This window comes from Cebidichthys violaceus, unplaced genomic scaffold (genome assembly GCF_023349555.1).
Source record: "Cebidichthys violaceus isolate CVI_PGR_0920_01 unplaced genomic scaffold, fCebVio1.0.p SCAF_8, whole genome shotgun sequence".
NCBI classification, from domain to species: domain Eukaryota; kingdom Metazoa; phylum Chordata; class Actinopteri; order Perciformes; family Stichaeidae; genus Cebidichthys; species Cebidichthys violaceus.
In genome coordinates, this window is record NW_027176964.1 from 11767133 (window position 1) to 11896266 (window position 129134).

At 38.8% G+C, this 129134-nt stretch overlaps 8 protein-coding genes across 11 annotated transcripts in view; 6 read left to right on the forward strand and 2 right to left on the reverse strand.

The window, feature by feature from the left end:
• LOC137865946 (apolipoprotein D-like) overlaps nt 1-1466 on the reverse strand; it is a 5132-nt gene extending 3666 nt beyond the window's left edge. The window contains exon 1 of the mRNA XM_068701546.1: nt 1433-1466. Coding sequence (XP_068557647.1) covers nt 1433-1466 — 34 coding nt within the window. The remainder of the gene's footprint in view (nt 1-1432) is intronic.
• Nucleotides 1467-8438: 6972 nt separating this feature from the next.
• On the forward strand, nt 8439-9713 carry apoda.1 (apolipoprotein Da, duplicate 1). Its single transcript, XM_068701569.1, has 4 exons — nt 8439-8573; nt 8854-8975; nt 9091-9176; nt 9324-9713. The coding sequence occupies exons 1-4, from the start codon at nt 8457-8459 to the stop codon at nt 9557-9559; spliced, it is 561 nt and encodes a 186-aa protein (XP_068557670.1). The 5' UTR covers nt 8439-8456; the 3' UTR covers nt 9560-9713.
• A 1314-nt stretch (nt 9714-11027) lies between these two features.
• LOC137892764 (COP9 signalosome complex subunit 9) lies at nt 11028-16902 on the forward strand. Its single transcript, XM_068738129.1, has 3 exons — nt 11028-11233; nt 12404-12476; nt 16299-16902. The coding sequence occupies exons 1-3, from the start codon at nt 11135-11137 to the stop codon at nt 16334-16336; spliced, it is 210 nt and encodes a 69-aa protein (XP_068594230.1). The 5' UTR covers nt 11028-11134; the 3' UTR covers nt 16337-16902.
• Nucleotides 16903-24338: 7436 nt separating this feature from the next.
• Nucleotides 24339-26622, forward strand: and2 (actinodin2). The gene is made up of 4 exons (XM_068737861.1): nt 24339-24351; nt 24484-24638; nt 25102-25998; nt 26221-26622. The coding sequence occupies exons 1-4, from the start codon at nt 24339-24341 to the stop codon at nt 26620-26622; spliced, it is 1467 nt and encodes a 488-aa protein (XP_068593962.1).
• A 23438-nt stretch (nt 26623-50060) lies between these two features.
• Nucleotides 50061-88709, forward strand: ralyl (RALY RNA binding protein like). 2 transcript variants are annotated; one of them, XM_068701655.1, is made up of 9 exons: nt 50061-50208; nt 64827-65104; nt 82264-82339; nt 83067-83114; nt 83906-84096; nt 86097-86210; nt 86461-86618; nt 87217-87254; nt 87972-88709. In XM_068701655.1, exons 2-8 carry the CDS (start codon nt 64849-64851, stop codon nt 87247-87249), a joined length of 876 nt encoding a protein of 291 aa, XP_068557756.1. In that variant the 5' UTR covers nt 50061-50208; nt 64827-64848; the 3' UTR covers nt 87250-87254; nt 87972-88709. The 2 variants fall into 2 exon arrangements, with proteins under 2 accessions (XP_068557756.1, XP_068557755.1); XM_068701654.1 differs by having other exon boundaries at nt 64830-65104.
• Nucleotides 88710-92058: 3349 nt separating this feature from the next.
• On the forward strand, nt 92059-107247 carry lrrcc1 (leucine rich repeat and coiled-coil centrosomal protein 1). The gene is made up of 19 exons (XM_068701698.1): nt 92059-92373; nt 92927-93132; nt 93271-93336; nt 93450-93617; nt 95107-95276; nt 95855-96046; nt 96548-96747; nt 97504-97678; nt 98550-98698; nt 99456-99660; nt 99977-100116; nt 100808-101009; nt 101614-101799; nt 102771-102945; nt 103441-103604; nt 103891-104099; nt 104357-104494; nt 104918-105053; nt 106966-107247. Exons 1-19 carry the CDS (start codon nt 92330-92332, stop codon nt 107074-107076), a joined length of 3036 nt encoding a protein of 1011 aa, XP_068557799.1. The 5' UTR covers nt 92059-92329; the 3' UTR covers nt 107077-107247.
• Nucleotides 107248-107427: 180 nt separating this feature from the next.
• On the forward strand, nt 107428-115967 carry e2f5 (E2F transcription factor 5). The gene is made up of 9 exons (XM_068701978.1): nt 107428-107513; nt 107594-107731; nt 109092-109201; nt 109505-109663; nt 110053-110164; nt 111143-111470; nt 113847-113984; nt 114275-114313; nt 114866-115967. The coding sequence occupies exons 2-9, from the start codon at nt 107603-107605 to the stop codon at nt 114940-114942; spliced, it is 1092 nt and encodes a 363-aa protein (XP_068558079.1). The 5' UTR covers nt 107428-107513; nt 107594-107602; the 3' UTR covers nt 114943-115967.
• A 185-nt stretch (nt 115968-116152) lies between these two features.
• ackr4a (atypical chemokine receptor 4a) lies at nt 116153-121464 on the reverse strand. 3 transcript variants are annotated; one of them, XM_068701801.1, is made up of 2 exons: nt 121399-121464; nt 116153-119718 (listed from the first exon to the last, which is right to left on the reverse strand). In XM_068701801.1, exon 2 carries the CDS (start codon nt 119699-119701, stop codon nt 118589-118591), a length of 1113 nt encoding a protein of 370 aa, XP_068557902.1. In that variant the 5' UTR covers nt 119702-119718; nt 121399-121464; the 3' UTR covers nt 116153-118588. The 3 variants fall into 3 exon arrangements, with proteins under 3 accessions (XP_068557902.1, XP_068557903.1, XP_068557904.1); XM_068701802.1 differs by lacking the exon at nt 121399-121464 and adding an exon at nt 120744-120813; XM_068701803.1 differs by lacking the exon at nt 121399-121464 and adding an exon at nt 120521-120724.
• Nucleotides 121465-129134: the final 7670 nt, after the last annotated feature.

Consider the following 129134-nt stretch of genomic DNA (forward strand, 5'->3'; position numbering starts at 1 on the left):
AGTGCTGCCCTAGTCTCCTTACTGGATCCTGTCAACTGACTACGTGAACTCGGCCCTGGTGTATTCCTGCACTGACATCCTGAGGCTTTTCCACGTTGACTTCGCCTGGATCCTAACTTTATAATTGAAGGTATCTACAAGCTCATTGACTGAGATGCAAGAGAGGGCTGGTGTGGAGGAGAACTTCTGAATAAATAGTTCACTGGTGTTTTCGGAGATGTAACGCTTTGTCACAACCTCGGTTTGGACATTTGTGTGCAAGGAGATTGCACTCTCAAAGAAAACACAGAAATGATCAGAGAGTGGAACATCAGTCACAGCAACCTTGGAAATGTTTACACCCTTGGTGATGATTAGGTTCAGAGTGTGCCCTTTGTTGTGGGTGGGTCCTGTCACATGCTGAGTCAGATCATAGTTATCAAGGACACCACATAGTTCTATAGACCCTCTAGTATCATGATTACTAGACAAACATGAAAGTGGTGATTTTCTCATAAACCTCAACAAGAAAGTGAATAAATGTATTTCCCACCTGCTTTTATATTTAAATAACCAAAGTCAATATTAGCAGCAGTTATTTCCTTTCACTAGGAAGGGTATTAAAAGTAAGCATTCTGGTTTTTATCACCAACAACAAACAACATCGCTCCAATGTTACCAACATCAGTCTTCCAATCTCCAAACATAAGTGCTGTTTCAGATGAACACTTAAGTTACTGCATTTCCCTGCTTTTATTAACCTCAAGCTATCTGAGTGTTTACTAAAGCCCACACATGTGTGAGGAAAGATTAATTGGGCACAGGTGCATCTGGTTTTCTTGATGCTCCCACAGCAGCTCTCTGTATTCACTTTTAATCCCTGCCCTGCTCTTACAATGTGCTGCTAGGGCCTTGGAAACCACTTTGCAATGGAAATGGGTTGTGACTGAAGCAGTCTGTAGTGGTTTATCATCAGCAGATATGTAGAAAACAGAATCAGATAAAGAGCTGCAATGGGAAGATGGTCAGAACTGTATTATATTGTGATAAACAACTGCTTTCAGTTTAATTTGAATTGGTTTATCATCACTTTCAATGCATTATCTACATCCTGAGCTTTGTAATGAGTGGTCTCAACTATTGTGTGATAGTTTACATCTGTTGTCATACAGTGGTCTCCCAGCAAAAATGATGTAACCTTTTTAAGAAAAGGGTTTTTACAGCTTTGTCAAAAACACTCCTCTATTCTTCCAGTATCAGAGCATTCCTCTGATACTAAACAAAAGATGTACTCCAGATACATTGATCTTGGTTGCAACATAATCTGCAACTGAACTGTTTTGTTTCGGATGAATGGAAAGTAAGAAAAGGTCATTCAGCGGCTCCATCGATCGCCGGTGTTTTCCTTTACACTCGTAGTCATAAAAGAGTGGATGGTCACCTGAGAGATTACCTCTGACCCTCCAGTGTGACACATTCTCAGGCATTTTGACCAAAACCATGAAAATATTGGCAATTCTTATCTTTGTTAAAGGATAACCACATACTGTATCAGCTTAACCAAACAGTCACCTCAGTCAAAATAAAACTAACTTATTATGTTTCATGAAGCAAATGTTAAATAGATGAAGTGTGCTAAATGTAATGTAATAAATATCTAGCTAGTGTGTAATCAAGTGTAATGATAAAATATATATGCTTCTTATCTTCTTTAAAAATGTGTTCTATGAAGCATGACATGCTTAAATTGGCACTCTAAGCCTTTACAAAGAAACAAGCTTGTTTAATATGTGTACAACAGGGTGAGTCAGAGAGTCGTTGTGCATGTGTTCAGTAGTTAAATGTAATTATGAGCAGGTGTGTTGGTTCTAATTAGTTTTAGCTGATTATTTTGGTTGTTTCTATGGATCTTGTTTTCTAATAGCAAAATGTCTGTAATGTAAGTCCATTCAATTTAAATTTAAATTCAATTAAATCCAATTTATTTGCATAGCCCAAAATCCCTCAGCAGCAGAAGGAAACATTCCCACGGTTTATGTGTGTATTTGTGTGTTACGGCATACGTTACCGCAATTTCACTTCCACATGCGTAACTTTCAGTTTGTGTGTGTGTGTGTGTGTGTGTGTGTGTGTGTCTGTGTGTATGTACACAGGTGCCAGGAGCCCCAAACATGACCCATGTCATCATGTCAGTCATGTTTGTTCATGTTCCTCTGTAGCACGTTTATCCCACAAACACACATTTAATAATTCTACTGTGTGTTTTGGATCTGACATTAGTTTGATAAACACTGATTGATTGATTGATTGATTGATTGATTGATTGTACGTGACGTAAGTTAAATACTTCCTATTCCACTTCCAATGAGGCTTTTCTTATTGCAAACACTTGTGTCAAAGCAGGAAAAACACTGAGTAACTAACAACATTAACGAGGGCTTAGTTTAATTTATGTTGGCCAATAAGCCCGCATGAACAACAGATCACATTGGTGGTATAATTAATTACACCTGTTTGAAAAATCTGAATGTCTGCCCAGTGGAAGGTTCAGTGGTGGAATATAACTAAGTTTATTTACTCAAGTACTTTACATATTTCAGGCACTTGTACTTCACTTGAGTCTTTTCATATCATAGCAATTTATTGTTCTTCACTACATTTCAGAAGGAAATATTACACTTTTTACTTGGTTTACTTTTTACTTAAATTAGGATTTTTGACACAAAACATATGAAGAGCTTATCAAATGTGGCATTTTGTTATAAATTAAACTAGCCAAGAGCTTACACAAGTACAGGTTGATTCATTAATGAAGTCAATTGACAGAATAGCAAATATTTTGGTAATTTAAGTCATTATCTATGCAAAAACATTTCATGGTTCCAGCATCTCAAATGTGAGGACTTCAGGGGCCATTTTCAACATTTTTAATGCAGGACTTTTACTTGTACCATTTTCACAGTGTGGCATTAGTACTTTTATTTAATGATCTGAATCCTTTCTCCACCACTAAGAATGTCTTTAATAATTTGCTGTTTTTGTGCACATGCAGTACTAACAAGATCCTTTATATGAAAGTTCATTATACTAACAGTTATGTACTAGGGTTTGATGTATCCGGGTGCAGCTAACAAGTCATTCCTCTATGAAGTGTATTAGAAACTCCTGGCTCATTCAGCAGCGTATGCCCCGCCCACTACGTCCAAACTCAACTCGTAGCTTTACGTTTTGGTTTTGGTTTTGAAACCGTAGCTTTTGGTTTTGAAACCGTAGCTTTTCGTTTTGAAAGCAAAGGTTTTTGTTTTGCAACCAAAAATTATAGTTTCATAAGCAAAACTAACAAATAATTTATTCTCAGTTTATATATTTTCACTTACAAACTTGATTTTTGATTGCAGTGCGAGAAATTTGCTTTCAAAACATATTTTTTTGTTTGCGTAATAAAGACACAAATCTACCTTCATAGAGAAACAGATATTCAATTTAGTTCAGTTCATATCATTTTATAACAATTTTAATTGTTAAAATATAATTGATGTGTATTTTCTTTATTTGATTTGACAGTTGTTGACTACACAGAGACTAGGCTTCTTGAATATATATATATATGACACTAAATAGCGCAAGTTAGATATTATTGTAATGTTCCGGACCTTTGCCCGAGGAGATTTTCTCTATCTGGACCTTTTGGAATGTTAATTAAATGCCCCTGATCTATATTTTATGATAACAATGTATCAAGTGACATTGTGAAAGGAGTCTTTCATTTAGCAGTATGGTAGTAATCATCCTCCTCATCTTCCTCATCATGTCCTCCTGCAGGGAGCGGTACCAGCTGCGTGAGGCTCGGAGGATCTGGGACCTGGACCGGGTCCTGCTGGGGTACCAGACTTACCCTCAGGCACTGACCCTGGTGTTCGATGACCTGCCCGGCCCCGACCTGCTTTGCCACCTCACCATGGACCACTTCGCCGCCGCGGGGGAGGAGGAGGCCCCGCACGGAGGGGGCGGAGCCAGCAGCGGTGCCAAGGGCGAGGTCCAGTGGTGCGTCTTCGTCCCGGGAGCCGACAGCAGAGAGAGGCTGATCTCGCTCCTCGCCCGCCAGTGGGAGGCGCTGTGCAGCCGGGAGCTTCCTGTGGAGCTCACGGGCTGATCGGTGGACGGACGGACAGACGGACAGATGACTGTTCAGCACTTGGTTGGTCGTTGGCGGGTGATCGTATGACGGGGGGATGATTTACACACATGGATTCAGGGCTCGGCTGGCTCTTCAAAGGCCTCAATGTGCTTCAAACCAAGTAGTTTGTACAAAGTGTGACTCAGTCAAATTAGACTGATCGGACACTTGGTTTGAAGCATTCTGGGGCCCTTAAGTTGTACTTCGATTGAAAGGGATGTGGCTTCGCCCACACAGTGTCTGCTCTAAAAAAACATTTGGTCTCTACAGACACCAGACTGCCATTACAGACCTGTGACCTCACACTGAGCCGAAATGATGGGAGTTTCTGGCACAACTTCACTTTCTTGCAAAGTGTCTCACACGAAGAAGATTTACAGATTCGTTGGAGGACTGTTGTTGCACAGCAGGGGGCGCTGCAGACAGTCCATAGGAGTTATACTAGTTTTTAGTAAACATTACCTCAAAAGAACAGTTTGTCATTTCTGGCCAAATCCTCTTGTTCTCTGTCCTCTCCAGAGTCGTATTAGAAGCTGGACATCAGTTCCGTCTCTGTGTGACCTGCAGAAGTATAAGTGCAGGACGTGTTAGCCTAGCTTAGCACAAAGACTGGAGGCAGGGGGAAACTGCTAGCCTAGCTAGCCTAGCTTCATCAAAAGTGAAAAAAAAAAAATCCACCTTCCAAGAACTCCAAAGCTGTCTGATTTACATGTTGTTATTTATGTTAAGTTGCTCTTAAAACCAAAAATGATTTTTGTTTGCACATTTGGATTCTGGTTGAGGTGACAAGAGGATATCCAAAAATGTTCGACTGTTGTTTTAAGTAACACACACACACACACACACACACACACACACACAGCTGCTCGGCACAATCTGCTCTCTGAACATTTTATTCCTTGCACTTTGTAATTAATGAAGCAGTATTATTGAACTGTATACTGAAGCTTTTTATTAATATAAGTATGTTTCGGGACAGACGGATGTTTTCCATCCTGAAGCAGATTTTGTACTAAACACGCAAGTTCTGATGAAATTTCCAAAAAGAACTCTTGTCATGTCATATTAAGCATTATCATTAAGTGTTTTATTTTTTTATATATATTTTCTTGTTTTATTTCATTGTATGTTGTGTTTTTCGTACATTATTGTTGACAAATGGGAAGCCAGACAGTGTTGTCACACACACACACACACACACACACACACACACACACACACACACACACACACACACACACACACACACACACACACACCTCTCACCACTGTTGTTTACATCACATGTTTTTGTCGTGTTCACGGGGAATGCCACTGAATTAAAGTGAAAAATGAAAGAATGTAATGATCCTGTTAGGTGTTGCGACAGCAGTTTGATTCTTAAAAAGAATCAGGAGGGTTTAACCGCAGTCTGCACGCTGTCGAGCTGAAGCAGCAATTTAACCAGAAATTGACCGACAGGATACAAGTCGCTCCCTGTTTCCAACTAAAACTGATGCCATGAAGCAAACAAAAAAACTATTTTACGATGTAATACAAAATCTGGAAATCTTGTCTTACAACAAGTGTCAAAATTGTGAGTTGTCAGTGCAGTGCAAGATAAATAGTCCCAAACTTTAATAAAAGGAAGTGGCAGAAGAACAGTTAAAGCCCTGATTTAAAGAAACGAGACAGTTGCAGACAAACATGAAATACAATCCATTTTGAGTAACGGATCAATGATTTCACTTTGTATTAAAACTGACTGAGTGTCTGACTCCCTGTGTCTTGAACAACTTCTACTGAGTTCTACTTAGAGAAAGAACTATCTTTTAATGTGTTTCTCTGAACTGGAGGATTTTACCAACAGACTTTATCCTTTTGTTAAAATATATTTAGGCCAATTAAATTGAGGATTCACAATTCTCCACCACAAAATATCCCTGATAAGGTGGAGAGATCTTTGAAACTCCATTCAGACCTTACTGTTGTGATGTGAAACACTTTTTTTTATGGGTTTGTAATTCCCTAATATTTTGTAATTAAAATAAAGACATTTCCTGGAAAGACCTGTGTAATTTGATATTAATTATAGGAAAGTTTCAGTTACACTGACACTGTGACTCTATTTTAGAGGAAAGTCACCTTACTGCCGAGTGTTTTCCAGAGTAAACTTGTAGTAAATCCCGCAGTTTAAGATTGTAAAGTTTGTTTACAACTGACAATCATTTATCAGGTAAACGTCAAGTCAACTTTATAGAGCACTTCTACACAAAACACAATATATGGGATATTCTAAAAGGCTTGAAGGGAAAATAGCTCAATGAGGCAAGAAAAAGTATTTAACGTTGATTAATCATCTTTTCCCTCCTCATTCAGTGTCACACTGAATGGGGGGGGGGCTAAATGAGGTTTATAATCAATATTAACCTCATTTAGGGGTTAGCTGATATATATATATACATATATGTATATATATATATATATGTATATATATACATATATATATATACACATATATGTGTATATATATATAGTATATACATACATGTAGTTAGCTGATATATATATATATATATATAAATACACAGCTAACTACCCTTATATAAGTTCGTTTTTTTAAAAAAAATTTCTAATTTATACCATCCCCACCATATATATACATATATATATATATACATATATACATATATATATATATATATACATATATATATATATATATACATATATACATATATATATATATATATATACATATATATATATATATATATATATATACATATATATATATATGTATACATATATATATGTATATATATATCTATGTATACATATATATATGTATATACATATATATATGTATATATATATCTATGTATACATATATATATATAAGGTTGTTTTTTTCTAATTTATACCATCCCCCACCATCCAGTAACTCAAACATGAATTAAGAACCATTTAATATCCCAAAGGACCATGTGACAAACATGTAGAACCATCCAATAGATAAAGTGGTTCTTTAGTAGGTGATGGTTCTTCGTGGATCCACACTGCCTTTTAAAGAACCATTTAAGAGCCATTATTTTTCCGTGTGTGCTGACCAATGAGCCACTTTTCTGTTTTGTGCCTTGTGGTGGTGATGCTTTCCCCACCCAGATTACTGCCTAACCTGATGATGGTGCTTCATGTAAAGTGAGTGGATTGAACAGAAGCAATTCAAAATGTATGTCTGCACCACATTGCATGGTAATGTGTTACCCACCGAATAGTTGTCACATGTCACACTGAGCTACAGATGCCAACCAGTTGTTGGCACTAGATGGAAAAGTCAGAAGATCAATTCATCCTGTGGGTAACATGAATGTCTGAATCACATTTCATAGGAATCTATCAAGTAGTTATTATTAAGTAGTTATTGAAACATTTCACTTCAAAATACAAATGCGAGTCATTGTCTGGGGATGTTTAAAGTATGTAGAAAATGTCTTTGCAAACCATTCAACAGTAGGGTACGGAAGGACTGACATTACCATCTGTAGAGCCACGTCGCTAGCATAGTTAAAAAAATGTAATGTCCTGACTCATCACATCAGTGAGCTGTGACAAGAATGTGACAAAATATTATTGAATTAGACTGCATCTAATTTATCTCTTTGTCCAACCAGGACTAAGTGAGACATTTCATTTCTAAGGTTTGAAAATACATTAAATCTATTTTCATCCACATTAAAAATGACGTCTGAGTCACTTAAAGAAATCCTCAAATATTTTATTGGAAAAAAGAATTCACATTCCTTCCCACCTAAACCAGAAGAACATCCAGATTGTCTAATAACATTTCTACTGGTGTGTCACCCATGACTCCACTTTGCTAATAGTTTACTTCATGTCTGAAATAAAGCTGCTCTACACAAAGACACCCATTGACGACACAACGTCAGAGTGCTGCAAAACCTCACAGAGAGCAACGTCTCTAATTCAAACAACAGAATTTGTCCAAGGGAGAGAACATACTTCTGAACCGCCAGGACACAAAGGTAACAACATATATTGGTGATGTAAAATTATTATAACAGAATGGCAGATCACTCACTTATCACTTTTAAAAACTTCTTTGTGGGAAAAATGCTATTCATTAGCCTAAATTCATGTTGTATTTTCTTGTGTTTAAAGAAATTGTATAGAAAAATGTTCATCAAGTAAACTTTCACATTTAAAATACTTACTTTTTATATGACTTTATATTATCTATATTATTTTTTATGTTGTGAAATCCTTGTTGTCTTGCAGAAAACAAAGACCTGTCTCGACGATGAAGTTATTTTCCGTTGTGGTTTTTGCCTTCATCCTCCCGCTCATCAGGGCTCAGGTTCCCCATTGGGGTCCATGTCCAGAGCCAGCGGTTCAACCGGCCTTCAACCTAAAACAGGTACAAGCTACTTCGAAGAGAAAATGGTAAATAAATTGCCAGACTGATGCCCAGTGGTGTCCCATGGTGGTAGAAAACATGAAACTGTATTTTTCCGCATGAACCACTGCTAGTCAAGATTGTACTGAAGTACAGTAACTGAGTAAATGTAATTTAGTTACTTTCCATCAGTGGTAAAAATATTTTTACTGAATCCACTAAAGCATGTAGATTTATTCATACTCTCCGCTCACAGCGCTCTGCATTGTCTTTGAACTCGTGTGTGTCTTTGTCCTCACAGTTCATGGGAAGATGGTTTGAAATTGCCAAACTGCCGGCCCAGTTTGAGAAGGGCCGGTGCATTGAAACCAATTTCACTTTGAAGACAGACAACTCCATTCGAGTGGTCAGCTCTGAAATACTGTGAGTCCTATCTGCAATTTTCTTTGTGCAAATATGGAATCTAGAGGTAATATTTGCATGGTGTGTAAATCCTCCCTTATTCCAACATGAAATTTGACTGTGTGGAATAAAACAGAAAAGCAGAGCAGAGGAAAATCGAAGGGACTGGAGTCATAGAGGACATGAAGAATCCGGCTAAACTGGGAATAAGTTATTCCTACGGTGAGAGAGACATTTTACAGTCAGTTGATGATGTTAGTGGACTTCTTAACATGAACATGCCTCTTTTTCCTCTTTGTGTCAAATCAGGAGAAAACATTGTTGGTGACCTGCTTTTGATTTCCTGTCTTGTGCTCCTTACCATCACAGTGCTGCCCTATTCTCCTTACTGGATCCTGTCGACTGACTACGTAAACTCGGCCCTGGTGTATTCCTGCACTGACATCCTGAGGCTTTTCCATGTTGACTTCGCCTGGATCCTGGGCCGAACACGAACCCTGCCGGAGGCCACCGTCGAGAAAGCCATGGAGATCTTCGCAAAGAACAACATCGACGTGAGCAGGATGATTCCCAGCAGGCAGAAGGACTGTGACAAAACTCTCTGAGCAGCGATGGAAATGCAGCACAAGATGGTGCTGTTGTTGACAGGAGAGAAAATTATTTATTATCTGTTCCATAGAAATCTTTCACTAATATCAAGATGATTATGACGAGGGATGTAGTGGAGGTAACGCAGTTTGTTTATGTGTGGAACACAACTTTCCTGCCTTTTTAAGACAAAAATATTTACAGCACAAAATAACTGCATGCCTATATACTCTGCATTATAGTTGTTGGACGTGAGTGTTTTTAACATCGTAAGTGAAATAGTCATACCCACCTTTCTGTTCAACGCATCATCCCTGTTTGTAATATTATAGAATATATAATGTTCTGCATAGTTTAAGCCATTTAAGCTGTTACCTTTTTCATTATGAAATATGTTGATGAATCATGTTGGAATCAAATAATATTGAGTAAATGTGATCTGTTATACCACAAACTTGCACCATCTAATTAGAGTCAATAAAAGTCAGAGAAACTTACTTATCTTCTTTGATTCTGTGCAGCATCTTTTTATTCAAAACATTTTGTATGAACATCAGTGTGCAGGATTTATATAGCCCCTGATGCACACACACACACACACACACACACACACACACACACACACACACACACACACACACACACACAAACACACACACACATAGATACTGTATATCAGTCAGAAACAAAAACTGTTTTGAAAATACTTCACCTGTAAAACTATTTAAATGACAGCTTGATAGTAATTGTGTATAATATTTCTTATGTGGTGAAACATTATTTAATGTCTTGAGACATTGTTTTCCCTTCAACTGTACCGTGAAGAAGATTTAGAGTTAAAGGTTGCCAGTAATGTTTATGTCATGTATAAAACAAATGGTAGGCTACAGTACGAAACTGCAAGCAATATTGTAGTATTGTAGTGTGGTATGGAACTTTATGTCAATTCAAGTCAATTTATATTATAAAGCCTAATATCACAAATTGTCTATTTTAGGGCTTTACAATCTGTCCACACATGACACCCTCTTTTCTCAACCCTTGCATCAGTCAATGAAAAACTCCCCAAACAAACCTCTTTAACTGGGGAAAAGAATAATAGAACCCTCAGTAAAAACAATCCATGTGACAAAATTATACATGTAATGTGAACATATATGGAAAAAATGGATCCAGGACAATGTATGGGAGCAGTCATAATAAGGTAAAATAAAAACAAACTTGCTATTAAAGGTGCCAAGTATATATATTGTTAACCTCAAAACATGTTTTATTTATTTAATCATTATTTTGGCAGCTCAAATCACAAAAAGCAAAAAAAACCCAAAAACTTTAAATTAATTAACAAACTGGTTTCCTTGGTGACTTCTGGACTACATACATATTAAAAAGTGTGTGTATAAAATCATTGATTTTATTATAGCTCACCTGAAAACTGGCCGCGGAACGTTTGTGTCTTCATTCGACTTTAACGTCGGATTTATTTTGACCCGACACCGCATTAGCTTGGCTGTAGTGTGTAGACACTTTGGTGTAGCTTCTTTAGCTTACTATTTGATGAATATTTGGCGATAAGACCCCGTGGTTCATCGATGCCACTAAAGGATCAGTCAAACTCGACGGTCACCATGAAACCAGCAGTGGATGAGATGTTTCCTGAGGGCGCGGGACCGTACGTTGACCTAGATGAGGTGTGTTAGCTAACTAGCGGGCTAACTCATTAGCTTAGTAAACTACGTATACAGTTAGCGTTAGTTACGTAACGTTACACAGTTAGCGTTAGTTAGCTGTATCAACTAGACTGTGCCGTTATTAACCTGTTTACTGTCTTATGCGTTAATAGTTGAATGGCTGTTTAACGTTAACTGTTTAATGTTGCAAATAAATAAATAGCTAAAATAATAATAATTTCAACAATAATGTTAATGCTAATGTTAATGTAAACGCAGCATGACTTGTATATACATAATAGTTCTTTGTTTTCTATTTTCCGACTTTTTTACATACCTATGCTCTGTGCATTAAACATATTCTTACACATAACTTCTGCATATTCAATATTTATGTTCTTTGACTTTTGCAGTACTTTGGGTTCATTTCCTAGGGTTCCAACGCTTTGTCATTTGGTTGACTAATTGGTATATATATATATATATATATATATATATATATATATATATATATATATATATATGTATATATATATATATATATATATGTATATATATATATATATATATATATATACAAGTATATATTTATATGTATATATGTATTATATATATATATTATATATATTATATTATGTATATATAGTTATATTATGCACCTAACACCAAGGCAAATTTCTGCGTGTTCAGCTTTGTTGTTGTTGTTTTTAAGCTGTATGTGTATTTCTACCTTCATGTAAATGGTTCTGTGTGTAAATGCATTGAGAGCAACTTAAAGCTGGAGTCAAATACCTTTTAGGTGTGTACACATACTTGGCCAATAAAGCAGATTCTGTAGTATTTTGTAGTATCACACTGATCTACTTAATTTTACAATTTTCTGTTTTTCAAGTGATCAAGAGGAGCTAAATAAAATGGAAGAAAAACTAAATAAAGTTTGACAAAAAGCTGCTCCTTGGATTGTCAAGCTGTCTGCAAGTATTCAAAAGTAGGGTTTAGCATTATTTACTGTGTAAACCATCACCTAAGAGTACAACATATACTGTCTTTGCAGATTTATGTTTGACCACAACTAAAATATAATGCCAAATGTATCCAAACAAAATGTCAGTATTAGTAATTGGCTGTTTTCATAGCTGTCTCTCTTGGGCAGAATTTGTGCCTCTGAGCTGCATGTTTGTTCTCTGGCAGGCTGGGGGAAGCACAGGACTGCTGATGGACCTGGCGGCCAATGAAAAGGCAGTTCACTCAGACTTCTTCAATGGTAAACAAGTTCTTCATATACAACTAGCCGTTCTTTACCTTTTATCAACAGTAAAACCATCAATCTACTTGAGCCCCTCATCAAATATTCAGGAACTACAGATTTATTGTTGTTGTGCACTGAGTTAGTCCACGTTACCTGCAGGCATTGGCCTTACTGAAACAGTAATCCAATTATAATGAAAAATACACCCTTTTGATACCAGAGGTGTGTATATACTATATTCTTCAGAAAGAATTCAGAAAATTCAATACACACATGGTCTATGATTTGACTAAAAAAACAAATGTGTAAATATTTGATACACAGCAGTTCAAAGATACATTGAGTCACTTTCGCTAAGATTAGGTCACAATTCATCTAAGATTTGAAAGTATTTTATACATAATTATTATATAATAATATTATAATTCTACATGAAATAAAAGAATTGTGAGCCAATTGCCATAATGTGCGGCCACATCAATACTAAACAATGAATGATGATACATTGGGCTACTCCCCAAAGATGCATTTTTCGCTGAAATGCTGCAGACTGGGTGCGTGTCCAGCATTTCAACAATGCTTCAGGTGCCTGGAGATGACAAAGTTTATTACTCTAGTTATTGCCTTCATCTGGGAGGAGTTGGGGCCCAAGTAGAGCAGTTGGCGGTGCCGCTGGTCATATTATAGCACCACTGGATGTTGTGGGTACTGGAAACGCTCCGTTCTGTTGTCCTTTTCCTGCAACATTAGTACCTCAAAACTTTGGGCTTCAGGCTGCTCGGCAGATTGTATATTAAGAGTGTGATATTTTCGGTTTTTTTAAGGAAGTGAATGTCTTAAAGTAGTTGTTTGATTGGAGGGACTTTGCAGGAGAAGGGTGTGTCACACACAAATACACAAACCCCCACATAGAAACAAAAAAACAACACAGAGACTAGTTAGTTTGATAAAATGTTGTTGTAGTTTGGCAGCTCTGTAGATCTTTGATGAAATTCTCACCGAATGTGAATCTGGTGTTTGGATTTGACTGCATGCAGTCGCTGTTTTCTGAAGAAGTCTTTATGAACAGACAGAGCCTTACAAGCCTTTGGCTCTACTGATCCTCTCACAGGATTTTACAAATAGATCATGTTTCAGTGCAAATTAATTTAGCTGCTCAGGTAATCTGAAGTGAACAGAGGAGTAGTCAGTCATCTTCAAATAAGAAATAATCATAGCAGATTGAATCTATTAGTACATGATGCTATTTCACTCCTGGGCGTCAGAGCGCTGCTGGTTTCACAGCAGGAAATCACTTTACTGGCCCCAAAACATTCCTTTTACCCCCGCCCCCCTTTTACTAACTGTGTTTTATAATGTAGTGTGATCTCTTGTCCCGAGGCGCAGCTACATCAAACGTCCACAACTTCTTGCCATATGCGACACAGATTCCATGCAGACTTCTCAGCAGGAGCTCTGTGGATGTGCTTTGTATGAGGCTAATTTAGGGTGGCAGGCTTTATTCCCTTCTGATAGAGATGTGTACCACTTAACTGTCTCCAGGCATATTGAAAGCAGCTCCCAAATCCCCTGACCTACATTTATAAAGGGATTTTAAATGTTGAACAATCAGTGTCACACTGGCTCAGTTCTTTCATAGTCACAAAAGTGACAATTTGGGCTAATTTGTGTTATTTCCCACTGAAATATTCCGGCTACAGCGGTTTTGTGGAAACATAACTTCAGTGTGTTGCACTTGTTTAGGTCTAGTCCTCATGTCTGCTAGTGTAAGGGATTTTTTTACTTTCTAGGAAGGCTTACAGGAAACTATAGTATAATCGAACAGCTACCAAAAGTAAAACATGAATTATTTTTTTGGAAACGTTTGTGTATTATCAGATGCTACGCATGTTTAAAATACAGCATGAACACTACTGGCTCAAATTCATTCATCACTAAATACTCATTTTACATGCATGTTTTTTCAATAGTTTAAATTGGGTAGTATGATTTATTTCTTAAATTTTCTTCAATAAATCATACTACCCAATTTCATTTTATTCACTAGTCCTGTTCAGTTACTCAGTTGACCATCAAAATGCTTCAATGCAAACAGTGATATTTTGGGCAACCACATATATGACTTTCAGAAGAAACATATTATTCAGCAGTTACAACATGACAGAAGGATTTTTTTCACCTGAGCGTACCTGTCTTACATTGTAGGTAATGTGTTTTTTTTGTGAAGGCTTTAATTAGAGCCAAAATGTTGTTTTTCTGTCATGTGCTGTCTGATTTCTATGCTCCGAGTGTCTGATGACACCTTTTAAAACAGCCGTCTGTGCAACAGGAGGACTTGTGGACAACAAACGCGGTACAAATTCTTTTTGTGTAGTCTGCACAAAATGTACTGTAGACGGTACTTATACACCACAATAGAACACTGCTTAAAGTTTACATAAAAGTACACAGGGATCACTCAAGGTTTTCTAATTACATTTTTCTTTTTACTGAAACTAAGATTTAAAGAGATTAGCTGTAAATAGAGCACATTCCTCCCTTTGTTTTTCTCACTATGAAAACAGTTGATCAATCAGTCTATTGACAGAAAATTAACCAGCATTCATTTTTTTGAAAAAAGTTTAATAAACACAATGCTTTATTGTCTTATGTGACTGTAACTTAGGTGTATTTAGGTTATGGACTGCTGATCAAACAACATTATTTAAGACAAGAAATAACTTTGAGCTTTTCTGACATTTTACAGATCAAACAATTGAGGCATCCAGCGCTGCAAACTATGATTATTTTCATCAACAGTTAATCTGGTAATTATTTTCTCAAAGTTGATTCATTGTAGTGCCTAAAATGGTGAAAAATACTGGTAATAATTTCCTGAATTACTCTTTTTATTATCATATATGTTGAAAGATAGCATCAAATTCTCATGTTTGTGAATGTGTAACTAGCCAATTTTTGCTTTAAAAATGACTAAAATGAGGAATTGATCAACAAAATAGTTGCCGACTCATTTTCTGTTGATTGACTAAACGTTGCATCTCTAGAAAACCCACAAAAGAATATGAAAAGAGCCACATCTAAAAAGTCAATGACGACAATAGTTTCTGAAGTACTGATGAAAGCTTATTTTTCATTATTATTGTTTTACTATTGGATCATAGTTAAAGGGACAGTGTCTAGAATTTGGTGGCATCTAGTGGTGTTAATGCAGATAGCAGCCACCTGAATATGCCCGCGCTCACTCCTCCCTTTGTAAGACTGTGGTAATGGGAGCTGCTGAGTGCAAAATCGTGGTAACGCCGTTCGCTTCGCTCAGAGACCATCCATACCATAATAACGCTACTTTAGGAGCAACAGAAGTCGGACGGCGACTGGCAGTACTGCGGCTTCCCGCTCTGCGGCTCATGTTACTGCAGTTTCACAAACATGTCAGATAACCGTCTTCATGTAACGTACATATGTTTGGTTTCTCCGTTCTGGGGTTGTGTAGAAACACGGCGTGAAGAGGATGCTAGCTACGGATATTATATTCCATTTTTGTCAAGAGATCCCAGAAATCCTGCACACTGGCCCTTTAAATGAAGACTCCTGGCATAAACAGAGGATGTGGTACATATTCCCATGCATGTTCATACACTTCTGCTGCTGACCTCTGACCTCACAAACTGTCAGACCCACAGGAAGGCCGATCCATTTACTTTTATCACCCTGCACCCCTCCAACCCTCTCAACCTATAACGCTTTATGAGAAAATGTCTGGCTTGCAGACACATTTGAAATACAGCCAGTGTTTCATTGAGACTGTAGTTTAATCATTTTTTTTTTTTGTTTCCACAGATTTTGAGGATCTGTTTGATGATGATGACATCCAGTGACATAGACTTCGGAATTGATAGATGATATGCTTGCCACTCACCAATCTTTTTTGGGTGGAAAGCAAACCAACCATTTGTCTAATTACATACAATTTCCTGTCATAGTTGTCCTAGTTTCAGGCTTACATCCTTAAAAAGTCCATCACCAGCTCCAGATGTTGTGAAATTCTTAGGATCCCAAGGATTCTTCATATATGGTATGTTAAAATTATGAGCTTGTATCGTGCTCATGTCTTCAACTGCTTCTAAACTGGATTGCAGGTTTCAGTGCGCTGGAGAACACCTGTTAGGAGCGTAATTATACATGTGATGGGCAGAGGCTCCATATGCTGTCGCCCTTAAACATTCTGCAGATGGCATATGATGAATGATGGTCTGCTAAAATGGCTTTAATTATTTGAATGACAGTGTCTGATAGTCGCATATGTTCCGTTTGGTTTTATATCTGCAGTGTGTTCGGTTGTGTCATGAATTTGCACATAAGTGTACAGCAGTCTGTGCATCTACACTTTACATTTTTGTGATAAAAAATCAATAAATAGTGTTTTGTATATATGAAACCATAAGTGTGTGTGATTGTCTTCATTCTAAACAAATACATTTTTTTCAGTTCAATTATATTTGTATAGCTTAATATCACCAATCACAAATTTTCTTCCGAGGGCTTTACAATCTGCACAGCATGCGACATCCTCTGTCTTTGGACCCTCGCATTGGGGAAAAACGCCCCCCCCCCCCTTTCCAAGAAATGTTTTTAATGGTGGGGAAAAAGGGAAGAAACCTCAGGGAGAGCAACTAGGATCCCTCACTCAGGATCGACAGAAGTCCAATAGATGTAATGTGTACTGAATGAACAACATAATAAAATTACAACATAGTCAATCCATATCACAAAATTATACAAATAATGAGAGTATAGTAATAGCAGTAGTAACACTGAAAATAGCAGAAATATTAATAAAAAATGATTACGACTAATAACAGCTGTACTGGATATAATAGAAGGATCTTTGGATTGTGCACTGTTAATCGGACAAAGAAAGACATCTAGAGACATAACCATGGACAGATTAATGGATAATAGAAACAATATTAGTTTCAGCCTTTATTGAATGCTCCATAAATTTTGTTTTCTGAAATACTGATCTGAAGTCAATAAGGAACTTTGAACCTTTACCAAGTTGATAACTGATAAGGTCAGTTATAAGATTATTGAATTGTCCCGTTTTCATAAATCGTAAAACGTCTAGATGTACAGTATTGCAGTTTTTGCAGGAATATGAGGTGCAGAACGTATAAGTAGACCTGAGGATCATCGAGGATCAGCCAGCCCTCAGAGAGTCTGTGATTAACTCCAATACTGCAGCCACAAAACCAAATAAGATATGATAACTCATGGAGATGAACTTTATAAACAGAAAGCATACTTATATGACAGAGCCACGGCAGTTTTTGTATTAATATCTAAGTGCTGCTGCAGCTATGGGCCTATAGATTACATCACTACAGTCAAAAAGAAACAGTTGTGTACAGAATATGCGAGAGACCAACCTCAGTTTCAGTATGTTACTGTATAATGAGAGACTCCCTCAATATGAATAGTCTACCAATGAGAATGCTGATGTGAAGGTAAATAATATTTCTAGTTTTGGCCAACAGCATATTTGTCTTTTATTACTATTCAGCACAAAACTGATAAGAGGCTTCTGAAGAGGACAAAATGCAAACTGCAGGTTTTTAACAGCTCTGCTGTACAGAATCAGCAAAACAGAGAACTGTGCTGTCAGCATAGAAATGTCCAACAGTTATGGAGAAGTCAATGGTAAAAACTCTTGATTGTGCATATACTAGCAGTAGACTCAAAGTACTATCTGATGGAGTTTTGTAGAATGAACCACTTACAGGCTAGAGGATCGGAGACAATCAGCAAAAGTATCTGTAATAGCAGGAAATAATCAACTTTATTAGAAAGTTGTGACTTTCTGCAGAATTAAATGCCAATTGTGGAATGCTGTTAAGAATCTCAAATTCTGGATGTGCAGGACAAAGCTAAGATTAGACCGGATATGGTTATCAATCATTTATATAATTTATATGACATTAACAAGACTGAGAGTCTAAAGCCATGCTAGCAGCTCTGTGAGGCTGTATCAAGTCACAGCGGTGCGTTGAGCTAAGTGCTAACGCTACATGCTAACATGCTCACAATGACAATGCTAACATGGTATAATGTTTACCATGTTCACCATCTTACATTTGCTAATATTTGCTAATTGGCACGAGCCTTAAGTACAGCTGAGGCCAATACAAACAACATGGCAACAAGAAAGACAACAACAATGGAATATTATCTGCTCAGCGGTCAAGTCAATATTTGTGAACGTAAACATTCACTCAAAGCTGCAGTGTAAAGATTTAGCTTAAAGTTTGTTGCAAAATCATTAAAAAAAACATTTCTTCCTCTTCTAACATATCACAACTTTTTAATTATTAACAATCACAGTGTGAGGCCTTGCTGGTTTATTTGTTTGTGACATATAACTTGAACCACAACTGAAGTGCTAACGTAAAAGCATCTGACAGGGATCGCCATTTTAACAAGGGTCTGTGTTTTTAATGAGTTTTTCTTTCACAAGTAGCATGAGACGCTTTATGGGTCCTTAGACGACGACACCGTCAAAGATGGGTGGTGTCGCTGAATTCATATCATTAATACTTGAGTTAATCTATCGGGGCTATGGTGGTGCCTCGCAAGACAAGGTTGGGATCACTACAAAGATACTGTATGATTGTATATTTACATGTATTTGTTGTGTAGGTATAGAAAGGGAAGCTATATCTTCAAAGATTGCCTTTTGAGGTTGTTCCACTTCTTTTCAGCTAATGTTTTTGAAAGATGTTTTCCACAGGCTGGAGCCTTTACAGGCCACGTTGCACAATCCAAGCATCAGAAGCCTGTACCAAACAAACAGTGGTGTTGGCATGCTGGTCCTAATGGCTCTGCACATTTACAGCAGCAGCAGCAGCAGCTTCATTAGTGGCCCACTTCTCCTCAGGACTCCAACTTCCTCTGTGTTGTTAGGAAATAAACATGCATGTGCAAGGAACATTTTTTTTCAGGGACCGCATAAAAGAATACTTGTTTTCTCACTGACACTTCTATATTTTTGAAAAAGTGAAACTTAACATGTGTGTCTGGTATGGTCTGCCCGATGAGAATGAAATGAAATCTGACATTAAGTTTGGAAACATTATCAAAAAGACTTGTGCACCTTCTGCTTGGAGGTAGCATTGCACTACTGCATTTAAATGAGTCATGCACCTGTGATCCTGGACACACGTTTGTTAATACTGATGCAACAGAGTAGATATTTCAGAAATATTTGTTTTTATTCTTTGCAGTGAATTTCTTCAGGGAGCCTGTTCTTATAGTGATGAAGCACTGGAATAAAAATAGGGAGTTTATCAGACTGGAGTGGGGTAGGTTATTGTTATTTACTGCTTGTTATTTACCGCTAGATTCATAGTGTTTTATATCTTACATCAGGACTACCTTCTTGCTCTACTTTTTCCCTGAAAGTTTTATCAGCACCACCTTGATAGCCTCAAGCACTTCTTCATAAATATTCTCTCCTGTAACAGAGACCTCAAGCTGTCGGGATTTACCAGTTTCTAGTTTTTAAGTTCGCTCCCACGCAGCCGTTTATTTAAATTTCAAATCTCAAAATCGACTTTTGGCTTGTATATAATGCCCTCTTGCACGTTGACCCCGAATTCCAAACCTGTGAGGAAAGAAACACGGTGCTAAATGGCACCTTGTTAATCTTTCTTCACTGAAGGCAGTCGTGCTGCTCACCTCTCCTAATTACAGGACCCCTATTGGTCAAACGGATGGCAGCGCAGGAGCCAATCCCGGAGCGCCTACCAGCATGCCGGAGACATATGACATGCCTTTTTGTTTTTAATGATCAAGGGGGCTCCTTTAAAATGTTTCACTGCCTGTGTGTCCCATAGGTAAAGGCTTTCGACAGTTCAGGCAACCACAGTGCAGCAAGCCCCCCCCCTCAAGAAGCTTGATCCAGAGAGCCACTGGATCCAGAGGTGATCACAGGAGGCCAGAACTTCAGCACCTTTGCAGGTAAGGACTGATGTGAATGCTGCATATTGCTAAAGTTTATTTATGTGCAGTTCATAGAGTCAAAGCAACTGCCTGCAACTCCAACGGCATTGTTTTTGGATGAAAAGTCTTCAGATCTATGAATATGAAACTGCAGAAGAAAATCTCTCTTTTTGAACACAGTGGCTGTGATTCAACAGACAGAAGAACATTTCAAGCTTTTGGCTGTTCGACTGTTCAGTTCAGTCTTTTTATTTGATATTCTGACATTCATAAGTAAAGTCTATTTTCTCTCAGTAATCCCTGAAAAAAAGCTCTATTACAGCATGTCCCCAATTCTCTCCATTGTCTTGGAATCAGTCATTTACATAAAAGCTCTCTCTTTGTTCCGAGTGTCACTGTCTTTCATTTCTATGTTTGCTAAAAAAACAACAAGACAAAAAAGTCTAGTTGCATTGTAATATTACAGTAAAACGCCAGAAGTTCATACAAACACAGTTCTGTTCAAGCGTTATCAGTGAATATTATTTCTGTCTTTTTACCTCAGAAGCACATAAAAGAGAAAATGGCCCGTGCTGGACGACCATCGCTTTTCCTGATCCACACAGGATTCCTGTTAGCTATTGTTTTACTACCAGGTGAGACTTGATCTACAAACTTGATTTAAAATGTATCTATGACTTTATCTGATCATTGTCACAAAGATTTAGTTGGCAGACGGATGGAAATTTAACATTTATAACTGCACATGAGGGATGTAGTCACTTCACTGAAGACACTGAGGTCTTTTGGGGAATGACCTGAAGCACCATTGTAATTCACATTCTACAATACTTTAATCCTGAAATTTTACAATAACCATCTTTAAAATGTATTTTTTTAGGAAGAAAATAAAAGAACAATGAATGTTGTTGCATTTAGAGTTCCTCCACAATAATAATATTTGTGGCAGTGATACATTGAAACACCATTTAGACCAGTGGTTCCCAGCCTCAGCCATCTGCAACCCCCTTTTTACAGGTTACGCTTTTCATTTCAAGTCCAAGGCGTGATATTACCTTCTCAGATTGTTTCATTTGAAGAATTTTCAGAGGCCTGAGGAGGTACAAGTACTCAGTATTTTACAAAAAAAGTAAATATGTGTAAAATAAATCAGTTTTCTTTTCTTTTTAAAGCCTTTGTTGAATATATTTTTTTGCAGTGGTGGACTGTTGCACTTGCACTCCACTTGAGTACGTCCATATTATGTGACCTGCTGGTCAGAGAAGTAGAGGAGGAAAATAATGTGTTTTCACTCCACTATATTCATCTGATAGATTAGATAAAAAGTATGATGAGTTTCTAAAACATGACACACGGTACTTATAAACTACCCAACAGAATATAGTATAATGTAGGTAAAGTAAGCTCCACTTTGAATAAAATACTTCTTTCACATTAATGCATCAGAGACACTATATACTAATATATAATCTACAACAATATCATAGTTTGTATCTTTGCACAAAAATAGTTTTACTTTTGATACTTTAAGTACATTCTGCTGATAAGATGTCTGTACTTTAACTGAATTAGGATTTTGAATACTTTTACTTGTATTTTTACACCACTATATTGTTACGTTTACTTCAGTATAGGATTTAAGTACTTCTTCCTCATTTTGGGCACATGACCTGAGTGTTTCTTTAATCCTGTCTATGTCCCTGAGCATTGGCACATGAATCTGGGGCACAGATTTATAGAGACACCGTTTCCCTCATCTTTTTAATACTAAAATAACATGCCATGCTGATGTGCCAGGCAGCCTGTAAATCTTTCTAGAGTCATAAAAAGAAATGTATCCCTGCACCTTTGGGAGATTTTCCACATTAGTGACATAGAAGGACCGGAAGTTTCCGCCATAATCAGCTGACTTGGCTTGTTTTCTCATACTCGTAAACTTCTGAAGGAAACCCCTGGTGGAGCAGAAGACACTCCACATGTGAAAACAGAGATGTACAGAGACAGGTCCCCTCCCTCCCACCTTCCACTTCTACAGTGTAATTGGTTTTTGTGAGGGCCCACTCTTTGTAGTTTTACAGGTTAACTTTAAGGAGGCCCCCAGAAGTGGCACAAGCTCCACCGGTCTGGCTCAAAGCCTAACAGAGCGTGCACGTGGGGGTCTGCAGGAGGAGGGGTGTGTTTAATCTGCAGGAGGCTGCATGTGCTGGGGCGCCAGAGCCCCAGCACCTGCCGTGTTTCACCCAGGAGCTTATTAGCAGGTCAGCATTTTCCCTGATGTCGAGGGAAAGCTCAACATCTGGTCCCAGTCAGCTAACGTCCCTGCTGCTGCTAATGTGGCTGCTGCTCGTGTTTTACAGAGTTTCTGGGGGCCGTTCCAGTGGAGCAGCGCAGGCAGGAGGAAGGTAAGGACCTGTGACGTGGCATGTGGGACACATTTGCTGTTTGGAGTGCCTTTAAAACTTAAATAATGGCCAGTTATAAAGGATCATTAAACTAATCTTCCTTTCTTCTATTCAGCCAGTAAGCACAACATACATTTCATGCTTAGTGGTCACAATAAGTATAACGCACCCTCTCAATCCGGTGAAGTCCAAACTAGAGCTGAATCGAAAAAGGGTTTGCCAATATTTCCATCATTGATTCATTGTTTTAAAGTAATTCTTGTGGGAAAATGGCCCAAACTATAGCTGGTTCCAGCCTCTTACATTTATTTGCCTTATATGATAGTAAACTGAATATATTTGGGTTAGAAATTGCTGTTTATGCGAAAAAAGAAAATCATTTGGAAGAAGTCCTCTTTGACATCTGGGAGTCTGTGATGGACATTTTATTTTATTTTTTTAAATGTATTTATTGCAAGACAAGAGACAATACATAGACATAACAACAATAAGACGACAAGAACAATGAGATACAAGCCAACAAACATCATATAGTCAGTGTATGGAAGAACGGTGTGTGTGTGTGTGTGTGTGCCTGAGCCTTTTGAAATGAAAGAAAAAAACAAAAGAAAGTACATAAATGAGGGCAAATTACATATATTACAAAATATAACGTCCGCAAAAATTAATTAATTAAATAAATAAATAAATAAAGCTTTTAAAGTAAACAAAGTCAGGGGCAGTATCGCCCCGTCCACTGGATAATTAAAAATAATCACTAGATGCCACCCTAATCCAATCCAACAACTCTGCCAGAAGTACATTTGTGAATGTTTCTGTTGGCAGAGTCTCGACAGAGTACAGTTTTCACAGAGGCTGCACTTTGTGATGTTGTTGCTTCATATGAATTCTAAGTTGTTCCTGTGGAGATAAAATAACAGAGGCACCAAACAATATGATGTAGTAATATGATGTACGATGTACATTTATTTAAATCAAATATGAAGGAGCATCTTGTACATCTTATCCACAAACAAAACTCTTCCAGTTCCAAACTCAAAAGAAAAAGTACGACACAACAACCTTTTTAAACACTGATTTAAAACTGAACACAAACAAACTCAGCCCATAAATCTTTTACATCTTAAAAGAATAGTTTGATATTTTGGGAAATGAAGGATATTTGCTTCCTTTCTGAGAGTTTGATGAAAAGATCAATACCACTGACGAGGTATCAATATTCTCATCTAACTCCCGACAAGAAAGCAAATATGCATTTGTTTTCAAAATGTTGAACTATTCCTTTATGAAACTCATAGATATTTACTTATTATAAGATTTTGCTACTCATATGTATGTATTGCATAACATGACTTGACATGACATGAACAATAGCTCCAAACAAAATCCCCTATTCATACATTACAATACACATGAATAAAAGTATATTATTCATACATAAGTAAAACTCTCTTGTCTCTGCTTGTAAATAGGAAAAACAATGGAAGATCAATGTGAGTCTGGGGATATAAAAATACACATATTCTATACTCCACAAATGAAAACTGAATCTTTACACACCATTTGTAAATTCAGGCTCCAGCACACTTAATTTAGTTCACTCTTTCCCTCTCCTCTCCCCTCAGTGCCTGCAGTGTTTGATGATGTCAACATGGAGAACCTGAAGACGCTGGTTCGCAACAGAAGGAACGTCCCCCTCTTAGCTGTGCCCCAGTTCAAACGCCTGCCGGACTTCTGGGGATGGTACAAGTACTTCATGCAAAGCCAGAACCAGGAGGGAGTGAGTGGAGTTTGTTTCACATTCATTATTCAGCTTCTCCCAGTGAGCTTTACGAAACAGTGCTTGTTTTTCCTTACAACCAGTTTGCATTTTAAAGAGAGTTCTTCACTTATTTTTCAATGCCAGAAAAAGACAGATTTTAGAAGCTTTTAATAATGACAATATGAAAGTACTAATATGCCATGACTCTCTTAAAATACTCAATTACTCTGCAATGCAAGTCATGTTCCAGCATGTCTTCTCAGTCTCAGTGAGAGCTCTGTGGTTTATTAGTCAGGGTGTATGAATGAGTAACAAGTCTTTGAGTTGGAAAAGAGAATTTGTTTGAAAGTCATTCTATCTAGAGCTTTGCATACAGTCTTTTATTTAGATTTTTAGTTCAGTTTTACTCTCTATGGGGTGTAAATTGTATGGAATCAAAGCGGATTCATTACTTTTGTCCCCTTTTTAACCAATATTTCAGGTTGAGGATCTGGATCGTCTGTACATGGTCTACCTGCAAAACAAGCACAGGTCAGAGGAGGGCCCAACTTTCAACCACTACCTCAAGCACCTTAGCGAAATCTACAAGTCGTGCGCCGATTCTGATGATCCAGAGTGCATCTCCGAGTCCACCAGCAAGCCAAAAGCTGCGTTGGTGATGCCCGCCCCCATCAAGTCTGCTGCCGTCAGGATGTGCAACCCTTACCTCGACCCCTACTGCCTCTTCCCCTTCCTCCCCAATGCTGCTGCCCCGGAGCCTGAGCCAGCTCCAGCCAAGGCGCCAGCCCCCATCCTCACCCCCATGCTGCCCATGCCCCTGAAGAGCCCCACTGGCTTCTACTACTACGCCCCCGTCCTGGAGCCTTTCCTGAGCGCAGATCAGAGGTCTGAGCTGCTGAGGATCTGCAACCCTGAAGATGTGGAGTGTCTGCAGTATCATCTGAGGGCAGCTTATGGCTACCGCCCAGCCCCTGGCCCAGCCCCATCCTACGCTGCCCTTAAATGTGACCCCAGGGACCCCTACTGCATGCCCCCCCTTGTCCACAAAGCCCCCACTGGCTTCTATCACCTACTCTACCCCAGCTGTGACCCAGCGGTCGATCCCCTGTGTGTGACCAACGTCGCTGCTCCTGCCCCCCTTGCTGCAGAGGAGGCCCCTAAAGAGCAACACTGCAACCCACTCTTTGATGGAGGTTGCAACCCCCTGACCGCCACCAAGCTGTCTGGCCTCACCAAGCCCGTGCTCGAGTACGCTCCCCAGGACGAGCCCGCACCTCCTGCTGCTCCTCTGGCCTGCGACCCTCGCACTAACCCATTCTGCATACTGGCAGCCGCCGCTGCCCTGCGCAAGCCTGCTCCGCAGACCCCCGAGCGCCAGGTCTGAATTTGACCTGAATTTAGGAATCAATAGTTAGATGTTTTAGTGTTGGCTTAATTAATCTTGCTTGTTGAATGGTTCTTTTAATTGTCTATTCTTTTTCATTCGGTTTATTAAATGATTTAGTGAATTAAAAGGGTGTTGCATAATGCTTTCACTTGCTGTCTATGATCTGCTTTGCATCTGTTTTGAACTAAAAACACCAATCAATCAATCAACCAGGTCCGCTACAAGCTGGGCGTCCGTGGCAAGACCAAGGAGGGCTACGACTGCTATGTGCACTATGACAAAGACTGCACCCCGGTGAAGTCTGGCTCTGAGGCCAAGGCTGACATCAAGGCTCCAGCCAAGCCCTTCTGCCATCCTTTCGACCCCAACTGCGGCAAGTTTGCTGCACCCTCCGGGGTTGAGGCCCCGAAGCCAGCCAAGGATGGCATAATCCTGCCCGACCCCGACTGCGACCCCGAGCTTGACTACAACTGCCGCCTGCGTCGCGCCGAGCCCGGCGCTGTTGCTGATGAGCCCGCCGCCGCTGAGGAGAAAGCTGCTGACGAGCCCGCCAAGGAGGCCACCGTCGCACGGTTTGATGACTTCCTCAGGGGCGTCATGAGCCAGCACAAGTAGATTTCAGAAATAACAACAGATTCAACATCAGCTAGATAATCTACCTGGCAGAAATGGAGCTCACTCTGTAGTGCCTCATCTTTATGGATTTCATGGACCGCAACCTGTCACAACGTCATCAATATATCAGTTAGTTTTACAAAACTATAAAATCAATCAGCTTTTAAAAAGGTGTCTTAATTTTGGTCTGTTTTTATAAAAGGGTAACAATTCGAGAGGGCCAAGCAACATAGAACATGTGAAACTTGTGTATTAACACATGTATGTTTGTAGAAAAGAGTCGTATGTATAGATGTGTGATAGATTAGGGGTAGTTTGAATTTGTGTTAGTGGGCAAGAATTTCTCTCTGTTGTACATTCTCTGTTTCCATTTGAGTTACCCTATTTAATGTTTTTCACATTTTTCTGTAACTCTAAACCTCATAATGCTTCATCTGTTTCGTTTTTATAAGGTTTCTAAATAAAAAACGGTCTGAAAAACTTCAGAATTGTCTTTCTAGCGGTTAAACACTGAGGTTACAGACAGATAAAGGTAACAAACCTCATGATGATGGCAACAAACCACCACTGCTTAAATCTTATTCAACTAACAAACACCATGTAGCGAGCCTAATCTGCACACAGCATTTCATCACGTCAGTATCCAGATGTTTTAACTAACATGCAGCGCATAGTTGAGCCATCTGTCTCCTGTTTATGTCCCACCATTATAAAAATAGCTCTTTGTTGCTACATCTGCACATTTATATTCACACGTAATCTCGAAAATATGTGTTGTGCTTGATAACACCTCACATTGCAATTACAGATGCATTAATGCAGGTTTTTGAGGCAGTTTATTTTTTCATTTTTCAGCCTTAAGTTTACAGAATAATAGTAGAGATACAGACAGGAAAGAGAGGCAGATGACAAGCAAAGAGGCTCCCCGGTTATATGATACGAGTCTTAACCAAACGGTCACACAATGGTTTTCTACTCAATGTTTTATTTTACCTAGAATAACGTGTGACTAGAAGAGTTAGTAGAATCAAATCAAAAAAACATACTGCTATAGCCATACAGTCAGATGCAGTTTAGTTTTTTAATCATTGCTACAAATACTCCAGTAAATGGTGGCATTGTGGTGCTTCGAAAAATGTCTACAGACATGCTTGCTGCTTTGTGACACTGTACTAACGCAGCTAATTACTAAAGTTACCATGTTAACATGCTCATAATGACAATGCTAACATCCTGATGTTTAGGAGGCACAATAGTGCAGCTAAGGCTGATTGGAATAGCATTAGTTTTGTATTTGTATTATATTTCAGTCTGGATCAAAGTGGTTGATTGCTACTGCTAGCATGTCTAAAAACCCAGTAAACGGTAAGAAGACGAATTCAGTAAAAACTCGAGCATGATGAAATAATCTGTGTTGTATTGTCACTTCCCACCTGCGCCATGCCACACACACTCACACACACTTGTTTTTGCAAGTTTCGAGGACGTTCTATTCACTATCACCTTCTTTTAGCTAAAACTGCTAACCTAAATCAAAAGAAAGTGTTATCCGTAGAATAAATGGTATTCCAGATCTTTGTGTCCAGATTGAAGGTGAGTCCCAATAATGTGAGTGTGTGAAAGAAGTTTGTCCCCACAGCTTAGTCTCAAACACAATCATGCACAAAACTAGTGTCCGTTGTTTCGGTACGGAGGTTTATGAGCCAGAGGATAACGATTTGCATGTCACACATCAATGTAACAACGTGATGCATCATGCAATATTTGTCCCTGTCAGTACTGAATCTCAGTTTACTGATTATCACATAATGCAACCACAAACTCAGTCTTTGGTTGGTAAATAAGCATATTTTTAAAAGGTGAAGAACCTTGATTCAAGTAACATTATATAATGAACTGTTGTTTTTTCTCTCCTGCAGCTGAAACGTTGTATTATAGCAATGCACTGCAGCCGTGGGCTACAAGGACTGCAGCCTGCTTTTCAATAACCAACTTTTCAGCAGCTCCAGTGTACAGCACACCCCAAGGAGACCAACGCTGCTGCTGCTGTTTCTGACAGTTTTAAAGGCGGATAACACACAGCCGGGCCCAGTAATGACTACTTGAACACAACATGCCTTCAAGAAAACCCCATGGAGGTATGTTCCTAATTGCAGCTGCTGTCCTGTAAAGTTTGGACATGTGCCGAGTTCTCCTGTCGTACTGGAATTAAGACTGTCTGATGCAAAACACACTTACACACAATTTTATTCAAGTTCAGTTTTTATTATCAGCTGTATTCTGAGCACAGGAGGCTTTTATGACTCTGTGTGAGTCCTTCACTGTATAGAATATTAATGCTATAAATATAAAGTCTTTTAATTTGCTTTAGGGCAGTGGTGGGAAGTAACTAAGTACATTTACTCAAGAACTATACTTACAGGGACGGCTCCCCCCGAAATAAAAAATACACATTTTTCCTCTTACCTGTAGTGCTATTTCTCAGTCTAGATTGTTTTTGTGTGAGTTGCCTAGTTTTAGATATATCAGCCGCAGATATGTCTGCCTTCTCTCCAATATTAAGGGACCACATGACACTCAGCTTGTGGTGCTCAAAGCAGCAAAAAAATAGATTTGAAAAACTCAAGAGCAATGTATGATTTCCCATCATCGTTTGCATCCTCTAGCACACAGGTGTTAAACTCAAGGCCCGCGGGCCGAATCCGTTTTTAGAATCTGCCAGCAAAAAAAAAAGAAAGGAAAAGTTAGATTTGATAATGAAAATATCCCCATGGTCGACATTATGAGATAGAAAGTCGAAATTATGAAATAGAAAGTCATAATTATGAGATAGAAAGTCGAAATTATAAGATACTTAAACACAGTCATAGAAGCAGCTCTTCATAGGTTACCCTACATTTGACATAGAAATGGATTGTGAATACATTGAAGGCTACTTTAAACGTGGCTTTACAACAGATGAAATCTATGGGTAAATGGGTGCATTTTTGAAGCAGTGCATGCTTAAAGGTATGTGAGCAGGTGTGCTCCGAACAGATACAGACTTTTAAAAATGTCAGTTTGTGAAGAAACACAATCGCAGACCGAGTTCAGGAACTAGCAGGCAATCTGACAACACAGCTAGCTGAAGAGACGAGCAGGTACTTGTCTTTTTCATTAGCTGTTGATGAAAGCACAGACAACATGGATACAGCGCATCTATCAGTGTTCATAAGGGGTGTGAAGGCAGACCTGTTGGCCTTTTCCAAGAGTTGTCAGTGAGGTCAATGTAATAACTTGTGTTTGATGATATCTGTCTTTGTTATTTTCTTTAAAAGTTTGATCTTTGATAAAGTAATGTGGGTTTCTTAACCCTAAATTAAAAGGATTAATGTTATAATAACAGAAATGTGCTTCAATATATTTTTACATTTATATAACTGCATGAACAATATTGTTACACTTGAATAAACAATAATCAAATGCAGAGACAGTTATTTAACAATATATGTTCGGGAGTAGTTACATTTATACAGTTTTACGGTTACAACCGGCCCTTTGAGGGCAACGATGATGCTGATGTGGCCCAGGGTGAACATGAGTTTGACACCCCTGCTCTAGCACTTAGCATGCCTGAATGGGAAGCAAAATTTTGATAGGATGAATTAATAGAAAGTGATACTCAAATAGCAGTTTTTCAAATGGGCATATTTTCTCAATAATAAGGTGAAACAGTGAAAAAGGTGCAACCAGGTGAAACTTAAAGACCAGTCTCTATCATATCATAGCATACTTCAAGTCTTTTTAAAGAGCTTAGCCAAGAGCCATTTTCAGACCAGCACTGGATTTTAAGTGTAATGTTCCACACAGGCTTTCCCTAATTTATCAGCTCTCACTATTGGAATACCTCAGAATGGGCTGGTCAGTCGCCGTGGCAGAAAGTGTTCTGTTTGGCATTGCAACAAATGACAAATTTTCTCAGAAAACCCTGGCAATTCCATTCAAATTTATTCCAAATGGCAGATTTTATAAGTTACCTTATATTTTGCCAGTTCACATTTTTGATAACGTATATTGTTTGTATTTAAGTGATTTTGTTGTTGTCTTTTCACAAACCGACTCAGAGAATGTGACGAGGAGGGAGTCCACACAAGGTTATACTTAAAACCAACACAATTTACTGAACTACAGTCAACTGAAAATAAACAATGGAGTGTGTAGATCAGCAACATCAGTAATGGGAATAATACATTAATGTGTGGCATGTCTGCTGTGGAGGAGTTAAAGAAAAAGAAGTGTGCAAAAGAAGTGTTCTGCTACTTGACCTGTTTTAAATATTGTGCTTTAGCAATCATAAAAAACTGTAAATTAGATTTTTCTTTAAGAAAATAAAGGCGATAATTTCAGAAAATATTGCATTTTTCAAGAACATTTCCTAACCAAGTCTTATTTTTTTAATTTGCCTCAACCCAATAAAAGTATTCCTTTTACCAAGTGAAAATCCTTTTGGAAATAAGATATAATGCGGATATGTTTCACACTATTTACATGCAGCTTCCAGCAGGTGGGGCTGATCTCCTGGAGCTCCAGAAACTGAGGCTGTCAGTGCTTCTGTCTGTTCCTGCTGTCACAAATGTCTCAGTAAATGAATCTCCTTCACAGTCTGACTGTCAGCGCTATTTTAATTATAGTTTTTCTCAATGGCTTTGGCTCTTTTTTTGAAACAGTCAACTTTTCTAAACTGTAAGTGTAAATGTCACAACTGTTTCACTGGACCTCACACCTCTATATATTGCATGTCAGCAAACAACAGGTAAGTAAGTAACATTCATGCTTCAAAACCTATTGGGTCAGTAAACTGGACAATGGCACCAAAATGAACGTCATTGTGTGAGCTGGTCTTAATGTTTTTCCACCATGTCAACCCTGGAAATGTTTCGTATTATGTTCAAATCCCTGTTTTTTTCTTCTTTATTATTGAATGTCAATTTTGTCTAGTTGAATGAGATTGTGTATCGCACTCAGCTCTTTAGGCCGATTTGAATGGTAGTTTACTGGAAAAAGTCAATATTGGTCAATACTGTAGTTTACAGAAAAAAGGATATACATATTTGTATGTATACAAACCTGAGAATCAACTCGTCAGTTTTGATCAGCATACCATGAGCAAATGGTTGTTGTGCAAATTGTTTGCAAACGTGCCTAAGCATGAATTTCTGAGAAATTAAAATCTGAAATTCAAAAACTGTTCAGAGATTTGAGAAAATTTTTTTTCTCTTGTGAGAATTATAATTCTCACAAAAAAACTGTAACATTTGAAACATTTTAGCATGCAAAACCAACAAAATATGAATTAATTAATATTAACTACAGTAAGATACCTATCCAAAATCAGACTCTCTGACACAGGTAAAAAAAATTACAAAAATAAATCAAAACGATACTGAACAATTTATCAAAGATGAAAGTTTGATATCTTCAGGTGAGATATAGTAAAAGCTGCAGGAACTGTTGTTGTTCAAAATTGAATTTCATCAAAGGTCGTCCCAGGGGAGCAGAGATCAAACAGTGTGAAGAGGAGAAAGAGAAAATGTTTGGAATCAATTTCACGCCTCCCTGAAGAATAATTGCTGTGGATTTTAAACATTATGATATTAAGTTAAGCGCCTTTCAGTTTGTCTCAGTGGAACGCATTTAGTCTACTGGTTTTTTCACGGCTGCCTGTTTTGTGTTAATTACTAAAAAAACAGATGAATTTATCTGCTGTAAAATACCTTTTCTCACCTGCTCCAGTCAGTAATAGATGGATAGATGGATAAATGGATGGATAGATTTTATTTTCAGCTCTTACTTTCAGATCTGTACCTTTTAATAAACAAATTCACCTATATTCTCTTGACATCTTTTACCTGAATTATTAAGAACATAACCTACATGTATACATTATGCATGATGAAGAGTCCATGACCAGCTTATGATTTTTGGGTACATCAGTATGATTAAAAAAAAAGAGTTCCAGAAGAGTTTTTTATTGCAAACAAATATAGAGTTTATTTTCTGCACGAGTGACCATTTATATCCTGACTCTTTCTTTTATATAGAGGCATGACTGACAAAACTAATGGACACAACATGTATTAATAACTCACTGGGAAAATGGAGCCAAAGCTTAGTGTGGTTTGGTGTGTTTGAGGTCTGTGGCCTTTGTAGTCCAGTAAAAAGTCCCCACCAGTGCACTGACTGAGTCTTAAGTAGCAATATGAAGCATGGGATTTCATTTTCTTTTCCTGGTCCTCGGTAATGCTGAATATGAGCGAGGCATTACAATAAAAAGGTACAGTAAAGCCATAAATTGGCAGGGGCTTGTATCTGTAGGGACCCGTGCACTTATGCTACAAGTGATAATTATGTTTTGTGGACCGATCCTTGCTCTGTATTATATTTGCTATTTCAGAGAGATGATGGAAAATGTAAATGATTAGCTGAGTGGGAGAGCAAAAGTTGTGTGAGGGAATTGAGTGTGACAGGCAGAGAGAGTGAGTCATTTGAAAAGGTCAGCGCTGTGTTAGCTCTCACTGTGTTTTTGAATTAAGTGATATAATGAACTTTTTTGCATAATGTGTTTTCAGCTATAACATATTTAGAACAGAGGTGGCTTAAGGTTTATTCAGTTTTTTGTTCTCTTAAATTCATGTATTTCCTCATATATTTTTTGTATAAATTAAGGTACTTATGTTTTTAGTTGAACATTTTATGTGGCATTGGTAATGGGTGTCTTTTGCCTCAGTGCTGTTAAATGTGAACCAATATACAGTACAATGTTATACAGTGTTATCATGTCCGTATCAACATTCATTGTGTTTCAAGCCAGCGGTAAGTCACAGCAAGACCACAAACACGGAGAGAAACCCCACAGAGATGGAACAGTGCTGCTTCTGTTCCTAAAATTTGTTTTCCTGCACAAACATCCCCCCCAATAAATCTTGCCTATATTTTTAACCAGAGAAAAAAAGCCTGCAGCTTTGTAGGGGAGTAATTGCACCAAGACATTTTAAGAGCTTCTTCCTCTGCCAAGAGAGACTGTTATAGTTTTTAGATTATAAAGCAATTGTTTTGTTTCATCAGATGAATTTAGGTTTATAAAGCCTACTCTTTGGTTTGTAATGTTTGAGGGATCACAGCTCCCAGTGGGGTAGACAAAAGAAACAGTGACAGTTTCTGACAGTGACTGAGAGTGTTTTTTGTTGTTGCTACAGATTATTGTAGGTTACTACTTTGCAAGTGTGTCATACTGGTGTATTTTCATAATCTATAGCCCATTACTAGGCTTAGGCTTCCTCTTTAAATTATGGTGCGTTATTTAAACTGGGAAGTGAGAATTAAGAGTTGCCAGTCAGAAATTTCAACTGGAGTGCCCCTGAAGTGGGATTTCCAACTTGAAAAGTCGGAAGAACCTCACAAACCCTTACCTCAAAATCAAGCAATATAAATTGGTATTGCTAACAAAGGCTAAACTGGCTGGAACTGGTCCATCTCGGTCTTCAGGCTTGTTGTACTGGAATACAGTCAACTCAGGTGTGACGTTATTCCCAAGCACAACTTCCAACTTCTACGGTAAATGTAAAGCAGCATTGCATGCAGGGCTAGCTGGCAACCTAACCACTACAGTAGCTAGCTGGGAACATGTTATGCTAGCCAGCCACAATAGCCTGCTAAGCTAGCTGGCAGATAACTGTCACTGTAGCTTCAAAATCCTCTGATGGTAAATGGCAACCCTGTGTTACTAATGTAATTGTGAAAGCCTAAAATTAGAATACAAAATACTCCTAAAGATTTCAGTTTTTGCTAAACTAGTGTTTTCTTTCAGTTTTTACTCCTCCAAACAGCCAGCTAGCTTGATTGCTAACTGGACAATAAGTGAACACAGTTTAATCAAGACACATTGATTCTTCTCTCACAACTGCAAACTACCTCAATTGTGGAACAGATACCCCAGCAAAGCAGGGATGGGATATGTACAATTAGATGGTGGGGCTATGCTAAATATGATAGCATCCTTAAAGGCATACCTCAAAAGTCACCATGTCAAGACAATTTGAAGGTGAACAGCATACATTTATCTGTCAAAGTTAACCTGTGGAAAGCTCTGTGCAGATTTCTTTCACCTTTGTAAGTGAATCAATTAAAATTAGTTACAGTTTCATTAACATACATTTTCTTCAGTATAAATGTATAAATCCTGATCTGAATGGGCTTTCAAAGGGGAAAATAAAGAGTGACTCAAGTAAAAGGCTGTTATCCTGTCATTTCCACTCCAGCAAAAGTTAGCAAGCAAACAAATTATCAGTGAAGAAGTCGTTATCAAGTAAGTTGTGTTAAGAATCAACTTTTACTAGGTCAGGAATGAACCTTTAAGCTCAAAAGGTAGTCAATAGTCTCTCTTTAAGTTGTATTCTATGTTTCTTAGCTCTGGAGCTGATTGACATTAAATAGATAAACAGTGAGCCAGACCACAACAGGCAATGGTTACATCTCACAACAATCACTCTTTCCTCCCATAAACCTAAAAAAAAGCAAGACATTGACGTTTGTCAGCTGATCTGATCAATGTTAGCTGGCCACTTCTTTAATTAATTAAGCGCATGGTCTTTCAGATGCAATTTAGCCTTGAATAACAGTGAGCTGACCTGACAGGCTTTGACATCGATCTGTCGCAGCCTGGCAGCTCTGCCGGCAGAGATCAGACACACGGGTTAACCTGGAGACGCCTGTCGTTCGTCAGCGTTGACTCACACCAACACTGACGGGAGGAGGAGGAGGAGGGTGAAGGAGACGAAGTGGGAACAAGGGGAAAGCCGTGGTTTATGTTGGATATTTGCACGAAGATACAGCGGGCAGAGAGGCGACAGACAAACACACATGGACAGCTGGAGACTTAGAGAGAGACTGACAAGGGGAGGGAAATAGAACATGAGGGAAGGAAATGGACAGACGGACAACCTGGGACGCGTTGGTGATAGCAATCATTAAGAAAAACACACTGAACTCCATTGTTGTTATTCAGCTGGCAGTCCTCCTGGTCCTGTGGACAACAAATTTAGCTGACTTTGCTACAAACACAGCTCCTCGCGAAGTCTTAGCCTTGGAGGTTGCGAGGGAGACCTGGGAGCTGTGGGAGTTTTCTCAGCTGCCTGAGTCAGCACGAGGCGAGGTTTGTGCTGACAGCGAGGCCTCACCACCCTGTACCTCCAGAGAGCGGGGGAATATCATTACCTCCAATCAAACCTGCAGTCTATGAATGGCAATGAGGAGAAAGAAGAAAAAAACAAAACAGTAGCTAACGGAAATTAGCTCCTCTGTTTTTTCATTACACCCAATGTTACACTGTTGCGCCGCCTGATTCTGCGCGCCATATTTTAGATTCAGCACACGTAGGCCATCTAATGTCTGTTCATCAAAAGTTGAAAATGAAAAGCTTCAGTACGAGCGCTGCAGTTTCAAAGTAAAGTTTTCAAATATTCACTGTCTCTATGTAACTTAGACAATTGGCTACATTTGTACACTGTTTAAACAAGAATCCCAACAGATAAAATCTGCAGATATGAAGTAATTCACCACAGACAGCAAACACAGACTGCAGTGTATTATGGTTGCATTTGACGTGCTGCTTGTTTAGTGAGCTTCAGTCCACAACAGAGAGCTTGTTTACTGGCTGACTTTGTATTGGAAAAGTAGATGTGCTGCAGCTTGTTGCTCTTTGTGTTTGCAACTAAATTCACATCATTTTAAGCAAAATCAAGAAACTAAACAAGTGAGAAATGTTTCTAGCCTCAAGAGGGCTGCTTGTCAAGAATATTTTTTTGGGGGGGGGTTTCTGTTGGAAATGTTCCCTCAGCAGCACAAAGACATCAAACCAGTCCTTTAAAACTTTAAGCAAAGTAAAGATGAATATCAGATGGCATCTTTAAAACATTTAATGGAAATATGACACACATTGAGTTTAGTTTTTTTCATCCTTTGGATACAAATGTTTTTTGTGTGTTCAAAGGCAGCCATGCTGTCAAAGTGCTTCTCTGCCTCAGGGTTTATTTATAATTTAAGATTTTCCTACTTTTATACAAAAGAACCGGACCAGGTCTCACCACAAACATTTTAATTTTATTCATTTAACTCATACGAGTTATTGGCTTTCAATAAAGACATCATTTGAAGTGGCTTGTAGAAAATAATGTATAAATTTTCACCTCAGATTTTGTGGTGAACATGGGCTTTACAGATTGTTTTAAGGCGATTTACTCGCTGTTTCCTTTTCCGTAAGGCATTTTAAAAGCATGTGAAGAGCCTTGTGTTAAATAGTTTTGGCCATAGTATAGATGGAAACGTACCCACACACACACACAGACTTCCGAACACTTGCTTTGAAGAATCTGCTGCTCAGAATATTACTGTCAGTAAGAATTTCTTATGTTGCTGCATCTTTTACTCTCGCTGCTCTGGATGTTGGATGGAAAGACTTCACTGGTCAGACTCTTTACATCTATTTGACCCAAATACTCTCAGATTTCCGTTGAACACGCCACACATTTGTGCTGAACACAGATATGTGTAGTGAAACCATCTTCGGGGCTTTCAACTGGAAAAAACATATTCATAATCTCAGGCATGGCTGATTTATACTGTATGTGAAGATCGCAGTATTTGCCTTGGGTTTTGTTTTTGTATCAGAAAATTAAAAAAAAAAAAAAAAAGCCAGAGAGAGGAGAGTCAGGAGGGAAATGACATGTTTCCACTGCAGGATTATGGCTAGAACAAGCAGAAAGTAGACACACAAACTGTGGTCCAATGGCCCTGAAGATCACATCACATTTAATGATAGTCCACAGTTTGCTGCAGTGGAGTTGAAGAGAAAGCAGAGGGAGCATGAATTATACTTTTGTCTTTGAAGGCAACAACCATCTTCTTTGTGAGACAAGGATAAGTTCTTAATTTCATCCACAGCAACCTTGGAAGTATAGACTCCCAGGGTATATTTATTTTCTTCTGTTTCACTCAGAGCAGCTCAGTTCTCCCCATGAAGAACCACATTATGTGGCCTGGAGTTGAGAGGAGCGAGCTTTTTAGTGGAAGGTTCATGATTCAGTTCCCCGGATTGGCACTGAGGACCCTCGACAAAAGGCTCTCAACCCAAACTGCTATAGTGAAGCTGCTTCAAGGTTTGAATGTGTGACCGTGAGGAAAAATTAGAGGCTGCACACCTGAGCCAAACAAGTCGGCTTGGCCATCTAACCCATCTGCGATAGAAAAATAGAGAGGTCTTCAGGAACATGTTTCAGTTAAGCAAGTTTTAATTGTTCTTTTATGTTAGCGAGCCATGTTTCATGCTATCCGGAGACAAAGACAAGCATTCACACGTTAAGAGGCTATCAGAGAAGAAGCCAATGGTTTTTCACTGTAAATTGAACACAGTCTACAATAATATATATGTCCTCTGTTTCTCACATGGGATTTATCAAATATATTTCAAAAGCAAGAGGGAATCGTTTTTCCGGATATATACATTTATTTGCGTGAGTGACATGAGAAGCTCTATAGCACTTTCATAACTGTCAGTTAAATACGAATCTATAGACAGCAGATGGTTAGCTTAACTTCGCACAAAAACAGTGTTAAGTGTAAAAACGTCAAAATATAACCATGCAATTAACTGCGTCTAAAACTCAAACACTTTTTGGTTCTGGTAATAAATAATAAAGATATATTCTGTTTATTAGTGAGCTTTAGAGATGCTGGTAGATTTGTTGCCTTCAGCCAGGCTAGCTGTTTTCCCCATTTTTGCGAAGCTTAATAACCGGCTTAAGCTTCAGTCAATGGACGTATATGAAAGTGGTATTGATCTTCTCATCTAACTCTCAGCAAGAGCATATAAACAGTATTTGGACCTTAGGACAGAGCCAGCTGTTTCTAGTCTTTATGCTAGCTGCTGGCTGTAGCCCTCTATTGAAAAAATACATCAGGATGGTATCAATCTTTTCATCAAATCTTCAGCATGAAAATGAATAAGAGTCTGTCCCAAATTGTTAACTATTTCTTCAAAAGAAGAAATAACTTTTAAATAACATTGGACTTTGTATTATTGCAGAAATTAAGCTCTGTAGCGCAGTACTTGCACAGTTTGTTGAGCAAGATAATCTTGACAAATTAACACTAATGATTTGTTTAATTAAATGCAGTAGCTAGACGTACAAAGCTAACGTAGTTTAATTTAGAAAGTTCTTAGCATCCTTTTTTAAGACACGTAAAAGCTTCGAAATTCACGAGAGGGGTATTTATCACTCATTTCATGTTGTAGAGCAAACCGTTAAAATTTCTTAAGCTTGTGTTAACGAAAGACCATTGTTTAAGGCATCTAACCAAAAACCTATTCAGAAAACCCATTGACTCTGAGAAGTGGAAACCAGAAGTGCAAAAATGCTAACTTGTTTCCGGGTTTTAGGACTCATTCCTGCTGCACTCTATAATCCACTGGGAGCTGCAGCAGCGCAGAAGATGACATGAAAACGTACTTTAACTCTTCGTCACTCTGCTGCAGAGAAACACTCCTAATGTCCTCTGTGCTGCTGGTTGTTCACTTTCTTTTCTCTCACATTAATCTCTTTCGAGGTAGCTTATTATTTACTTTTCTAAAAATCAATGTACCGCTGAGTCTTGGGGTATACAGTGATGTGAGAAACCCTGGAAAATTGCAGAACTGATCATTATCACGGTAGTAGGGCTTTTTTATCTCGGAGTTTATGTGCTTTTAATTTGGTCTGTCTCTGAAGCAAACGGAGTTGACCAGTCTGCCGCTCGGAGGCGGACGTAATGAAACAGATGCTTGGCAGATGTCAAGGTTAAAACATGCTTGGAGGAATTCACTTTCTGTTTAACAGGCATGTTGAGAACACGCCTTTCAGCTGTATCCTATTGAAGTGGAAAAATTATGTGGCAGGGTAGCAGAGTAGATTTTAGGAATAAAATGTGTTTGCAATCAAAGTTCTCCATTTTTCTTTTGGGTTTTAAGCTTCGGAGAGGAAAAGACAAACCAAGGTCTCGAGGGAACTGCGACAAAGTACACAGAGTCATGAATTTAGATAACACTCGCAGCTTTAGATTGAAGGCAGCTGTCAGCCAAGAGGATGATCATTTTCAAAATCAACTTAAGATGGAGCCCTGCTGCCTTTTGAAACTTAGGAAAGACCAGCTCTCGTCTCTTCGGGGGCAACATGTGAGAGAGAGAAGCACCAACAGGGAACGAAGAAAAGGCAGACGTCTTGTCTGAAACTTTCAGTGCCAAGTTGTACTTTTCGTGTACCTTTTTTCAATTTTTAAATTGACACACGTAGAACATATTTGCAGACATTACTGATTTTTGCCACTTTTGTTGAAGAAAAATGTACAATAAAAGGGGGGCAAGCTATATTTGGTGCAATCATATGGAAACAGTTTCATGAGTTTTGTTTAAACTCTTTGGGAGGATGCTGTGAGTGACGGTTTAAGATTCATGGCACCATAGAGACAGAGGGGAGGCTTCAGCTACTTTTTCATCTTTGACAGTAACAACCTCTTAGCAGAACAGCCCTCCCATTAGCACAAGGACTACCATTACCTCCCAGCTATCCTTACATGCACAAACTGGTCTTCAGAGCTCATTTAGAGGAGAGTTAGCTCTGGAGCTTGGCATTTCTTTTCACATTCCCACCTTTATTTATTTATTCTTTTGTTGTTGTGTTGCTTGGCATTGAACCAAACAGACTTTTTGAAAATTAACAAGGCTGTGTCTTTGTCATGGAGAGGCAGGAGTGGGCACGAAACTGCGAAATTACCCACCTGATGCTTGCAGTACATGACACACACACACACACACACACACACACACAGGGAATTGCTTTGCTCTTTCACTATCTGATAATCAGCTGCAGCAACAATCAGAATGGGAAAACAAGCAACCATAGAAACGTGCGCCTCTTCAGTGCACAATGCATGCAATAAATATGCCTGCATATCATTCTCCGTTGTTATCCTCAGCCAAACTCTGCTCTGCTACTAGTTGTAACTGATGATTTATTTATACATCCTCACTAATACCCTCTCCAATCATGCCCTGTACCGTAAGGCCTGCAGGCGGGAGATTCAGTCACACTCGCCTCTCACACTGTGCCACTGCTCCGGGTCAATGTCAGGTCAGTCCAACAGAACCTGTTCAATAATTCAAGCACTGGACTGGAGGGCCGGGACCCACATGTCACACACAATGAGGAAGCACACAACACTAAACTCCAGCCAGGCACTCACAGCTCATCATCGGCTGCAGACGGGTTATGAACCTAAATGACCTGACATGAGCAGAGAGAGATAAATTAAGTGCTGTGGAACTGCCGAGCATGAACAGTCTATATTTATATCTTAAGATGGCACCTTTATCCTTATTTAATGTTTATTTAATGCTCAATTATTAAAAGGAAAAGTAATACTTTTAGGAAACAGGCTTACTGTATTTTCTTTCTTACTGAGTTAGCTTAGCTTAGCTTAAAGACTAGAAACAGAGGAAAAAAAGCTAGCTTGGCTATTTTCAAAGGCAGGCTGGTCTCATCCAGCCTTCGTAGCAATGCCTACGAGAAATAATGCGTCGTAATCTGTCGATATCCCCCAAAAATATTTGTATGTAATCAACGTAGTCATGGAAAAGACTGCCCACAGTAGGTGGGCAGAAGGGGAGATAGATGGGTCCAACAGCCAGGAGACCACTCTTTGTTCCCTGTGTGAAACTAGAAGTCAACGTTGATGTTTTTGTCACATAACTTGAGTACTTCAGTAACGGCACATCTGCGGTTATTTTAACCCTAGCGACGAGTGTTTCACGATTTCTTCCTAAAGCTAACCAAGTAGTTTTGTTGTCAAAACCTAATTGTGTTTCCTGTGAAGACAGAAGTTTATTTGGATAAGATGTATTCATGTAACAAGCGGAAATTGACACATATTGCTGGCTTTCGTAGGAAAACGCATACAAAATGAGGAGTAACTTTTTTGTAAGGTACCACACAAACCATTTATGAAGATACTTTGCAAAAGGTTACAAAATTTGCAGACTAGCACATCTAAAGTTCACTTATTCAATTTTGTTTCATCTGTAACCTTTTAAACAAACTGTTGTTTTTACACTTTGGTAAATAAGCAAGGTATAACGGGTTAATTTGTTTAATTTTGTTATCTATGCACAAAGCCTGGCTGTTCCCCCCGTAGCTTCATATATAAATTCCACTTGCTGTTTGCTGCTGCTGTTCATTTACAGAAATGACTTAAAGTGTGCAAGAATCATGGCAGGCAGTAACTGCTGCAGAAATTCACTCTCAACACATGAAGTCAGAACTTTTAACGATTGCTGCCAGTGAGCAAAAGGATGCACTGAAAGGTTTTGACAACTTTTTAAATCCCCACAGGAAGCTTAATAATCACCCTTGAGCTTTACACTAAGAGAGGAGGGAAATGAGCGAGAGCATCAAACTTCTCCATCAGCTGAATTAATCAGGAGTCTGAGAGTACCCTTCACAGAGCAGGCTAGCATCACGTCTAATGACTCCAATTTGGAGCACAGTGTATCCCTAATTGAACTTTAAACACTAGAGAAAGACAAGGAGAGAGGGGACAAAAGTAACACTGTGTGCTCATTACCCTCAACACAGCAGAGTGAAAGTTCAGGCTGAATTCTCGGTAGGACGTAAAGATGCGATACAAGCTCCCTGTGGGGTTAAAGCTGCAAGCACAGATTTCACTAGGAGTCATGACGAGTCCTCTGGGTCTGCAGGTCGCTTCTGTTTTTGGAGCAGATGCAGTGTTTTCAGTCTGTTCTCACTGAATGGGCATTTTTGGGGGAACAAGTACTCATCATGCAGTCAGACCTTGCTTTATGCAATAGGCACATATTCCCAAGTGTGCTATAATACATCATGGCGTTTGCATAGCAGGCAAGTAAGTAGTTTTACATTTGCAATTCATAGCACTCCCCCCCCCACCACACACACACACACACACACACACACACACACACACACACGCGCCTGCCCACTCTCTGGAGTAATAGACTCCTGTCATTGATGAGTCCCTGGGGTGTACAGAGTGAATCCTTTCTCACGTCTGCATCGATCGGCCCGAGAGTCCTACCTGATTTACATCGACAAGAGGATTGGGGTCCAAATGAGAGTGAGCATGTTTTCCAAATTGGAAACACAAGGGACACGTTGCTCTGCAAACAGACAGCTGGGAAGGTAAACGCTGACATTTGGATTGAACGTTGTGGAAGATTGCTGACTTTGCTACTTTTCCGACTCATTCCTTGAGAGCCAGTGGTCACTTTAAACAAAGTGAGCTCTGTAAAGCAAAGGCCAATGACATATTGTTACCTTATAAAGTCTTTATGCCTATGTGTTCGCAAACAGTTGCCCATTTACACACTGAGCAACATTAGCATTTATGATTCTGTCCACCTGATGAATCCAAAAATCACTCTCATTTTAGCTCTGTTTTTGGTCTCCACCAACACCCAAGGGAAATATCTTTAGCTGCTAAATGCTCCACTATGTTCATCAGCTAGTCGCTAACTTAGTCTGACTGCTGTTTGATACTGAGCAGGTAGTGAATTAAGAACTTTTTTAAATGCTGAAAGCAGCTGCCTGCTGCGTCTGGACCAAAGGTTGATGAGTGTTGAAAGTGAATTATAACAGTAAAGTTGCAGGCTGAGCTGAAAGATACTGAAACGCTGCAGATAGACGGAGTAGATTCAGGGGATAATCTTCCAGGGATTTATTGATTTGATCCATTGTTAACAAAATCAGTGCATCTTTAAAAACTTAAATGTATGGTATATTCATTTCAACAGACGTTAAAGCTCCACCTTTGCTCTTTTAGTTGGGAATAATAATATCATGAGGTGAAACACTATGGTTGCCAGGTTAATTCACACTGTGTTACAGAGACCCACAACATATGGACGGCCATATTGGGAAGCCAAATGAACAGATGAACAAAACTCACACAGTCATTTAGTGTCAGGGCTCATTTAAGAGTCAGTATCATAAGCTGTATGTTTTATTTTAAAAGCTCATTGTTGGTTTTTAATTTCAGTGAGTGAAGCTTGATGGACACACAGAGAGAGAGCGAGACAGTGAGAGAGAGAAAGAGAGAGAGAGAGAATTAAACATCATGTTTGTTTAAAAATACTTCAAATAATCAGTGAATCTATCGGGCTTTATAAGTATTTTACAAAGTCATGAGGACGAGATGACTAGGATATCAATTATTTCACCCACGTGGATGGAGAAAGATCATTAAGATGTTGGAACACTTTGTTTTAAAGCAAAAACTTGAATTTGTATTTGACAGGGGGACAGATGAGCTTGTGAATCTGATGTAATTATTGTTTTGATGCCGGCTCTGCATGGTATGAGAGCTGACAGGACAAGCAGCTCAGGGAAATGTCTGCTTCAAGAATGTCAGGGGTTTTAGTTTCACAGAGGAACACAGCAGATCTCAGGAAATGTCAAAGTGCAACACATTAAAAGGTTATGCTTTGCCAGTCACATGATCTGGACAATCACAAACTCTCACTCTCAAACATGCAAGCACAAACACACACACACACACACACACACACACACACACACACACACACACACCGATTGTATCTGTTAATGACCTTTTAGCTAATCATTATTTTTAAGTAAGCAGCACAAATGGCGTTTCCATGAATCTCGCAGACACTTAAATTACTTTTCTTTGCGTCGTGATTTCTGTGAGAAATGGCAGTGTATGCAAATAAATGTTTGAAAAATGGGGCAGAGCTGAACACAAAAAAAAGCCAAGAGAGGACAAGTTGTTGTTTTTCCCCCCAGAGAACCTTGAATAATATTCACAGCATTTTACCAGGAAAAAGCTTGTTGGGTTTACATATGTACACCACTCAACCACCCGCATTCACTTCCCTTTCTACATGTCCTAAATTGAATTTAATAGCTCCAATCAGTGTGAGGATAGTGAATCCCTGCTGCTAATGCACTACTCATGTTTGAAAAGGGGACAACATCAGTCCCTTTGGCATTAACGTTGCATTACATGTCCTGTTCCACACTGTAATTACAGTTAAGTGCAGACACATGGTTCGACCCGAGACTTGGAATAATTCAGGTGTTACAAGGAAGAGACTCACCCTACAACGCACTCACACACAAACACACACTTTGTCTGCAATCGCCCCCCTTCGGCTGCATGGCTCTGAGCTGAGAGTGTCAGCCAGAGTGTCAGCTAAGACGAGCTGCATGCCAGATACTGTTGGACTATTTCACACAGAGCTCGGGATCCCAGCCAGAGAATCACCATGTGTATTGGGCCGGAGGAAGGTGGATGGAGATGAACAGATACAGAATTTCTTGGTCACACTGTGCTGGAGCGGCAGCTGCTGGGAGACTTGTGTGTGACACTGAGCACAGAAGAAAGAAGAAAGTATGACTCTTTTTCTTTTCTTTTTCTTTTTTTGCTGAAGTGAAGTCCCAGAATATTCTTATAAGTTGCTGTTGGAATAGCAGGCGACATATTCCCACCACAGGGCTGACGATGCCACCATGCAATGCTGAAATCAGCCTCAGCATTATTTTTTTTTCTGGCTTGTTTTTGAAATTGCTGGATTGAGTTGCTCCAGCTGTTCATCCATCACCTCAAGCTAATGATTCACAACATCTGTCTGCACCATTAAAGCAGATATAATTACAACTACTTTTTTTTTTAGCTCTTAGTTAAATTTATGATCACATGACTCTGCAGCTCCCCACAACTCTGGAGAGCATTTTAATTGCTGTAAATTTACGGTGGATTTTCAACGGTATCTTACAGTATTTCATAATAACTGTAACATACAGTTAAATGTTCATCCCTTGCATGTAAATTAACAGTTAATGCCATAAATTAACACTTAATGTCGTCAATTAACAATAACAGCAGACTACCGTAATTTAACAGCACAATATTGTATTTTTTCGAGTGGTGGATATATGCATCTCTATACAAGTTCAGTGAATCACAATCCATCTACATCGCACTGTCTATTGTAGGTTCAAACTGTTCATTGTCTAAAAGTCCATTTTGAGTAACAAGATGTGACCAACTGCTCGTGAACGTGACTTTGGACACAACATGTTCATCCTTCTGAGCAACCGGAGCAATATGGAGATCAACCGAGGATCCGAGATAACTTACGCTTATCATATTAAATTCAAAGTTCTGCAGTATTGTTTTGTCTTTATGATTATTGAACTGTTACCATCTCAGATAATGTTTCACTTAGTTTGTTTCGTTACATTAGGTTGCTAATATTGGCGGCGCTAACGTTAGCTCTGTAACGTTTGCTAGCTCGAGCTCAAGTAGCCTTAGAAAGGTTAGCTAGCTAACAGCATAGCAAGTTAAGTTAACATAAATAAAGTTACTTACCAATTACAGTGTTAAGATGTAACGTTAGTAACCCAACTTGTGTTTACTTGTGCTCTTATTGAACCGACTGTAGGACCGCAAACGGGATGATTATCAAAATGGAGAGGGGACCAGAAATCACCGACGTGTGTTCAAGAAGATGAACAGTTGAGGTAACGCTAATAGTAACGTTATGTGTGTGTGTTATCCCAGGAGCAACATTAACACCAGATCAAACTCATTTTAGTGTCGAACGTTAGTCCATTGTGGTCCATTGTCTTATCCATTGTGATGAGCTGATCACCTAACATAATCAGCTCATCACATAGGCACGTCTGTTCATTTAAACTGTATGGTATTGTTGTATTAGCGTTTTGCAAGGACTTGCACTGATATGTTAACATGTGAGGCACATGCAAATCCACAGTTGCACACCCAAAGCTTCTTTTAAGTGTGTTTATCCTGGATGTCATAGAACTTTCCAGAAGTTCAGAACATTGTGTTTCAATTTTTTTTATTGTGTTTGTTTTACAGTCACCCGTCATCAGAGATTGAGGATACCAGCCAGACGCTGCAGTCAAGTCCTCTTTCAAGGTGTTCTCTCTCTTTATTGTTTTCATTCATGTGTGAGTTCATGCAGTTCAAATTAACTATAAATGTGTATAAGAAGTGTTAACAAGCTAGACTGTGATGCAGTTCTATTACACTGTTCTCAATGCTATTTTCATTCAATGCTACACTGTTGATGCTAATGAGTTTAGTTAAGCTGGTCATTAACGATTTTATTACTTTATTTGTTTTCTTCTAAACATGCAATACACTGTGAGTTTTGTGATGTAATACAAATGTCCCTTTATTGTTTGTCTTGAGACCATGTATTAAACTGCTGTTATTGTTTTATTTATTGGGAATTAAATGCAAAAGTATTGGGTTGTATTACCCTTTGTAAATAAACGGTAACATTCTGGCATATACCGTAAAATCACGGTTAAACCCAGTTATCCTACAATCATCCTAATCCAGTTTACGGTAAGATACTGTAAAAATAAATTACGGTAGTGCACCTGTAAATTTCTGGTGTCCCTGCTGCCAGTAAGTTACTGTTAATTTATAGTGAAATTGTTTAGAGTGTATGTTACATCATGTTATGCTACAGTAACTTCCTGTTTACGTAGATGTTTTCTAGCAACCAATTTACACATCAAAGTATTTACTGTAGGACATTCGTTTTAATGGTGGAACTAGATTTAGTCAGTCACCAGGTTGGTGGTTACTAAGAACTTAAAGGACTTTACACATAAACCATATAGCTGTGTAAATCTCCATTTAGCAAATACTTACATCATAACGAGGCAAAGTTTGAACTTACAAACAGCAAATGCGATGTGATTCAAGCATCGAGTCATTTGCCTGTAACAATAATAAACAACATAATTTTAACACATTTAAGGATTTTAACAGCATCCTAAATCACACCCCATAAAAACGTGTCTGATAGATGCCGCTCTTCTGCTAAAATCTATCTTTGTAAAAGAAAAACAAAGAGTCAAGGCAGGAAGCGTGCCGCCTTCACATCTGTCTGTCTCTGCCTATCAGCCCCTTGAAAAGCCATTGATCCATACAGACCCTTTGCTCATATGACCGGCAGACGCTACAGCAGCGACAGATACTTCTGTTCCTCCCGGATGGCATGACCACTCCTGTTTCCGTCAAGAATGGGTAGGAACCCTGAATCTGTCAACCTTACAGAGAGCAAAAGAATGAAACATGATGACAAGCCAGGCTTGAGTCTTAAGTTTTCGAGACCAGAATACACAGCAAGACATACACTTTTATGTCCTGTATTTACCCCAAAGGTGCAATGTGTAAGATCTGGCCCGAATTTTAGTTTAAAACATTCAAAACATGAACTGACATTATCAACAGAATGTGACAATGTCGACGGCCTTCCTTGTAACACCACTTGTTCCTTGAGAGGCAATAGTGAGTCACTGTAGCGTCCAGTCTGTCCTCAGTCCAACATGAGAGGACGAGGAGGTAGATCATGTTGGATTAGCAGCAGGGCCGAAGAGGGACAGTTTAGCAGTGAGGATTTTAAGGGAATTTACAGCGGAAGTTGTAGTTTGCGCAGAAATAAATGCGAACCGACATAGGTTTCCTGTGTTTTGTCCAAAACACAGTGGGCGTCCCCCACTGTGGTTTGCAACCACGGTTGGGAAGCTGAAGCAGGTTGGTTTGTCCTTTCTGGGCTCCTGTAGAAACAAAGCAGCTGTGTAGAGGACTCGCCTGTATGTAAATATAATCGGCTCATTTTAAAGTAACTAAAACACAACTATTCTTATTTTCAGGCGATTATACACTAAAGAAAACGTGCTGATTAAAATGATATTCCATTTCTGACAATATATCCCGCTAAATGTTACACACTGTTCCTTTAATGTTTGGAAAGATTTTCAATCAATATTGCCTCTCACCTATGGGAACTCATTGCCCGGCATTAACTGAGCTTTAAACTCTGTTAAGAACTGCCCCAAGCGTTGACATCCTAATTGATCAATATTCTTATGAGACTCAATGTAAACTCAGTTGATTAATCCGTTAAGTTGTATTTAATGAGCGAGCACCGAGAGTTTGGAGCTGTGGTGATATATGTGGAAACCTTTTTCCACCGTGCAGTGGACGATAACAGCCTTCAGCAATGACAATAATTAGTTTATTAGTTTATTAATTTATGTAAATAACATAATGAGCCACAAGGAGCTATAGCAAGAGAAATGCTGATAGATGTAATTTCAACAAAATATTCTCTTTTAATGCTGTGAATGTGGTGCTGGCATTAGAGATAATTCTGGTAAATTTGGGTCCAACTATTGTAGTTTTGGTCATCATCTCTGTTACTTGTGATACCAATAAGCTATTATAAATTCATTGTAGCGATGTTGTTGTTGTAGTTGTAGTACTTTGTCGAGTACAATCTCAACAATCTTTCTCTTAACTAAGTACTTATTTTAACCCCAAACCACAATCTTTCCCTTAACTTAACCAAGTTGTTTTTGTGCCAATCAAACATAAAAGGCATACGGTGCGGGATTGTCCTAGAAAACAATGTAGCCTTTTGGCATGTTTACCTTTAGTCGTTGAGCCAAGGGGAGGAGCGGCCAACTTGTTGACAAACAATAAGCGGAAATTCCTGCATAGTACTTCAACCAAAGCGATGTCACTTCAGAAAATGTTTGTTTTCACAGAAATGTCTAATGTTTTTTCTTGAGAGCACGACAACGACTACAGGATATTTCGTCGTCTTATTTGGATTATCATGGACTGATTAGTTGAACCAAAAAGGTAGATGTTAAGTTACACAGTAATTACAATTTGATTAATTTACAAAAAAGAAAGATGAAAAGAAAGTCAGATCAATTAAACATAGTTTTGTGTAGAAAATATGTTTTTTTTCTGTTTTGTTTTGCTATTTATCATCTGGTCTAACTTTTACTCTTTACATTTGTGACTTTTTGGCTATTTGCCACCATGCCTCGGGCCAATTCAGGTTGAACATTTCACTGACTAAATACACAAGTTTAAACTTTTTAGTATTAAAGATCCCCAAATAAAATCGTATAATAGATCCTTTGATAAGAATGCACAAGGAGGAAGGAGATGTTTGCTGTCATATAACCTATTACTTCAAACAGAGGTGTGTGACTTATTTATCAGAAATAATCAGACTGCATGTATTCATTTTAAGGAAACTAAGCCATATTTTAATAATAACCCATAGGAACCCTCCTGGGACACCGTCAATGACCCCTGGTAGCACCCGGACCCTATTTTGAGAAACTCAAAATAGCACCGGGCTTAAAAATCAATGACATTACCATAGAGGCTTCTATCCATTACAGCACTGAATGCCTTTCGCGTGTAGATACAAGAGGGTGGAAAAAAAGCTTCGATGATTCAAAAACTCTGGCCAATCCCGAGTCACGTGACTCAACCACCGGCAGCGATAGAGAGCGCAAAAGGGACGCAGAGCCTCGGTGTACACAAGTCTGCACACCACCAGTCCACCACCGCTATACGCCCAATTTCTTTTTAATTGAACCCTTTTACTCCCGCTCGGTGAGTACATTTTCCACTGACATTTTCTTAAGCATATTTTTATCCTCTTTTTTTCTTGCTTTCTTGACTTGGTGTTCCGACATGGGGAAACTGTTTTCTCGTTTTCTGCATGCAGTGATTTAAATCTTGGATGCTGAGTGTTGTTGCTCCGGCGACATCCGCTGAGAAATACGTGCTTTGCGGACGCTCTTGGTATTTTTTCTTCCCCCCCCCTCAACACCCCCGCTCTCTCTCTTCCTCTTCTCTTTACGAAGCAGCTTTCTTTACGAGCTCTCTTGTTATAGTCCCGACGTTTTGCTTATTTTCACGCTTTTTCTCCTCCATCATGGCTTGTTTTGGTGTGATTTTGGTTTTGCTGCTTTCCTCTGATCTTGCAGTGTTTCTCTGGTGTTGGAGGCTGTGCGTCTCCGAGGGCGCAAAAATAACTGTTTTGATTTTCACCTGTGAGGATTTTGCTTTTCTAATAGGTGAGACATTTCACTTTGCTGGAGTTTGTTTTGGTGCATTCTTTGTACTTCTTTGTGCTGCCTTAACGAGCAAATGGAAACTTTTTTTGTTTTGCAAAACGGATATCTCGGACAGAGCTGGATTTGCATTGAACTGTCAAATAGTTTTAGATCTTTTAAAACAGTAGATGTGTCTTCAGAACTCAGCAGAAATACATCAAAAAGCATGCCACAATTAAAGACAGTTTTCATCCTAAATCCATGTTCCTGTTTCTTTTTAGGACTGATGAAACGTGATTTTTTTTTTTTTTTTAATGTCACAGAATGCAGGATTCATGTTGGCTTTTAATTTGGAAAATATAAAACAAGTCTATGAATGCAAATGACTGTTGTGCAACACAAAAGAGAAGCAACAACAGATTCCTGCCAATTGAACCAAACACAGCTGTGCTCCTCCGCCCTGATTCTCTTGCTTCACACACAAACCTAACGTTTAGGAGTGATAACTGGCAAACACTCACACATCACACACAGAGAAGCTTGGAAACTTAAACTGTCTGAATGAGTCGACGGAGGACGGGGAGGGTTGGACGGGGTCCTTAAGGCCGAGGCAAAAAATTTGCAGCAGCTCATTATGCAAATCAGGCTGATAGATTTGATTAGTAGTCTGACCTTGACATGCAGCCAGAACTCAACCGCAAGCCTGCAGGCGACAAATTAAAAAACACAAATTCTCCTGCAATTACCAGACAAAAAGAAAAGTGACATTACCATTTTGAATGGCCGCTGGAATCACCGCTTTACAATCCTTGGCCAAAGTTTGTTTGTGTGCTCTGCTAAAAATAAATGCTTTAAAAACAGTTATAAGACAAAACCTCCTTTCAATCATCCTCGAAAGATACGGGTGAAGGCATTTGACAAGCTATTCCAGCCTCCAGACTTTGCAGGTCAGGGAACAGGTGGGGGAAGCCGAGCATGAAATGTGCTGCTACGCAAACAATACTTATCTCTCGCTAGGGATGAGGTGGGGGGCTGGCTCTGGAATAGCCGGCCTATATGCACTGAATCACTTATAGAGGAGGAAAGCAGGAATAAAGTTCCGCTCGTCATTTCTGGACCGGGCAGTAATCTGTCTCCGTCCAGTCGATGCCTGTCTTTATGCGCCCGTGGGCCGGGATGATCATTGACCCCTAGCAGGTGTACCATGTGGGCTGCCTTGAAGCCACGCACCATAGAGTCCATCTTCTTTGAGACACGGATGAAAAACGTTTTAGAGCTGCTCCCATTTTCAGACTATAAGTCATAGAACAGATTTGGGGGGACTGCTTCTCTTTTTCTATCCTTGCATGTGAAAGATAACCAAAGAGAAAAACAGATGAGGGAGTCAGACAAAAACATCGAAAGATGATGGCATGCTCATGTGTGTGTGTGTGTGTGTGTGTGTGTGTGTGTGTGTGTGTGTGTGTGTGTGTGTGTGTGTGTGTGTGTGTGAAAGAGTGTTTTTCTCTGTGGTAAAATTTACAAGCACACACACATATATGATATGCACTTCACATAGAACAGTCCTGTGTTACATTATGCATGTGGTAATACCCACTGCTCCCTATTAGATCTTCTATTCTTGGATCTGTACGCTATGTTCTATGTCGGCATTAGTCATATTCAACACATTTTTCAATACAGAGTCCGTCTTTTCAGCCACTGGAAAGCAGCAGTTTGGATGAACAACGGTATGTGCACGCACCTGATGCTCAGTCCTGTTGTGAGACGTGCCATTAGGCGAGCAGCACCAGTCTTTCAGCACCACGGCCAGCTTCTTTTATTATCCATTCACAGAGATAGTGGTGGATTTCAGCACCATGGACAGCTGCCAACACTTTATTACTCCAGCAGCTGGAGCAAGCTGATTCTTGCCTGGAAGTAAAGTGTCTCCACTCACTAACCCCTGCCCTCTCCACCGCACACGTCTTATTCTGAGCTATTTCAAGCTCTTTATCCCCCATTCAAAAGGCTGAAAAAGAGGTTTCACCCTAGATAAGACAATACTTTCTCCGAACAAGCTCCTGTATAGTTTAAATTGAAAAAGCTTATTTTGGTCCTTTTAAAACCAGAATTGGAATACATACATTATAAAGATGGATATGTAGGTGTTTGTATTGTTGTTCAACAAAATAACAGGAACACCTACAGTATGCTCACAAAGCCACATCTAACATGGAGTTGAATGAACAAAAAGATTAAACATCACGAGTTCTATGAATGTAGTTGTAGTATTGTGTAATATTGTCAGGGTTAATCACTTTTAAATGCCTACATTCAACAGGCTAAAACAATTGGTTTCACCTTGAATAAACAAAACATAATACTTTCTCAGACAGGGTTCCTGCTGACCAGGGGGTCCATGGAAATATTGACTCAGGTAATTAAAAATAATAGGAATCATGATTTGAGAAAATGAGTAAACATATTTGTTTTAGGATTACAAATTGGTGTATGGATGATATTTAGTGTATTTGCTGTCTCAATAACCAATAGACTACCAGGTCTGATCGGCCGTCTGCACAAGACACAGTTTCCCAGCAAGCTTAATCGGTTGTAACACTTAAACACCACCTGCTGCGTTTGAGATGATTGAGATGAAAACAAGTTAGCGACCAGAGAAGTAAAAAAAAGACCAAGTCTGAGAATAAAAAAATCCAGGATAAGGTTGTGGGGTTTCTGTATGTCAGAGGAAAAAGGTTGTCTGTTTGTGAGGTGGCATATGGAGCGCCGTTATTGAAAGTTCGATGGTATAATAACGAGGATTAAGAGCAAGAAATGTGATTAGGATCAAACAGAAACCTATAATGCCACATTTTTTTCCTGCTGACTGTTGTGTAAACCACTACCTAAGACTATCATCGTTGTCGCAAAGCGGATAAAAATACTTAATAAAATGCCACACTGTTGCACTGAATGACATGTTCCTTTATTTAGATGAACCTGGGCACTGTAGTTTATTTTGAGTCCAGCATGGTGCCGCTGTTAATACTCACAAGGGCATCAACTATGTATTATTCCACAGCTGAAAATAGTCCCCAACAAATTAACATTTTTGTTCATGACCTGTTTGTAAAGATTTAGTTGGAACCAATCGGCTTCAGACAGGCTGAAGGAGTCGGAAAGTATCGAGAGATTTATGCATTGTTGGTTTAGGTCTTTTCATGGCATTAATCCGCAATAACAAAAATATAGAATTTAATTTTTAGCTTTAACCTTTTAATTAAAGCTTTTTTAAACCCAGACTGGAGTAGAAAGATCACATGCAAAGTATACAGCAGTTATTTGTATTGTTTTGTCAACTGCAAACACACATATTACCTTTCTTACAAAAAAGAATAAAATTAGACACTGTAAGCTTCACAAATGTATATTTTATTACGTAAACATACCGGTTCTGAAATGCCTGTGAACAAATATAGAAACTAGGGAGCCAATGGCTCTTTCCTGGTCCTATCACAGTGGATGTTTATTTGCATTCAAATACATATTATTTAGTGTTTACCAGTTTAGATGTAGCATGTATTCACTCTTGTGTCAACGAGTCTACAAAATCATTTGTTATCCACTATACTTAAAACTGAAAACATTGCCAACTTCAATAGCAGCCAAGAGCAATTTCTTCCATTTAAATTGCAAATTTTTCCTGGAATGAAATTATAATCAGTTCTTAGAGTTTATAGCATTCAGTGAGGAAACTCCATTTCACACATATCCAGCTCAGTTTCATGCATATATTTGGTTAATTTGCTGAAAGCTGCAGATTGTTTGAATGATCCTCCACATGTGTGCGGCCTCTTGCTCACTGTCACCTTTAGCCTTTCACCCTGCAAATCTTTACCCCAATATGACTTTACAAGCCTTACTAGACAGCCTTATAGTGCCATAAAGCAGAAATCAGCTAATTACTCACAGCGCTAGTAACCCAGTTACTTTAGCTTAGTGGAGCGGAAGCTGCATTTGGCAGTCACACAAGAGGAGAATTAAAGAAATGGAGAAATATGTCCTTGCCAAGAGATATGGGAAAGCATGGCATATGTTCATATGCCCTCGAGTGGAGCTGTGGACTCCCCTGCAACAACTGCAGGTGGAGTCTTTTTCTCACACTTTCCTTGAAACACACATATTGTCGTAGGAGTTATCCTTCGTTCTGAGTTTTTTTCCACAGTGTGAGAATAGGAAAGTCTCCAAATGAAGTAAACAAAAAACTGTTGACACCACTCACCAGAAGGCAGAGGCGTGATACACAGTGATGCAATAGAGAATTTCTGAAGCAAAATAGTTGGCAAGGGCTGCTAGGAGCAAGAAAAACAGGGTTAAAATGTTCCCCTAAAACAACATGTCCTTGTGGAATCATTAAAGGAACATCTAAGGAGCTGTTTGCCTTCAAAGTCACCCAAAAACTTTCTCTGTGTATCACATTCGTAACTGTTTACAAAAGCTGACAGTGCAAATAGTTTTAAGTTGTACAAATTATACACACTGACCTCAAAGATCAGGTTTTGTGATATGTAATAAAAGGACGCACAAATGCCCCGATTTCAGAGATAATCAGCGTTGCTGTTATTGTAAGATGCAAGATAAAATGTCTTCCATAGATATGGCTTCGTCCCGTCGCACCGTATAGGTCACATTGTGCTTTTATCTCCCTGCTGTCATTGCTGGTCGAGGCTATACGTTGCTCAGATCAGATTACGGTACAACTCATTTTCGGTCGGTGATCATCTACCTTCAGTCGCTCTGCTTCAGTGAGCCACCGTATATTCACATGGGGGGGTGGAGGAAAATGGAGAATATTTTCTTTACAGGAGTTCTGTATAAGTGTATTCTTGTGGGGTTTCACATGTAAAGCATAGCCTTCCACTTCATTAAAAGGTATGGAAATATATAAAAAATGGCTCATAGAACAGTGATATAAAAGGATAGAGTCACAGTAATAATTTATGAGCTACCTACCTACCGCATGATGTATGCCTGTATTTTCCATCTTTAAAATTCTGGTCTGAGGCCTAAGCTCCTTGAAGATGATTGGCATTGCAAATGTCTTTTTTTTTTTTTTAAGTTCTCTCATTCCCTCATTCCATCTCACCCCCTTTTATTTCACTCTCTGCTTCTGTATCTCTCCTTTTGTTGGCATTTCCCCTCTCCTTCAATTCCAACTCAAGACAGGTATTATGCAGAAGGTAATGGGGTGTAGGAATGGAGAGGAAAAATATAAGAATAGTGCCTGACAGTCATCCGTCCTTGTTAAGATCCACAGAAACTCCAGGTACATACAGTAAACAGGGCTCAAAACTGCAAGGCAAGTGGCTCATTATATGTGGGCAATAACAAGCTATTCTCTATCTGCTCTGCACAGCGAGCTAGTATTTACTGTACAAGTCCTAAAGGAGAGATTAGATTCCACTGGGCTCCTGTGGGCTGGGAGCAGAATGGCCCAGCAAGGACCTCTATTCATTAAGCCCTTAATTGCTAATTGAGGTCTTGAATGATTCAGCAATAGCTGCTGCTGTTGGGGCATTAGTTGAGTAATTTATGGCTGAGAGGAGCAGGGAAAAAATGAACAAGGGCGAAAAAAGTGTTATTAAAAAGGACATCGGTGCCCGCACAGCGTTGTTATTACACAGCCACCTTATGGTAACTCTCAAAAATCTGTAAAAAGCTTTTTTTATTATAGCGGATGTGTCTGAGTTAAACTCATTATGTTCTGTGCATAGATTTAATTTAGTCATAATACAATTTGACTCTCATTTTCACCCCACATTTTAATTTAATATTTTGCGATTAAGCATAATGTGCATATTTGGCTCTGTCATTGAGTTGTTTTAGCACTATTTTCAGCTTTTATATTATTCATGGCAACAGTTTGATTCTTCCTCACATGTTCAGCAGCATAACAGCAGAAGCATACTTTGTACATTTGGACTGTATCTAAAATTCAGTGACAGCTGCTGACTCAAAAAATTGGGGAAGACAGGCGGAAAACCAACCAACAGCTTCATGATAATTTACACTAGTTGGCTACTTATCGCTATTTAATTTTTTTTTTTAATCAAACAAAAGAGCACAGATTCAATATACAGGGGAAAGTATAGAACTAGACCAATACCAAAAACGAGTATAACACAAGACAAACATTTTATAAAATAGCCTTTTGTTCGTTAAATCAGAAATAGTTTTACACATTGCTCAACATCCTTCTGGAAAAAAGAAATATTGTTAAACTTTGCCAACATCATTATCAAATTTACTTTAAAATATATAAAATGTCTTTGTATTTTGGAAGCCACCAAACGTCACATTTTGTAAAGTAAATATTGTGTTGAGTTTCTCATATTATCAATGACAAATCTGTTTATGTCTTTTTAAAATCTCTGCATGTAGTGATTGGCAGGGTAATATTCATAAATAATGTCAAAGGACACTTAACCTTATTCACAACCAGATATATATATATATATATATATATATATATATATATATATATATATATATATATATAAGGAAGCATCCAGACCTTCCTCCAATAGCCTATATATAATTTACAAACCAATTCCAATATGCCGTCACATGTGGAAAAGGAACAACATCTCTTTGAAATCTGCCAGGTTTGGCTCCGTTATTATGGTGGGGATGTAGTGAGAAGTAAATTCTTCCTACTGGGAAGTCAGCTGGTTCGGGGTTATCTCTACTTTCTTACTTTCCCATACCAGGATCCAAGGTGAGCGGAGTACATAAGCACGTCAGACTGGCGCAAGCCACCTTTTTCCTGCCGTGGGTCAATCTGGACGCTAAATTATGAATCCTACTCTGCCTCTGTTTGGCTAGGTCTCTTTGCCTTCTTTGGTTGGATTGGTTAGGTTTCTCTCGGCACAATGTAGGCTACATCACCGACACGGCTTAGTCTGAATCAGTAGGTAACTTAGTCTGAATCAGCCCTGGCCCCCTGCTATCCCCTATTTCTTGCCTGTCGCTGTTGAAGCGTTTTAATCAGAATTTGTAATGGTTTATCTCATCATACTCTTTTTAAATATTTTTATGTTCTTGCCTCTCAAAAATGGAGGAGCAACCTCCTCTGATAGTTATGTAATTAGATTTCAGTCTTGTGTATTTTTTTGTATTGTGTTTGACTGTCACTAAAACAAAAGAAGAAATCTTATATAAATATTGATGCAACTTCTCCATCTATTAAACATGAAGCCACAGCCAGAGGACGGTTAGCTTAGCTTAGCTCAGTTTAGCGTTGGCATGAAGATCTGGCATTGTTGACATTATGAAGAGTGGTATCAATCTTCTCTTCTCTCTGCAAGAAAGTTAATTATTACACAGCCACCGAATGTTAACTCTCAACAATTTATACAATGCTCTTTTTATGGCCTATTTTCACCATTTCTCTGAGTTTAATTCATTATGTTCTGCGATTAAATACCATTTAGCCACAATCCAGTTCAACCTTCCACTCCTCATGCAAGTTTAATTGAATATTTTATAATTACCGTGAGCATATTTTTTTGTCTTTCTACATTTGTTATAATGAAGGTTCTTTATTTGTCTACAACTGACTAATAAACTAAATTCTAGCAGTCAGGTCAGCTACAATCATTATTCAGGCTGTTAAATCTCCCGAGGCTCTGTCATTGAGTGATTTTAGCACTTTTTTCAGCTTTTATAGTATTCACAGCAGCTTTTTCATAAATCCTCACATTTTATGCTGCATATGTTCTCACATAACAGCAGAAAGAGGGGAAATAACCTGAAACTGCACTGCAGTGTAGTTCATAAATTTAGACTGTATAAAAAGGTAATTAGATTTCAGTCCATATTTTTTCCCTTGTAATGCGTTTGGCTGTCATTCAAAAGAGGCGAAAAGAAAAAAAATACTTATTATAGACACATACTTTATTCTCCTATGCAGACATATTTTTTTCCCAGGGATGAACTAAAAGTTGAGACTTGGTTCGAGAGACGTCTTTCTCCTTAGCCTGATAAGGAGGAGTTAGCGTAATAAATACAACTTATTTTCCTCTGTCAGCGACAGTTGAGGTTAGCTGCTACGCTGTCAAGTCGCTAAAGATAAAATGCTGCAATGCAACATTCAAGCAGCGGCTAGTGAGTGTGGCCTGAATGCATCCTTCACATCCCATATGTATGTGTCATATTGAATGAGGAGTTTTCATCTCGTTCTCTGACGGGAGCGCGAGTCAGTGAGGAGAGATCAGGGAGAGAGTTAGTGCTAAAATGATTACTTTCACCAGTTCCTCGCTTCTTTATCTCCGGAGAATTCAGTCTCTGAAGCCCCTGACAGTCGGTGTGAAGGGACCAAAGAGCATCCATGAAATACTTGAACTTGGAACCTCTGCAACACGATAGGATGCCCTGAAGAGAAAACATCACCGTAGCACTCGCTTTGCTGTTATAAGAAACTTTACAGACTCTTAACAAACAAACAAAATGTTGTTGCGTGCAAAAAACATGCCAGTGATGAGTTGGGATGCGTTCACAGCTTCCACTGATGCATGAAGATGCTATTTAGCATTAATTTCTGGAGCGTTAAGCGTGCCAGGATGAATCCTCTTTTCTTGCCTATCAGGCTGATTTGAATTCAGTGAGAGTGTTTTTTCTGGCTTGGGATATTTCCACCAGCGTTTGCCAGCAGTTGTGCCACATGTTCTTCTTAAAAGGCTTTGAGGATCTTAGAGTCTCATGAATATTGTAAAAGTATTTTTTTGTCATTTTGAGTAACCTAGGAATAATGTAAAACTCTTTCTCGTCACCACTTTTTTTTTTTTTTTTTAAAACATGTACTTGAGGGAAATTGACAAAATAGGCTACTGCTGGAGAATCTCTGCGGTAGTAATGTCAGGTCATGCATGTGGAGAAAGAGACTGAAAGCTGCCTTAACAGGACATAGATTGTCTACCAGCTGCAGCCTGCAGTTATAGTGCATAGCTGCTTCTTTTAAATTATTTTATTTATATCTATCTTCAACACTGAGGAACAATGGGTCTTATCAAACTGCTTAAAGTGAAATTTGAACTTAAGTGAACAATGAAAATAAAAATCCTTCACTCTTACACCTGCTCACATACGTAAAGCAATAGATAGCAATAAAAAGACACTTATTTGCTTTTGTACAGAGATTTAGATGAGAAAATCGATGCGCCCCTCATGTCTGCGCATTAAAGGAAACCTTCACCCACAAAATTACCTTTTGTATATTAATTACTCACCCTGTGTTCCCTTGAATTAAAAAAAAAAAAAAGTTTCTCTTGTATGCCTCCATGGTGAACAAAGATTGTGTGAGAGTTTGTTTACAGATGTTTTGATCGGGTTTTGCTGTTGTTTCAATTTACTTCATCAAGACTTTATCTGTTTTTTGATTCTCCGCTTGCTGTGGGAGCAAGCGAGAAAATTTAAGTTTTCATGAAGAATCCAAGGTAACGTGAGGTGAGTAATTAATATACATGTGTCATTTTGTGGGTGAAGTGTTCCTTTAAGTATCAAACTGAAGCCAGGAGACATGGACAACAACTGGAAACGATTAGAAACAGCTAGCCTGGCTTCTCTAAAGCTCACTAATTATCATGTAATCTTTCTAGATGTTTTCCCCCGTTTCAAGTCTTTGCTATGCTAAGCTACGCTAACCGGTTGTTTGCTGTAGCTTCAAACTTAATGTACAAATTCACATGAAAGATTGCTGTATTTCTTCTTGTGTTCATACCAATGGCTTAAAGTGACTGGGGCTCAATTTAAAAAAGCTTGTGTCACATAGTTCAATGCAACAATCAGTTTGGCAACAGTTGGTGGGTTGTTTGGTCGCTGCCAATCAAATCTGATTAAACGACAGCCACAACTCAACAAGATTTTTCTTTTACTAATGTGAGAAATATGTAAGAGCAATTCTTAAGTGTAGTTGCTGCTTGGTAACATGCTGAGTGACCCTTTTAAGTCTAAGCTTCTTTTTTTTTTACACCCACACTCTGACCCTAAGAAACCAGTGACTCTACTGTGGGTGTCAGACACATTTCTCTGCTTTCAACTCTTTCAACTAACATGAAATAACTTTTTTCTTTTGTTCTTTTGCCTGACTAGTCTTTCTAACCAAACACTGTTCATTCAACATTTAAATTTGTGTTTAATGAGCAAAAATACAATGCTTTTGTTTGGCAATATAGCCTATCTCAATGGGATTAAATTAAGGAAATCACATTTTCTGATATTAAATCTGCTTAAAAATGTGCTCTTGCTTGCTTAGTCAACCGTCTAATGGCCTCACCTCTGTGCATTTCCCATAAAAGAGGCCATTCAGTGCACTTCTCATCCATCAGTCACTCAGCGGGTTGGGCTGTAAGGTTTGTTCAAAAAGTAAAGAAGGACTGAATAGGATTTGATTGACTGGTGGGCTTTTTAAAGACCCCCGTTCTCTTGAAATGTAAGGTATAATCAACTCCAGATGACATCGCGACTTAATGGAACTCACAGTGTTAAATTATCCTCCATTCTGTGAGGAGCAAAGGGAGATTTAGGGAGTATTATGCACAGTTTAGGAAAGGAAGTGAACAGGTTATAGGATGGGGAAAATTGTGATAGGAAGCATGCCTGACTGCAAGAAGTATTGATGCATGTATGTGTTAGTGTATTTGTGTGTGTCAGGATGTGTGAGACACATTTTAGAGAAATATCTGTACATATTGTTACATCTCTCCATCATTTCCCCATACTGATTTGTATTCAAGCCCCATTCAAAGATTAAAATACATTCACAAGTAGAGTCTGCTTTTCACCTGAGCTGCATGTCTTATGATCAAACTAGAGTAGATATGATTTGTCAATTAAACCATTGCTCAATAATCAGAAAATTGATTGGAAACTCTTTTGATCATCAAATAACTGTTCCCTTTTGTTTTTTTAAATTAAACAAAACTCAGATGTGTTGACTTGCTGCTTTTGATATGACTAAAGACTGAATTTTGGGTATTGGACAGTTGCTCAATTCTCTGAATAGCACGAGTACATCTAAATCAGCCCTACCAGAATAAGACATTTTGAGATGTTACCTTGGGCTGTGATGGAATTTTGTCAAGGGAGTTCAGGACAGGACCCAATAGCAAGACCATACGACAGGATTCAGGTACAGAACAGACTTTATTTACACCGGACAGAAGGCAGGAATGACGGTGTGGTTTCCCGTGGACCGCCACTGGAAGCAGGCAAACTAGTAGGCACAGGGTTGGAAGCCAGTACAGACTGACAACCCAGTACTGCAGGACCAGGGTTGATATACTGCCAGGAGGATGATTAGTGGGATCAAGATCTGGTGAGTCAGCCTGCAGGAGGTACTCAGGTGGCATGTCCACAGCTGTGCACCAAACAGGGGTGTGGCCATGAGTGTCTGGAGACAGAGGAAAAACACCGAGCACATGGCACACAATAACAAACAGTGGCATGACAGAACACATGAGGAGAGGAGATCGGAGAAACAGAGGTTAACACACAATGGGTCTGACAAATTTATAACCACCTTTTCTGACATTTTATAGATAAAACAATTAATAGATTAATCAACAGATTAATTGGCAGATAAACTGATAAAGAAGATAATCAGTAGCTACAGCCCTAAACACTTAAGGAACATCTTTGAGGACATTAAGATAAAATATAAAAGTCAATAAAATGTCAAATAAATAAGTGAAATTGCTTGTTTTTCCCCAAACCTACAAAAATATGCAGTTTACAATCTGATAAAACAAAAAAGCATCAAATACTTCTAATTTGTAACCTGGAATCAGAGAAAGTAGCTTTAAAAACTTGAATTAATTCATCAAGAAGATAGATAGCATATTGATTTCAATTTGATAATTTTTCCAATTAATTGATTCAACTCAAAGATAGATCACATGAGGTGACGGCGCTAACCGGTGCCGGCTCTTTCAGCCTCATCGGAGCTTCTCCTGTGATAATGATGTGTGTATAGCTGAATCTGGCTCTAAAAGCCTCATAAATTACAACCAACAGGGAATTCAAAGAAGCAACAACCTAAGAGGTACTTCCGTCATCTCTGAGTGGATTTGCAAAAAGCATTGCCATGGTGACACTTCCTGATCCCCCCCCCAGAGGACTAGAGCATTATGGGAACAAACAGTGCAGCCTGCAGGGAGGTTGTAATTAATGTGTCCAGCTCAATGCTTTTTTTTTCTCTCTCTGTTGAGCTGGTTTCTTTTTGACAGTAAAGAAGCTGTCACTGTGTGTTTTGTTAATACAATTGTTAATTGTGGAAGAAGTATTCAGATCCTTTCCTTAAGTAAAAGTACCAAGACAACAATGTTAAAGTCCTGACATTAATAGATTATTAATATTGATACATCTACCGTATTTTACTATTATAGCTGGTTTTAACTTATGAGTATTCTTTATATACAGTTAATGTAGATAGTTTAGCCAAGTGGTTCCAAACCTAAGGGTCGAGCCCCTCCAAAGGGTCACAAGATAAATCTGAGTCAACTTTTCTTGAATCTTTGCTTTGTTAAATAAAAAGTTGGATAATTTTACCTTTATGCACATAAAAAAGTTATTCAAATGAAACCATGTGAGAAGTTTAGAGGAGGAATGTCTCATAGAGAGCTAAACATGACACGGTACTACAACAACGTATCCTCAACGGTTTGTATGATATCTGATGAAAAGTTACTTTTTCTCTCTTTTCAAAATAAATGACTGCTGTCTGAGTTTAGTAGCCTGATAGAATGAAGGACTTAGTTTATTCTCCTAAGGGGCATATTGTAACGCCAGCCTGAGGCCATTTCAGTGAATTCAGTGGACAGAACAAGGTCAGATTGGTGGATAATTCCTTTTGCTTTTTGGGCCACCTGTTTCTCCCACAGGGAACACAAGACTCTTTCCAGGCGTCCAATCATCTTGGAGCAGACTTTCACAATACCATTTAGGCTATTCTTGTCCTTACAAAGGCATTATCCATGAAGGGAACTCAAAAATAAAAAATAAAGAGTTAAACAGTGAGTGAAAACTCTTGTGGCTTTTAGCTATTTTTCAAACATGGGAACATGTAACATGTCAGCGTTCCTCTCACCTCCTGCAGAAAGCTTTCAGTCTTCGCCTCCATGTTGACATATTGGGCTTAGGAGAACAGGTGGAAGCATTTGGAAAGCAATTATCAATTAATTGATTAAGCTTAGAAAAATAATCGACAACTTTTTAAATAATTGAGTAACCTTTAAAGTCTCGTCTTGTTTCAGTTTTTTTTTACAAAAATGTCCTAAATTCACTGGTTCTTGCTTCTGAAATGTGAAAATTTGCTGACTTTCTTTGTTCTAAATTTCTTTGGGTTTTAGATTGTTGATCAGACAAAACCAGCAATCCGAAGTAGAGCTTGTAGATTAATCAAGTAGAAATTGACAGAAAAAAATATTTTATTAAAACTATTTTTGATAAATGACAGATGAATCCAATTATCTACTTTTTCTCTGTTTCATAATATAGTTAACTGAAGATCTTTGGGATTTTTAACAGTTGGTCAGACAAAACAAGACATTTGAAGATGTCACCTCATACTCTGCTTTATTGACTGAATGATTAATAAAAGATTAATTAATTAAAGAAAATAGTCGACAGACTAATCAATAAATTAAATGGTTATTGGTTGCAGCTCTAATCTGAAGATGTCAGGTTGGGTTTTGGGAAACTGTGTTGGACACGCTTCACTGTCTATGGAGCAAATGATTAACTGAAAAAATCAAAAAAATGAATCACAGAATAATTGAAAATGATGTAAGCATGCCTTACATGATTCACTGATATCGAAGCATTGTGGTTTTCAATTTCCCACACAAATCAAGCCTTTGCTGTGATCATTGAAGCTGTTGGGTGAAAATATTGTAGCATATCTCGAAATGCCTTTTAGAGCGTATTTAGACTATTTAGTGGAGTTTAAATGGATTCATAAAAACAAAGATGTAGTTTTCTCAGCCTGTAGATGACTGCTATTATCTACAACATATGCTTTCAGCTCAGACTGGTGTTTACGTCCCGCTGGTGCTCACTGTTTGGCTTTCTGTGAGTAACCTCCACAGTCTAACCTTCCTGGCTTTCTGAGCAGTGTGCTACTGTGTCTTCCAGCAGGCAGTGCTGCAGGACTAGGATGACTGGGAAGACCCAGACCAGCAACGTGACCAACAAGAATGACCCGCGCTCCCTCAACTCCCGCGTCTTCATTGGCAACCTCAACACGGCCGTGGTAACCAAGGGCGACATCGAGGCCCTCTTTGCCAAATACGGCAAGATTGTGGGCTGCTCGGTCCACAAGGGCTACGCCTTCGTTCAGTACGCCAGCGAGAGGAACGCCAGAGGAGCTGTGGCCGGGGAGAACACCAGGGTCATCGCCGGACAGTCACTAGGTAATGCTGTTCAAATGTTCATCATTGAATTCTGATTGAAATATATATATTTCACATCAGAGAGAACTACACCGTGTGACATGGTGCTTTATTCAACTAAAAAGAGACCTCTCTTCCACATTAAAGCTGGTCTAGGTTATGCTTCAGTATGTCAGATGGATCCTAACTTGGATTCCCAAAAAATCATTACTGTCCCCCATCATTTTATCATCATTTCTAAAACATTCATATACTAATCTGCTGCCTGATTTATGCGTTGCACTGTTAAGAGACACTGTGGCACACATTTATAAAAGATAATACAAAAGAGAACAAAGATATAGCAAGAGATCTGCAGGGTGGCGGTTCACCATCAGGTCCAGGTAGGTATGCCACAGTTGTCCGTCAGTGTTCCGTGGTTGGTCCTTTGTCGACATGTTGTTCAGCAAGCAGAACCTGAGGATTTAGTGATGAATGAGAGTCAGGTTTGTGTCATGTAGCAGTGGCCTGTGGATTCTGTTTTCTTTTTCTCCAAAGCTTTGAGCAGAAAAGATGTCCAAGTATTAAAAGTGGACCAAATGTTGTTGAAATGTTTACGTTTTTTTAGATTCTAACATGTATTTTAATGGTATTTAATAACTTTATTTTCAAAATGTAACTTGCCCTGACATCTTAAACCCTTCACTTGCATTACAGTGTTAAGGACACCTACATGTTTCATCCTCACGCATGTTCTGTTCAAACCAATGTAATATAATCGTTTTACAAAACCTTGCTTATTACAAAACAAAGCGCTGTATGTAACACACGTAAACAAACTTGGAAAAGCAATAAAAACTAGATGTATATATAATAACAAGAGTCATAAAAGAAGGGGTCAATACCAATAACAAAAGACAATTTCATAAAAATAAGTCCATATAAAAAGAGGTTTAAGATTAGAAATATAATACAGATTTAGTCAGTTTGAAACCTTTCTAGCATGTTATTTCAAAGCATTATTTCTAATCCATATTGCCTGAAGACCTCAAGCTGCCATCTGGTTCAAGTTCTCTGATTCATTTTTATGGCGAGCTTAAATTTGATCATTAAAACTGTGAAAATAATTCTGAAATGAAGAGGTACAGTCGGGGTGAAGACGCTAAGATACAGAAAACATGTTTTGTGGTTGAGCTTCAATGTACAGATCAGACAGTCAGATGGACGGACAGCAACAAGGAAGAAACATTCAGATCCTGGTCCTCATGGGCATTGAGTGGATCCCTGTAAATCTTCTTTATATTACTTATTGATTAGGTCACAGCCTCCTCCACAGAAGACAAAAGTCTTCCCCAATCCCTGCTCTCTCATTAAAAATGAATAACAGCACTGTGGGGTCACGTCTGTAATTCCACTCTGTGTTTGTTCAGACAGTTTCATGCATTTTTGGGCTGTGAAATGACACATGGCAGTGGTAAAAGTGCAAGGTGGAGCTGTGTTCACAGCAATTTGCTGTAAAATCATGCGTCTCAAGAACTATTATTGTATTTTTGTAGAACTGTATGACTGATACTCCTTCAGTGAAACTAAACTGACTGGCCTGAGCCAACTCAGGTGTTGTCTGGGTAGTTTTGGCAGTGATTGGTAATAATAACAGTAAAATTAGACCTGAAGGAGCAAAAGATACAAATAGACAATCAGGTTTTAAACTAAATCCGATACAAGCCAAATTTATTTGGAAAAAAATTAAGCAGCAGTAATATTATGAACCAAACTGTTATAAACATCTCAGTTTACAGACCGAGCTCCCAGTTCTACTTTGACCGACTCTATTTGCCATAGTTTTGCTCACACAATTCTCTTGTTCAATGAGAGATCATTTCAGGTGTGTTGACTTTAAATTTAGATAATCAGGTTGAACTGTTGGCTTGTTTGAAAGCTAATGAGGAGAAAGAGAAGACAGATTTGTCTCTAAAATAAACTGGAAATAAAACTAAAAGAATAGGAGACAAATGAAGCCCAAGTGGACATAAAGTGGAACTATCCTTTAAAAAAATAATTCAACATTTTGGGGATATACACTTTGTGGCTTTCTTGTCAAGACTTAGATGAGAAAAACAATACCACTCTCAAGTCTGTATGGAGCTAGAGTCACGAGGCATTTCGATTAGCTTAGCATAACAACTGGAAGCAGGGGGAAACAGCTAGCATGTTAAAAAATGTAATGCACCTTTAAAGCCGAATTAATAAATTGTATCTCATGTGCTTTAACTATTTCTTTTCAGACAGTACAGACTCCAGGAAGTCAATTTGTCCGGCCGCTATGGGTCAAAAAATAACAATTTCATGTAACTACCCCTAAAACCACTTATTGTTCCTTTTACATTTCTGTGTGTGCTTAAAATAAACAAATAAGATGTGACATGTTAATTCATGAGCTTTAGAGGTAGTGGTTGGCAAATTTTTAAAACCTTTTTCCCGTCTTTATGCTAAGCTAACCACATGAGAATGGTGTCAATCTTCTCATCTAATGCTCGGTAACAAAGTCTTATTTCTTAAAGCGTCAAAGGGTCGAGTTTGTAATCCTGAAAACTGGCTCCTTTATTTTGTTTTGCACAATGCATGCTCAGTCATTTTTAAGGCAGCATTAAGGTCTTCACATTGGTGTCAATAAAGTGTTAAGTTATAAATGATGGCCAGAAATTTGGGTTATGTTAGGACCATCAATACAAAATATGTCCATTTATCGGACCTGATTATTGACTGAAAAAATGCAACACATTTCTAAATACCTTTGTGCTTTATTCACCCTGCTGTCAAAACAAATCCACGTCCCGTCTGTCTTGTCCTGTCTGCATCGTTGCATCCACTTACAGGAGCTCCTCTCATTGTTATGCACACTGACAAACCACAGCACGGCTATGCATTTCCTGAAAAACACGATTTCCTGAGAGAAAGGAAAGAGCGTCTAGCTGAGAAGATCTCAGGTGAACATGTGTCTCGTGAACAAAGGCTTCATACAGCAATAAAAGTGAAGTATTCCTTTGCATAGCGGGACATATTGCAGCTCCACTGACTGCACTTCACAGTGTCCCTGTAAACACTGAGCGTCTGTGGACACATATGCACACACACACACAATAAATTCAATATATTAGCAATGCACCGCAAGTGTCAGAGGTATACTAAAGGTGCCCACAATAACGTCTCTCTCTCTGCTTTGGTTATCATCTTTTCTGTCTTTATTCTGCTGGCCCCCGTGAAACTTAACCCTTGCATCAACATCTTTTAAACATGAACTTTATATTTGATTGGGGCTTGGAACTATGCTGCCAAGAGGTGAGCGCAGCCATGCCTAAGATATGAATTCTATATATTTTCTCCTCTTTTATTAAATCACACACAGGGAGGAGACAGAAGTGTGAAGGTATGACATGTGACGGGAGGGGTCACAGGGTCGGATTCAAACCTGTAATGTCCTGAGTACACGGGATGCAGCTTGAGTTACCACAACGTCTCGCACTCGAGTAGATTTAATAGCCGCGAGATGCTGAAGCTCCAGCGATTGCTTTACTCAATTTAATTCCTTTGGACATGACTGGAGTGGCGACACAATGACTTTATGTAGTTCATGAAAATTAAAGTGACATTTAATCACACCGCCGGTTGGCCTCAGACGGTAGCTACTTAGATCCTGATGAAGATGTCAGATGAAGAGTGCAGGGGAGGGTTTCGTTCTTGTTTCACCATCTCAGCATTTCTGCTTTCTGCTATTGTGGCTATAATCTGGACATAGATCTATCAATACTTTAAGGTTCATTCTTCATAATCCAAGCTTGGTGTGATCATATATGCTTTCTCTGGTTCAAAGTGTGTAAGCGCTTTCGTGTGACTGCTGTCTGGTGGTCTTTGAGCGCCTCTCTGTGGTTGAAAAGCTGCAGAACACCATAATAAATCCAAGGTATTCTGGTGGCTTTTTTAGTAGTGTTCAGGAACTGTAGGTTGCATAAAGCTGATCTGCTATGTGATGAATTCTTAAAAAAAAAGGTGGTAAAGCTTGAAAAAAACAAAAAAACAATTGAGTTTTGGAAATTTGTTGGGAAAGGAGTCTTTATAATAGTGAACCATCTATTTGCAGGTCTGTCTGTCAAAACCTCAGTCTAAAAATCTGTAGCTTCATTTAGTTGTTTTTGTAAAAAAAGATATATGTAAAATGTATGATAAGGAAACACAGTGAGACTTAAACAATAAACGTTACAGTGAGGATATAAAATCAATGCAGACATTAAAGGAGCAGTGATTTAATTACATCTTGTGATGAAGTTGCAGATTGCATCTCACTGAATACCGCTCCACTCATCACTCCCTTTCCAAGTGTTTGGTTTGTCCTTACTGGGCTACTGTAGAAACATGGCGGTGCAACATGAACTCTGTGAAGAGGACTCTCTCTCATTGTAGATGTGAAGGAAAACATAATGATTCTTAGTTTCAGGTGATAATGCACTAATGAAAACATAGTTATGAATATCATATTCCATTTCTGCCAATAAATCCCCATAAATCTACACACTGTTCCTTTAAGTATGATAAAAAAGATGGGACCTGTTGGATTGTTAATGTTACCTTGATTATTATACATTAAACAATAAATTCTAATCTAAAAGTTACAATGTTTACTCTGAAATATGGATTTATGCTTCTGTGTACCAGGCAGTTCTTTCAGGCTTCACTATTCATGCATCCATGACTTTTCCATCTGCATGAACACTAGATGGTGCTGAAAGAATGTCCGTGAGGGCAAAGCCACCAAAACGAGGACATCTTATTCAGTCCCTCAGCATGTAAAATTCATTCCTGTCCTCAGTAGTCGAACTCATGCAGGGCTCGCCTGTATCCTGTGCAGAATATCCAACCACATTTATACATTTATAAGCTGCATTTTGTCCTTGCTGCTTCAATAGTAGTATAAAGCAGCTTGAAAACTGTTGACACATGGACTGTTTTCTATTTAGATATGACAATGATTACGTTGCTGCTGCCACTAATGGTGATTCCTTGAATAAATCCCAAAAGAGTACAAGTACATAGAGCGTTTAGTGCTCACATCATAAAAACTGAGATGTATTTTTAATATTTTTTCAAAGATATCAAAGTGATGACATTGGTCGTTTGATTCAAGCGACTGTCCTTGAAGCCATGAATCCGACACGCTCGGCCTCCATCTTTCATCAGCTCTTAGTTTCTGGTCTTTTCTTAGCGAGAACAAAGAAGCTGGGGGACCATTAAGACATCAGGCTGTGCGCAAGACAGCTGCAAACCCCTTGTCAGTGTAATTAGATATTACAATTACAAGGCTTCATCTACAGCAGAGCCTTGGTGCTGCAACAGCTGGGGAATCTGTAGGCAGAGCCCCAGGTGCTCTGCTTCTTCAGTCTGTCTCTTAAGTCCACAGCCCCTCCACTTAAAATTAAATTTAAAAGAAAGAGAGAGAGAGAGAGAGAGAGAGAGAGAGAGAGAGAGAGAGAGAGAGAGAGAGAGAGAGAGAGATTGGAGACATTCACAATAGGAAGCTGATTTGTCATTCCAATGGAAAAAAGCTGTTTGAAAAGTGAGGTCAAACTGTATTTTCTGGATGTTTCAAATGGAGAAAAATGCAGGTTGTATGTATTGTAAGACGAACCTTGAATATCAAATAGAATTCATCTCTTGATTAGGTTTTATTTTGTTAAATGTGTTGAATTCTGTGTGTGTGTGTCTGTGAATCATAAACAAGACATGTTTTTTTCTTAGTGTTCTAATTATTTAACAATTGTTTTTCCTTCTTTTTTCCCTCTCAGCATTTCTCCCTTTAATTATTTGTTTTTGGCAAGTATTACTTTATTCCATGCGCCACAAATTCCATCTTTTTTAAATTAATTTTTTCATTCAATTTAAAGCTCCGTTGAACTGAGAGAAGCATCTTTACATATAAAGAAAATACTAAATGAATTGAACACAATATAGATAAACATTGTGTGTATGAAAAATAACTACAAAAGATGTTTGCTCTAATTTGCAGCCCGTGTCCATTGTTATAAATCTGAGTAAACAAATAAAACAGATTCAGGATAAAAACAACATACCAACTGTAAACATATGAATATGCATGTATGTATTATACATGAACAGGTATGTATCGACATGCAGGTATGTATTGACATGCGTAATTGTATGTATGTATGAGTGTATAATATGTACGTGAGCAGTGAATCCATCAAAACTCATTCAATGTTCACATCTTTGTTGGTGCACTAGCTAATATTTTCCTATAACAATGGGTCCAAATGAGTCATTTTAATTATAATAATGTAATTATCACTCGACTCTCACTGCCCTCATTGCGTCTTTCTCCTGCACCAAGTTAACGACTAGCTGGTGAACATAGTGGAGCATTTAGCCGCTGAAGAGCCAGATATTTCCCTCAGGAGTTGATGGAGCGCTGAAAGGAGAGTGAATATTGATATTGAACATTTGTGCTAACATGCTAATGTTCGTCACTGTTTACTGTTTGTTTTAAAGAGGCAACGGTTTGCTTTCACCAATCAACTCTATAAGGTGAAATTATGTTCCCACCAATGTGGCCAAAAAATCTGTAAAGTCATATTGTTATATGACAATATATGTATGACCATTAACATACAGAAAAGAATACTCACAATAACATGTAAATGTACTGTATTGTGTTCTGGTATGTGGACACAGCTGCTATGGATGACACTGAAGTCATGTTTTTTTTTTTTTTTTTTTAAAGCAACATTTATATACCTATAGGTAAGGGGATTTCAATTTTACAATTTAAAAACAGGCATTATTAAAGCTGACCAGAAAAGTAAATTTATTAATTAGTTAACTGACTGAAAATTATCTAATGAATACATAATTTCTTTCTTAGTTTTCAATATAAAAATAATACCTTTTGGTTTTGGACTATTGGTTGTATTAAACAAGATATTTTACATTTTAAGACGTTTCCATGATGGTAATTTGTGATAGCCATTTCCACTGCTTGTCGACATTTAAGAGCCCAAACAATGAATTGAGAAGGTAGATTAATCAATAACGAAAGTGATCATTAGTTGCAGCCATATACACGTGATGGGTATTTTACAGGCTGATTCTAGTATGTTAGACTCTATATGTTTGAGTACTTTCAGGCCAGTAAGTGTCTGTATTTTCAACACAATTGATAGGTCACTGAACAAATGAAACATGAAAATATCCAATTTATTAAAACTACATTTCCAATACCCTTTGGTGTTTAATTAAATGTTTGTGAGTGGGGTGATGGGTGACTTGTTGGCTGGGGACTAGGGGCTGGAATCCTGGCTATGGTCCCATAGAAAAATAAACAAACTATTGTAGAGTAGAGTAGTTTCATGATATTTTTCTTATTCTCTTCCTTCACTTTAAATTGCTTCTTTCTGGTCACATACATTTCGCTTTTAAGGGGAGAGAGTGACTTTTTGGGAGTCAAATAGTCTGAAAGTATCACCCATGAAGCATCATATTAAACGTGTTGTAATTTCCTCACTGCTTAATCTGTGCTTCACAGAGACAAAACAAATGTTATTCAACTCCTGTCTTTGGAGGAGAGAGGAGTATTTTGAGGAGAGAGCTCCCCCTGGAATAGTTCGACAAATGGTTTGGTCCGAAGCGGCTCCGCTCTCAGTCTGGAGCTGAAGGTGCACGCGCAGTCTGGCTTTTTTTAAAGGAGAGAAAAGGAAGCAAAAGTGTCCCCGACCACAGACATCACCCGCGTGTCCCCTCTCGTGACATGACCATGTACAAAGGCAGGCGTCGCAACCTGAGATGTGAGTATGAGGCGTCACGAGACGTTAATGCTGCTAGTTTGGAGGGAGCATTGGTGAAATATTGTACCAATTTGAGATACTTAAACTTGACGTATTTCCATTTGATCTTAGAGGGGTATATTGCTATATTTTGTACATATAGTATATCTGACAGATATAACGTTAGTTACTTATCAGATCAATATTGAATACATTACATAGGTATTTTTTTTAAATATAACTATATCATTTAAATTAGTTGACATTTGATGACATTTGGATGCTGATGAATCAAGAAAATGATTAAAATGATAAAAGTAAAACGTTAAGTAGAGCCATTGTGCCTTATTAGTACTTTTACTTTTGATACATTAAGTACAACTTGCTGCTTGTAGTCTTCTCGTGTATTTTTTGCTGGTGTAAGATTTTGAATGCAGAACTTTCACTTGTTAAAGAGAATCTTTTTCATTGTGGTATTGCTATTTGTTCTTAATGAGATCAGAGTACTTCTTCCACCACTGCTGTGTGCAGGCGTCTTTGCAGTGTCTTCATGATTTAAATCTGCATCTCTTCCTTTCTGTTGCTCAGTATGTGTCAGCATATTCATGTAAATTTGAAAATTCTAGGGAAGTAATCTCTATTTAATGTTAAAATGCACTGTAAAATATAGCATTGTAGCTTTAATAATGAATGGGAATTAAAGCATGGGGACTGATAAACATTAACATGCCATGGCTAATAAGCTAATCTTTTACCAATTCAGACAACATAAATCCCCTTTTCATCCAGTCTTTGTGCATTATTATTTTATTTTTTTCAGGAATTGTGTGAAATGCAAATTTTTCTCAGTGACTCGATCACAGGCAGGAGATTGCTGCATAAAGCATGTAACATTCATTTGAATCTATTTGGTGACTGCAGTCAAAAAGAATACAGTGGTGGTGTTGTGATGTTCAGAGGAGTGTTCAGTGCAGAAGTGCCTTTGAGCAAAGTACTGGAGCTGCAGTGGTTGGTTGCACATTACAGCTCCAGGTGAGGTGTGTACATGTGTATAACATAACAGGCTGAGGGAGATATTTCTGCATTGTTGGCAGATCTGCGGTTAAATGAATAATTTATATCTCATATATTAACATCTAGATTTACTGATTCATGATCAGAATACATTATTTATACGACCAGTGTGTTTTGCATGTAACCTTTTGTTAATAATTATTTAAATATATAAAGTCAGGGCTGCAACAAATTTCTATCAAAAAGGTCTTTTTCACAGCGGACTTTTTGACAGAAACTAATAAACTAAAAGCTGTGAGAGTGAGGCAGCATGCACAAACAGTGCTGCAGGGATGACTTATTTTTGGAGGCCAACCCGGAAGTTAGCATCACCCTGGTTCCCTCCACAAAAAGCTAATCGAAATTTTTCCATTGAATTTTGGATTAGAAATAGACTTCAAAATTCACAGGAGAGGTATTTACTGACATCTTTTATATTGTAGAACAAAAATTCAACCACAGACCTTATTTCAGGCGTCTAAACCCATCGATTTAGAGACCAGGGAACCGGAAGTGCGAGAATGCTGACTCATTTCCAGGTTTTAGGGCTCATTCCTGCTGCACTTGATCAGGACCCTGAAACCAATGCAGCTAAATGGAATTCAGCTATCATCCATTTCTATTATTTACACCTGTGCTTTTCCTACTGTGGCATGACAAGATGGCTCCCGGGAACGAAGGCCAATTAGTCTGATGATTATTTCCCCAATTAGTAAATCAATCATTTGATGAATAAAATGTGAGAAAACAGGGAAAGCATCCATTGAAATTTCCTATGGTCCTTGTTTTGTCTGAACAACCATCAAAGTCTAATTTACTGTCACATAAGACAAACTACTGAACTTATCTTAGCAATGGAGAAGCTGAAATCTGACAATATTTTACATATTTGATACTTAAAACAACAAGAAAAAGAATCTGATAAACGTAATTTTGAGTAGCAGGGACATGTCTCTTCTCTTCTTTTTCTAACCTGTTAAACCTTTTCTGATTCCTCTGATGTGTGTATTACCTAATCCTTTAATTGAGCTGATGTCTAAACATGTCTGCGCAGTGTTTCAACAGTCAACCCCTGAACGAGGAGGCCAAGTTTCAGAGCAGATGCACAAGTAGTTTCAAGCAGCTGCAGGTTTGTTTCCAGCTGCTTGCACAGATTCACCAGCGTGTGTTGAGGCGGAAGTGATGGACCAGCTCCGGGGCTTAAAAACGTTTTGAACGGTTGCACTTAAGAGCCACATAGTTACATCATAAGACAAAAAGGAAAAGGAGGAAAAGTGTATGAACAGCTCAGGAGAGATGAAAGACTAAATTATCTTTACCTCAGACTACAATATGCTCATTATGGTTTAATGCAAAAATCAACTCATGACAATGTTGAGATGTACCACAGGTGTGAAAACATTTTACCTTCTGTACTGCTGCTCTGAAGAACGTTCAGTCACTAATGCTTGTATTCCCAATGCGATCTATTGAGCACAGTTAACCCCGAAAATTTAGCAGCCACACGTCAGGCTCTTCTTAATGGACCACAGCTCAGCAGGTCTAATGAAAATAATTTTATTAGATCCTCAGAAGCTCAGGGACCGGCTGCCAAATTTATGGGATGCCAAGTAACCATTTTCCTTAAGAGGGCGAAGGAGCAAAGTACAAGGAATTCATTAAGGAAGGACAGTAATTAATCCACACATCGCCTTGACAACACAATTCTCCACCATCCTGATTGGTGGAATCAGTCGGGACGTAATAAACTCTGGATCGGTGCGTGTAGCTCAGAGTTGAATAATGTCAACTAACTTGCATGGTAATAGTCTTTTCCTCCGTGTATAAGCTGATTGAACATACAGTATTTAGCATTGACAGGATTCAGATGAAAGATATCAGCTGTTTATATGAGATTAGTGAGAACTTTAACTTATGGTATCTCGAAGTACATTTTGATGAGCCTAGATTGAAGTTTATTTTAGATTTCTTTAAATACATTCTTTCAAGTAAGAACTGAGTGAAAGTACTGAGAATTTAAAGATATCTTTAATTCTCAAATAGTGGACGAAGGCTTTTTATTTTTTTTAACCTTCACTGCGGACACCAGTGCCTTCATTTGAAGCAGGCTTTTATTAGTATATAGAGAGGTGAAGTCCCGCTCCTTCCAGTGGACCACCATGGGACCTTATTTTGGGAAAGATATGTACGTTAGTCAATAAAGAGTGAAATATATGTTTTTATCCTGTTTGAATTGCACCACGATTTACACAATAAGTTAATTTTGCACGTCAAGAAAGTTGCATTTTGTAGTAATACTGTTGAAGTATAAGACTGAAAATACATAATTAGAAAGACTACAAACCCACCAAAATTTGTGTAAGCGACGTCTCTCGCTGAAGTTTCGTGTTTTTCGTACCGAAATGTACTCGCAAGAAAAACGGTTCTTTTGCTTCCCGGCTGATAAAAAGAGCCACAGGATAAAAGACATCAGGTAAGATAACGTTACATTTGTGCATGGAAAAAGCTAAGTTACCTAGCAAGCTAGCTAGCTAGCTAGCCAAGGTAACGGGCATTTAGCGAGACGAGAGATGTAGTTCACTGATTGGGTTCACACTTCACTAAATGTTACTACAACAAATCTATGATAAACTGCTTTCTTGACTTGCAAAATGATACATACACTGAGTGTTATGTCGTGGCTTCTCTGTTTTAGTTTGAAAGAAATAATCTTAACTTAAATAGTCAAGAACTAAACGGTGCAAGGAATTAATTTGGACATTTGACTCTCAGTTTGAGCTATGTCATAGTCATATCTATCTTTGTGAAACCAACATAAGTATGTTGATAGACTTTCCAGAATTACATTCATTGTATCTGCAAATGCACTGTAACTAATATCAATTAAAATACAATCTGCAAATGCATTCCAACCAGTAAGAACAATATTTCAAGATAATGTGAACAGAAGGTCATTATATCCACACACACGTTAATGTGTACACTGCGTGTGTGTGTCTGAGTATATACCCAGACACACACTCACAGTGTATGCTTCCTCACCCTGTCACTCAGCCTGCACTGCTTGAGGAAACACTCTCTCGGCTGTAATGAAAAGCCGAAACTGCCTGTGCCCTTGAGCCGAGCTCAGCGATTGTTCAAGTCCTCCCTGTCAGATTTACGGGGCGTGAGAACGCAGCGTAGATTGAATCTGCAGCAGCTGTCATGCAGGATGTCTCTTAGTCGCTCATTTGTATTCACACAGGTGCCCGGACGATCTCTTAATCAAATACTGCTCACCTGCTCTCGCGTAACGGCATCGACGGAGATTGTTCTGTGCCAGGAGTGATGCTTGGCCTGCCAGAGATTGTGTTTCGGTATTAGTGAAGGGAGGAAATGTAGTCTCTCATTCCTTTTCTCAGGCTGTATTACATCGCTCACCTCTTCTGCAGTAATTGGACAGAGAGTAGGCTGTAGTTTAACATGGACAACCACTGTCCTCCCAACTATCCCTATTCCCAAAGTTAAAAATTGCTTTGCACAGTCTCTTGAATAATCCCATTCAAGAGGAAAATTGCTAGTACACCATGGTTTGGCTTGTCTCGGTTAAATGGAAGCAGCACAAGGGCTAAACAGTTATTTAGCTGCGTTTTCCTTTTTAAACTAAGCTCATCCCAGTGGACTAACTAAGTTTTGTCTGCGCTGGTCCGATTTTAATGAATCGTCCACGACTCCAGAGACAAAGAGCTCAAGGGCAAGCTGAGCCGAGGGGTCTATTTATAACTTAAAAAGACACTCAAAGGTAATTTAGCACTGCTTCATTAATATGAATGAACCCAAATGGAGTCAGAGGTGCCCTGAGGTGGTGATGATTGTATTCTTAAAGGATCCAGTGTGGATGGATAAAGCTGTTGCTGAACTGGACTTGCAAACTAAACCTCCTACTTCAAAAATCTGGCTTGCATACTATTGTATTTTTTTTTTTTTTTTTTTTATATTGTAACATGATATATTTTCAAAAGATTTTTATTGATGCTTCCTTGGTCCAACCACCGTCATGAAGGCTCAAGTTCAGCAAATTCACCATCGCCATATTGGAATACGGCCGCCGCTGTGTTGTTTTCTTCGCAACCAATGAACAGAAGTTGCCATATTAGGAAAGCGGACGAAGAGACACCCTAATATGGCTCTGGTACTAGAAGTGACCTGTCAATCACAATAAGCCCCGCCCCAAAGCCTTAAATTATGGTCACATTTAGAGTAACATAGACCATAATGCAGAGTATGCTTTTATGGCGTGACTACCTTGTGATTGACAGGGCGCTACCATGACGTTATCCGTTCTGGGAGTTGTCTCTGTTTTCATCTTACTAATTTGAACCTTTTTATAGTGTGTTTTCAGTTCATTTTGGTCGCCGAAAATGTCTTATCTCACACCCTCTCGTGTCACTTCTGGTTGCACAAAAAACGGCCAAAATACTGAACTCGAGGCTTCAAACTGGTGATCCACAAACCAATGAGTGACATCACTGTGACTATGGCAACCTCTTATAGTCTATTCTTTTTCAACATTAAAACCCCCACGAGTCAAGAGGTTGGCCAGTACTTTTTGTTGTCGCCTCTGAATTTGTGCAGCGCCCAATTCACTCATGATGCCGCATACAGTTTACAGTATCAATTAAGTCCTAACTGGCTATTGCTTAGCAACACAGCCTCTTATTTCCGCCAACTCCAGGCTCAACTTTTGAATAGATACACATACAATCAAGTCCGTCAGTCACACACAAGCTCACACACACATTTGTTTAATTTTTTTGTATATGACTAATATAATGACTGTAATCAATCAGATGCTCAGTGTGTGTCTGTCGGGGGTGTGGAGGGTTGGCGTTGTTCGTTTAGAGAGTGCTTTTTAGTGCTTCGCTCTCTCTTTAACGACCCCAGCAGGGGACCGGAGAGAGGAGAGCACACTTAACGATGTGAACCATTCCTCACGTCTTCCTGGAGCCTAATGATAATGATACAGACATCCCTGTGCACCGGAGAGCGGCTTGATACATCTTGCATTCATTAGTCCATTAGGGAGAGCGAGGAGGGAAAAGAGGGAATAAAGGGAAAAAGAGAGGAAGGGAAAAGTCTGGGCTCCAAACATAGCACAATGGTTAATCTGCAGACAATGTGTTGAAAGATCCAGTTGCAGCTACTGCAACTGGTGTGTGTGTGTGTGTGTGTGTGTGTGTGTGTGTGTGTGTGTGTGTGTGTGTGTGTGTGTGTGTGTGTGCGTGTGCGTGTCCCCGATGAAAACAGAGATCTTGTATAATATAGTCTGAGATATCTTGCATTCTTTAAATTCACATGCTCGGTGCATTAACAATGCAGCAAGAGATTTCATTATCATCTCCAGCAGTGGGGGGGCAGGCTAAGACTGCAACACTTTCTGCGAAATGACTCTACTTCAGCTCCTGTCATGAAAGTTGCCGCTGCATGATCCCCAAAGCAGTTGATGCAAAGCTTGTACTTTTATTTCTGCAACTTTTTGAAGCTGTCGAGGCTAACTCATCCCATCAGACAGGGGTCTGCCCTGCTTTGTCGGTGTGTGCCTCTGTTTGTTCGCGTGGGAAGTGGGTGTCTGATATTTGTTTTGTGACCTTGACTGAGCTGAGTTTGAGCAGAAGCAGCACTGAGAAGCCGACGGACTAATCGCAGTGATGGCAGCCGGCTTTATCGCAGCCGGGCTCTTGGCAGCTAGAAGAGGCTGTCAATCATGACAAGCCATGTGGTGAAGAGTCACAGTAGTCTGCTAATGCATTTGAAGGGGCTTTCATTGTTTTGTTTTTTATTTGTTACTTTAAAAAAAAAATGTTTTAACTAGAACTGTGACTTGTAGTCCTTTCTTACGCAATCGATGTCTCAGTTGTCTCAAAGCCCTTAAAACCCTTAAAATGTTTCCAGCCTCTCTGCTCGTCTTTGTCTCTTTGAACGTTTCAGTGGACTGAAGTTAAATCACTAAGTGAATCAATGCTTTCTATCTTTATTCAGCTGGTTAATCTCATCACACAGAGCCTGACAGGCACAACCCTCTCTGCCAGCTGCAGGGCTCCAAGTAACAAATACTTTCAATAAAAGGCTACGTATAGATTTTTATTAGTATTTATTAAGCTATAGCCTTTTATTAGTTCATTCATTCATAAAGTTGTGTCTGAGTCAAAATAATATTTAACCAAAGAACTCATCCTTTGAGAAGCTGCTACCAAATTTTTTTTAATTAATGCTTTTCAACTTGATGATTGAATGAATACTTTTATAATCATTTAGGAATCTGTTTTGTGTTGCAGTCGCAGCCATTTGTGAATAATTTTCCAACTTGCTGTTTCATCTAAATCTACAATTTGATGAATGTATGGATTGGTCTTAAAAGTTAAAAGTAACTAATAATAATAATGAAAATTCATAAATGGAGTTAATTAAATTATAATAGATGTATTCATAGAGCAACCAGTAAATTGTGTAAATCAAACTATCTCTTAAGGCAAGATTCTAAAGTTTGTTTTGACAAAAAAATAGAAAACAGGTAAATAATCTGTTTTCTTAATAGCAACATAATTTTCAGTTTCTATTGAGTATCTATAAAATATTGTCATTTATAGTGTTATGCATTTGTAACAGCATTGAGCTGATATTGAAATTGTCACTGCACAGTTTTTGCTGCAGTGACAGTAAAAACCTTCAGTATATTCAGTATATGTTACAGCAGGGGTTTGCCACTGTGGGCCTCCCCCCTCCCAGACACCATCTCTGTGTGCCAAATTAACTATAAAGAGTTCCTGTTTGAACATTTTTGAGTAAATAGCAATCTAGATGTCACTGGATTACTTTGAAACTTAAGAAAACATAAAAACGTGATAGTTCTCAGGCAAGTTCTGCAGCTATACAGTCAGGAGTGTCCTTTTTTTTTCTACGATTTCTAAGCGGATTTATGATTTGTTCGCATTGACATTGGATATAATGTTATCCTCTGGAAGTGTAAGTTACGCTGAATCTTAAATGCATGTATGTGTGTTCAGATTTGACTCAGTTAAATACCTAAATTGCCTCCATGAGCTGCCAGAGTGACCACCGACCATGTTGTTGAGCGGTTTAAATCAGCGGGACAAACAATAAATGACTTCCTGTTGTTTTTAGAACACCAGTATGTTACTGTCACTTTTTACCTCACTCCGTATCTTTATTGTTTTCATAGTAAGTTAAAATAGAAGTTATATAGAGATGATGCCACGTCTTGCATTGTTTACAAGGCACCGTCTTACAACATGGACTCTGAGTCTGCAGGGTTTTGATGCAAAGACTCAGCCTTGAGTAAAGGAATGCCCACATGACATCTATTTCTCCAAGACGGGGAAAAAAGAAATGTAAGAGGTTACCAGAGGTTGAAATTTAGAAGACAGTGAGAGTTAAGTCTGTGTCATGTGTCCGTGTCCAACAAGTGATTTAGAGTGAATTGTCAGCAACGCTCTTTCTCTAATCTCTAATCTTTTTTTCTGTGCCTGTGTAATTAGCGGTGTCCCTCGTCTCCCGAAGTTTGGATACTGATGTTTTCACTTCAAAATGGAGAATATGTTCCACTTGAGTTTCTGTTTTTAAAACAATGTGTGGTGGTCAAGCTCTAAACAAGATTGTTATTAGTGTCTGAAAAGATGAGATACAGATTTTATTGTCTGGAGACTGTGATTACATGGTATGGAGTACACACATATAAGACACAAAATGGTACAGTTAACATATATTTACAATATATAATAATCTTGCCCGGATTGTCTTTATTAATCAATATAAGAAATATATCCTTTTGTCTGCAACATGTCAGCAAATAGGGAAAAAGGCTCATCACTGCAGAACTTTCTGCAGTTTTGAATCTTGTGCCTATTTCTGTTCCCAAGCCCCTCAAAAATGTGATTGCACATTTAGTAGAATAATAATAAAAGAAGATATGAGAATATGAACATATTCACTTGTATTTGTACCCTGCAAGCATTTCACATGCAATGATTTGCTAACCCAATTTCAACAGTATTATCATTAATGTCATTAACATACATTTTTAATTCCAATAAACAGCTTGGAAACTCATTAAATTGTTACACGTTAAATTCATTACATGAAAATATCATGTTATATTTTCACAATAGTCAAGATGATGCAGGTTTATATGGTGTTAAAGACATTCATTCTACCCCCTTACTTTACACAGGATTTCATTCCAGCTCCATTTTTTTATATTAAGTTAATATTATTAGGTGCTACTGTGTCACGTCATAACATGGATTCTCGTTGTGTTTGCAGATATCAACATGGCAGGAGAGCCAAAACCATACAGGCCTAAGATGGGCTCCAAGAGGCCTCTGTCGTCCCTCTACAGGTCTGTGTGAAACACATGTGTCTTGTTTTACTGTGGCAGTCGGCTATTGCTTTGCTGACCTACTTTTCCCACCGTAGTTATATTCTGCTGTCTGGTCGGTTTCTTCAGCAGGAACAGCCAATTTCCTAACTGTGCTATCAGTGTCTGTTATTACACATTCGCTGATTCTTGACATTTTAATGTCTTGTTGGGGGCAAAGAAAAACCAGTGCACAGGCAATGACATGGTCGACATTTTAAGAGGCTAAAAGAAGAACAAAATAGCTGATCATTAGGGATTTTAAAGGATTTCTTTGGTAAATTAGCGTGTTCGCTTTCTTGCTGAGTGTTAGATGAGAAAATTGATATCACTCTCATGTCTGTATGCTAAATACTAAATCTGTGCAGAAACTGAAGTGTAAGAAGGACACCTTGGCAGACGGTTAGCTTAGCGTAGCATAAAGGCTGTTCCTGCTCTCAGCTAAAGAATATATAAAAAAAGGAAAGAATAACGTCACTGAACCCACATTGTTATATTTTATTGTAATTGAGCATGTTTGTTATCAATAACTAACCAAACCATCACTCTGATAATGACATTCAGGAGGTCTAACATTAGCCAGGTCTCTCAATAATGTTTACTAATATTGTCAGGAGGTGGCCCTAATCGCCAAATTTCATATAAATCTGGACTTTTATACATTTAACACTGTAACAGGAAACTTAAAAACTCTGTTTTATCTTCACAGTGGCTATGAGTTTGACTATGACTACTACAGAGACGATTTCTACAGCAGGTATGTAAAAAGGCATATCTGATGGTAAATAACACAGTTTGGCTGAACTGGTTCTTTTCCTTCACACATCGTTTTTTCAATCCCCTTTCTCCTGGTATTTTGCCCTTCACTGTTCATCCTCCTTTCTCCTCTTTTCAGAGACAGCTACTTAGAAAAAGATGAGTTTTGAACAGAATAGTCCCAATTCCATCTAAGGCTAAGTAACTACATTATCATAAGCATAATGAATGTCATATTGGGGAGGTTTTTATTCCTTTCCGTTGGAATTACTAATGATGCTTTTATCCGCATAGGCGCGTACTGAATATCACATAGTCCCCAGGCTGGTCATTTGCGCTGGCAAGGCAGAGAATGTATCTTCCCTCTGACATTTTCATTGGCTTGTTTACTTCCTCTATTTCGCAGTACCCCTGATGAGAGTTGAATCCTTCAGCTTTGAGTCGTTATTGCTATTTTGGCAATTTAATGTGTCATAGGCAAGTGGGAACAAGATTTGATTGAATGGCCGCTGCGTTTAATATGTACCTCTATCGTTCAAACATCTTTTGCAGCATGTCTATTAGGGGCTTTGTAAATGGTTCTTGTTGCTAGAGTTACAACATCTAGACAACATGGGAGTGACTCCTGGAAAAAAACAACACACCAGCACACTTTACTGTTTAATGGCAATAATAAATCCAGAAATACTTCTCCCTGCTTTTAAAAAGATGACATTTTCTGCACTGTAATTCCTTTTGTAACATTTCTATTGTTCAAAGATTGCTGCAACTTTATGTCTCATGTGTCTTCAGACTCTTTGAGTACCACGGTCGTGTCGTGCCCCCGACCCGTGCTGTGATCCCCATCAAACGTTCGCGACTAGTTGTCCCGTCCACACGCAGAGCCAAATCCTCCTTTCCAGTCAGGGCCTGTTCTTCCTCCTCCTCCTCTTCTTCCTCCTCCCGAGCGCTCAATGTCGGCTCATCCATCACAGTCCCTAAACGTATGTTCTCTTTGTCACTTTTTTTCTGCTCTGTTTAAAGTTTTTATTTCAACTTTCTGTTTTGTCATTTCTAGGTTGTGATAAGAAAGTGATTTGTGCGATCTAAAAACTTGGCAAAAACGTTTTAGCAGCAGGACAATCAGACAGGTTTAGGGTTGCAATTTATTATTTTTATTTTTATTTATTGATTCATTACTTTTTTTGTTTAATTCATGAATCATTTGGTCTGTAAAATATCAGAAAATCACAGTTTCCCTGAGGCCAAGGTGACGTCTTCATATGTCTTATTTTGTTCAAAGAAATCTTCAAATTTACAAAGCTGGTTTTGCATTTAATCTTGAAATGGTACAAATGTCCAAGTGTAATGTAAAAGGTGTCACTCATAGTGATGAACCCAAGAGATATCATCTGACCCTGTTGTTGTTCTCCTCCCCTCCATGTAGCATTATAGTGTTTTTTTAGATCATTGTTTAGCTCTGCGGCTGTTTTAGTTCTCTTTCACTGCTCTCAGAGGATCATTTTCAGTCGTAGCAGGCAGATGTTCTCAGCGAAAAAGCTCTAAAAACCCACAGTACACTACTGCTCTGTACCAAATGGCAGACAGACTCAGTTAGCGATTAGCTCCTGATCATAGTGGAGCATTTAGCAGCTTTAAAGACAAATATTTTTGGACCGAAAACAGAGATAAAAGAGAGTGAACATTGGACTTACATTTGCCAGGTGGCCAGGCCAGAAACTCGACTCCAAATAAACATTTGCTTATTTTCACATCAGCAAACACATTTGTTCAATCGACTTTGTTTCGTCAATGTGTTGCTCCCAAGTGACCCAGAAAATCAATCAATAGTTTGACATTTTTGGAAATATACTTAATTACTTTCTTGCAGAGAGTTTGATGAGAGGATTGGCTCCATTCTCATGAGCAGTGTTGCCAACTTGGTGACTTTAGCGACTGAAATTAAGAGAAGAATAACAACTAACCAACAAATGTAGGGACTTATTCAGACCATCAGGGATAGGGTGAGAGATATATTGTATTTAGTTTCCTTGCATGTTGCTGAGAGTAATCGCAGTGACTGGCTCTGCTGCTAACAGCATTAGTCTCTCCCTCTCAGTCAGTAGATGAGGCCGGCAGGACGTAGTGAGTTTCTATGGTTGCATGTTGCACACACATTATACTGAGTCATAAATAGTTTTGCATAAATAAATACAAAGTTTTAGAAAGTTAATTAAAATATGTATAATACATACACGCAGTTGGATATAGAATATTTGCTTCAAATATATAATGTCTCCGTAGTGAGTTTGTAGTTATTTGGCTAGAGATGTCTCTATTACGCCCTATAGAAGGTGATCTCTCCCCTCGCTACAACCGACACAACCACTAAACCTTATGCAAATGAATGTGTGATTATGTAACCAATATGCAAATGAGTGTGTGCCATCATCTGGCAACTTTTGGAGCTAGCGCTAGACACAACAGTTTGCTCATGTGTCTGTGAGGCTGCAGCTGGTTAGCTTACCTTAGCACAAAGAGTGGAAAGGGGGGGGGGCTAACCTGGCTCCATCTGTTGTTAACTAAATGCTAAATGGACCCACAAAGCACCTAGAAAATCTCAAATTTAAAAAATGTCAAAGTATTCTTTAAGTTGGTGAAGACAGTATTATTATAACTGATAGGAATGACTGCAAAAATAAGATCCAGATTTTATGAAACCTTAATTTTCTTATAATTGTTCCACAGTTGCCTTTGCAACGCTCGTAATCTCACTCTTACTAATCAGTATTCTCCACATAATGCAACGCCGTAAAATATATCATTGACTTTGGCTTCCATTCGAACGCCCTTTCACCAACGATTGTGCCTCAGCTACATTTCTGGCAACGAACTTGGCCGCTGAAACTTGTTTGAGCAGTGCAGTAGCTGTTGTAGCCGTGTCTGTCTCCTCATCAAACATCACATTAATTACACTTTTAACTTTATTTATGTATGCGCACAGTGAAGACAGACCAGCTCCTAACAATCAAGAAGGAGCTGTCACAGATCAAGACCAAGATCGACTCCCTGCTTGGAAGGCTGGAGAGGATTGAGAGGCAACATCGCTCTGACGGCGGTGAGATTCGACAGAGGGGAGGGGAGGAGCATATATAGATGTGAAAATGACAGGCACACACACACACACACACACACACACACACACACACACACACACACACACACACACACACACAGCAAAGTGAAAAAAATACTAAAGCTGTATAGAGTGGCTTGTCTGAAAGAAATCATTCTGTTAGTGGAAGTATGATGTCAGTTCAATAAATCCATTACGCTCTGATGTTAACTGCCAGTCTCTCTTTTCTCAGACATGCAGAGGAAACAAGAGGAGATGTGTGAGCGTCTCCATGGTGACGCAGGAGACCACTCTGGTGGAGAGGAGGCGGGGGGGACGGCCGAGGTGGAGGCGGGGGAGATGACGGACGGCGGTGAGGATGACTTTGAAGATGAAGGCACCAGCGACATGGTGAGCCGGTCAAGTAGACATTTACATTCTCAATAGGAGTGGAAAGAAAATATGTTTTCTTGCATCTCAATGAAAAAAGCTAAGCTGTTAATCAATGGCTGAATAGCCTCTCAAGCTGCCTGGCCATGGAAAAACTGACGTATGCTCATAAAAGCATTTCAAAAATATGAAATATATTATATATATATATAATATCTGGAAACCCAGTTGCTCAACCAACTCTGTATTTTCTGAGGAAGAAATGTAGCTTAATGTATGAGAGATTAATGAACTTTTCCTTAACTTTTCCTCTTTCTCTGTGTCTATATATTTTTGTGTCCTTATTTATTGTGGAAAAATATGAAAACAAATCAATATATTGCCGCAACTTTATTGTAACCTTAAAAGCACTTCTAAATTCACTTGTTCTGATATTTTGCTCATCAAAAGGCCCCAAAGGCCGTCTATGTGACATTTTAAACAACAAACATACGTGTTAATAAAAACACAATTTCATTGTTTCATTTAAAATGATTGTGAATTGAAGAAGGGCCAGTTATAAGAATGGATGTTTATCTCACTGATATCTCTTTCGTTGTTGTTTTTCTTTTAATCGCAGATAGAGAACCACATATCGGACATTGACAACTGAGTAAGGTCAGTGATTCATCCCTGCTTAAAAGGGATTAATTCTTTATTTCTGACATTTCATTTTGTGAATAGACTTATAACAGAGTATGGACCACAGTACCCCTTTTCAGTGCCCAGCCACTTGTAGTCAGCAGCAGCAGCAGTGATGCTGAAGATCTTCGGCTTATTTTCCACTTTTATGCAGAATGAGAAACGCTGCTCATTCCGTCTTCTAAATGGGCCGTCATTCTCTCCGTCTGGGTGCGTAAGGTAAAGACAGCTTCTCTGCAGTTATCACTGATGACTGTCTGAACCGCCACACAGATACGACTCCGTCTCTTTCGCACTCTGCATCAGACGACATTTAAATCCCCTGATTTTCTTTGTATGAACAAATAGCTTTGAGATTTAATTTGCCTCTTGGCTGACATTTCCTCCCTGCTGTCCTCAAGTGCCCGATAACGGGAAATCTTTTTCAGCCGCTCTGAACATGATGGATCGTTAAGATGGTAGCATAATGAACTGCTTGTCCTCAGGTGGATATCTCAGTGGTTGCAGGTAATATCAAAAGCATTAGTTTATTTTAATGTTGATCGCAGCCCCTACCCCTCCTCTGTTTTTCATCTTGCAGATAAAGCAGCTTATAATGTAGCCACCTCTTCTACATAGGTTTACTGTGAAAGTAGATAGTATTAATATTAATTATCACTGCTGTCTGTCATGTATTCTCATTTTTTTTTCAAGTTGGGGGAAAAAAGGAGTCCAAGAAGAGGGGAGAACAGATGCCAGCAAAACCTTCTTGATCAAGAACATGTATTTGAAATTTTAAGGAAAGCGATGACGGGAGTGACTGACAGCAGAGGAAGAGTTTTTCAAACTTGTTTTTTTTGCTTGTTTGCCTCATTAGAACATGACACTCCTGATGCGTACTTCATCTAAATGCTGGTTATAAATATTCTTCAGACGACTGCAGGGTCACCTGCAAAGAGCAATCTATAATTCCCCTTCAAGCTGATTGCCTCTCTGGAAAGTAAGGACAATATATTGTGTTCTTAATATATTATGTTCTCTATTGTGCATAAAAATACAGTTACGTTATCAGTCAGAGGAATCCTGAAACGCCCTCTTTTGTTGTAATGTTTATTCTGTTTCTGTGCATTGAAAACTGTGATGAGCCACGACGTTGGCGGAGAGAGAAGACTTGATAATTATGTGATTTTTCTTTATTCGTGCATTTAACTGAAATGTAATTTATTCAGAATGTCTCCACACTGTTTGTCATTCGTTATACATGATAAAATGCATTTTGAATTCTGTTTACATTCTGTTTATGGTTGACAAAAAATGACAATTTTGTACTATCAGCATGTTAAAAAATGTGGCTATTATTATGGATCATTTGTATTCATTGCATCTGTTGTACAGCTATGGATGATAGCAGTTTTTGAAATAAACCCGGTCCTCCCAAAAACATAAAAAAAACTGCCTGCCAGAGTGTTGTGGCTTTGTTTTTTACAAACAATCGGGGAGGGGAAATGCACATTGTGTTTCCGTTTGCTTTTCTGGTCAGTAGATAAAATATTTTTTTATGTACAGCTTGAAAAACAACTCAAACAATCTTTTTAATAACCTTGTGTGACACGAGAAGCAGTATTGGAAAGTTTCTACCTGAATACACTTAAGCAACATGGCGGTAGGGATGAAAATGCCTGTCTGTCGAAATATCTAAATAACTATTGAATGGATCGTCATGGGACTTTTCTTCTGCCATTCATGCTCCCCTGAAGATTAAGTACAATTTTGAGGTAGTTGGACTTTCATGCGATTTTATTTATTGCATTGTGCTTTTCTCACTATTTTTCAGTCTAACTGAAAATTTTTGCCAATTTTTTTTAGATATCACGTTCACGAGAATGACTGACGACAAACTCGAGAACATAATGCCGGCCATGGCTGTCGCTGCTGCGGAGACATAATAATCGTTAATAATAACAGTAATAACAGTCATGGAGCACATTTTCTGCATTGAGTACAGTACTTAGTATATTTTCCTGATTTTACTTGCATATTTTTACTAAAGTAACATTGCCAATTCAATGAAGGACTTCTAATGGAGTATTAGAGTACAAATATGTTTTTGAAACTTTACTTAAGTAAAGAATGTTTCCTCCAACCCCACAGATCTATGTGTCCCTCAGGATGAATTGTGATAATACTTTAGTTTATGATTAAAAAACAATTGACATCCCCATCAGCCTCAGCTGTGCTTTGTGTTTAATGCTAGCAAATGCTAACACATTAGACTAAGATGATAAAGGCGGTGAACGTTAAACCTTCTTAACATCAGTATGTTAGCATTATCATTGTTACGCTATGCCAAATTAAAATGTCACAGTGCCTCCAGCTTACTTCTGAGTAACTTTTCTCTCCACCTTCAAGCTATTTTCAAAACAAATGGGAGTTTGGCAAGGTGAAAATAAAGTTGATGCTAAATGTACACTCCACTCAAGTTTAATTATAGCATTCCTATACATTAGTCCTATTCTATAATTTGCTTTGAGAATATTCACCTTTTTTTGTACAGTGCCCTTGAAAACTACATGCTTATGAGCAATAAGTGGTAGTGGGGCAACAGCAGATGGCATTTCTAATTCACTCACTTCATTAGCACCAGATCATCATTTTCACAGGTTAAGGAGGGTCATTGGCTGGTTTTCAGGTATAATTGGCTCTATCATCGCTGGCTAGTAGCCAGTGAGTACAATGATCAGTCATGCAGCGCCTCTATTATGGACAATGTTCAGTGTGTGATGAACTGAATCAATCACCGGCCTTTCGCTGCTGGAGGAGTTATGAGTATAAGAGGGGTCAGGATCTTAATAATACATCTGTGATTAGCCATACTTGAGCAAGGATGCACAACTTGCAGCAAGATTTGTTTCACAGGCCTTTAACTCAAAGATAGAGCTAATATTCAAATTTTATAAATTATATCTTAGCGAAAACCAGCCTAAGGAGCTATTTATATTTAATATATCCCTCCATGAATAATGCCAAAATGGCAAAGTCTTCCGTCATTAGCTAAAGTCCTTCTAACTCTTTGTTCTTGGTAGTCAAAGTTGATTATTTCACTTTGACTCAAATTACTTTTCCCTTCACACCATTCACTGGATACAATTTGTCACATATTTCTTTGTGTGCCTGACACTTTCAAGCGTTTAAAAAGGCATAAAATATTGTGTTTTTCATCTCTGTATTTGCCCGACTTTTGAATGTGCAATTGCTGCCAGGATGAAATTCTGAGGGAAGCAGCTGGTGCTTAAAAAGAATCAAGAATGAAGATGTGAAAAAGTGGAAGCAAAACCATATGTCCTTTATTTTTTTTCAAGATGAGTAAACACAAAGAAACAATGTCAGTTAAACACAGGGAGTGAAGGGAGCAGACACAAAAACATAGTTATGATGTGTGAGTGATTAACAACATGGGGCTGAAATTACCAAATTTTATAATAATTATTAATGCTGTAAAACTCAAAATGTATATGGTTTACATAACGGAGAGTTAATGTTTGTGTATTTACTCCTCCAGGAATGTAGTCACATATTTGATAAAACATGCTTATTGTATGTTGTAAGTTTTTTATCATCTCACGGTTTATTTAGTAGCTTCTTCATCTGCTTCAGAAGATCATGTGATATGATTGAAAGCTCCAGAACAGCCAGTTTCCTGCTGTTTCCTAATTGAAAAAGGAACTTTGAAGCTCAATGTTTAAGCAAACGTAAAGGAAAATTACTTTTTGTAATGTGCATAGAGAAAAAATAGAAATTAGACAGTTAGCAATTCCATGACAACTAAAGAACAGCCTCCAAAACAGCCTTTATTACAATGTTACATTAAATTAGTATGAAAACAAACACGCTACTGATTTTATATGAAGATCAATTTACTCATGATGAGGATTACTACACGCTTTTGTGAAAACTTGTGTTGCATTATGGGACATTTTGGCATTATTGGAGCTTGTCTCACACTAGTTACTAAAAATCAGGATATCTCAGCCTCTGGTGATCTGATTTTGATCATTCCACTTATCCTTTCGCATCTGTCTTGAGCAACTTCTAAATACAATTTCTGGCATTCTTATTAATGGGTCGAAAATCATAAGCTGGATGACTTCTTCCAGGTGGTATAACCTCTGTAAAAAAACTGTATAAAAACATATAACTGAGTAACTAAGCTATGCTACACATACAAATTATTCACAGTGTTGTTTGTACACTGTCCACAGGGTACACCCAGTGGTGGGAAGTAACAAGTAGGACAATTTACTATGTTTTGTTACTTTATTTCTACTCCACTACATCTCAGAGTAAAACATTGTACTTTTTACAAAACTGCATTTGTTTTTTAAATTAGATACTATTTATTTCACAGATATAGATTATTATTAAAAAATATCATCATCAAATAAACTATGATATATTATTATAGATTAAGCTACCCAGCGGTATGTAAAGGAGGCTAACTAGACGCATCACTATAATCCAGTCATATAGGTCAATATATGATTATGAAATGAGCCATTCTGCATAATGAGTACTTTTACTTCTAGTAGGCCTACTTTGAGTATATTTTGATGCTAATACTTTTGTGTACTTTTAGCTAAATATAGTTTTGATTGCGGGACTTTTACTTGCAACAGAGTATGTTTCTACACTGTGGTATTAGTACTTATCTGAGTTATTCTTCCTTCACTGGATATGACGCCTCTGAACACAGATGTCCCGGATGTTACCGTTGACTACGTCATATAAACAGGAAGTACAATGCTAAAAGCGGTTATTTCAATTATCTGACAGTAAAAGAGGCTCAAAACAATAAAAACAAACTTTTTAACGAACGTACGAATCCTGCTTTGGCAGCTAGAAAACACGACACAGCGCTTGTTGGCTGTTTCAGCTTCCGTAACTGTGCTTTGTAAATGTTAACCTCCTGAGCTAGGTCGCTAGTAAACTTTTGCTAGGATGCTAGGTTAACTTAGCCTTAACGGTTACACAGTCTACATTACAAACGTGTAATTAACTGGCTGCATGACGTCGTTATGGGAGAGAAGGAGCTGAGTCTTATTGACAAGAATATAACAAGGTAACGTCATTGTTTTTGTTTATTTTATTTACTGAACACGTGTGCCCCGAGTTGTATGAAACGTTGAATTCCTTAAAGTTGCCTTCAATCCATTAGTAAAAGTGCAGAAGTAGTATCCGCAGCATTTACTTAAAATACTTGACATTCACACAGTTCATGTCCACATTAAGTTCACAACCGGTAAGAGGGAAGTAGATTTTTCTTCATCTTAGAGGCTCACAATCTCAAGATTTTGGGAACTATTGCCACAACGTTTTAGAACTGAAACAATTAACGTTAGGCAATCGACAGAAGGTTAATTAGCAACAATTTTGGTAATTGGTCATCATATCAGACATTAAATCAAACAAAAATGCAAGCTATTTACTAGCTTCTTTTCTTGTTAAATGTGACAATAGGATGCTTTACTGGATTATTTATAAGATATACTGAATGTCTTTTGTTGATGTTACCTTGATTTTTTTACACTTTTTAAATAGGTCTGGGAACAAAACTTACCTTTTTTTTCCTTCCATGGTGAATCTGTCGTTTCACCTTGTTGCTTTCTGTCTAGTTTGCTGGACGTCCCCCTGAGTCCCACTGTAACATCACTCAATCTGCACTGCAATCACATCCCCGGGATCGAGGGCCTGACCTCCGCTTGGCACCTACGGCACTTGGACCTTTCCTCCAATTGCATTTCTAAGATTGAGGGTCTAAATTCCCTCACTTTCTTGAGGACTTTAAATTTATCCTGTAACTTAATCACCAAGGTTGAAGGTGAGGTCTTTTGTCACCGTTTAACTCTGACGATAAATGTTTCAGCTTTGTGGGTGTTCTCCAAGTAATAATTCTTCATTACAGACTCTTTGAGCTGTGAAATCACTCAGTTGTTAATGTCCCCTCCCTTTACCTCAGGACTGAATGGCCTTGTGAACTTAACAAGACTAAACTTGTCCTACAATCAGATAAACAACCTCACTGGTGAGTTGAACACTGACTGACCATTCTTGTGTCATCATTTCTCTACGCTCAAATATAAACATGAACAAGTGACTGACGTGTCAATACTGTTGATTCCTGATGTCTTTTTTTAGGCTTGTTGTATCTTCATGGCACCGAATACAAGCTGATGCACCTCAGTCTTCATAGCAACGATCTGGACAACATCGATCACCTCTTGCAGTGCCTGCTTGGATTGCAAAGTTTAAGAGAGCTCACTTTGAGCCAGGATGGCAGAGACAACACTGTGTGTAGGTCACCAGGTAAGATGTAACCAGTGGTTGGACTGTAATATTACTGTAATGTTACCTGTAGATAACTTCCAGGAGTATATATATCCATATATGCCCATCCTCATGTACAGCCTACATACCTATGTGTACTTCTACTTCAATTTGTCAGTAATTTTCTTATTTTCCTTTCTTACACATGCTCATCCCACACTATTAAATCCAAAAATATATACATTAGAACCAAGCAAGCTTACATTTCTGTTAATTCCATCAAGAATGGGAAAAGAGCATGAAAGTGGAGTCATACAAAATATCAGTTATGGGTTATACATTTGATTAATTTATTCAAAATTTGACAGAATTTGTCTTTTTGGATCCTCAAACAAAAAGTCAACCTTTCGATTTTTTTTATATTTTACTCACAAAAAAAAGCATGCAACAAGGTTGTAGTTGTTTGTTTGGAGGGATGTATTTCCAATTTTTGAAGACGTCTATCCCTGAATATGCTTATTGTAAGTTCCTCTGTACAAAAGCAGCTGCAACTCCAATGTAATATATTGGCATAAGATTGACAGCCCTGCATATAACCTTACCAAATAATGCTCAGTTATTGTTGAACACATACTTATTCAACTTTATGGTCCTTTTGGAGGCTTTATATTTTCCAACTTTGTTCACCACATTTCTGTTAAAGAGGGTAGACTAAATAATAGAAACACCTCTCAATTCAGCAGCACCACAGACACCAGAACCAAAATTCTTTAAAACAGTTTGAACGATATAATCATCATAAAGGTAGAATTTATTAAGGTGTAACGATTAAACTGCCAACTGAGTTTATAGGTCAGATTTATGTGCTATAAACGGCTGACTTTTTTTCTTCTCTCTCTCTCCCTCGCTCGCTCGCTCGTCTTTGATGCATCTCTCACTAATCCAGAAGATAATTGTTAGATTTTGCAGAATAACTGACTCCTAACTCTCCTTATACTGTCAATAATGAAAATCAGTGGTAGTTGACAGCTACAAATAGTAATGACTGGTATATTTATCTCTTTATACATCCTATGTCAGTTTCTTTTCATAATTGTATTGACTGAATTCATATGAATGTAAAATCTTTGCAGTGTTTTACTTTTAAGTTATGCTGTGCAGCCATTATCCATATCTCCCAGTTCATGATTAATTCACAGCAGTAGCTGTTGAGAGCAGGTATTTAAATCCATGAGGACACACTTTAATTATTCTTACAACCTTTGCTGTCAATATTTGAAGTTACACGTATAGTGGTCAGTTCTCATTGGGTGAGCTGCATCAATAGTGCATGTGAGGACAGTACACACAGAGGAGAAGTTAATCATTAAGATATAGATTATTTGATGTTGTGCAACATAACCACCCTAACACCTGATGCTTTAGCCAAGCCATAAAGCACTAATGTGACAAATATATATAATGGAGTTCATCTTGCAGCTCTTGCCTCATCAGGTTTTTTAATGTATGTGTGTCTGTCTTGCTGCAGGTTACAGAGAGATTGTTATTCAGTCGTTGCCACAGATCTCTGCTCTGGATGGTCTGGACCGGCTGGGAAATCCATCATCCCATCTAGGTCTAGGGAGTCCCTGTGATATCCCCGGTCTGGAGGACTATGTGGACCTCCTGCTGTCCTCGGATACTAGTCACAATGAAGCGGTAAGTTGTGATGCCATACCACCATTAGTAGCCTTATATTTATACGCTTATATTTCATTATAATTACATTATTCAAGTTAAATTTATTTAACCAGGAAGAATTTTGAAACACACACCTGGCCAACATGGCAGCATAGAAATGGCAACACATAGTCCCAGAAGAACACACACCATTAATTTACAACATTTATATGTAGCACAAAAAAACGGACAGAATTTTTGAAAATTCATATACACATGCATGAAATGATCTTCCACTGCCGAGACTTTCCCAAAATGTTAACAGAAAAAAAGTCAGTATTGTATACTGAAAGTGTTTGGGAGACTTCTTTAACTAGGACACCTTGATGTGAAGTGATGGTGCTGATCATTGAGCCACTGTGGCATCATATAACCAAAGTAGTGCTTGTAAATAGCAGATTCCCAGTAGTCACTGAATGGCTGGAATATTGTGTAATTTAGTGGATTTATACCAAGAAGTTAGGGAATCTGATCTCTTACCAATAAGTTGCTTATTGAAAGTAACATTTTACATTCATTGCTCCTGAAAGCACATTTAAGTTTCAGTTTCTATGCAGGTTCGAGAAGATGTCACTCTCACCACACCCCGCATTGATGAGGTGCTGACCCAGTTTCGTCAGCGGATTGCCTCCGAAGCGATCACAGATCCGGTTGTACAGGTTCGCTCCGCTATGGCCAATCCAGCAGACCCAGTTAATGAACAACGCATCAGGAAACTGGAGCACCAGATGTCCCAGCTCATCCAGAAGGTGCTTATTTAACACTGCTGAAAGCCATTAAGTCAATGATTAAGAAGTATTTGTGTGAGGTATACAGCAGGTGAGAGTGGGTGAAAAAAAGTCATTGATGGATTATATTTAGATTAAAAAAACAGCAGTAGTTAGCTTGTATAGGTAATGGTCCTCTTTTACAAAATAGGTTATAAATCACATATGATATTAGAAACTGGAGTATTTCAGGCTTTTTCCCTAAAGATGCCTTTGGGATCTGCCTAATTTGTCAGTTCTAGATTAAGAAGTCATGGTTTCCAGGCAGCAGCCCAGCTTTGATACCACAGTTATATTTCCTTTACCTTTTAGTGTGAAGTTTTTATGTTTGAATTGGATTCACAAGTTGTTTTTTCTAAGTGTTACTATTCATGATGCTGCTATGTCTATCAAATATATCCTATGTTTATTTATAATTTAGTTTGTATTTATCCAAACAGGTAGTTGTCACATATTTTGAGTATTTCTGCGATTTTTAACCAGGCCCCTGTCGATGACAAATCCAGTAGCCCTACTCATTCTGTGGCAACGGTACGGAAAGCCAAGAGGGACACCGACCGCACGTCAGAGAGTGACTGTGACAGCGGGAAGGAAAACAAGAGGCGCACCAGGATCCCCAAACATCGTAACAGCATATCATCGAGGACGACCCCCAAGAAGATCAAGGGCCGGAGATCAGACAGGTGATTTTACACCTAAATATCTCTGCACAAAGAAGATGTTTCAGGTTAACGACTTTGTAATGAGAATAATTTGTTTTGCCGTCATATTAACGTGTGTTTTCCCTGATTTTGTTATAGTAGCTAAATGCCACCCACACGAAGCCTAAAATTCATCAAAACTCTCTGTTAATGTTTTAAACTCAACCGTGTGAAGACATTTAAGCTCTATTGGACTCAAGGAGTGTACCTGTGAGTAACGATAACCATACACACTTCGCTGACACACAGGTATTTATGATGGTGTAATTGACAACGCCTGCATTCATGATAATCAAACACAATATACAGCAATGAGAATTTCCATTTTGAACAGCACGCATCAACATAATATCAGGTATCTTGAAGATAAAGGAAACCCTTTTATGTCTCAGCTGGAAGGCAGCGATACGTTTTCTTCTCTGAGCGAACTTCCATCTGAGTCCCATGATTAACGATCGTGCTTCAGTGGTCTACCCCCTCATCTTACTTCATCAGCCACTGATGACGTGTTCACGATTTAGTAATTTAACTTAAGTAAGCTCCCAACTGTCCTCATCAGAAGCAAGGTGATTTTGAAATATTAGCTCCAAATTCAATTCAAAGTTGTTCAAACTTTGCTTACCTATAATAGTGAGCAAGTTGTCTGCTTTGACCTTTATTGAACCAGACTTAAGCTTGAGGGCTGTTGTATATCAATTTTACAGCTTGTTCAATACTTGTGATTTGTTTTATGTGCAGTGATCAGGAGAATCATAAACAGAGGACTTCAAAGTCTGCTGAGGGGCACAGGAGGCCGGCTGGCAGCCTAGGGGGTACAGCCTCAGCGGGGCTGATGAGGAGAGGACCTGTGAGAGCTGCTGAGGCCTCAGGCCACATGAAAACCAAGTCCACTGAGGAGGAGGAAACCTACAGGGTACGACATGGATGGAACAGCTTGAATGTAATGTAATATGTCTTTCTACAAGAGGAGCATAGACATCCTCCAGGTGTTTGTACTCGTATCTCTGTTAAAGCATACTTTATTTTTATTTTACACAAAACAACATGCACATACAGGAACAGAATAATAGATACCCATAAAACGAAGACAATAACAAACAACATCAACATTTTCCATTAGACTTTTTGCTCATTCTGAGAAACTCTAGTCAATAACCTTAAAAAACAGACTTAAACTACGTCCCAGTCAAGTCAAATGTATTTGTATAGTACATCTCATACAATATTAGCTCACTGTGCTTCACACACAACAAATATGAAGAAAATAAAATAGGACATGAATACATATTCAGTTACGTACATCCCCTGCCCAACCACCAATCATAAACATACACACCTATACATACTGCTGTGACATTGTCAGACTCATGTTAGACAATGTTATTTAGAAAGAAATGATCAGCTTTTCTTTTTATGATGTTGCCTACATTACCCACAATGCAACTCGACTGCGAATAATTTGGGTGTGTTATGGTAGTAGCGGCTAATGTAGCCTTGAGTTGCTAGCCTCATGCAGAGATGCTGAGCGGTCTACAGAGGTCTGATAAACTCTCCTCTTTCTAACTCCACAACTCCCATTTTTTTAAGTTAGATCACGTTAGGCAATTTATCTGATTTCACTCGGCTCAATGTTTTAAACACGTGCAGTGGTACACCCTAAGACCTGTAAACAGACTTTGATGTGTAAAATCGGTGGAATTACAGGAATTTACTGATACTTGAACCCTTTGAAACAGTCAATGTTATATTATTCATGCCTTATTCAGCATTTGTGCATGTGCTAGGCTATTGTGGAAGAGCGTGACCAGGAAAGGGAGAGGCGTTGGAAGGCTGAGCAAGCTGTGAGGAAACTAACAGAGGATCGAAAGTGCCTGCAGACAAAGGTCAGCGAGGAGAAAGACCTACAGAGCATGGCCCTGCACACCACCGACAGGTAAGAGGAAAACCGGCTGGATGCACACAAACTGCCACATGAATCTGTGCAGCAGCTCTAAAGCAGATATCATGAGTAAAAGGGATAATTGGACTTGTCTCTGTGGATTTTAGTTGTCAACTGCATAATGGATTTTCATCCATTTCAGCACTTTTCATCTTTTGTATTGGCTCTCCTGAGATCAGGGCGCGCTGCCTGTCTCATTCTTGAACAATGAGTATCCATCCCACCATTAAAAATCCTCACTATCTTTGTCCTGTAGCCTCTCAGAAAATCAAGCACACATTTTGGCTCCATTACTACAAAACCCTAAAGTAGGCCTGCAGTTGCCTTCGATGTTAAAGCTATTAGTATAAACATCATTAACCTACGCACCCAAACCTGTACTCCTATATGTGAGACCGTTTGACACTGCACACACAGAGCCAGGAGTAAGTATTATAAGCATCAAACCTGCTGAGATAAATCTGCATTATGGTTGTAATTAGCAGCTTGGTGACGGGCATATGTCGGCTGCATTACATGAATCAATCTTAACTGTCACTGTGTAATGACACTGAACACGGCAGCGACTGTTGACTCCCTCACTCATCAGGCTTACAGTGAAATGACTCACCAGGGCTAATTAAAGAGGGGCAACTATAGGTGGTCGTACAGTTTTTATAGGTTGTACAGTGTGTTTCCTGAATTCTCCATGTATGTTCTGTCATTCAGGGTATTACTCCTGCTGCTCTTATCATGCGTTCTACCCACACAGACTGAAAGAATTGTTGCTAAAGGAGCGATCGGGTCGCTCTGAACTGCAGACTCGTGTTGAGGAGCTGGAGGGGAGGTGTCGGTCCCTAACCCAGCAGCTGGAACAGGCCCGCAGCAGTGAAGAACAACACAAGACTGCACTGCGCATACTGGAGGAAAGCATCTCCCATGGAGAGGCACTCAGGGCTCGCCAGCAGGCTGAGGAGGTACAGTAGTTGGCTTATTATACCCTAGAACTCTTGTATCACCGTTGTGATACAGATAGTGTTCATTCAGTCAGGAAATCAGAGCTATTTAGAGTCATACACATATGAAAATGTCATGCTGTTTCTGTTACCTACAACTGAGCATGTTAACTCCCAATGTCACTATTATTTTTAATTAAACCAACGTAGTAGTTCAGTGATCTCTCCTGCAGAGGGAATGTATGCAGCCAGATGAAAGCGTTCAGCAGAGAGAGTGCATTCAGCTCTGACACTATCTAATAAAACATGGTTTAAAACATGTGCCGACCTTCCTCAGATGAAGCGGCACCAGGAGCTGGAGAACAAGGCAGCGGCTCTGAAGAGAGAGTCGGACATCCAGAGAGCCTCGGTGCGTCAGTACAAAGACAAAATGCAGCAGCTGCATGAACTGCTGGCATCCAGGGAACAAGAGCACAGGTACACCTGCAGGGTTTTATTCTGGATCACTGGTAGGGGTGTGGGTATGAAATTCCTTCTTTCTGTTGCTCTCCCTCCACTGCAACAAAAAAACACTGGCCAGGTAGTGCAAAGAGGGAATTTCCTATCAAAAAGGCTGTCTGATTAGCTCAGTCTGCTGCAGTCTCATATTAGTCGCATAGAAACTTTTTAATACAATTTTTACAAAACTTGATTTTGTCCCAAATCACTTACATTGCTTTAGGGGAGATCTTTTAATGATAGAGGTACGAACAGGAGGACTATTGTTATAATACAGACTACTGAACCTATCCTCTAAGATTTGAAAAACTAAGTTTATATTTAATATTGATAACTACTTTCTATTTGTAGCAAAATGACTTCATCTACTGGATCTAAATTAAAGATAAAATAATGACCTTTAAATATTTACTCGTGGATATTGATCTCATGCCACGTGGCAGCCCGTCAGACACATTTATCATTTATACTCTACTGCAAAATGTTTAAATTTGAGTCCTCAACTTACTGGATTTATTTTGAATCTTTTTTTAATTTATTTTAAATATACAGTTGGAATTTCATGTTATGACCCACATATCTCCATTTGCATGCCATCCTATGTGTGTTAAGGCCTCAGCAGCCTTCAGAACAGCTCAGTGTACCATGCTTGTTTTGTATTGTTTCACAGAAAACAGCTGGATTTGCGGTTGCAGCCTGGCGGGGCAGATTTCAGAGAGGCTGTGGCGAAAGAAGTTGCGTCAGTGGAACAGAGACACGGCCACAAGGAGGCGGAGCTGCAGGAGAAACTGGCAGAGGGCAGGAAACAGTACGCTGCTCTGGAAGACGAGTTCCGCATGGCGCTAACCATCGAGGCTGCTCGCTTCTCTGAGGTCTGATTAGAGATGGAGTCATGCCATACAGGTGGCCTGTAATCACTGAAGTGTTGTCTTAAATTTGACTCTACATTCTCTGTACAGTTAAGGTGATGAAATATTACTGTGTCCGGTAAAAAGTGAAATGATTGACCTGGAATTGACCCCAATCTAGATAGATTTACTGTTAATGTGAAAGCTGAGATTGAATTAGGGTCGTCTGACTCTGGACAAGTAGGCTGTAATTGACACAGAAAGAACGTTATACAAAAGGATTGGATTTGAATCAATCTTCTCTTTATGGTTACAGAATTAATTAATTAATTCGGCACAAAATGTAATCCTCTCTTAATTGCTGCTACTCACGCAATTTTCTACTGAAAGGCTTCAACCTTTGACCTTTCAGAAAAGTCTGAATAAGATGCAGATTGTGAGTCGAACGCTGGGTAATGGAAACCTTTTTAAAAAATAGCTTTCTTTAGATACATACCTCAGAATGTATGTATGTATGTCAGAATGTGACATTGATTGATCACATTGTCAAGTCAGGTAATGGTCCAATCAAAGTGCTTCACTCTGTTCAACTCTCGTTCGATTCCACGTCCTCGCTCTGCTTCTGCAGGTGAAGGAGGCTTGTGATCAGATGACTGCAGAGCTGTTGGGGCTCAAGGCAAGCCTCGCCCAGACCCAGCAGAGGGAGAAGAAATCGGGTTCCCTGGTGCAGGAGCTCACCGCCATGGTCAAAGAACAGAAGACACGCATCACTGATCTTATCAAAGCCAAGAGAGATGCTGTCACTGATCTAAAGGTACAGCATTAAAGTAAAAGAGTGAGATCTGACTGACTTATTTAGAATAAATTCTCTAATCAGGAGGGAAAAATCACATTATATATCAGCAGTGTTGGGTGAGCTGCTTGTAAAATATAGTGAGCTAAGCTACCAGTAACTGCATTAAATGAAGCTTCACTACACTGAAACTACTTCCTCTAGAAATTTTGCAAGCTAAGCTGCAGCAACATGGCAAAAATAGTTTAACTACATCAAAGCTATTTTTGCTCTTTACATTGAATGTACAATCATGCACCTTACTACAATAGAATATACAGCTGCCTTGTACTTATATACAGGTACTACTTTGTCTGTAGCATATTAATATAATTAAACGGTGAATGTGCAACTCCCTCTGTATCAATTCCTCCCTGTTCTCACCCTCTGCCACCTTTTCATGAAGTAAACACAAGCTTGCTTGTCTGTATTTCCTGCAGCAGAGACGTTGTAGGCATCAGTATCAAGGATTGGTACGCAATGTCATCATCGCTGTTTATTTGTCCCAGTCCACCCCTGCTGTCAGCTATACATACACATACTGATCCCCTAGCAGCTTTATTTGAGACCGCAGGAGAAAACTCTGCCGTGCTTGAGCTTTCAGAAATGCTCGGGGGGGGGGGGAATTAAATCGATTTAATTCAGAAAACGGCGACACTCGCACCACTTTGTTGAGAAATGTTATTCAAATAGTAACGCCACTACATGTAGCACCTCTACTGTCCAACACTGTATACAACATACAATGGAGATAAGCAGTTCTGGGCATCAGTCTTATTGTTCAGCCTGAGCCTTCAGGAGACTTTTAAGACCTCATGAATGCTGAAAGGTCCAGCTGCCTTTCCATCTGTCAGCCTTGACAGATGGCTGTTGATCATTAATACTCTCTGTCTCTCTCTCTCTCTATGTCTCTGTCTCTCTGTCTGTCTGTCTGTTTTCTGTCCCTCTGCCAGAACCGTCTGCATTCCTTGGAAACAGAGGTGGGGCAGGACCGGCGTCTCGGTCTGCAGCTCGAGTTGCTCAAGAAGGACAAGGCTCGACTGTTGTCTCAGCTGACAGCTCAGGAGTCGGTGATTGATGGCCTCAGGGCAGAGAGGAGGATCTGGGGCCAGGAGCTCGCTCAACAAGGTGGGAGGCGACCAGGAGACACATGTTCCCCACTTAGAATGAGCCTTTTAGTGCATGGAACACTTTGACAACTAGTTTTAGTTGCTCACCGGACACTAGTACAGGTTTTCTCTTGAGTCCAGCTCTTTTATATTGGCCAGCAGAGTGAGTCACTCACTTTAGAGTCAGCCTGAAGGAGACATTGGCTGTTTGGCTTAATACTGTATGTGCTAATGTTTTATTTCATCCGTAACAAGTAAAGCCTGTCATCTAGTGGTTATTTGTGAGAAACACACTCAGTAGACCGTAGACCTTCCAAAGAAAAATAAACACAAAATACTTTGTATAAGGTGTTAAACTGCACAAAAACAAGGAAAATAAAGAAAAGGAAAAAGAAATCAAGTAGATAAAAATAGACAAAAGACTAATAGACATTAAAGAGGTAATGTTTGGCATTAAAGTGCTATCATGAGAGACGAGATCCAATTTACAATTTCATGTACTTCTCTTTACAAGGAGCGTCCTTGGCTCAGGATCGTGGTCGCCTGGAGGCGAGGATAGAGGTGCTGAGCGCTGAGCTGGAGACTCAAAAGAAACAGAGCGAGAGGGACAACGATGCCCTAAAAATCAAAACCAAAATCATTGATGACCAGACAGAGACCATCCGCAGACTCAAAGAGGTAGCGGGAAATAAAATGTATCTTTACTTTAACTATTTAACACTTGAAATGATGAAGGCGCTTGTTCAAAATGTACCAAAACATCATTTGATTATTGAAATCAGTATGTCATAAATCATACAAGAACCTATTTCTACTTCAACATTTGTATTTGTGCATTTTAACATGAACATTATTATGTGACTGGTTTATGTGTGTTTATATATTTCTATCGACATGCCTTCTATTTTTATCTTGGAACACACTGAAGCCGTTTGTCTTCCCCCTCCGTCTTCCTGCTGTCTAGACCCTGCAGCAGCGCGATGATCAGATCCGTAGGCTGAGTGAGGAGGCGGTCAAGGCCCAGAAGAGGTTCCAGCAGCAGCTGGAGGAGGAAGCGGCTCAGCAGGCTGAGCTGAGGGAACGGCTGGAGCATATAAGCCTGCGCAAGGAGGAGCTGAAACAGCAGCTGGAGGACAAGGAGGCGGAGCTTGAGGAGATCAAAAGAGTTTACAGGCAAGCATCCCATCACAAGCACACACACAGACATACTAGATATTTAGTATCCACAAACATAGATATACCAGAAAGAAAGTAATTTGGAAGTATTATTTAATAGGAATAACTGATGTTGTACTGTTTAAAGTAAAAACCACTATGGCTCATGACCTGAACCAGCTCCCCCTAACGTCTTCCTGATCAGATCTGTTTCTAATCCATCATCAAGTTGAGTTTCTTTTTTTCTATTACTCCATATCTATTTTCTCTACCAGTGATTCCAGTAAGAAGTGGCAGGTGAAGGCAGACCTGCTGACTCGGCTGGAGAACCAGGTGAAGCGCATGAAGGAAAACTTTGATTCCAAGGAACGTTTGCTGCTGGAAGAAAGAGATAAAGCAACGGAAGCGCACAAGTATGATACAACACATCCGAGCAAAAATCTGCTGTTCTGTTACATTTTGGGCCAATGTGTAGTTATCAAGTCTTAGTTCTAATAGCCCACATAATGGGTTTTTTTTTTTTTTTTTTTAGACTATCATTAAACATGGCTCACCATGGCTCCTCCATCCTTCTCACAAACCCTAAAGGCTAGAAAACTTTGAAGATTCATAATTGTAATAACATATTAGTTATGAAGTCTGGGGTCAAATCCTGATCAGGGTGTATTAGTTCCCCTGACACAGAAGCAGAAGATAAATACATTATTAGTTTATTTTTATGTCAGTGGTTCTCTTCTGGGGCCGTCCACCCTAAAAATGTTATCGAACCAGGGCAGTTAGCGTGACACCCAAGTGTCTTTTATAACATTGTGTTTTATTTCTTGTTTATCTTGCAGAGATGCAGTACAGAAGTTGCACTGTGTGGATGATGCATTTCGTCGACAGCTGGAGTCTGGCCAGATTACCCATCAAGCTGAGCTGCTTCGACTGGCGAATGAGAAGCAGAAACAGATTGAACAAGCCAATCAGAAGGTAAAACATACAGTTAGGTCCATAAATATTTGGACATTGACACAATTTTCATCATTTTGGCTCTGTACACCACCACAATGGATTTGAAATGAAACAATCAAGATGTGCTTTAAGTGCAGACTTTCAGCTTCAATTTGAGGGTATTTACATCCAAATCAGGTGAACGGTGTAGGAATTACAACACATTTTATATGTGGCCCCTCCTTTTTAAAGGGACCAAAAGTAATTGGACAAACTAACATAATCATCAATGTAATTGTCACTTTTAATACTTGGTTGCAAATCCTTTGCAGTCAATGACAGCCTGAAGTCTGGAACCCATAGACATCACCAGACGCTGGATTTCATCCCCGGTGATGATCTGGCAGGCCTCTACTGCAACTGTCTTCAGTTCCTGCTTGTTCTTGGGGCATTTTCCCTTCAGCAAGTGAAATGCATGCTCAATTGGATTCAGGTCAGGTGATTGACTTGGCCATTGCAGAACATTCCACTTCTTTGCCTTAAAAAGCTCTTTGGTTGCTTTCGCAGTATGTTTCGAGTCATTGTCCATCTGCACTGTGAAGCACCGTCCAATGAGTTCTGAAGCATTTGGCTGAATATGAGCAGATAATATTGCCCGAAACACTTCAGAATTCATCCTACTGCTTTTGTCAGCAGTCACATCATCAATAAATACAAGGGAACCAGTTCCATTGGCAGCCATACATGCCCACGCCATAACACTACCTCCACCATGCTTCACTGATGAGGTGGTATGCTTTGGATCATGAGCAGTTCCTTCCCTTCTCCATACTCTTCTCTTCCCATCATTCTGGTACAAGTTGATCTTTGTCTCATCTGTCCATATGATGTTGTTCCAGAACTGTACAGGCTCTTTTAGATGTTTTTTGGCAAACTCTAATCTGGTCTTCCTGTTTTTGAGGCTCACCAATGGTTTACATCTTGTGGTGAACCCTCTGTATTTACTCTGGTGAAGTCTTCTCTTGATTGTTGACTTTGACACAGATACGCCTACCTCCTGGAGAGTGTTCTTGATCTGGCCAACTGTTGTGAAGGGGTTTTTCTTCACCAGGGAAATAATTCTTCTGTCATCCACCACAGTTGTTTTCCGTGGTCTTCCAGGTCTTTTGGTGTTGCTGAGCTCACCAGTGCGTTCTTTCTTTTTAAGAATGTACCAAACAGTTGATTTGGCCACACCTAATGTTTTTGCTATCTCTCTGATAGGTTTGTTTCGATTTGTCAGCCTATTGATAGCTTGCTTCACTGATAGTGACAGCTCTTTGGACTTCATATTGAGAGTTGACAGCAACAGATTCCAAACACAAATACTACACTTGAAATGAACTCTAGACCTTTTATCTGCTCCTTGTCAATGAAATAACGAGGGAATAACACACACCTGGCCATGGAACAGCTGAGCAGCCAATTGTCCAATTACTTTTGGTCCCTTAAAAAGGAGGGGCCACATATAAAATGTGTTGTAATTCCTACACCGTTCACCTGATTTGGATGTAAATACCCTCAAATTAAAGCTGAAAGTCTGCACTTAAAGCACATCTTGATTGTTTCATTCAAAATCCATTGTGGTGGTGTACAGAGCCAAAATGATGAAAATTGTGTCAATGTCCAAATATTTATGGACCTAACTGTACACACTAGGATCGTTTTCTTCCAAGTTGGCAGACAAAAACAGGTGCTTTGTGCTAGTGTGTTCATATGTGACATATATGAACAAAATCCAAGTCTAGCCCTCAACTCTAATGTGGATAGGCATTAATCAGTGTGTGGTAAATACACTAAATACAGTCTTTAATGTTTGATATTGTACAGTAGTGTGATTTGTTTCTAGTGTTCTTTACGATTCAAAAAGGTTCTTATATTTAACTATTGTTAATGTGTGTGTCTTCTTTAGGTGTTTGAAGTGGAGGAGGAGATGCGTCAGCTGTTGGAGGAGACAGAAACCAACAAGAGAATCATGGAAGAGAAGATGAAACGTCTCACAAGTGTACTAAAAGACTTTTAACAAATTAAATGATTTTGCAGCTATTTCAATGTATGAATTTAAACACTGGAGTATAATTAATTATTTTAAATTCATACATTTACCAGTTTTAAAAAAAAATATGTTTTATGTTAAATTATTGTTGTATTTTTGTATATCACGATGTATCTAATAAAAGCTCTCTTAAGCAGATTTCTATGATTTCCCAAAATAATAAAAAACTGATTTTAAAAACGAAAGAATGACAGTAAATCAAATAAGTATTAAGTAAGTTGAAGTAATAGTATTGTTTGAATGTCCGGTTGAAGGGGGTGAGGCTCAAATTCAGGTTGAGGAGGGGCAACACTGGGGGGGGCTCGAGCGGGACCAGTGTTACCACGGCAACTGTAACCTAACGTAACGTCCGTTGATTTAAAAACCCCGCAGGTTGTACCGTCGTCCCGTCGAGACAACAGACGGTATGTTGGAGTGTAATGCTCGTTATTTCTAAAGTTAGTTCAACACGTTGGCTGACTATCAGCAGGACTCTGTTTTAAAGAAGAAGAAGATGGAGTTTGAGGCCACGGAGACTGTCCGCTCGACACCGAGTCGACACGAGAAAAGTTTGGGGCTCCTCACGATGAAGTTTGTCAGTCTGCTTCAAGAAGCGAAGGATGGCGTCCTTGATCTGAAAGTGGTCAGTGAAACGTAGAGAGCAAGCGGCCCAGTGTCGTTGTTTTTTGGGGGAATTAATCTATTAATGTGTGTTCTTTAGCGGCCCCTCGGCAACAAAGGGCTGCCAGTCACAAACCTCAGTCAGGTGTATTGATTTGTTTAACAGGTGGACCAGCGAGCCGCCATTACCTCCTGGGTTGAACACCAACTCACAAGCAGTAAAACAACAAACTACTTGTTTACAGAGGGAGAGCGTAACGACCAGTTTTCAGTCAGATGGTTAGCGGTAATAAACCAGTTTGTTCTGTTAGTTATATTTAAAGTGAGCCCCTCCCCCCCTTCAGTATAGAGTAGACTAACGAAACAAACCTAAAATCACGAGGAAGTCCAATTTAATACTATGTTAATTAATGAAATCAGGACTACATTTATAGCCCAAGTAGAGTTAGCCCAATCTCTTCTTTAAAACAAGACTATAATCTTACTCTGACCCAGTGTCACCAGTTGCATATCTGTGGGTTATTTATCAGGGCAGCCAAAAAGTGATGCATCCTTTTAATCTTTGGTTTGTAGGGCCCTGATGAGGTAAAATTATGAAGTATTTCACATGTGGGAAAAATGCAATGATTAGGAGGAATGTCCAAACAAATTAAATATAGTTGTGTGTGGTTTTTTTCTGCTTTCATATTGTCATAATGTTCAAGATTTATTGCAGATTTGCTGCATTCATGTGTTTTATGATATAAACAGAATATCTTTGTGTTTTGGATTGTTGGTCAGACAAAACGACACATTTGGAGATGTCTCCTCGGACTGGGAAAAGCAGGGATGGACACAGTTTTCTGATGTTTTATAGACTTAAAATAATCAGAAGATGATAGACAGATTAATCGATAATGAAAGTAGTTGCAATATAGTCCATGTTACTCTGAAAGTTTCCTTCCTTCCTTCTCTCAAATGATTGTTTTCTTATGTCAGTTTGTAGCTGATAGCAGACAAACAGTGAATGAACATTTTTAAGCCCGTCCCCTCAAGTGTCTTCCACAGTTCTACCTTATTTTCATCACTCTAGTAGTAGTTTTCCCACCCTTCTTGCGCGCCAAAACTGGGTAATGTTTACACAGCAGGCTTCTTAGACCCTTTCCCTCCTCCTCCTTCCTCCTCTACTATTGTAACTGTCCTCTCCTGCCAAAGGGTTTTATTTTCTGTTTGTGCAGCTTAATTTGCCAAATCCTTGATTTGTTGGCTTTGTTCGAGTCTCTTTCCCCACAGAAGTTCTGGGTTTCCTGTTAAAGTGTCTGTGATGTTTCTGTCAGCACGGTTCATATTAAGCTGCCACTCAATAACACCCTTTATATGGGAATGTCTGACTGAATCAACAGGCTGCAGACAGCTTGGCAGTGAAGCAGAAGAGGAGGATATATGACATCACCAACGTACTGGAAGGAGTCGGGTTGATCGAGAAGAAAAACAAGAACATAATTCAGTGGAGGTTTGAAGAAAACTATTTTCATATTTTAGAGTCCGTGAAATATTTGCTTTCTTACTGATAAGTCAATGCCTTCGATAACTTCGAACTCTTGTCGTCAGTGTGAAACATGTGAGAGGATCTCCCATCCTACCCTTTAGGCATTGAATTTTTTAAATGAAATGAAACATTTTGACGATTTTAGCAGGCAAATCTCGTTTTTAGTTGCCGGTTAAGCTGCCAAAATGGAGCAAAACATGACTAGTATACGACTTGTGCTCATACCTCATGCTTGCCTCTCTGATGTATAATCTTCCTCGTGTCCAGGGGAGAGAACTCAGGCAGCCAAACTGAGGAGGTGCTGGAGCAGCTGAAGGTTTTGAAGGCCCACATTTCTGACCTGGAGGCTCAAGAAAAAGAGCTGGACATCCAGAAGGTATGGCTGGAGGAGAACATCAAACACTTTGACCTCGATCCCATCACCAGCACATATCCTTTCATGCCATCCGGTATTACATGGGGATGTGTTGCTTATATCTATTTTAAGGTTATTTAGCAACTTACTGTGGCACTGAACACATTTACTACTGAGGCTTCATGTTTGTTTCTTTCTACAGTTTGTAACTTTAGTCCTCTTGAGGCCCCATTTATTAATTTCAGAGGAAAAAAAATACCTACTTATCCTTTAAATGTTGTTTATTATTAGGAAAATGCTATAAAGGGAGGATTATAAATACAATTGCTATTGTCCGTCTCTTGTGAAATCACAGCCGGGTTAATCCAGATTTGCACAATTCTCACAGTCTTGTTTTTCCAGTTTATTGTCTCCATTTTCCTCCCCAAAGTAATTAGCTCCTGTTTCCTTAACACCTCTCCACTTATAAATTCGTCACACATGAAGACATCTGCAGTGCCTTCAACGGAGACACTCTTCTCGCTGTAGTGGCTCCTGCTGGGACCCAGCTGGAGGTACCACTACCTGAAACGGTTGGTCACGTCTTACAAGCTTTCTTTATTGATTGGCGTACATATAATTTGGTTCTGCACTGTGTGAACATTAAGTCACCAGAAAGACAGACATTCACCATATATATGTATTCCTTGTGTTCTATTGTAAACCACATGTAGTCTGTATTAAAAGCAGGCTAATGCCATAATATGTTCTTGTGACATATGAAGTCTAACAAGGAACTGGGTTCTCTGCACATTTGGCTGCTTGTTCTGTACATGCTGGCACGTATTTTCAAAATAGTGTCATTATATATTAGGGAGACAATTTTCAAACTTTGTAAGAAAACATAAGCTGTTAAGCACATGCTGAGCTAAACATAAAAACTCCAGTAAGACACTCTGGAGATGCTGCACTTTAGCTTACATTCATAAACATCCTTGTCTAAATAACTACTCTCCTTATCTGTGAAAACACAACGCATCACTGACATATCATCGCCTTTTCAGTTGACAGGGCAAACTTGTTAGTAAACGGTTGCCCATTTAAATCTCTAGCAGATTCGTCATAACATCAGAATTCATCTGCAGTCATGTTTCAGGCAATCTAATGAACGTGTTCACAATATTTGCTCTGTTTTTGGTCTCTAACCTTTGAGGGAAATGTAGCTGTTACATGCTCCACTATGTTTAAAAGCTAGTTGCACACTATGTGTGGCTGCTGTTTTGGTGCTGAGCAGGTAATGTGCTGTGAGATTTTAGAGGTTTTTTTCACTGGAAACCGCTGCCTGCTGCAACTGAAAATCATGCAGTGACAATAAATCAAAATGGTAAAGTTGTGACTATAAAACCAACAAATAGCTGCTCTGCTCCTATCTTTTTTTGTGGGTTTGTCACTACAAGCGACCTATTTCACGGACAACAAGTCCTGTGATCCATTGTGTGTGTAAAAAAAAAAATTAAAAAAAAAAAACCTGCTGTAATGAGGCTTAACTTATCTCCACTGCTGATCCTCAGGGCCAGAGTGGACAGAACAAGTACCAGGTGAACCTACGCAGCCACTCGGCCCCCATCCAGGTCCTGCTCATCAACAGGGATTCAGACTCCACAATACCCGTGGTCTTCTCTGTGCCGCCCACTGACGACATCTGTCAAATGCCAACTCCACCGAGCACCCCTGCCAGCCTGCAGAGGTTCCCTTTGTCCACGTCGGTGTACTCCACCTCCAACAACACCACCTCCTCCTACTGCAGCCAGGACTCCCTCTGCTCAGACCACCAGATGGTGCTGCCAGAACATGATGAAGTGCTGACTCCGTCGTCCACCCCTCCCGATGTGCAGATGGGTAAGTATAGGGGCTTTGAGGATTTTAATGCTTATTAAGGTATACTAGAAAACCACCATGTGCAGTTATTACAGACTTGTAATGGCCTCTCTCAGGCTGCAGTGAATACAATTGGACAGACAAAAGCTTGGCTTTACATTCAAATTTTTATATTTTGTGCAGGGTCATATTTTCTACATGCAGTAAAAGCTTAACAACAGAAAGGCCACAGCTTTACTGGCTTATAAACATAAGATATTGGTTGATTATCACCTTTTCAGTCCACACATTACAGTCTGACAATATCAAAAACAGGCCTGACAAAATTTGGATCCCTTACATGTTGAATAAACTGTGACCTATGCAGAGGAGCTATCTGAACAATAATTCCAAAGCACTGTCACACTTGGGCGTTTTCATTTTTCTCTCTCAAACCCTCCGTCATGATCTATTTGAAATAACATCCTCCACCCTGTGAGTCAAAAGACGTTGGTTTTAGTCCCTCCCTCTGGTTTTGTCACTTATTGTAATATGAACGGTGTTGGACGTCCACAGTGATATTGGCTGACTGCTTGATGTTTCACTTAAAGTAGAGAAAGTCCCACCTGTGTAGACTTGTCTACCAAATGCCACCAGTAATATCACCCACCCAAACAATAGGCTCAATTGCCACCTAGCGACAACTGATGCAGCAGTTGAATATAACAGCCCTGCAAGCGTGTCTTGCTTTGTTCCACATAGGAATGAGTGGGAAGCTAGTTTCAATCTGACTGCACCTTTGGGGAAACGGAGGATAATTAATTCAAGGTGTGCAAAGCGATTACTCATTTTAAACTGTTTAAATACCCAGCGTTCTCAACGTCAGATGCTGCCGCCTGTTTTTTTGTCTAACTCTGCTCTTAGACATTCAAAGATCGGATGATCTACTTGTTGTTGAACTGTGTTGCATTATACTGAGAGTAAAACATTTAGTTTACAATGATGGTTCTCCAAATATTGGCTGAGACACTTTTTCAAATCGCTATGTTGCATTCAAAGACGCTCCCATGTCCAAGAACTGAAAGTATTAAATTGCTAAGATATGTTGTCAGGAAATCAAATCCTGAAGACAAACAGCGAGAAACACTTCCGTTAAAAAATGAATCATGTGAATCTGGTTGATTGTTGCTTTCTATCAGCTGACTCAGAAATATCAGATGTCATCTTGTCCTGACACGCAAGAATAGGAAAAGTTTTTTTTTTTTTGTTTTTTAAAGTCATTGCTTGCATCTGTTATACAATGTGATCATAATGTAACTGACACTGTGTGTGCGTTATAATAGCTTACCGACAGTATCTCAAGTAAGTTTAATGTTGAAGTTGATTTAATAGTGCAGTTAAAATAAACCACAGCCTTTGGTTGTCTGGACCATAAAAAACAAATGTCTAAAAGCCTATGTTGTAGAAAATGGTCAATATTAAGACATGCGATAAAACATGCAAATCCACAACTAACTCATTTGAGTGACCCCATCAGACAAAATACTGGATGGATACAAAAGCAGAAGATATGGCGACTAAAACCGAGACATGAGAATGTTGTTTGAACTTTGTAAACTCAGTGTTTCGAAAGCCTTACATTCTTCCACTTCTTGGAATTTAGAGTATCTAAAAACCCTTCCTTTCATAAACTTTTCCTCCATCCAGCTAATTGTCTAATTCTTCTGTATAAAGTGATCTGGCTCGGGAACAAGTATGATTTCTATAAACCCTCCACAGCAGCTCTAGTGTTAAGAAAGCAACACGATCATGATGTAAAGCAGACAGGCCAGAAAGAAAGAGTGTGTGTGTGTGTGTGTGTGTGTGTGTGTGTGTGTGTGTGTGTGTGTGTGTGTGTGTGTGTGTGTGTGTGTGTGTGTGTGTGTGTGTGTGTGTGTGTGTGTGTGTGTGTGTGTGTGTGTGTGTGTGTCCCCTTATAACGCCACGCATTGCCTTGTTTCCACAACCCAGACAGACTGCATTTACATCGGCCCCCACATCATGTCACAGGAACACACAAAACATAAAATAAACTTCCAGTCTGTGTGAAAGACAAACCTCTTCTTTATCCAGAGCTGGGTTTCTAAGACACGAATGAGTCAGGATGTGCTAAGATGCTAACAGACTCTTATTCTCAAATTGAAACTCAGTCAGACCTTGAGGAAAATGATGAATTACCAAAACACCAACCAATCTGTACTGTTGTACAACACAATTTTGAAGATGTTGACAAAGAAAACATAGTGCGTGTTTACATGATGGCTTGTCCAGGTTTAGAGATGCTGGTCGGTGCATTTCTTTACCTTAAGACACAATTTTCCACCAGGGGCTTTACTGTTCAGCTAAGTATTGTTGTTGCCCCTCCGATGCTCCCTGCAGAGTGCCACAGTCAGTCAGCAGCAGTGCTGGAGCAGCAGCAGATGGACCTGGCGGGCCCAGAGTTCCAGTCTGTACTGGACATGAGCAGCCTGTTGAAGCTCAATGCTGCTGGAGACCACATGAAGGACGACAGAGAGGGTGAGGCACAGCTACACGGTTTATAATTACATCCAACTGTTTCATGTTTTCTTCACTTTCGTTTCAGTTATGGTTCTGTAAAGGCTTTAAGATCTAAGCTTGCTTTTATTTTGAGTTTTTATCCCAAGTTTTAGGACTTGGCCTGGTGGGAGAACATGGCTGAATAATATACTAATATTTTAAATATACTACTTTTATCCAGCTTTGATGGTTGTGAATTGTTTCATATTCTGCAGTGAATGTTCCATTTACTGAGAAATGTAAACGTGTTGTGTTTAATTCTCTTGTAGGAGCTGTCGACCTGATTGATGAATTAATGTCGACTGACGGTAAGCATCTGAAAACCTTGACTAACTTTATGAATGAAAAATTGTGTCAAGTATTTGGAATTACAGTATGTTTAAAAAGATAATCAACCAAACTAAGAGTCTATGTCATCAGCTCTGTGAGATGCTAACATGCTGACATGACAATGGTAACATGCTTTAGCAGGTGTAATGTTTAACAGGTTCAACATCTTAGTTCAGTGTGTTAGCATGATACATTAGCACCAAACAAAGTTCAGTTGAGGTTGATGGGAATGTCATTAGTTTTGCAGGTATTTGATCATGAGCCTAAATATTGGCATTAAAGTTCTGACCTGATGGTTGCGCTAGAGGAAAAGTCAGAAGTACCTCCTCACAGCACCAGAGATATCTGTATCAAAGTGAATGGCAATCATTACACAGTTTGTCTGGACCGAAATGGTTGACGGTCCGTTTGTTTGTTTGTTGCTAGCAAATAATTCCATAAAAAATCTCTTTGTTGTCTTTCTATCCGTCTCTGTCTTCTGGGTGATTTACAGTATGTTGTGTTGTTGACGCTCCTCTCTTCTCATGCAGGAATAGACTACAGCTTCAACCTGGACGACAATGAGGGAGTGTGTGACCTGTTCGATGTGCAGATCCTAAACTACTGACGGCTATCTGCGCCTCCTCTGCTGCATGCCTTTACATTCTCAGGAGCCACCTTTGCCTCTCTCTCTCTAAGACACTTCAAAGATGCCTTTCCCCCTTTTTTTGTTACGATGCACAGCTGATAATCAAACATTCCATTGTCATATTAAGAATAACTTTTACACACACTTGGACTACTCCGTTGTCTGCCAGACAACTTCAGTTTAAAACACGATGCCTGATTTAGTTTACCGTGAGATATTTGTGAAGCCACGAGTCATTATGTGTCCAGTTGGCTGGTTCTACTGGGTGAATACCATTCATTCAGTTTCCTAGTCGGAGTAACCAGGACAAATCCTTCAGCCTCCTACTGCACTTTGCATGTTAGTATTTTTGTATTTTTCCACTAGCAGGAAATTCCAATGGAAATTCTGAGATTATACGACAGCTTTACTTGCTGTTCATGAACAGCTGTGATTGTGAGAGTGTTTTCATATTAGTTGATATTCACAGTAGCTTGTTGACAACTCAGTATTTACTGCTTTCAAACATTTGATTCATGGTTGATGACCTAGTTCTGGCTATGTAAGTAAGTCATTTAGGATTATGGTTCTTTAAAAGCATATTGTGTAAAAACTCAATAGTTATATTTGATAAAATGTCATATAGTATTTCATGAGTGAATGTTTCGGTTACATTTTGTGACCTTGTTCTAATGTGAAAATGGCAGAAAGATTTCTTTTCTAAATTATTGTGACACTGCCATTTTGGGCCTGTATTTTTTTTTTAAGTTCTTGTATAATTAGTTATATATTTAAATAACTAATAATTTGTATTTAATTTAAGAAAAAGTTGACTGCCTTAATTGTAATAAAAGTGAATTAGCCATATTTCTGATCTGAAATAACAAATCTTATGAGTCTAAAGTGGCATTTTTTGTATTTATAGTTTACTTTGGTTAAAAGTCATGTTTTTTTGTGACATTTTGCTCTTTATTTGCACAGTTTTGAAACTTTTTTTTTTTGTCAATAAATGGATTTAAAATCAATTTACAACCTTTTCTTTTCTGACAAATAATGATTTGAGTTTGGTTTGAGAGAAGGAAAAGAAGCACAAATTATTTCAACATGTACTCAACTTTTGTCATGTAAGATTCGTTTGTTTGCGAGTTGTCAGGGTTGTATTAAACCATACAGGGGTTTTTAATCACACGCTAACATTTTGATCCCCGGGTTGAAACAATTTATTAAGTTTTGGCTGAGTGAAATGTTTTGCTCAGTGAACAGATGGCAAACCTCAGTCAGATTGTTTCCACATGAGGAAGCACACGCGCCAGAGAACGACCAGCAACATCACTTGATTTGTACCAGCTGGGATACAGGAAGACAACAAAGGCAAAACATTTAAAATTCAAATGAGTTTTCCTAATCTTATCTACTAAGAACTATGAGTAAAAAGTCATTGTGTTTACATTTTGTATGAGAGATTGACATGACAAACCACAGCATACATGTGTCTAACAAGAAAAATAACAGGAATGCTAAATATTTAAACTATGTAGTGCAGCTGAACTCCTCATGCTGCTACTTGCATCGATATCTTATCTACAAGCTTTTCTAAAAGCGCATTTAACTGCATAGCATCAGATCCTCTGATAATGGTAAACACTTCTCTACTCTGAGGCTATTTCCCACAGACCTGGCAGTTATTAAGCCACTCTTAAAAATGATCTAAACAACTCCCTAATTAACAATTACATTCAGCTATCGAACCTAACATTTTGAGTGAAATCATTGAAAAGGCTGCTTTTCAACAGTTAATCACATCTTTGTCATAAACATTTTTTTTTTATGTTTTCCAGTCAGGACCACAGCACAGAGACGGCTCTTGTTAAGATCTTGAATAACATCCACCTAAACACAGTAGAAAAGTTTCAGTCTCTGCATTCCACATAGTCAACCACAACGTATTACTAGAGAGACTGGAAAACTGGCATGGACTGTGTGGAACTGTGCTATACTGGTTTCAATTCTATTTGAAGTACGGTGGCCCTGAGAGTTCAATGCACTGTAAATTAAGAAAATACATGCAAATAGACGAAACACAAGCAAATTAAACATCTTCACCTATTAGACCACAAACTATGATTACACATTGGATAGACGAAGACTACATGGAGTTCCCCAAGGCTCCATTCTCGGGCCTCTTCTGTTCAACATCTACATGCTCGCAGATGTCAGATTATGGAAAACAACAGACCCATTTTACCATAGTTATGCAGACCACAGACAGATTGTTATGTCACCTGGTGACTATGGTCCCATACAAGCACTGAAGTGCATGTGCCAGAATTTAGATAAAACAGAACAGGGGGATGTTGTAATCACTTTGAAAGGGAAGGTAAAATAACATGGACTTGTGGTTATCTAGTGTGCTAATACTGTACTTTTCCAAGCGTGTGGCTAATTGTTTGAATGTGTACAACCCTCCCTCTCTATCCTCTCCAAGTCATCTTGAGGGGTTGAATCAGTCTTAAAGTAAAAACTTCTGAAAATTACGAGGTCGTTAAAAAAGGTTACTACAAGTTGTTTTTCACTTTGTTTTGTAGAGTTGGCTGCAGAGACAAACTGTGAAGTATGCATGCAGTAAATGTGCCTCTGATGTTCTGAGGAACTCAGGAAACTAATCTGTGGCTTTCCCACATGAAAGGCAGTTAAATCCCACTGGATGTAGATTTGGTTACAAGCAACACACCACCAGTGCAAACAAGCTTATGTGTGATATATTTTCATTATCAGGAAGTTACGGTCATCTTAAGCTGAGAAAAGAAATACATGGTAAAAAGGTATATAGTTCAACTAGAAGCATATTTAAAATCACTTCCTATCAGTGGTGCAGGCATGTGTGTTACATCTGGTTTGTAGGCTGTGCAGATGTGTAACATCAAGTGAATCAGCATTATTTACTTAAAGTGATTAAACACATGCATTATTTCAAACAAGTTGCAGTTACAAAGTTGTTTCAAAAAGAACAAAGTTCCAGCTCATTCATTGTTTCACAAAGAAATCTTTGTTTCTCCTATTTAATTTGTACCTGTATAGTGTGTAATGAAGAGCATGAGGTTCATGCATTTATCTAATTTGTGCCGTGTGGGCAGCTGGAAGTGTTACTATAAGTAATAAATGTTTCTTGTGAAATCTTGGCGCGAAATGTCTGTTACCTCAGATCTGGATAAACAAAAAAACAACCAGATTTAAAGCTTGTGGGCTTTTCTTCAAAGTGGGAATTTGATTCTGTAGAACCAGCTTTAGTCAAAATATAATGATAATAACAAGAGTTAATTTTTCTTGCCAACTATGAAAAATACACTTGAAATGAAACATTGTTTCCTCTGGACCAGGGTTTAAAAATGGACAAAACATCATTCAAAACAGAAATCCAAATTCCTTTTGCATTCATTACACACAGTAGAAAAAACCCCATACATTTCTTTGGTCTTTGAAAGTAAACAAGAATACAACTAACAACCTCCTGTTTTGATATGGAGCTAATTTAAGTGTTAAAGAATTAAAACATCTATGGAATTTTAATGATTTCCTCACATGCTTCTACTGCTGTTGCATCTGCTCGTCTGCTATACTAAATATGTGATTTTTCACCAGTTTTGGCTCATATTGAGAATGTGTTTGTCTCTTGGGATGCACAGTGGGAGTTAAACGACATCTCCATCTCTTCATCCTCTGCAGGATTTTCCCTCGTCTTCCTCCTCTTTCTTCTCTTCTCGCCAAACTTTTTGGCCACTTTCATCATGTGCTGCCTGAAGGACGACCCCACGAAGGCGTAGAGGATCGGGTTGAGGCAGCAGTGAGTGAGGGCCAAGCTCTCCGTCACCTGAGCCGCCTGATCCAACACTTTACTCGTCCCACAGTGGGTCACTAAGGCGTAGACGGAGTCCATCGCTCGGTAGACCTTCAACACGTTGTACGGCAGCTGAGTGACCACGAACACCCCCACTACGGTCAGGAGGACACGTAGAGCCCTCCACTTCTTGCCTCTGCTCTCCACAGGGAGGCCCTTCAGTGCCCGGCCCATGCTCCAGTAGCAGATCACCATAACCAGGAGCGGAAGCAGGAATCCCAGCAGCACCTCTGCTATCTCCAGAACAGCTTTCCCCCCTCGGGCCATTGATGGAGGGTAGATAGCCAGACAGACACTCCTATTAGATAACCATCTCACTTCTGAGAGAATTAAATCAGGAAGACCAAGGAGGAAAGCTGTCGCCCAAACAGCTAAACACACCTTCCAGCAGTGTCTCCTGGTGACTATCCTCCGCAGCCACCGGCTTTGGTCTTTACCTTGCGCCCTGGCTAACGCCAAGTAGCGATCCAGGCTGATGCAGGCCAGCAGCAGCATGCAGCAGGTGAAGTTGACAGAGTAGCAGGCCGACACGATCTTGCAGACGGCCTCGCCCAGCTCCCAGCCTCGCGTCGCATCAGCAGCCCAGAAAGGCAGCGTGCAGAGCAGGAGCAGGTCGGCCACAGCCAGGTGAGTCAGGAAGGCGTCCGTCATGGTTTTGAGGCGTTTGTGGTAGGCGTAGACCGCCACGACTAAGCTGTTTCCTGCCAGTCCCACCACCAGACACACAGTGTACATGATGGGGAGGAAGATGGCCGCGAAGGAACGGACGTCGCCCTTCTCGCAGACGACCGGGTAGTCCTCGTAGCTGAAGTTGAAGCTGATGTTTTCATGGTAGAAGTAGTCGTCCTCCTCTGAGACATCCATGCTGATCAGACAAAGCTCTGAGGGAGGACATTTTGAATATAATCCAATAATTTAGTATTTAGTATAAATGGGACATTTTGCATAATGAGTACTTCTTTTGTTGATGCTGTAAGTGTACTTTGAAGGTAATACTTTTGCACTTTTTCTTGAGAAAAATGTGTCTTTTAAAAGTCTTTTACCTGTAACAGAGTATTTCTACACTACAGAGTATCTCTACACTGTGGTATTACGTTTACTTGAGTACGATATCTGAGTACTCTTTCACCTTCGTCTGTTTAAGACAAATAATTGATTATTTAAGTACTTTTTAAGTAACTTTCAGTTCTATATCACAGGTTAATCACATGATAAACACAGATGGGGAAAGTAACTAAGTACATTTACTCAAGTACTTCAATTTTGAGGTATTCACATTTTTTTTATACTTTATACTTCAACTCTTGTACAATTGTACTTGGTACTTTTGATTCCTACAAGTCAGTCTGCAGATTAATCTTTCACATACAATAAAATATAGTAGGCCTACAATACTCAAATGATACTTACAAGTCAATGCATCAATAATAACATTCCATTCATGTAATATTTCTCATAATTACTCTGAAAGGGACACTCTGCATAATGACAACTTTTACTTTTGATGCTTCCAAGGAGGGGTTTGTAATTATTGTAGCTTTTACTCAAGGCAAAGATAAAGAATGCACATAGAACTGTATAAACTGATTAAAGAGAATTGCGATGCAGAGCCGCATCAAACCGTTGCAAAAGAAACGTCACTGATACAAAGGTATAAAGAGGTACGCCATGTTTGGTACTCACCGTGTTTTATTCACCTATTAGTCTCGTCTCCTTGCGCCATGTTGAGCTCAAAGCTTGTGTTAGACCTCAGACTTTACATTATAACTTTAGCTCTGTGCTGAGGAGGTTTGATTTCACACAAACCGAAAAAAAAGTTCAGCTCGCGAGATCTGTGCGCGACCTAAAGAACTAAACGAGCGACACTAACATTTAAAAGAGGCGAGAAAAAAAAGAGATTACATACCGGAGGAAACTTGAAATGAAACGTCCCCGCGGACCTGCGTGTAACTATTCCCTCTGAGTATAGTAAAGTCCAAAAAGAGACAAACCCCACGTGATTAAAGTCACGCTGCACCACTGCTATTCAAGTGTATAGCTTTGAGCAGCATCTTAATAACTGAATGGAATTTAAATGATTTATTGACAAAAGATTAAATAAATGATGAACAGCCTCACCAGGAGACATCTCAGATGTGTCCACTATGTCCACGTTTCATCTTCTCTTATCTCATCTGGACTAGCTTTATGTCAAAAATGGATGGAAATTATTCCCATAAATTTATGCTTACACCCTATAGGAACACTGAGTCATTGAGAGTTAAAGACATATTCATCACATATTTTCTCCAACAAAAAAATACCTAGTTGTGTCTTATGCATCCACTACAGCAAAACATAGCAATATACAGCGCAGTATAATTGTAAATACTATTTTTTTTAAGTATTGTCTTCTCATTAGTTATTTAAATTTAAATATACTGGGAAATCTACCTTGGGCAATTGTCCCCAAAAAAATGATTTAATCAAAACTAAAATGACTTGTGAATGTTGCCATGTAGCTGTAGGATTTGACTTGTGTATGTAATAAATCCAATAATTAGTTCAGAAACTAGTCTTACCGGTTAGGGCTTTGTTCCTCCTGCAAGAGAGCCGGGAATCAGTCCAGCTATAAATCCAGCCTGGTCTTGTAGCGCTGCACTCTATAAACACACTTCTTGGAAAGATGACTCAGAGCGAGAGAAAGAGGTCAAGTGACGGGAGACAGAAACCAAATCATTTGTTTGAGCTGTTTACTGAGGAAATAATTTTTGTGTTTAAAACATGAATGAACATGTTTACACAGAGAGGAAAGCAGATATTTAGTTCGGCAATGAAAAAAAACACAGACTTGTGCAAAATATGCTAGAATAAATATTGCATCTTAAATATGCAATATCAAACAAAACTGTGCTGCTGGTTCTGTTGTGTCTGCAGGTTTTTCTGCTAACCACAGCCTTCATGCCGCTGACAAATCAACTGTCTCCTGATCTGGTAAGAACAGTGGTCACATTTTCTCTACTGAAAAGGCCCGATAGAGGGCACAAAATCCTGTTTTCTCCACACTATAATGTAGCTGTACACAGCTAAAAGGATATTTTTATATAATTAAAATGGCCTCAAAACTTTCCACAATAGAACAAAAAGGTAGTCTTTGTGACATGTAAACTTCTTTTCACTAACAACCCCGCAATGTGATGCGATGATGATGTGATTTTAAAATGTTTAGGGAAAGCTCACTATTCGTGCTAGCAGTGGTCAGCTGGGTTGGTAAATGCTGCACCTTCCTACTTTCTAATCAGGAAATCAGAACAGAGGAGGTTGTACTCCTGTCTGTATTGACGGCTACACAGCATACACTTTGTGAAACTCATAACCCATTTTGTAGAGAGGATTTCAATATCTTCCTAGAAATTGTTCAACATTCTCCAGCTTAACTTTCCTTCTCAAGACGCTTTGTAACCCGAGTCGTCATCAACACATCATCAAATAGTACCTTCACATGCACAGTATTGTTCCTGTTATGACGTATGTCGGTTTGAATCGTATTCAGGATGTGATATGGAACATTTGATTGATGAGATAACATTTTTTTATTAATCCCCATCTAGTGTGCCAATTGATTATCTAATCAATTGGCACACAGTTTGATGACTGAAATGGGCAGGGATGTCAAAAGAGAGATTACAACAGAAGGAAGCAGAAATTTCCGGGTGTCTTTGCAATGATGAAACTGGACTTGTGAAATCATTTCAAAACGTGCATTGTTCACGTGAAGGTGATTCATCAGCAGTGAGTATATAAAGATTTGTGTGTTTCAAACTCTTCATTTCATCAGCCATGGACAAAAGTGTGTTGCTGGTCCTGCTCTGTCTGCAGGTTTTCCTGCTCATCACAGCCTTCACTTCCACTGATGCAGCCACTCTGGTGAGAGATGATCAACTACAGTCTCCTATTCTGGTAAGAAGACCTATGCAGGAGTTGTAAAAGCTTTGATTCTAATTGTGTTATCTCTCAGAACCGTCTCAGTATAAATGTCAAACATGTTGCTGAGAGAGAGAGAGATGTCAAACACGATTTTGTTCAGTTTGTTTTGGCAGTTTTCAGTCATGACACAAATCAATACCAGTGACTTTGAATACAAGTACACATTAGAGCTGACGACTCAAAATTATTTTGTTGTATGTGAAGGATGTAAGTGAGCCCGACAAAGGAAAGGGTGGACAAAAGGTGAAACAACAAGCACGCGGCTGCTGGTGGAGGCCCGGTGCATGTTCACCCTTTGGACGGGTAAAACTAAATTTCCTTGATTTTTTAGATTTTTTAATTTAATTTACGATAATATAACTTCCTGAACTGAACAGAACTGTTTTAGAGACTTTTTTTTCTCTGTCTTTTACAGATTCCTACACCAAACCCTCAGCCGGCTTTGGACGTTTTAATGTAAATGTGATTCATTTTTTCAAAGTGAATATTATCATTGATTGAGATCTGTGTTATTATCTTGCAATACTGTCAAGTGAAAAAGAGAACGTCGAGGTGAACCTTTTTTTAATTTAATGAACCGCTAGATTGATCAATTAATAGACTGACTTAAACAGAAATTGAGATGTTTTTCCTGCTTTACATCTCACTGACTTTTATCGTTTTTTTCTGCATCAGTGTGAAGAAGAATCTCCAGCAAGTCTTACGTCAGAACTGAAGACAGACACGAAAAACCTGCATCTTCTCTTCAAGAAAGCTGCTCTCTTTTGCTTTGCTATTTACTATCTTGATGACAATAATCAATCATTACATGAACAATAGTCCTCCTTTACTCCTGTGCTAAAAAAAAATCCCAGCAAGCCATGAAATATAACATGTATTCAAATATTCAACTGGTTTTCATATAACAGCTTAGAAGCGTTTTTTGCTACTTTGTTATTTTTCGTCATTAATTCCCTAAAGTGAGTTAAAATTGTTGTTATTTTGTAATTTGGCTGCAGTTCTGTTAATAAAAACAAGTGTTTTGTATTCAAAATAAAAGGTTAATCCATCCATGGCTACCATAAATCATGTTGGATGCTATTGTAGCTTGTTAACAATTAAAGAAACAGGACAGTATTATTGGAGAATGAAACATCACATTGCTTAAGATTCGTAGTTTTATTATTTTTGGTTAAAAATCTGCTCAGTAAATGTTATAATTTTGTATTTACAGATGCTTTGATAAATTGCTTACAAATGTATTTTATTACTAGGATGGATAATGAGGTAATCTTTCACTCCAATTGTTGATTATAAAGTTGGTAGCAAACAAAATAAATTTTTACATAACAATACAAAACGAGTGTGTCATCTCTCAAACTCAGAAGAAGCTTTTTCCTTTGAAAATATTTGTATTTAAATGTTTATTTATTCTGGGTAAACACGCTGCCCAGTATAACCACAGCTTGTCGACGGACTGGTAGACACTGAGTCCAGCTCTGGAAGTCTTTTTATCAGTGTGCAGTGGTCAGCAGAAGATACTGTACATTTCTGTGTATTCTAATCTGCAAATCAAAGCAGAGGAGGTAGTACTGCTCTCTGTGTAGACTGGCTTCAGAGGACATTTTGTAAATTGTATAACAAGATGATTTGTTCAATAGAAAGTTCCTCAACCAAGATGTTGTACTGTGAATTATAGGTGCAGTTAGTTCACGTACAAAAGTTATCAAATGGGAGGAAATGTTTAAGGAGTACTTCATCATGTCTTCTTTACTGAAAGGGTACCATAGAGGGCAATTTATCATGTTTTATCTACCGTAGAGGCATCTAAGAGGGCTCTTTTGCTGTGGCTTGTCTGAACAAGGGGGCATCCTTGGTGCATTCATAAGCACAATAATAAATGCACACTATAATGTAACTGTACACAGCTAAAAGGACATTTTAATACATTTAAAATGGCCTCAAAACTTTCCACAATGGAACAAAAAGATAGTCTTTGTGAAATGTAAACTTCTTTCCGCTAACAACCCCACAATGTGATGCAAAGCAAAAGCTGTGCGTCACTGCACCTGTCAGTGATGATGCAAAATGATTTGTGGTTAGTGGAATGAATGAGGAAGTGATTTTTGACACAATTGTGACATGATTGTGACTGAGTAGCATGTTGCCAGCTACCTAATGTGTTAGCTGTTAGCCTCTCAAGAGTAGCTCATCAGCAGCCCTGTGAGTCCCTGCATCACTTAGTTTATATAGAGAGCCGGGGCCTCCTAGCATGTTGGTGAAACATTAAATTAATGTCTGTAAAAGTGAGCTTTCTTTCACAGTGTCTGTTATATATAGGAACAAGGTGTAAACCATCCAATACCCACAGAGGAAACTTTTTAAAATCACCTTTAAGTTTTCTTTCACTGATGATTAACAAAGTGATCATTTAAAAGGTCTGAATTCAGACTAATAAGCAGAATGTCTGAGGTGCTGGGGGAGGGAGTTCCAGAGGGAGGGGGCAGCAATGGAGAAGGCCCTGTCCCCCCAGGTCCAATGCTCGGACAGAGTAGAGGGGGTAAGGAGGTTGGCGTCAGCGGATCTGAGGTTGCAGTTGGGAGCGTGTCGATGCAGGAGGCTAGAAAGGTATGAAGGGGCGAGGTTATGAAGGGCTTTGTATGTGATGAGAAGAATCTTGAACTGGATTCTTTGCTGTATGGGGAGCCAGTGGAGGTTTTGAAGGACTGGGGTGATCTCTGGTGCAGGAGTGGGAGAGCAGACGGGTAGGGACCATGATTGCTAGACATGTAGAATAATACAAACTACTTGAAATTAACATGCCCTGTGACTTATCTCCACTTGTTTCTTCATACATGAATATATTGGCCAACTAGGAACCAAAAGAATTTCCTACAGAAAAGAAGAATCAGTGTTTATGTTTTCTGTTACTGGGTGGTGCAGCTAGACAGCTGAGGCAACACAAAACAGGAGAAGGAAATATTTATCTCAAAAAAAGAAAAAAGAAACAAGCCTCTACGGTCAAATCTTGATTGAAAGATAATCTTCAACATTCCTTGTGGTTTTAGCTGTGGCGAGGTCATTAAAACTAAGTATGAGTGTAAAGTGAAATACAGTTAGACACCACCGGTTTCATGCTTTCTAGCAAGAAATCCTTTATTACAGAGTGATGTATACTTACTGCCATCAGTTAGTTTGATGTGGACAAAGAGGGGGCAATTAAGAGGGTGTATGGAGATACAAATAGTCAATCCACATGCATACCATTGTTTAACCACAAGTCTGATTTAATTATCACACTGACTCTCTGTGTATCTGACTGACATTATCTGCTTCTTTCCCCTGAAGTCCCTCCTTAAACATTTCCTCCCATTTGATAACTTTTGTACGTGAACTAACTGCACCTATATTTCACTGTACAAAATTTTGGTTGAGGAATTTTCTACTCAACAAATAATTTTGTCATACATTTTACAAAATGTCCTCTGAAGCCATTCTACACAGAGCGCAGTACTACCTCCTCTGCTTTGATTTACAGATTAGAATACACAGAAATGTACAGTATCTTCTGCTGACCACTGCACACTGATAAAAGGACTTCCAGAGCTGGACTCAGGGTCTACCAGTCTGTCAACAGGCTGTGGTTATACTGGGCAGCTCCCAGTTTACTATCATGTCATTTAAATTAAACTATTTACAAAGGAAAAAGCTTCTTCTGAGTTTCTAAGAATAAAGATGACACACTTGTTTTGTATTCTTATGTCAAAAACTTTATTTTGTTTGCTCCCAACTTTATAATCAACAATTGGAGTGAAAGATTACCTCATTATCCATCCTAGTAATGGAAGACATTTGTAAGAAATTTATCAAAGCATCTGTAAATACAAAATTATAACATTTACTGAGCAGATTTTAACCAAATGTAATAAAACTACAAATCTTAAGCAATGTGATATTAGTTTAATTCTCCAATAATTCTCTCCTGTTTCTTTAATTCTTAACAAGCTACATTAGCCTCCAACATGATTTAGGGTAGCCTTGGCTGGATTAACCTTTTATTGTTAATACAAAACACTTGTTTTTATTAACAGAACTGCAGCCAAATTACAAAATAGCAGGAAAATATTGAAATCCTCTCTACAAAATGGGTTATGAGTTTTACAAAGTGTATGCTGTGTAGCAGTCAATACAGAGAGGAGTACAACCTCCTCTGTTCTGATGTCCTGATTAGAAAGGAAGGTGCAGCATTACAAACCCAGCTGACCACTGCTAGCACGAATAGTGAGCTTTCCTTAAATATGTTAACATTTAAATTACACTACATGTAGAATGCTACCAATAATGAATTCTCAATCCCAAACACTTGAAGGCTGACTGACTCCATCTTGTGGACACACTATGCAGCATTACTTATTCTGTTGATTGAAACTACAGCTGATAATACTACATGTTTGCAGAAAATGATTCAATCTACAATTCTTCTGTCCTGTTTTTTTTTTTTGCTTCACTGATATCTGATTTAGAAAAAGAGAAAGAGAAAGAGCAGAAATAAATATCTCTCTCCATGTATTTCTCCCGCTGCATCAGCATTTTAAAACAAACAACAAAATAAAATATTGCTATTGCTGTTGTTTACCTCCTTGTCTTGTCTTAACCCCTTACACACATCTGCCTGGACAGACTATCTGAAATCAACCAGTCCAATTAAACCTTAACACTATAAATAGTGATAACTTTTCAAAATCAAGATGTGCATAAATATTTGCATAATTTTAAGATTAAAGATGTATTTTTCAGCCTGATCTCACAGAAATTCATGAAATGACCAAAAGCTATTCACAGTGACGTATGCGTTAAATATCGCAAACTGTGTTAAAATTGCGTGTTGGCACCATGGAAACATTGCAATGGAAAGTAATTTAAGATCCGTTAAACACGTCCACCTGAATATGCAACAGTCAGAGCCAGTGATGTAGTAAAAACTGTGAGAAATACGAGCTATTTACCCAAACGTTAAATTGTTCTGTGGTTACTTGCGCTGTTAAGAGGTCTAGTCAAGTTTTCTGCTCTGAAGTGAATTTCCATTTCTGTGCTCTACAGTATCTACTGTATTGTCTGAGACATTATAGTTCCCATATTTTCTTTGACAGTTAATTTAATAAATAGAGAAATTATACCCTGCTCTCTTCTGTCATATTCCTGTGGAGTTTTTGCACATTACATTTCTCTGTTATGACTCTGCCGTCTTGTTAATGTGAACACAGTGAGGAATGCTGCTGTTTCTTCCTCTAAAGCAATTGGTAAGCAGCAAAGACCTGTGTGTTTCACAACTGTATATAACTTCATTTCATCAGAACTGGAAATGGGGAAACAGCTAGCCTGTTTATGTGATCTGTGGTGGATCATTTATTTGCTGGATGCAATGACCTGGATGTAATAGTTTAATTCTGATACCTTTAGACAGAGCCAGGCTAGTTGTTTCTCACTCTTCAAGTTTTTATGTTAAGCTAAGCTAAGCCCCTGTCCTTGTTGTGACTTTGTATGCAACAAACAGACTTCTCATCTAACTCAACAAAACAAAAATAGCATATTTACCAAAATGTAAAGTTATTCCTTTAACCAAAACGACGTATTTTTCCTAAACTTTCAATGGTTTAACTGGGAAGACAAGGGACAAATTAAAACACAATGTTCTGCTTTTCATTGATTTTAATCAGGAACACATTTTTGGTGATATACGTAACACTTATAGTAGAACACAATGTGTGACAATATGAGCACCGTGTTCAGTACAGCAGTGAATGACTATCTGTCAATCATTATTAACTCTGTGCAGCAAATAGCATTTGACCATGAACACCAATGAACTTTGCTTTTACAAGCAATCCAATAACAGCGCTATTTGTTTTCACAGAAGACAAAATCAAAACAGTGCATATGTGATGGAGCGGTGTCACGATCACCAGAATTCATATCCTTGGAAGTAGCTCATTAGGTGCAATATCAGTAATAATCAATCAAATCACCAAATGTGATTCTCTGTCCATCCCTACCAACATCCCACTGGTGGACTGGAGACAGAAAGAAACACAGACAAGAAAGACAAGTTAATCACAAAATGGCTTCAACCAACCAATTGTCAAAGAATTGTGAGATCACATGACAAAAAAAATCATCTTGTCAGGCTTCAAGTAAGCTAATGCGTTTGTGTCCAGTAAACCAGAGGACGGACCAATCAGAGTCCTGTGAGCAGCTACTGGCTGTGATGAGTGGTTCAGGTGTGCGTGAGGACAGAAAGAGGTGACTGTGCTTTATAAAGCATAATCATCTATTGACAGATGGTTCTCATCCA

Coding starts and splice junctions, on each gene's coding strand:
- apoda.1 (XM_068701569.1), top strand. CDS start 8,457: ATGAAGTTATTTTCCGTTGTGGTTTTTGCCTTCATCCTCCCGCTCATC. Junction 8,976..9,090: donor GTGGTCAGCTCTGAAATACT/GTGAGTCCTATC, acceptor GGAATAAAACAG/AAAAGCAGAGCAGAGGAAAA. Junction 9,177..9,323: donor GGGAATAAGTTATTCCTACG/GTGAGAGAGACA, acceptor TTACCATCACAG/TGCTGCCCTATTCTCCTTAC.
- LOC137892764 (XM_068738129.1), top strand. CDS start 11,135: ATGCCACTAAAGGATCAGTCAAACTCGACGGTCACCATGAAACCAGCA. Junction 11,234..12,403: donor CGTACGTTGACCTAGATGAG/GTGTGTTAGCTA, acceptor GTTCTCTGGCAG/GCTGGGGGAAGCACAGGACT. Junction 12,477..16,298: donor TCACTCAGACTTCTTCAATG/GTAAACAAGTTC, acceptor TTGTTTCCACAG/ATTTTGAGGATCTGTTTGAT.
- and2 (XM_068737861.1), top strand. Junction 24,639..25,101: donor AAAGCCAGAACCAGGAGGGA/GTGAGTGGAGTT, acceptor CCAATATTTCAG/GTTGAGGATCTGGATCGTCT. Junction 25,999..26,220: donor CGCAGACCCCCGAGCGCCAG/GTCTGAATTTGA, acceptor TCAATCAACCAG/GTCCGCTACAAGCTGGGCGT.
- ralyl (XM_068701655.1), top strand. CDS start 64,849: ATGACTGGGAAGACCCAGACCAGCAACGTGACCAACAAGAATGACCCG. Junction 82,340..83,066: donor CCTCTGTCGTCCCTCTACAG/GTCTGTGTGAAA, acceptor TTATCTTCACAG/TGGCTATGAGTTTGACTATG. Junction 83,115..83,905: donor AGAGACGATTTCTACAGCAG/GTATGTAAAAAG, acceptor ATGTGTCTTCAG/ACTCTTTGAGTACCACGGTC.
- lrrcc1 (XM_068701698.1), top strand. CDS start 92,330: ATGGGAGAGAAGGAGCTGAGTCTTATTGACAAGAATATAACAAG. Junction 103,605..103,890: donor CCATCCGCAGACTCAAAGAG/GTAGCGGGAAAT, acceptor CCTGCTGTCTAG/ACCCTGCAGCAGCGCGATGA. Junction 104,100..104,356: donor GAGATCAAAAGAGTTTACAG/GCAAGCATCCCA, acceptor TTTCTCTACCAG/TGATTCCAGTAAGAAGTGGC.
- e2f5 (XM_068701978.1), top strand. CDS start 107,603: ATGGAGTTTGAGGCCACGGAGACTGTCCGCTCGACACCGAGTCGACAC. Junction 110,165..111,142: donor AGGTACCACTACCTGAAACG/GTTGGTCACGTC, acceptor GCTGATCCTCAG/GGCCAGAGTGGACAGAACAA. Junction 113,985..114,274: donor CATGAAGGACGACAGAGAGG/GTGAGGCACAGC, acceptor ATTCTCTTGTAG/GAGCTGTCGACCTGATTGAT.
- ackr4a (XM_068701801.1), bottom strand. CDS start 119,701: ATGGATGTCTCAGAGGAGGACGACTACTTCTACCATGAAAACATCAGC.